This window comes from Pieris napi, chromosome 21 (assembly GCF_905475465.1).
Source record: "Pieris napi chromosome 21, ilPieNapi1.2, whole genome shotgun sequence".
NCBI lineage: Eukaryota > Metazoa > Arthropoda > Insecta > Lepidoptera > Pieridae > Pieris > Pieris napi.
Window position 1 is genome coordinate 23,128 of NC_062254.1, and position 143,615 is coordinate 166,742.

At 37.4% G+C, this 143,615-nt stretch overlaps 12 protein-coding genes and 1 long non-coding RNA gene across 18 annotated transcripts; 8 read left to right on the forward strand and 5 right to left on the reverse strand.

Moving 5' to 3' along the window:
• Nucleotides 1-11,785: 11,785 nt before the first annotated feature.
• LOC125060209 (palmitoyltransferase ZDHHC9) lies at nt 11,786-15,301 on the reverse strand. The gene is made up of 4 exons (XM_047664997.1): nt 14,773-15,301; nt 13,118-14,065; nt 12,868-13,046; nt 11,786-12,799 (listed from the first exon to the last, which is right to left on the reverse strand). Exons 2-4 carry the CDS (start codon nt 13,987-13,989, stop codon nt 12,561-12,563), a joined length of 1,290 nt encoding a protein of 429 aa, XP_047520953.1. The 5' UTR covers nt 13,990-14,065; nt 14,773-15,301; the 3' UTR covers nt 11,786-12,560.
• A 1,549-nt stretch (nt 15,302-16,850) lies between these two features.
• On the forward strand, nt 16,851-18,618 carry LOC125060213 (solute carrier family 35 member E1 homolog). The gene is made up of 2 exons (XM_047665000.1): nt 16,851-17,475; nt 17,876-18,618. The coding sequence occupies exons 1-2, from the start codon at nt 17,169-17,171 to the stop codon at nt 18,493-18,495; spliced, it is 927 nt and encodes a 308-aa protein (XP_047520956.1). The 5' UTR covers nt 16,851-17,168; the 3' UTR covers nt 18,496-18,618.
• Nucleotides 18,619-19,019: 401 nt separating this feature from the next.
• LOC125060211 (protein ALP1-like) lies at nt 19,020-21,912 on the reverse strand. The gene is made up of 2 exons (XM_047664998.1): nt 21,495-21,912; nt 19,020-20,571 (listed from the first exon to the last, which is right to left on the reverse strand). Exons 1-2 carry the CDS (start codon nt 21,782-21,784, stop codon nt 19,689-19,691), a joined length of 1,173 nt encoding a protein of 390 aa, XP_047520954.1. The 5' UTR covers nt 21,785-21,912; the 3' UTR covers nt 19,020-19,688.
• LOC125060212 lies at nt 19,042-21,504 on the forward strand. The gene is made up of 2 exons (XM_047664999.1): nt 19,042-19,444; nt 20,786-21,504. The coding sequence occupies exons 1-2, from the start codon at nt 19,042-19,044 to the stop codon at nt 21,478-21,480; spliced, it is 1,098 nt and encodes a 365-aa protein (XP_047520955.1). The 3' UTR covers nt 21,481-21,504.
• Nucleotides 21,913-22,751: 839 nt separating the features above from the next.
• LOC125060205 (endoplasmin homolog) lies at nt 22,752-27,704 on the reverse strand. Its single transcript, XM_047664989.1, has 4 exons — nt 27,482-27,704; nt 26,624-26,722; nt 24,937-25,352; nt 22,752-24,609 (listed from the first exon to the last, which is right to left on the reverse strand). Exons 1-4 carry the CDS (start codon nt 27,537-27,539, stop codon nt 22,822-22,824), a joined length of 2,361 nt encoding a protein of 786 aa, XP_047520945.1. The 5' UTR covers nt 27,540-27,704; the 3' UTR covers nt 22,752-22,821.
• LOC125060214 lies at nt 25,350-26,770 on the forward strand. The gene is made up of 2 exons (XR_007118813.1): nt 25,350-25,588; nt 25,662-26,770. It is a non-coding gene; the product is annotated as an uncharacterized LOC125060214 (long non-coding RNA).
• A 2,411-nt stretch (nt 27,705-30,115) lies between the features above and the next one.
• LOC125060208 (SET domain-containing protein 4) lies at nt 30,116-32,149 on the reverse strand. Its single transcript, XM_047664996.1, has one exon. The coding sequence runs from the start codon at nt 31,834-31,836 to the stop codon at nt 30,457-30,459; it is 1,380 nt and encodes a 459-aa protein (XP_047520952.1). The 5' UTR covers nt 31,837-32,149; the 3' UTR covers nt 30,116-30,456.
• A 470-nt stretch (nt 32,150-32,619) lies between these two features.
• Nucleotides 32,620-36,743, forward strand: LOC125060206 (iron-sulfur clusters transporter ABCB7, mitochondrial). 5 transcript variants are annotated; one of them, XM_047664991.1, is made up of 5 exons: nt 32,620-32,806; nt 32,882-32,987; nt 33,741-33,841; nt 34,793-35,612; nt 35,694-36,743. In XM_047664991.1, the coding sequence occupies exons 1-5, from the start codon at nt 32,654-32,656 to the stop codon at nt 36,632-36,634; spliced, it is 2,121 nt and encodes a 706-aa protein (XP_047520947.1). In that variant the 5' UTR covers nt 32,620-32,653; the 3' UTR covers nt 36,635-36,743. The 5 variants fall into 5 exon arrangements, with proteins under 5 accessions (XP_047520947.1, XP_047520946.1, XP_047520948.1 ...); XM_047664990.1 differs by having other exon boundaries at nt 32,621-32,806; nt 33,711-33,841; XM_047664992.1 differs by having other exon boundaries at nt 32,621-32,806; nt 33,765-33,841.
• Nucleotides 36,744-36,879: 136 nt separating this feature from the next.
• LOC125060207 lies at nt 36,880-40,237 on the forward strand. Its single transcript, XM_047664995.1, has 7 exons — nt 36,880-37,770; nt 37,921-38,101; nt 38,174-38,238; nt 38,313-38,504; nt 38,579-38,798; nt 38,876-39,004; nt 39,158-40,237. Exons 1-7 carry the CDS (start codon nt 37,724-37,726, stop codon nt 39,917-39,919), a joined length of 1,596 nt encoding a protein of 531 aa, XP_047520951.1. The 5' UTR covers nt 36,880-37,723; the 3' UTR covers nt 39,920-40,237.
• A 4,076-nt stretch (nt 40,238-44,313) lies between these two features.
• LOC125060491 (neuropeptide FF receptor 1-like) lies at nt 44,314-68,351 on the forward strand. 2 transcript variants are annotated; one of them, XM_047665435.1, is made up of 8 exons: nt 44,314-45,590; nt 57,102-57,244; nt 58,010-58,236; nt 64,564-64,669; nt 65,726-65,823; nt 67,004-67,172; nt 67,573-67,694; nt 67,799-68,351. In XM_047665435.1, the coding sequence occupies exons 1-8, from the start codon at nt 45,343-45,345 to the stop codon at nt 67,988-67,990; spliced, it is 1,305 nt and encodes a 434-aa protein (XP_047521391.1). In that variant the 5' UTR covers nt 44,314-45,342; the 3' UTR covers nt 67,991-68,351. The 2 variants fall into 2 exon arrangements, with proteins under 2 accessions (XP_047521391.1, XP_047521392.1); XM_047665436.1 differs by having other exon boundaries at nt 67,573-67,665; nt 67,799-67,963.
• A 2,666-nt stretch (nt 68,352-71,017) lies between these two features.
• LOC125060490 (neuropeptide FF receptor 2-like) lies at nt 71,018-87,061 on the forward strand. The gene is made up of 9 exons (XM_047665434.1): nt 71,018-71,464; nt 81,670-81,812; nt 81,942-82,168; nt 82,303-82,405; nt 82,777-82,874; nt 84,210-84,378; nt 85,328-85,443; nt 86,005-86,085; nt 86,519-87,061. Exons 1-9 carry the CDS (start codon nt 71,250-71,252, stop codon nt 86,720-86,722), a joined length of 1,356 nt encoding a protein of 451 aa, XP_047521390.1. The 5' UTR covers nt 71,018-71,249; the 3' UTR covers nt 86,723-87,061.
• A 481-nt stretch (nt 87,062-87,542) lies between these two features.
• On the reverse strand, nt 87,543-98,200 carry LOC125060515 (pickpocket protein 28-like). Its single transcript, XM_047665481.1, has 8 exons — nt 98,151-98,200; nt 94,055-94,136; nt 93,794-93,981; nt 93,556-93,641; nt 93,388-93,444; nt 92,582-92,702; nt 92,166-92,272; nt 87,543-87,838 (listed from the first exon to the last, which is right to left on the reverse strand). The coding sequence occupies exons 1-8, from the start codon at nt 98,198-98,200 to the stop codon at nt 87,726-87,728; spliced, it is 804 nt and encodes a 267-aa protein (XP_047521437.1). The 3' UTR covers nt 87,543-87,725.
• Nucleotides 98,201-99,541: 1,341 nt separating this feature from the next.
• On the forward strand, nt 99,542-109,071 carry LOC125060516. Its single transcript, XM_047665482.1, has 7 exons — nt 99,542-99,603; nt 99,698-99,797; nt 100,179-100,317; nt 105,258-105,363; nt 105,956-106,071; nt 107,907-108,034; nt 109,024-109,071. The coding sequence occupies exons 1-7, from the start codon at nt 99,542-99,544 to the stop codon at nt 109,069-109,071; spliced, it is 699 nt and encodes a 232-aa protein (XP_047521438.1).
• Nucleotides 109,072-143,615: the final 34,544 nt, after the last annotated feature.

The following is a 143,615-nucleotide window of genomic DNA, read 5'->3' on the forward strand; positions in this document are numbered from 1 at the left end:
CTAACCACCCCACCGGTGTGAGACCTCAGGTCCCGAAGAGCATCTAGCGTCGACCGACCCGCCCGAAAGCCGTACTGTGCCTCGCTCAGATCCGGCCCCTCAACAGAGAGGTGCCGGCACAACCGAGACGCCACGACCCACTCCAGCGCCTTGCCCGCCTCGTCCAAAAGGACAATAGGGCGGTAAGCCGCCGAACTGTCCGCCGGGCGGTCCTCCTTCCGCACGAGACACAGTCGTCCCGTCTTCCAAGCCACCGGGAACCGTCCACCGCGCAAACACGCGGTGTACAAATCCCGGACGGAGACCTCCATATGAGGGAGGACTACTGCCAGGACACGCGCATGCACACCATCCGGGCCAGGTGCTTTCTTGCGGGCTTTGAGACGGGTAAGGATAGCCTCTATCTCTATATCAGAGACTTCCGGAGCTATCCCTTCCTCTCCGCCCGCCACATCCCCCACAGACGCCGCCATATTCAGAGGGATAGTGTCAGGAGGCAAAGGAAACAGATCCGCCACCACCCGCTTCAGGAAGGTCGGTTCCAGACTCTCCACGAGAGGCATCCCCATACCTTTCAGCCTCTTACGAGCCGATCGGTAGGGGCGCCCCCATGGATCATCATTCAACCCCCGAAGCATCTCCTGATGAGTCCTTTCCTTTGCCTCACAGATAGCCCCCTGGAGAGCCTTCTTGCGATCATTATAGATCAACCGAAGGCCCTCCGTGACATTGGGGCTATCTCCCCTCCTCCGGCGGATCCTGTAGTAGGCCCTTCTGGCCTCACCACATGCGCCTCGGAGATTGCCAATCTCCGACGTCCACCAGTAGACCGCTCTCCTCCCCTTCGGCGGCCTCCATTTGGGCATTGCCGCATCCGACACCCTTCGTAGACTTAGGCTCAGTCTGCCAGCTCCTTCATCTACATCCAGAACACCAGTGGGCGCAAACCACCCCTCGACAATTGCCACCTCCTGCGCAATCTGACGGTCCAGTCGGCATATGGACCAGCGAGGAAATCTCATCCGAGTCTGCCCCCGCACATCCCACCTCATCGAAGTGGAGACCCACATCCGGATATAACGATGATCCGATAGGGTCTCCACTCCGTCCAGCACAGTCCATGCCGTCGTTACCCGGGCCGCCGCCGCAGAAGCAAGGGTCACATCCACCCTTGAACTGCCCTGTGGGCGGACACAGGTGGGCTCCGTTCCCTCGTTTAAGAATACGAGGCCCAACTCCGCCGCCCACTCCTCCAGAACCGGGCCCCTCCGACACGACACCCTGTCACCCCAGGTGGGAGACCTCGCATTAAGGTCTCCCATGAGGATAAGGGGCCGCGGAAGAGCCCCCCGTATGGCCAGGCCCATGGCATCAAGGAAACCCTCGAAATGGCTCAGACGCTCATTGGGGGAAAAATACGCTCCGACGAACGTCCATTCCCCCCAATCAGCCAGAACAAACCCAGAACCTCTCTCTCTTAGAGAGAGAGGAGGTCCATGCGGCCGAGCAATCACAGCCGCATCACCTCGAAGGTCCCCCACCCATGAGCTCTGTCGCGACACATAATAGGGCTCAGTAACAACGGCCGCCATCACCCCCCACTCCGCCATCGACTGCAGGAACAAGTCCTGAGCCGCAGCGGAGCGCCTTAAATTCCCCTGAAGGAGGCTAGTAAGGCTGTCAGACATTTTATTTGTTTGACAGCTCTACACCAACCTCCATGGGAGCATTCCCCACCACCGTGCTGGACGCTACAGGGGCATACGGGGCCCCCCTCCGCCTTGGAGGGTTGCAAGCCCTACCCCCCATTTTGTGGTCTGCCGGCTTCCCAGCCGCTGAGCAGACCACACAATGCAGCTCTTTCGAGCTGCACTCATGGGCCTTGTGACCTACAACCCCACATCTAAAGCACGCCTCCGCCATGTCCACCGCCGAGGTACAGGTGACCCGCACGTGACCAAACTCCTGGCACTTAAAGCACCTCAAAGGGCGATCCTCTCGGATTTCAACCCGACAGGAGCTCCACCCAATGAGGAGCTTTCCTTGGCACACTTTCTCGGCGGCGGCGACCGGACACAGGAGGAACATCTCCCCCAAGCCCCGTATCCCACGCCTCCAAATCTTACCTGGCTTGATCGCTTCAGCCAGGCACCCACCCATGGCAGCCACCGCCTCCGTCACATCCCTCTCAGTGATGCTGTCGTCGAGGTCCCGAATAAGGAGGTCCGCACATTTGACGGGCCTCCCCACCAAGGCTTCCTCCGACAGCACCACACGAAGCCTAGCCGCCAGGGCATCAGCCTTCTCCTCCCTGTCAACCCCCGGCACCTCCAGCATCCGAGCTCCCGTTGCCGTTAGCCGGATGCTGATACTTGCAATACCAATCTCAGCCAGGCTAATACCATTTCTGGCCTTGGTTAACACGTCGGCATACGTCACCCCCCGCTCCACCGCCTCCCTCCGCAATGTGATGACCACTGCGGAAGTTTTCGGCGGAGTGAGCGAAGGCTGCACCCTGACAGACCGCCCAGCCGAGGGCCCTGCGCCGTGACCCACTCCATGGTCCTGTGCCTGGCCCACACGGCCACTTCCCACACTCACAGGGGGAAGGACCGGCGCAGCGGGAGAACCACTCTTCTTCCCCTTTCCTTTTCCCTTCTTCTTTTTTTTGGTGACGGTCGCCCAGCTTCCGTCACCAGGACCCCCAGAGCCCTGGGGCCCCAAAAGACCTGGGGCCTCCGGGACTCTGCTCCCCTCAAAAACTTCGGGGCCCTGGGTCCCCACCACATTCGGAGCCACCGTGCCCCGACCCCCCAATGAACCCTCACGGGTCCTTGGGCCCTGGGGCCCCGTTAAATTCGGGGCCCCCGGGCCCCCCCTCTCTACAAAACGCTCGGGGCTCTGACCACGGGCCGATGCCGCCAGCGGAGGACGCAGCACAGGCTCAGGGAGGAGCCTGTCCCCAATCCCCGCAAGCTTGGCATCCAACATGCCCCCAACAGCCCGCATCACATCCCCCATAAGATTCTCCCTCACCCCGTCCAAAAGCCCCTCCATCATTTGACGGAGGGCACCTGGAGTGGAGGGACCCTCCACCGACACGGAGTGTCCCTTTGCCTGCGCAAAGTGCGCAGTGCGTTCATTAAAATCCCTCCTAAGGGCCGCAAGCTCCAGACCCAGGTCTTTTACCTGGGCCCTCAGGCGAACATTGTCAGGAAAAGCTTATGGGACAGGATATATAAAATAATAAGAAAGGCGGAAGGGATCGGGGAAGACACCACGCTAATAGAGAAGGGCATTTCGTTGAACTCCGAAGAATCGGTGCAGCTGCTGGCACGGAAATTCTTCCCGCCTGATAATTGCGAGATGGATGATGACATCCATCGAAAAATGAGGAAAACGGTAGAGGAAATGACCAGCAGCTTGCAGGGAAGTAGCGCTGATGAAGTGCCAATCACAATGGCGGAGCTCATCAGCACTGCTAGAAGCTTCAACCCGAGGAAGGCCCCGGGGGCCGACGGACTCACTGCGGATATCTGCTGCGCAGCTATCACGGCGAACCCGGAGGTTCCCTTGGCCATCTTCAATAAATGCCTCGAAGTGGGATGCTTCCCTGATCTATGGAAGGAATGCACGATAGTGGTACTGAGGAAGCCAGGAAAGGAGGATTACGCGGCCGCCAAATCCTACCGCCCAATAGGTCTCCTGCCAGTCATGGGGAAGATCCTAGAAAAGGTGATCATCAACAGGATCAGACACAGCCTACTCCCCAGGATGAGCAGGAGGCAGTATGGATTCATGCCAGGGAAAAGCACGGAGGATGCCCTCTACGATATCTTGACAAAAGCGAGGAGCCACATAAATAACAAGGAAATAGTGCTGATGGTGTCGCTAGATATCGAGGGGGCTTTCGACAACGCATGGTGGCCAGCGATCAAGTACCAACTAGCAAAGAAGGACTGTCCCAAGCAACTAAGGCTGGTAGTGGAAGACTACTTTAAAGGCAGGAGGGTGGTGGTCCGCTACGCAAACAGAGAGCATGTGAGGCGACCTGAAAAGGGATGCATTCAGGGCTCGATTAGCGGCCCCACCTTCTGGAACATCTTGCTCGACCCACTACTGGTCGAACTAGAAGAGGATGGGACATATGCACAAGCTTTCGCAGACGATGTTGTGCTGATGTTCAGCGGAATGGACACGCACTCCATCGAAAACCGAGCAAACGTTGCCCTCGAGTATGTGAGAAAGTGGGGTATCGAGAACAAGCTCAACTTCGCGCCACAAAAAACCAAAGCAATGGTCCTGACGCGAAGATTGAAGTTCGATACCCCTAGAATAAGAATGAATGGACAAGACATAGTAATGGAAAAGGAGATTAAATTACTGGGGTTGACGATAGACGATGGGCTAACGTTTAACAAGCATGTGCAAAATGTCACAAGAAAGGCGGCAGATATACAAAAGAAAGTAGCAAGAATGGCGAAGCTGGAATGGGGAATGACGGGAGACATGGTACACCAGGTATACCAAGCCGTCATAGAGCCGATAGTGACTTACGCGTCGGCAGCCTGGGCACCGACAGTTAAGAAACTGTGTACAAGGAAAAAACTGGAGACGGTGCAGAGGGCATTCGCACAGAAAATAGCGAAGACGTATAGGACGGCATCGCTAAATTCCGCGACGCTATTGGCGGGGATACTGCCCCTCGACCTCAGGGTGGAAGAAGCCGCCGCGATGTTTGAGGCCAGAAGGGGGTCGTCTCCGTTCATACGCGAAGGAGACCGGATTGAGCGAGCCGTACCTGCGTTAGAACAACCCCATCCCGCGGAAAAACCGGATATTAGCTTCGCCATCACAACTGACCCTGGCCTAATACAAAATGACAGCACTACGGCTATATACACAGACGGTAGTAAGACGGAGAAAGGAGTAGGCGCCGCCTGGTCCAAATGGGAGAGTGGAAGTGAAAAGAAATGGAAGAAGATAAAGATGGCCCCTTACTGCACCGTATACCAAGCAGAGCTGGCAGCTCTCGTTGGTGCAGTAAAAAAAATCGAGGAATGGGACCGGCGGTACAAGGAAGGGATAACAGGGGGAATAACAAAACTGTTCCTAAAGAACGTAGCAGTTGCGCAGAAGCAAATAAGAGAGAGAAGATTCAGTCCTGAGATGGCACAGGTCCTCACAGGCCATGGTCCCTTTGCCGAGTACCTGTGCCGTTTCAGGCTGAAAGAAAAACCGGACTGTGAATGTGAGAGTGGGGTGGAACAATCCATCCCACACCTACTTCTGGAGTGCCCCATTTTTGCCTCCTCCAGATGCGACCTGGAACAGATGACGGGCATGTCGCTTAGTCTTCAGGGACTGCCCGACATGCTAGCCTGTAACAGATCGCACCTGGAGGATTTTTGCCTTAAAATTACTAAAAGAACAGCCAAGTTCAATGAGAGTAAAGCCGGGGCGGGGACCGCAAGGCGGCCGGCGCCCACTTGCTAATGGGTATTATGAGGATACTCACGGAGAAGTGAAAGCCGCCCGCCTCGCGGGCCACGTCTCGTGATTGGAATGTGTAGAAAATAAATAATGAAAGGAGATAGATATAAGTAGGTAAATAAAAGAATGACTGTGATAGAAATGTAAAGATAAATAGATAGTATGTTGTGTTTGCCATTTAACGTCATCGCGTTTTACATAACATCTAGCGCCATCTAGTATACTTGATAAAAACTAAACCTACAGTATTACAAATTTCTTCATTTTTGAAACAGTTTCAGTTATTTATTTCCACACAAATATACAGTATTTACAATATTCATAACCTACATCGTAATAATATTAATAATAAATAGAAAATTAAAACTAAATTTACAAGTTTGGTCCCTGTGGCGGTGTACCTTTAACGCTGGCAGCGTTTCCTTGCTGTATTGGGAAACTTATTCTTTGAGATTAAATCACATCCACAAGATAATAATACTAAACCAGCTTACCTTCTCAAATTCCACGGTCTGACTTCCAGGAGAACTCATCAAACCCTCAAATGGATATGATGAAATGTATTTGTGGGCAGCCGTTGCGGTCCCAATGCTTTTGATACTGAAATACATTTCGTGTAAAATGAAATTCTCAATATACTGTATGGATAAGTCAAACTATATATTTTTAAATATCCAAGAGTCAGAGAATTTTAACCGTCCAAACTCGTATATGGGGAAAGATTTTTTGTTTCCTCTTCAACGGCTAATATTTCCATAAATTTACGTAAAACCATGAAAAATTATTTGATACCACGTTCCTTATAAATCATTATATCTACTGGTTCTAACTGTATAAAAATCCATACTGTAGTTTTTGAATACATGCCGTTTATATACGCATAAAGATGTTTTATGTCCTCTTCAACGGCTTATATTTCTGTCAAGTAACATACAACCATTATGAATTAGATATAAAAATCCAATAGGTAGTTTATGAGAAAATGCTGTTTCTATACGCATAGAAAATTTTTGTAACCTTATTATCGGCCAATATTTCAGTCAATTATCGTCAAACCATAAAGAATTATATATTGAAACGTTAGTAATGAATCACTGAATATTTTTGTCAAAATCCTTTTATTAGTTTTTTATTAAATGTCGTTTATATAGGTACGCATTAAGATTTTTTTTTTGTGACCTCTTTAAACGCTGATATTTCAGTCAATTGACGTCAAACCATAACGAATGTATTGAAACATTCTCTATAATTCCCACCATCTATTCGTAAAATTGCTATGACACGGCAAACTGGAGTTTTTGGTAAATAAAACGTGTTGGAAGGTCATGGTGCTGTCCACATATAATTGTCTTTGATGCACTGTGTTTAAATTTGGAATATCTTTATTTTATTTTTACATGTACGGTGTCATTTATTTTAGTTCATATATTTTCTCTTACAAGTAAACACAATGTTTTACAATTTATTTTGCATTTTAATTATTGCTTTAGCCACTAGTCCACCCTATCAGTGGTAGCAGAGCGTGGTTGGATAAATATATCGGGATATATATCCAGTGAAAAATGAAAGAAGCATAATATTTTAAAAAAATAAGTAAATGAGAAAATACAAATTTTAAAATGAGCTCGAGTATCAGAAGCATAGAACCGTTAAAAAAATCGAATTACGATACCTGGTGCTTACAAGCACAGGCGATTCTCATAAGAGACGATTTGTGGGAATACGCTAATGGTGAAAAATCGTTAACGGCAACTGCGACTGCCGAAGAAAAGAGTGCATTCCTAAAGGAAGACTTAAAGGCAAGGTCAGAGCTAATTTTACTAATATCTCCACAAGAACTAAAACAAATTAAAGGATGTAATACATCTAAGGAGGTATGGGACAAACTTAAGTCTATATATCAAAGTTCAGGGCCGGCAAGAAAGGCTACGCTATTAAAAAAAATAGTATTAAAGAAAATGACTCCAGAAGAAGACGTGAGAGACCATCTCAGTAATTTTATGGATGTAGTAGGTAAATTAGAAGACATGGATGTAAAAATTCATCCAGAGTTATTAAGTATAATGATGTTATACAGTTTACCTACAAATTTCGATAGCTTCCGAACGGCAATTGAGTCGAGAGATATTCTGCCAAGTCCTGAAAATTTAAAAATAAAAATCGTAGAAGAATACGACGCAAGAAGGCAAACTGAAGCGAGTGAACCTCAGACTTCAGAAGCATTCTACACAAAGGCAAAGAAAAAGGTACAATTTTGCAAGAATTGTCATAAGAAAGGGCATTCCATAGAAGCTTGTTGGTCAAAGAAGAGACCCAATAATCCCAATAAAACTAAAGATCAAGAAAAGACTTATAACATCTGTTTAACAGCAGGAACGTCGAAATGTAAAGGCAGTTTATGGTGTCTTGACAGTGGGTGTACGTCACATATGACGGGTGATAAAAGTGTACTCCATAACTTAATCCCCGCGACTGACACTCTAAAGCTAGCCTCAGAAAAACATACGACCGAAGTTAAAGGGAAAGGAAAAGCCGAACTTTATACAAAAGATAGACGCTATAAAATTAGTCTTTCAGACACATTATATTATGTACCTGATTTGTCAAATAATCTAATTTCTGCGAGCAAAATTACGGATCATGGCTATAAGGTTCTATTTGAAAAGGAACAAGCCAGTGTCAAAAAAGGCGGGAAAACTGTATTAAAAGCTCACAGAAGAAATGGATTATACTATCTTGAATTTGATAAACCGGAAGAGACAGCAAATTTCACGCCTAGTGATGAAAGCGAAATTATGAAATGGCACAAGAAATTAGGTCACGTCAATGAAAGAGACCTAAAAGAAATGGTTAAAAATATTCCCCATATGAGAAATGGGTACAACGAACACCATCAGGAAATCACCTACACGTATTCGGAAATAGAGCGTTTGTGATGAACAAAAAACGAAGAGGAAAATTCACAGCCAAAGCCACAGAAGGAGTATTCTTGGGATATGCGGAATATACAAAAGGTTTTAGAATCTATATACCCGAAAGGAATGATGTTATTATCAGCAGAGACGTAAAAGTAATCGAAAAGATGCATTATGGTGGTACTCCTGCTGAAAAACGCGGAGATCTTACTCCAGAACCTGAAACAGAACAAATAGAAATTCAAGAAACAAGAAACAAAATTAATGAGAACTTACCTTTTCAGGAATCTAACCCCCTTTATTCCAGCTCTAGTCAAGATCCTGTTGATGAACCATCTTTCTCAAGTGGAAGACCACAAAGAGACGTGAGACCACCAGCATGGACCAAAGATTATGAGTTAAGTCGCTGCGTGACCATGTTAACATCATTAAATAATGACGACTATGACTGCTCTTTACTCACATACAAAGAAGCTGTGACTGGTACCGACAGACGAAATTGGGAGAAGGCGATACAATCTGAAATGGAATCATTGCAGAAAAATAACACCTGGGTATTTGTTGACAAGTCAGAAGCCAAAGGACACAAAATACTGTCGAACAAATGGGTATTTCGGATTAAAGATGACGGTACGTACAAGGCTAGATTAGTTGTACGTGGATGCGAGCAGAAAGGAAACCTGGATTTTGAAGACATTTATAGCCCAGTAGTAAGTCAATCTGCATTAAAAACTTTATTAGCAATTGCCGCATCTAAATCTTACTACTTCATGACATTTGACGTCAAGACAGCTTTCTTATACGGAGAGTTATCAGATGAAGTTTATATGAAATTACCTGTTGGCTATGAGACTGACTGCAATACTACTGACGTAGTTTGCCGATTAAAAAAATCGTTGTACGGATTAAAACAAGCTCCATTTACATGGAACAAAACTTTTACCCAAGCGATGTTTGATTTGGGATTCAAGACAAACAAAACAGATCGATGCGTTTTCATAAACGAAGATAAGTCAATAATATTCGGACTATTCGTTGATGACGGACTTGTCATAGGAAAAGATAAGAAAAAGATCGAAGTTATTTTGAAGAAACTTGAAACCAAATTTGAAATGAAAAAGAATGAAAATCCAAGTACTTATCTGGGTATGGAAATAAAAAACTCAAAAGAAGGAATAAGTCTTACTCAGAGATCCTACATAAATGACGTACTGGACAAATACAACATGAAAAATGCCAAACCTTGTGACACGCCCGCAAGTAGCGATTCAAAGTCTACACAGGAAACTGCCCAGGAGAAGGAATATCCCTATAGGGAAGCAGTGGGAAGTTTACTGTATCTGTCTACCAGAACCAGGCCGGATATCGCACAAGCGGTCAATCAAGTTAGCAGGAAGGTCGAAAACCCCACTAGAGAAGACGTCACAAAAGTCAAGAAAACATTCAAATATTTAGTGGGAACCAAAGAGAAAGGCATTTTGTTCAAACGAAACAAACCAATAGAGAAAATCGATGCTTACAGCGACTCAGATTATGCTGGAGACCCATTGACGCGAAGAAGCACTTCTGGCTCCGTGCTAATGATAGCCGATGGACCAATATCATGGGCATCCAAGAGACAGCCTATAGTAGCGCTATCGTCGACTGAAGCTGAGTACATAGCCGCAGCAGACTGTTGCAAAGAGGCATTGTATCTCAAATCTCTATTACAAGAAGTAACCGGTTTGGACATAAAAATAAATTTGCATGTTGATAATCAAAGTTCGATTCAACTTGTGAAGTCTGGATCCTTCAACAAAAGGTCGAAGCACATAGACGTGCGGTACCATTTCATACATGAACACTTCGTGCATGGATTAATAAATATTAGCTACTGTCCCACAGAAATTCAGTTAGCTGACATAATGACAAAACCATTATCAAAAATAAAATTTGAAAGACACTGTGCAAGATTAATGCATATATAAAGAAACGTGTCTCGGCAACATGAGTGAACATCAGGAGAAGGTGTTGGAAGGTCATGGTGCTGTCCACATATAATTGTCTTTGATGCACTGTGTTTAAATTTGGAATATCTTTATTTTATTTTTACATGTACGGTGTCATTTATTTTAGTTCATATATTTTCTCTTACAAGTAAACACAATGTTTTACAATTTATTTTGCATTTTAATTATTGCTTTAGCCACTAGTCCACCCTATCAAAACGTAATCGTCTTAAGAATAAATATAGTTTAAAAAAACTAAAACACATGCTTTTAAAACACATCAAGCACATCAAAGGTTGCTCGATGGCACAGAGCGCCCCACGCTTTTTCACAATAATACCAGTATTTTTTGCTTTAAAAGCGTGTGTTTTAGTTTTTTAAACTATATTTATTTTCCACTTTTTTGTCCTAGCAGCAATACGTGTTGTCTCAATTTAATCGTATTGCTTTGTGGACTTAAAAAAAAAATTCATTGTTATTTCGAGGTAAACCTATGAAATTATTATATTGTCGCTGATTCTTTATAAGTGTACAAAGTTTGAATTAAATCTGTCCGTTTAAAGTAGGTCAAAATCGAGTCCGAAGGAGTCGGTTACATACATACATACATACTTACATACAGGTGAAGCTAATATAAAGCGTGTAAAAAAATGCACATTCGGAGCAAATAGAATATTAAGGTTGTACACCTTGCCAGCCAGTGGACTGTGATAAGTGTGGTTAAATTTATATGTTTTAATTTGTTTTAGAACAGGGGGCAGGCCTCTCACCTGATGTGAAGGGCTACCGCCGCCCATAGACACTCTCAATGCGAGAGGGCTCGCGAGTGCGTTGCCGGAATTTTAAGAACTGGTACGCACTTTTCTTTTTTTTAAAGTCGAATTGGTTCGGAAACACGTCTGTTCTGGTTCCACATAGTGGTGCGCGGCAGTTTTGGAACGACGGACGTCGAGGTGATAGGGGTGAAATTTCGTATTCTGCCGCGACGTCCGATTATGAAACTCAGTTGCAGGTATTAATCCGAACAAATGAGTAGTTGAAGACTTGTACCCCACCTTGCAACAAATGACAGGAAAATTTGTATAGTATATGTAGTGTGTGTATGAGAAAGCTGCACTATAAATATATGAGAGGGTGAGGCAAGAACCGAACAACCCTACGGATCCCTAAGCCCTACAGATGTACCCTAACACATAAATAGTAAATATATAAATAAATACGGGATGTCTGCACCAATAGACCTAAGGTAACAGAAGGAGCCCTACGGGTAGGATCAAAGGTTCAAGGAGGTAGGATTATTTCAAAGCTATCGGGCAGGCTCACCACGATAATTAAGGGCTCGTCGTAGTCTTCGCCACTACGAGGCAGTGAGCAATGAATAAGACAGAGCAATATACAAATCCGATTTATTATTATAAAACAATATCTAAAATACTACTTACGCCTATTCACACATACATCGTATTATAGTTATGAGCTTTCGGTGTATCGCATCTTCACCTATTAAAGTATAGAACAGCCACGTGAGTCATGTCAGCAAATGGTCAATGTTCAAATGAAATCTGAATTTGGTTACTGCTGTTTCCGGGAAGGTTTTACGCCTTTTTGCGCGTTTTACAATTTTAGATGCAGTCGTAAACTATAGATGGACGAATAAAGAATCACATAAGATGTTCATTACTTCATTTCACCAACAGAAAAATAATACAAAATATTATGAAATCAAATTCTTACTCGGCTGCGTAATCGAAGTAGAGCCGTTTATGTCATCTAAATTGATTTCCTAATGCAGGAGGTGCCGGTCGGAGTCACGCCTTCAACTTAAAGGATGATATCCCGTTACGTAAATTCATGAACCACTAGATTTCATTTGAACGTTGACCGACCGCTGACATGGCTGACGCGGTTGTCATTTAAAACGTCGTTTTGCAAATGAGCCTTGGCTCGCACAATATACACAATATATATCTACATTACAAAAAGAACATATTATTATGTGTGTATACCGATCTCTAGCGTGTACAATAATAAATAAATAGGTGAAAACGGACGCAATAATTGAGTCCTGTCTTTTATTCATCTTATCAAATTTCTGAATGAAACGCCGATTTAAAATAAACAGTTTATTGGGGTGCGGAATATGTACAGAGGGCGGCGGCGGCGGTCACGGGGCGAGCGCGAGGTGCGGCGGCGGAGGGTCGGGGTCGTCCAGGTCCAGGGCGGCGTCGATCATCGTGGTGTGCAGCAGCAGCCGCAGGCGGGACGCGCTCAGCCCCGCCTCGCTCGCCTCGCTCCCCGCGCCCCCCGCGCCCGTGTCGCCCGCCTCCAGCGAGCGGTTCGTGTAGGCGTGTCTCGCCTCCTCGCCCAGCGCGAACAGGTTCGTGTAGCTGCCCGACGACGAACCTGAAACGAGAGCTCATCAAAAGCCGGACTTGCCTTTCGGCGGCTCCGCATCGGAACGACCGACACACCTTTCGCCTCCGGCGGCGTCGCCTGGAGCGCGCGGGCCGCGTCTCGGGGTCTCGGCGGCGCCGAGATCGGCGCGGGGAGCGGCGCGACGGGCGAGACGACGAAAGCGGCGGGCGGCGGACGCGACGCCGCCGCGAAGGTCGGCGGCAGGTCGTGGCCGTCGGGCGGGACTACGCCGCGTCTGAAAGGAAAGCGGGGATTAGGTCCGTCCACGTCGCGAAGCGTTTCGTCGAATTGAGGAACTCGACCCACCGGTCTATGAGGCTGGGCGCGAGAGGGCCGCACAGCACGTGCCAGCAGTTGGCGCAGGCGTTGGCCCGCGAGTACGGGTTCGGGTTCTGGACGCCGCGACGCGAAGAGAACGAGCCCTTGATGTCCTCGTTGGTGGTCCGGTCCGCGGAGGCGAGGTACGTGTGGAAGCCGGCCAGCCCCAGCACCGACCACACGGACAGGAAGCAGACGGCGGCCGCCAACGCCGACGCCGGACTCTGGCGGAGCGCCGCCGCCGCGCCGCCCGCGCCCCGCGCCAGCAGCGCCAGATGCGCCACCGCGCACGCGAACACCCACACGCACAGGAACGACAGCGACACGACGAACAGGTAGAAGTAGCGGTAGTTGCGGCGGCCGACGCAGTTGCCCACCCACGGGCAGTGGTGGTCGAAGCGCTCGACGCAGTTGTCGCACAGCGAGCAGTGCGACGCGCGCGGCGGGCGAAACATCTTGCACGTGAAGCAGTACTTGAGCTTGACGGGGCGACCCCGCACGAGGACCTCGCGAGCACGCGGAGGCGGCCGACCTCCCGCCTCGGCCTCCGCGGCGCCGGCCGCCTCGGCCTCGTGGGGCGGCGCCCGCGGGATTATGCCCGGGTCGGACAGGGCCGTGCGCAACAGCGCGGCCAGCGTGGTCGCGGCCAGAGCGGCGCCGGCGGCCGGCACGGCGGCGGACACGCGGACCGCAAGGAACGGGCAATCGAACGCGAAGTGCAGCGCACAAGTGCCGCAGATGAGGGCCAGCGTGAGTAAGAAGACGCCGGGATGGGGAGCGGTCATAAGCCTGCCGTCGCACCAGAATCGGTTGCGGCCCGCGAACACTTCCCACTTGCGCGTCACGCGCCGGCTGGCCATCGCCACATCACCGCTGCCTGGGTTGCGGCTCTAGCAGAATATCGCTAGAACTGACTTGACAGTCCTCTATTAATCTCTGTAATAATAACAAAATATATAAAAACTTCAAGCTTGATGATAAGTTAATGATGATTGATGATTCGTTAGTGTGCCTTTTAAAATAAAATAAAATAAGGTAAAACTGTGAGGAAAATACTTTAATTAACTGAGTTTCTCGGTTCTCACTTATGGTCAGTGTTCAGACTTGAGTTTGTCTAATATTACTAATTTCAACTGTGGTTCACCATGTTCTACTATGTGTCTGCATTGATCATACTGTGTATGCTGACTGAAGGTAAACACTTGAGTTGCCTTAACCAACTTCTTTGTCATGATTACGACTCATTCTACATCATGTGGGACAAGGTGAAGTAGTTGCAGCATATCCAGCATATAAGCAATTTGTAGAGCAAAATTTGGCAATTAAAGAGTAGGGGAGAGTGTCTTGGCTGTTCCCATCAGGGTTTGATTTGAGAACTAGTAGTATATGTAGTAGAAGTCAAACTATTATTACTATTTATTTATCAATTTCTTTAATCCTCAATGGTTAAAATATATCGTAACATTTTGTGTTGCTGATCAATTGTTCAAAATAATTTCATTCATAAAGTATGTCCTACAATAGATATTTTAATTTGTTTTCCACATCTTCAGGAGATTTAAAACACTAACAATATTGGACACAGAACAATGCAATTAATACATATACATAAATTTATATAATGTTTATTGAATTTTACTTACAATTTAATAGATTGGCAGCTGATATCTTAGACGATTTCAGAATTGAAATCAAGATAATATTATATTGTTATCTTCACTTTTAAAGTACTAATCACACATTGGGACACGAATTTACTAAATCGTATCATATAATTTTAAAATACTTCTAACTTTTATTTTATATATTAGTAACTTAAGGATAAAAATCTAGCTAACTTTCGTTAAAGTTTCGAACTATTCATTAAGATTTTACCACGAAGAAATTGAGCAGAAAGTAAAAATTTGTACGAGTTGTGTTGCCACTAACCACTTGCCGAGTGACAAGCACAGTCCACAGAGCACGAAGATCAAAGATGACATGACAAATATGTACACAGAAGGTAAAAGTATTAGAGTTTTGGAGGACTCTCCCAAAAAATCTAAAATTAGTCTTTTTTATGTAAGTTTTTAAGTGTGTAAGTAAGATTTTTACATTAATAAAGCTTTAAAAAAGTGTGTGCGTGTAACCATTACGCGCGATTGAAGTAAAACTTTTGCAATTTAAAATAATTTATTTAAACTGTTGAATTTTTTGAAGTTATACTTCTTTAGGCGCGCCGCGTTATGAAAAATTTATAAGAGTGAAATTTTACGATGCGCGCGCACCGTGTCACAAAATGAATGCACCACTAGATGGCGCTGACGGACTTATAAAACGCGCTATTGTTGTTATTTTTAAATAGCGGAAACTACACAGACTATATATATATTTCCGTCAGAAAAAAAAACCGAGTCACTCCCTAGTTGCGCCTGAAGAAGTTTTACTTCAAAAAAAAAAGGGTGCGTCTACTTATGTACGCGCGTAAGAAGTTATACTTAGAGATGTTTTGGTGTTTGGAAAAACATAATTAGGTGTTTAATGTTTATTGTCAGGATTTAGAACATCTCTACCAAACACTAAGATGTATGTTGTAGCTTTGGCAGTATTGCACAATATAGCCATTGATTTAAAAGAGGAACCTATCTCTGATGATGATGAAGAGACCCTGTCCTCACTACCAACAGTACCCTCATCTCAAAATACACTCCTCATCTCAGATCCATTTTTATTGATGAAAACTTTTAAGTTTGATAGTTCTTAATTTAGGTTGTTTTAAGTTTTACTCAACATTCACAATTCGACATATCTTTTCTTCTTTCTCCCAATTAATACAGTAGTAAAATAATTAGTAGATTTAGTACTGTGTGTGATGTCGTAAGCTTAATAACTAAATAAATAAAAACATCCCTATGTCGATCATTCGCTATCTCACACGCTGTACGCTGATGTCTGGTAATATGATATTCAAAGAGTAATATAAATATAGGGGAATGATATTGGTTTAGCGTTAGAGGGTCACACCAGTCAAAAAGTGATTTTGTGTATTTGATGTTTGACAGATGACGTTTAGCAAATACGTAAGTCGTAAGTACGTATTTGATATTTTTTACTTTTTAGCAGTGTTGCCAACTTGGGGGTTTACCCCCAAATTTAGGGGTAATAAAGATGTCCAGGCGGTTTTTGGGGGTACATTTATTTAGTGGGATTTTTTAGGGGGTACTTTACTCTTTTCATTAAAAAATTATTTCTCTACAAACACACGATTCTATACAATTTAATATTAAGCTTCGAACGCAATCAACAAACTAAACCAAATATAAACTTCAAGGCTGGCTACAGCTTAATAACGGAAAACAATAATTTCATGTGTCAAATTTGTTCTTCTGACCGTATGATCAAACCATTTAACGTCAATATGTACGATTTCAAAAATATCAGCAACAACAAAACGCAGCGCGATATCCAGGCCGATGCCTTTGACATTTAATAATATTGTTAGAACTAAGAAGGAAAATTCTGCCAAAAAATAAGAATCGTTTCATCTCATTGTTATTATCATTAATATTATTCGGTCATTGATTAACATAATATATAGATATGTAAAATGTACTCACATAAATACAACAGCTATTTTTACTACTTCAACGTATTTTTAATTCATATCTATATGTATCAAATACCTCTCAAACCAACAAAAAATGTAGGGGCTTTTGATCGACATTTAGCCTTTAGGGGTATTTGAAGTTGGTCCTAGGGGGAACATTTCGTAGGAGTTGGCAACCCTGCTTTTTAGTTTATATTTACTACGTCTTTAAAGTTTGTGCTAACTGCTATGTACTTTCTAATTTTAGTGTGTCTGATGTGGATGTTTATAAGTTAACGTTAATGGAGAAAATCGGAATCTTGTTGTCGACCTATAAACAGCGAAATAACAGCCTACAGTCTTGTAAATTGCGTATCATTCCCATATTACTAGAGTTACTTATTAAAAGCTACAAAAAATGAATGGTAGACCTTAAATAGTTGAAGCGATATGTAAAGTGTATTAATAGCCGTAATGAGGGCGCGCCGCGAAACGCTGGTGATAGGGGCGCTGTGCGCGGCGTGGTACGCTCTGAGCTCAGCCAGTAATGTAGTTGGCAAGCTCGTGCTCACCGAGTTTCCGTTCCCGCTAACGGTGGCGTTGGTGCAGCTGGCAGCGACTGCGGCGTGTAGCGTACCCGTGCTAGCACTTTGCGGCGCCCCACCGCTGCCGTCTTCTTGCCGACTGCGCGCTCTGGTGCCCCTGGCGCTCGCCAAGTTCCTAACTACAGTCTTCTCACAAGTATCCATATGGAAAGTGCCAGTCTCCTACGCTCACACTGGTAAGCTAAACTTTATTTGTTAGAAGACATGAGAATTCACCAATTATGAGAGTGAATCATTATTATGAAAGGCAGAGGGTCGAACTAATTACTTTGCCATTATGCAGAATAGGATGCTTTTCTAAATTTATTGTATTATTCAACTTATTCCCTAATCAAAATCAAAACTAATTTTAAGCTGATGGAAGATCCTCTCTGTAGTTGGGAGGAAGGAAGGAGGAACCATCCTTCCTTCACTTTTCCACCAGTGGAGACGATCTAAACTTGTAATTTTGTATGAGTGCCCCATTACATCAAGTATCAACCTCACTGTTATATGTCTGAGACTGCAGATTCTTTCCCCTCTGTGTTCCACTGTTCTGATGTACTTATTTATTTAATCAAATGGCATTTGACACAGTGAAAGCGACAACGCCATTGTGGACGGCGGCTCTGGCGTGGGTTATATTTGGCGAGCGGCAGTCCCGCAGCGTCCAGACGGCACTGGTGGTAATAGCCGCCGGAGTGGCGCTGGCCTCCGCCACTGAGCTGCACTTCCAGACCGCCGGCCTCGCCGCCGCGCTGGCCGCCGCCGCGCTGCTCAGCCTGCAGCACCTGCTGACTAAGCGCGTCATGCAGGGATCGCGAGCGCACCCGCTCCGTCTGCTGCAGGCGCTCAGCGCACTCGCTATGTTGGCGCTGGCGCCGATGTGGGCGCTGAGCGAGGGCGGCGCGGTGGCCTCGTGGCGCAGGGTGGGCGAAGGGTCGAGCGCGCGGGCGGGAGCGCTGCTGGCGGCGGACGGCGTGTTGGCGTGGCTGCAGGCCGTGGCCGCCTTCAGTGTTCTGGCCCGCGTCACACCGTTGGCCTACGCCGTGGCGTCGGCCGCGAAGCGCGCCGTGGTCGTGCTGGCGTCGCTGGCGGTGCTCCGCAATCCGGCGCCTCCGCTGAACGTGGCGGGCATGACGCTGGCCGTGTTGGGCGTCTTGCTCTACAACCGCGCCAAGTTGAGCCGATCGCCCGCGCCGCTGCTGCCCGTCTAGACAATTTCTCGGTAGATCTATTTCGACTGCCTAAGATGAACGTACGACGTAGAGGCCTTAGTCTTTATAAAATAAATGTATATTTTTACGTTCACAGTAAATATATTATGTTATCTTTTTGTATTGTGATTCTCATTTTGGCAATATTAATTATTATTCACAAAATGGATAATTTTCAGTTTCTGACGTCATTACAATGATTGTCGGTAATAATTGTGGTTGTTTGTTGAGAAGTGTCGTTAAGTCGAGATCACAGTTTTACATCATCCATCATTATTATTTTAACGAAACAACATTTATAATGTTTTTTGCAACTTTGATTTTTGTGATCTTTATTTTTATTTAATTCAAGATTGTGATACCGTCACATAAGTGACAAGTACAGACTACTGATAAGAGTCAACAAGATCTAGGTATTTTCTACATCAAAACCATGGATAGCTTGCATGGATATATTTCTCTTATACTCTTATAGTATAGTAAAATAGAACATACACCCAGAGCAAATATGGTTTCCAGCCTGCCTGCCTAAGAGCTAGTTCAGACATGGCGGAATCCGTGCGGATGCAAATCGCGCGGTTAGACCGCGCGGATCTTATTTACATTAGCGCCTATAAATTCGTTCATACCTGTCCGCGCGGATTGACAAACCGCGCGGCTACCGCCACTCAACCGCTAGAAAATGAATTCGCGCGGTTGCCGCTCGGATCTATTTACTTGACGTACCTAGAGCGCGTTCAGTTGCTCTGCGGAAGCCGCGCGTATCGGACGGTGACAATGGATCGCTTCGACACCGAGCTATTCATCGATGAGGTGGAAAAGAGACCTGCTTTGTGGGACATCCAATGTGCAGAATATTCCAATAAAATTATTAGAAACGGAGCTTGGCAGGAGCTGGTGGATATTTTTGGAGAAAATGAGGATTCTTTGGAAAAAAAGGTTCTTTTTGGTCAGTATGTATTTAATTTTACATTTATCAGGGTAGTTTACATATTTTGTAATTGACAGTCCACCCCAAATAACTAAACTATATAAAAATGTTGTTATTGTGATTGGAGGTAAGTATCGGGCGCGGGAAAAATCTCACGATTCTCACGCACGCAAACACCACGCCTCGCTACTCGCCTCTAGTACTCGCCTCCAGTGAGGTCAACTTCGTTCTATCCGGGTGTCCCTTGACACCTCTCAAGTTTTTATATTTTTGTGTCTTGCCATTCTACACGACCCTCATTTACAAAGTAATTAGCATATTTGTCTCTAATATTTAATGATGACGGTGTACCCCTTCCTGCATGTAATGTATTAAGATTACTCATTGGCCCAGTATATAAAGTATCTTCAAACTGTATACCATCTCTAGTTCTAACAAAATTGTGTAGCACACAACAGGCCTTTATTATGTCTTCGGCAAAGTCTATATTAACGTTTATAGGCCTATGAAAAATGCGCCACTTGTTTGCCAGAATTCCAAAAGTGCATTCAATATAACGTCGAGCTCTTGATAACCTGTAATTAAATATATTTTTTTCGTATGATAGCCCTCTACCTGCATAGGGTCGCATTACAGTTTCGGATAAACCAAACGCTTCATCGCCAACTATGACGTATGGCAATGGCGTAGGATCTGTGTTAGATATTGGTTTAGGTTTTGGTATGTGTAATGACTTTTCTATTAATCTTTTATAAAATACCGAATTTTTAAAAATTGCAGAATCACTACTTTTTCCATATGATCCAATATCTATGAAAGAAAAACAATAGTTACTATCACAAAGTGCCAACAGCACTATGGAAAAAAAAGTTTTGTAATTATAATACAAAGATCCAGAATCATTGGGTTTTGTAATCCTTATATGCTTGCCATCTATGGCGCCAATGCAATTGGGGAAATTTGCATATTTTTCAAAATCTGTAGCTATTTTCTTCCATATATCTTCGCTGGGTTCAGGCATGACATTTTTTGCGACTTTTTCCCACAGAGCTTCACATACTTCACGGACAATTCCTGTAATTGTAGATTTGCCAAGACGAAAGTTGTAATGCAGTTCTCCAAAGGAACAACCAGTACCCAGATATCTGAAACAATATAATCTTGATCTGTATCGTTTTGTTAACAAAGTTGCAAACTTTTCATTTATTAATTATAAGTCGCGGGCACCAGCTAGTTTAAAATAATGAGTGTCAATTATTTTATTTTAAATTTTTCAAATTTTTGAGTGTCTTCAAATATTTGACCGCTCCTGTATTTATAAGTCTACAATTTTGTTAAAAATACTGATTTCTGTTCCAGGTGTAACTTTACAAAAAAAGTGGAAGAATATACGGGATGCTTATAATAAGGAATTCAAGAAAGGCAAATCAATTCCTTCTGGTTCTGGTGCATGTAAAGGTTCAAAATACATGTATTTTGACCGGCTTTCTTTTCTTCAGAAGACAGTAGAAAACAAAGAAACGACATCAAACATACATGAAGCCAAAAATGAAGGAATTCAAAACATTGACCAAAACCAAGATAATTTTGTTAATGCACGTGAAATACAACCAGTACCCAATAAAAGGAAGAAGACTAAAATTACTTCAGAAGAGCGATTGGCTGACATATTAGAAAATAGCATTGAATCAAGGGATAAAATACAGAGACAATTACAAGAAAGTATGTCAAAGCAAGATGATGATGATAAGCTTTTTTGTATGTCATTGTATAAAGAGTTAAAAAAAATTCCAGAAAATAAGCGTTTGGCTACTAAAATTGAATTACTCCAGGTAATACAGAAAGGGCAGAAATTACCAGCGCCTATTCATATCACGAGCCAGCAGAACACGCCTAATGAAGTATTTTGGCAAAACCAACAATATTCAAACCCACAAGGATATTTTACAGGATATTCTACAATCGTACCAGGAGAGTCTCCATCGCCTTTATCATGCAATAGCACTGACGACTCACAGTCTTCTATAGTACAAAACATATATTCTGATGTATAAAATAAATATCTTACCTTAATGTAATCACGAGTTTTTCTTCTGGGGCCACGCTTGACCTCATATGGGTATCATTAGATGCAATTTGTTCACTGATCATTTCTAATAATTCATCAAATGAATTTATCGACATTCTCAAATAATTAAAGAATTTTGGTTCAAAACTTCTTAATTTTGGATATAAAGTCAGAAACTGACCATGGGTGAGCCGATCACGTAATATTGGATGCACCCAATACTGCCGTTTCTTCTTTCTTTCTTTTTTACGGAGCAACAAGTACACACATATTGCTTCTTCGACTTCCATGATTGGACTAGAACGCTGTCACTCTATGCGGATTACGGCACTCCGCATTTACATCCGCGTCTGTCTGAACACTTGCGTTTAGAACCGCGCGATTTGCATCCGCACGGATTCCGCCATGTCTGAACTAGCTCTAATCGACCACTACGAACTTGCTTGGTTTTACTAGAACATAACGAAGGCAATTGAGAGTCCTTGACCTCATCTGCCACGACTTATTACTGCAGAAGATCTATACCATGGGCATTCAGGGATCACTGTTAAGGTGGCGAGCCTCGTATTTAAAAAATAGGTCAACCTATGAAAATGCCATGCAATGTTTCTAATGTCTTGGCCTTTACTGAAGGGTGTATTACAAGGAGGAGTTCTTTATTCTTTATCAATTTGTCAGACGTGGCGTATAATTAAGTGCAATTTGAAAATGTACGCTGATGATTTAAAATTAACCCACCATCTTTGGCAGGATATCGACATCATAGTTCTGCAGGAGTAACTAAAGTAATGATTTTAAGTGAATTAAAGTAGTGTTACTTTTTAATAAAAAATTTTTCTGTGATTCAAATACCCATACCCAAGACTACTGTAACCTAGATACTGTAAACTAGATTACAAGTGTTACTGCATAAAATTTATGAAAAAAAGAAATTGTCATTATAACATACTACATAAGGGCCCAATAACTTCAAGAGGTTGAAAGCATCAGAGACATAAGTGTCATTAGATATTTCACTAAGTTTAAGTTAGCACCTAGATAATGTTATAAATAGATCTTCAAATCTTTCTGGTTTTATCTCTAGAATAAAATGGAGTCTCGCCGGTCCCGGGATCGGTTATCTTTGCCTACCGTTTTGTGTTTTTTTGTTTAAGTGATTGTTGTTTTATGAGCTTGTCCTAATCCAGTCGGTGTACGGCCGCGGGCCCGCTCGTGGTAGTGTTTTTAGTTTCAAGACGAGGGAAGTGAGTGGACGAATTAAAAAAGGTAGGAATAATTTATTTACATTCGCCGTTCGCTCTCCTCAATCACACAAAGAAAGACGAGTCTAGAGCTCGTCGTGCTCGTCCTCGGGCCCGGCGTCGGGTCGCTCGTCGTCGGCCGAGGGCTCCTCGGGCTCGTCGAGCTCGGCCTGCGCGTCCGGCGGCAGGCCCAGCGCGCGCTGCAGCATGGCGTCGACGGAGTCGGCGAACTCGATGGCCTGCCCCTCCTGCAGCAGGTAGCCGGAGCGCAGGGCGGCCGTGCGCAGGAGCGTGCGCGCCGTGTCCAGCGCGAGCGCGTCGTCGGGGTCGTCGGTGACGCGGCGCAGGAGCTCCAGCACCACGGGGTGGCGCGGGTTGATCTCGAGCGACTTCTTCTGCGACAGCTGGTGCTTGCGCTGCGCGTCGTCCGCCTTCTGGTGCGCGTTGGACATGGCCAGGCGCTCCATGTTGCCGGTCCAGCCGAAGGCGGTCGCCACGAGGGCCACCGGCGAGCGCGCCAGGCGCCGGGAGACGGCGGCGCGAGTGATGTGCGCGCCGAGCTTGTCCCCGAGCCACTTGGTGAGGGGCTCGAAGCGCGCCCGCGCGGCCTCCAGCGCCTCCCTCTCGGCCTCGCCGTCGTCCAGGTCGAACACCTCCTTGGCGATGTTCTGGAACTTGTGGCCGTCGAACTCGGGCAGCGAGGACAGGCAGTACTCGTCGACGGGCTCCGTCAGGTAGAGCACCTCGAAGCCGCGGCGCACGAGTCGCTCCGCGAAGGGCGAGCGCTCCACCTCGGCGCGGCCGGTGCCGGCGATGTAGTAGATGTGCTTCTGGTTGGGCTTCATGCGCGCCACGTAGTCGGCGAGGAAGGTCATGTCTTCGCCGCGCGAGGAGTGGAAGCGCAGCAGCTTGGCGAGGCGCGAGCGGTTGGAGGGGTCCTCGATGACGCCGAGCTTGATGTTGGTCGAGTACTCCTTCCAGAAGTGCTCGTACTCGTCGTCCGGGATCTTCTTGAGCATGTCGAGCACCTTCCGCACGAGTTTCTTCTTGATGATCTTCACGAGCTTGTGCTGCTGCAGCGTCTCGCGCGACACGTTGAGCGGCAGGTCGTCCGAGTCGACGATGCCCTGCACGAAGGCGAGGTAGTTGGGCATCAGCTCGTTGAACTCGTCGGTGATGAAGACGCGGCGCACGTAGAGCTTGATGTGGTCGGTCTTGGTGCCGTAGCGGTTGAAGCTGTCGGCCGGCTGCACGCGCGGCACGAACAGCAGCGCGCGGAAGGTGACCTCGCCCTCGGCCACGAAGTGCGCGCGCGCCAGCGGCGCCGCCGTGTCCTTGGTGAGCGTCTTGTAGAACTGCGTGTACTCGTCGTCGCGCACCTCGGCCGGCTTGCGCGTCCAGATGGGCTTGTTGTCGTTCATGAGCTCCCAGTCCCACACGGTGCGCTCGGCGCGCTTCGGCTCGCGCTCGGGCTCAGCGTCGGCCGCGTCCTCGACGCGCGCGTCCGCGTCGGCGTCGTCGTCGGAGGCGGGCTCGTCTTCGGCCGGTTGCTCGTAAGTCTCGGTGCGCGAGGCCCAGAGGTAGATGGGGAAGTTGATAAACTGCGAGTACTTCTTGACGAGCGCGCGGATGGTGTCGGGCTGGAGGTAGTCGGCGGCCTCCTCCTTGAGGTGCAGCGTGATGTGCGTGCCGCGCTTGAGCGTGTCGCCGCGGGGGTCCTCGGCCACGCTGAAGGAGGAGGCGTCGGAGTCCCACACGTGCTGCGCGTCGTCGTTGTGCTTAGAGACCACGGTGACGCGGTCGGCCACGAGGAAGGCCGAGTAGAAGCCCACGCCGAACTGCCCGATCATGTCGTTCGTGTCCTGGTTGCCGCTCTGTGAATCGTTATTGCGTTTTATTTTGGCTCGGGCCTCTCGGAAACGACGGACAGTGTGTATCGGATGAAAAGGGCAAACTTGCCGCAGTCTGACAGTTAACGAATTACGGACAGTACAAACATATTAAGAGTCAGAAATTATTCTGATATATAAAGACGGGTCACCCGTCCATACGACATTGTAGACTACAGCAGCGTGAGCCCTTTAACGTGCCTTCACAATCCGCTTTCATCGTTGGCTACTTCTAAGTTAAAGCAAGTTAGAACAAAATGTCTTGAAAGTGTTAGTTGCAGTGCACCTACTGCTTCAAACGAGACGACTCACCTTCTCAGGGTCCTGCATCTTGGATAGAAAGTCGGCGGTGCCGGACTTGGCGATCGTCCCGAGGTTGTTGACGAGGTCGTTCTTGGTCATGCCCAAGCCCGTGTCGATGATGTGCAGCATACGCCGCTCCGGGTCCGCCTTGATACGTATGCTGAGGTCCGACGTGGCGTCGAGCACGTCGCGATTGGTCAGCGACAGCAGCCGAATCTTGTCCAACGCGTCGGAACCGTTCGATATGAGCTCCCGCAGGAAGATCTCCTTGTTGCGGTACAGCGAGTTGATGATGAGCTTCATCATGCGGTTCACCTCCGTCTGGAACGTGAACTTTTGGGCTCGCTCGCGCACTTCGCGCTGCTGCGCCACGCTCAGCCCGTCGGGACTGATCGCTTCTTCTTCGCGGGTCACGGCCTCCGCGTCTGTGAAAAACCTAATGCATGTAATCTAGCAAACGGAAGACGGTCGCCATAGCGACGACCGACTAATTATCGATCGAAAACTGAGGTGGCCGGAAGAATGGAGCGGTGCGAAACAAAGGAACCCGCGGAAACCTCGCGCCCACCGAAGGGCCCCACCCGCGCCTTCCAGCTGCGCTTCGCGGCGGCCCGGGAGCCCGGCAGGTCGCAGCTTACCGCGCTACGCCCGCTTCGAATGCGTCAGTGAACTTTTCGAGTCTTATATTAATTCAAACATTGTAAATGTGTAAATAAGATTTCTCAACTCAACAGCGCCACTAGTAACGGGCAAGGTGGGCGCGAAACAAGTGGAGACGCCGCGGGCCTTCCAGGACCACGCCTCGCAGCGGTTACATCGAGTGTCGGACAAGGCTCATTTGCTGCCTCTCACCTCGCACCAGTAGGTTTAAATAGGACTACCCGTATTGTATGGTTATTATTTTAAATAAGTTTTTTGTTATATTTGTTTATGCAGCCAAAAATAGTGACGATTATAATGTACAGCTAAAAATAGGTTATTTTCAGATACGGATTATGGAGCGAGACAGGTGGACGTTGGCGTGAATCACCATGGTTGCACCATCACATTGTTGATTCATTATGGCTCAAAACTCAACTGAGAGTGATAGTCAGAGATGAGAGTTATAAAAGATAATACGCGTAAGCGGCTTGCCACATTAGCCATATGGTCCAGAAAGTCAAACACCTTAAAATAGCAATATTAGGAGATTATATTATTTGCAGTTTTCTAGGTTTTGCCTTACTATATAAAGATATTGTCTATGGTCTATGGTTGAATATCCTCTCGGGAAATGGGTGGTTCCAACTAATATTAGTTTTAAGTTCTTTAATGGCTTTCATGATGCCGCCCATTTTTATATGTATTGTTCAAATGTGTCATACTAATAATATTCCTAATACAAGAAAATATAGAAATAATGATAGGAACTGATAATACAAACTGGATTAAAAGAAGTAGATAAAAACTTACAACTTTCAGGCTCAACATGTAGATCAAATGTTAAAATCAAATGGCCTTTTGGTATGATGATTAGATTAGATAGTTTTGGCTCAAACATTGTTCCCTTAAGGTAAATTATCTTGAAATTAAATACAATAGAAATCCTTTTTTTATGAACTTGACAAAACTATTGATGTGTGCTTTACACAAAACCACTTGGCTTTCTTACACGCAAACATACAGATAAATTTTGAACTGTTCATATATAACTCACCAGTTCTTGAGGCTTCCCGGGATGCACCAAGGTCAGCATCTACAGTCATCTCCTCCACAGTGCCCACTCCCACCCCAGCTTCTTGCCCAGCTGACCATCCTGCCAATATATTATATATATAAATAAAAATGTTACAAAAACGGAAAATGTTACAGATTTCGGTACTGGAAAACCCTTTAATGACTTTCTTCCAATGTTCAATCGCTCCCATACTCTAGCTTTCAGAAGTTGTATTAACAATATTCAGGTTTTTTCTGATTATTTGAAATTCTTGATACAAGCAATTCATATTTATATCTTCTATCCTAAAATGTTCCGCAGCTTCTTGGAAAGTGTTGTAGTTTATTTCAGATTTAAAGTTTAAAAAGAATACCTTGCAGAGAATATTATTTCTGAAGAAAAATCATATCTTTTACGTTTTTACGTCTTTTAGTAATTCGTATGCGTCAGCAGTTAATCCACGTATTATTTAATCTTTAAACATTTAATAATAGAAAACGGAGCACGGTTCGAACGGGACAGAGCGAGTCCCGACGGGACATTTTAAACTAAGCCTACGGGAAAATACGGACGTCCCGGGAAATACGGGACGTCTGGCAACGCTAGTGGTCAGCCTCCTGAGCCTGACACACGCCGTCGACTGTTTGGGTTTAAGACATGTCGGTTTCCTCACGATGTTTTCCTTCACGGTTCGAGCGAATGTTAAATGCGCACATAGAAAGACAGTCCATTGGTGCACAGCCGAGGATAGAACCTACGACCTCAGGGATGAGAGTCGCACGCTGAAGCCACTAGGCCAACACTGCTCTCAATTATAACATAATATTAAAGCTAAATACTTATATTTTTAAACCTTACCTGTTAGAAATAGCACGCCGACAACAAGTAGAATTAAATGTTTCATTTCGAATAACATGTAATAAATACTTTTACATCTAATATACAAATTTTAAACTAAAACCGGCACCTCAAACATTACTTGAAACCTTAAATTAATGCCGTCTACCGTTTGAATAAGTAATGACGCCGATGCCCGAACGTTCTTTTTCTACTTCAAAACGTGTCAAACTTTTGGCCAGTGTTTTTAATCACTTAACCGTATCAGCCAATCGCATATCATCTGGTTCTGTCACTCGATCTAACGTTATCTAAAGACCAATAGCGTCACTACACGACATATATTTTAACAAATGGAAAGAAGCGATAAACAAATGTCTCTATGTGATTGGCAGAGGCAGTGTTACCAGATCGCCTGTCGGCTGTCATATAATGCAGTAGGTAGTGTACAGAATCGAAACAATATATTTTAGTAAAATTACAGTATTTAAAGATTATAAAAAGAAAATTATCTTAATTGAACGAGGCTAGACGAGACAAATACCACGATTAACGCTATTCGATATTATAAAAAATCTACTCTTGGCCTCAGATTGTATCCGTTTCTTTGAGCATTTCTTAGATAATCGATTTTTAGGTTTGGATTTAAGCACATGCCGGTTTCCTCACGATCTTTTCCTTCACCGTACGAGCAACTGTGAGGAGCGCACATAGAAAGTACATTGTTGAAGCCATTACTGCTTGATATTAACATTTCATTATTAAGATCTGTGTCGCCGTTGTTTTAAGTTTACTTTTGTATTTATCACTTCTAAACGCTTTTAGCATGTCTGTTTTAAACAGTTCATACAACTAGTTGAATTTCGCAAAAGAGCTCGACGAGCTTAAAAGGTTACCGTAACGGTTTATGAATTAGCACTTGTTGACATATAAATAACCCGGTATATCCAAATCGGGGCTATATCTATCATGTTTTTTTTCTTTATTAGATAAGAAAGCAAACAAGCTTACGGGAAGCCCAAAAAGGGTAATCATCCCAGCCCATGGATATCCATTTTAGCCTTTGTTTAAACAATTGGAGGTCATATTTCACATGGAAGACCCCCACTGCGAGTCGATTCCACGGCTCGCTAGTTCGCAAAGGAAGTGTCTTGTGAAGCGCACCAGCCATCAAGGTGATGCTGATGAAATTTTGAATTAAACGGATTGAATCAGTCAGTGTAATTTCTGTCGGTTTGCGTTTCGTTTCACATGTTTTGAAATACACGGTGCTTGAAATATTATAATAATTCATAGAAAAGTATAAAATGTTCGTTTCGTTTAACGAATTTCAATACAATACACAAAATTATATCTTATTTTTTTATACTTAGACGCAACTCCGGCAGTCAAAATTACTTGGAGGGGTTATGGTTTGTGGACTCCCGACTCAGTTTCCGCACTTAGACGCTCAATAGGTCAGTATCATTAAATTCAGGCAACTTATTTCTAAATCCAACCCCTAATTATTTTTATGTCGTAATAATAACTTTTATACAAGAAATTTTGTCTTTTGTAATACCGTATACAGTAAACGCAATAAAAATACAGAAATTATACTATGTTAGTATAGTGGTGGTATGTATTTCCAACTAATAATTTCCCTAATAATCTAGTTTACTGATATGAATATACGAATTACGATCGCAACATAATTTTTTTAAACATTTTTATTAAATACTTAATAAAGACAATTAAAGTATACTTACTATCTGATAAACACCTTCGTTATTCATTATTATGCGACAGCCGAAAAGTATTAATAAAACTAAAGAGCAGTACGAAAAATAGTGATAGCTATTTTACTAACATTAACCAAACACGCAATTTAGTGTATGGATGGCCTTACATTAAACCTAGACCCCTATTCTAGGACGTCAATCAAATTTAAATCTAGTTTCAAGAGCTGTCAAACCATTTTTCTATATGAAGTTTGAAATATTTGACAGCGCTCAACATGAGATTTGAATTTTGAAGTAGATCCAACTAACTACTAAGACTTTAGACAGACTGCAGCTTCGCTAGAAGTCATTTCTGTGGACTGCTGAGTGCAAACTTATAACTTCAAACTTCAAAGTTGTTTTAACATTTTACATTATCGGTTAACAAAAGTTTAATCTTAATGTAAATTGTGAGGTATTATGTTAATACAGTCTTATTTTGTGAAGTTTTTTTATTATGTCAAACTCGGTTTTAATTTGACTAATCCTATTATACTATGATGGACAATTTAATATTTCCGTCGAAAAAAACATCAACGCGGAATATACAGTATCGTAAAAGTAATTGGAAAATACACGAATTTGAAATATGGAGTGGAGAGAGAATATGTAAAGTGTATTCACTCTGTATGAAAGGTTCATTGCTAATATGGATAGGTGAGCAGCAATTGCGGCTGGCAAACGTAGCCCTAGGTGTGCCAGGTAGTGGCGAAGTTGGAGAAGGTTCTGCTGCCACTACATTGCTTGGGGAGGATGAAGCTGGTGCTGCAAGCTTAGCGCGCCGGTTAGCTACTCGGCTTCACAGACCAGTCTATATCTGCATGGGACAAACCTTTGATCGCTTTACAAGTCCACTTGTTGAAAAGGGTATTGCTTTGGAAATAAAACTACATCCTAATTATTTTATATAATCTTTCATTATAATGGGTTGTTGACTATAGTAAATTACTACGTAAATGAAGAATTCAATTACAATTATGCCATATTTTAGATGGTTACAATGTATAATTTTTAATAAATACCTTTAAAATTGTTGTATCTGTAGCAGTGTTTTTAACCTTTTTTAATGAAAATAAAATTACTTTACTGTGATTTACTGCTTTAACTGATTATGGGATTAAAACATTAAAATTTACTATATTCCTTTCTTTTATTCACTTTTACACAATGTTTTTACTCTAAAATAGTTTTGTTTTACCTTAACTTTTTGCTTAAATTTTACAAAGTACACAGACATTAGTATTTGCAAAATTTCTTTAAAATCTTAATACATTGACACATAAGTACAATACAGTTACAGAGGGCTGCACATTTATCAAATTTTTGTAATTGACATACATTATATTCCATGTCTATTAGTTTTTTCATGAGAATAGGTTTAATAAGATCAAATAATTCCCTATCATAGGAGCAGATAGCTGCAGAGTACAATAACTGGCTTACATCAACATCCTTTCTGTAAAAATATTTAATAACTATCAGTAATCCATACAAGTTAAAGCTCATTCCTTTAATGTCAACATATAAGTCTTTGTCAAGTCCATGCTTTGAGATACACTTGTATTGATCTTGAGAAACTTTCTTATTAATAGAATTAAGAAATGTAACTATTTGTTCATATTCAATAGGAACATAATCCAAGTTGTTGGATGCAATGTAAAAACCATATTCAGTAACAAGTTTTAAGTTGTAGCTATCACCATAACAAATAAAAACTTGTGAGTATGCCTCAAAAGTAGTTTTAGTATAAATTGAGAAGTTAACCTTTGACAACAGATTCTCTTTTAAATGTACTACAGGTAAACTGTTTAACTCCTTGTTAACAATAAGTTTTGTTTCATTTTTAGCATAAGCGCTATGATTAATCATGTCTAAAAATGGACACAAAGAAATCTTTGTATTGTCATTAATTATACTTAATATTGTATGTTGCATATGTGTCAAGTTCAAAAGGTTAGTCAAATCCATGAACACACACCTTGTATTAACAGTGAAGTATGCCCATTCAAAATCAGATTTATTGAAGGTGCTTTTAAACATATACGCATTTTTATATTCATTTTTTATAATTGCTACATTTAATAAATCATGAAAAAGATTATAAGCAGAATTAATAATATGTTGTTGTTTTTCTATCACACACAATATATTAGGGTCAAGAAACTTCTTTGTTTCATTTGTTAAAAAATATGGCACAGTATAAACCTTTGGCAAACTTTGCATGTATAAATACCATTTTGAACTATTTCCTTGCACTTTTAAAAACAGCAAATAGAATGCTAATAGACATTGGAATGAAATAGCTTGTTTGTATCTCATCTGCGATAGGATATTGCTGTCTAAAAATATTGCACAAAATTCTTCATCCATAAGCAGAGTTGTTACATTAATAGTCAAATTTAGTGGAAGGCTAAGGAGTTCATCTCCTGCTCTGATCCTTTTTTTTGTTAGTACACCGCGATTGCAATCAGAAAAAATTGTAAGGACTAACTTTTTGCTTCGTTGAATTCCACTTTTGGATAGCCAAGAGTTTAACATATTCAAATCAGAACTATAATTGCAAGTCTCAAAACAATTAGTTCTTTTGAGTTTTCTTCGGCGCCGCGTTCTTCCCATCTTTTATAACGGCTATATAGTATATTGTAGTTTTTAAAGTCCGGTAGGAACTTTTATTGTTTACGTTTTATCCAATATCGTGTATCATTAAAATAAACATATGACGTTTTTAGTATATTATTATGTTTATACGATGCACATTGCAGTCATTGAATTGAACACTTGAAGTACTTTTGTATGAATGATGTGGAAATTGTGGAATGTTAGTTACCTCTATTAAATCTGAGATACTAATTACTTAATTTAAAAATAAATTTGGTATAAATAATAAATTACATATAAATTACATAGTGTCAACTGTCATCCGTGATCAGACACGGAAAACAGATTACAGACGTCTAAAGCGGGCCATAGACGGACCGCATGTTGCAGTCAAGACCGACTGCAATATGCGGTTTGCTCAGGAACTTCTCGAGCGGTCCGTGTATTGCGGATATGAATTTAGTATGGAAACTGCAGATCGCCGTGCGGCAACCGCATATTGCAGTCGGTCTTGACTGCAACATGCGGTCCGTCTGTGGCCCGCTTTACACAAACATACAGACTACTAGTAATAGTATCTAACATGTCACTCGGACACCGGAGTACTTCGTTGAATGCTAGTCAGTGGATGGTCAGACTCAGTACTCAGTACTCTCAGTAGTCACTAATGATGTTGTGCTGAGAAGATGTTCATATTCAATTTAACACTATTCAATTAGTGTTTTGTTGGTAATAAAATGGTAGAAATTAAGGTTAAAATAAATGAATGTTTCATCTGTGTACTTCTAATTAGTAATCTGTGCCTCTACTCTCTATAGTCTTTAGGCAGCCAAACATGGCTGCTGTGTTTCTGTCAAATAGACGATTTGATAAAATATTTCGATATAATAATAAAATTAGAAATGTATTTTATCATAAATCAGTAATATTAAATAAGCCACATTTTACTCTTGTATGTAAAAAATGTGTTGCTGCAAGTAGTTTCAGGGTACGATTCACAGCTAGTTTAAACTTATAGATCTATACTTTTCTATTAAATGATTAATAGTTTTATGTTTTCTAGCTTTATTCATCATCTCCTTCCAGTAATTCTAATGGTCAAGACACCGCTAAGAATGTACTTGCAGCAGTGTTGGCTAATAAGCCTAAAACAGGAAAAATTCCAGTTGGTAAGCCTCATGTAAAAAGTAATTTGTATTACATAAATAATTGTACTAAGATGGATATTATATCATACATATTTTCAATTGAGATTTGAGATTTTTTTTATCTTATACATACATTGCTTTATGATAAACTTACTTTAATTAACTTTAACTTAATTTAATTAAATTAATAATAATAATAAACTTGACAATAAGCTTAAAGCTATGTATTATACTGAGAGACTGGTGCTTGAAAAAGGTTGGGAATACCTGTTATTACAAGTCACAAGTCAATGAAAAAATCTTTCATAATTATATTTTAATTTGGAAATATCTTTGTGTTTAACATATTGTAAAAATAAATAATAACATTTGAGACTTCATAGTAACTGGTTCTTTCCTATATTCATAGTAGTTGTAACTTGGCTTGCCAAATTTTTTATTAAAGAAAATATTTTTCATATATGTTTTTGGAAAATCAAGCAAAATTTGTTCCTGTATATAGTGACATGTTCCCAAAAATATATATTAGATATGTTAGAATATGGTTGGCAACCCTAGTTGTAGCAGTCATGCTGATACTGTTTATTTTCTAATCATACTTTACTAATGTTAGTTCCTTACCGTAATTTCACCTGGTTGAACAGTCTCCCTATCCTGCATTTGTCCTATTATGTTTGTCCATCTCCTTTTCTGCATCAATTCATCCATTCCTATTTGAGTCCTGATGATGTCTCCCGCTCCTAGGTATCCAAAAGAGAGACTGCTTTCATCCAGGTGCATCTGTTTTGGCCCGTGAAGATATCAACCTTGGAGATGCCAAGCCGGTTTCGGGGATGGATATGGTACGGGGGATGATGGAGTATGTGTGGCCTAAGGTATGGTATATGGTTCAATTTTTTTGGATATTTTGACTTTTTAAAACATTTTTACAAAGAAATCAATCAAAAAAAAGGATTAAGTACATATAAGGTTTAATTAAGACTTTTCCTATGAAATTGGAGATTTGTATAAAAACTTAAAAATTTTGGTATTTTTTTTATTTCAGCTAATAAAGTGTTGGCCAAATTTATCTATACAATTTTGCCTTTTGATGGCAGTTTGTTTACCTCTTTAGGCCGTTTGTCCACCGCCGCCGTCACCGGGATGTCACCGAGAAAGTCGGGCCGAGTTTCGGGATGACGGCGCTCGGGTGACGGGCGTGCGGTGGACACAATGTAGCCTAACTCATAAATAAGTACGGGATGTCTGCACCGAGACACCTAAGGTAACAGACGGAGCCCTACGGGTAGGATCAAACGCTCAAAGGCGGTGGGGTTATCTCATAGTTTTTCTGTTGTGAGCACGTCAGCAGTTGGTCAATGTTGAAATGAAATCTGAACAGTGATGATTTAGAATACCCTCGTTTCGAAGCCGCGACTTATCTAACTTTTTTATTTTTCCGATTTGACGCAAGTGCTTCAATATTGTTTTCACAGTAATTCCAAGGCCCGCAGCTCAGCCGTAGATTGTTAGCCGACTCAAAATCTAAGATAATTTCACAAAAATCTATCTATAATTTATAATATAATTTATATTTAATTAACACGCCCGCTTTCGAATAAAATTTATTTGAATTTCTAATTGTGCGCCAATCCATAGATAATTAAATCTGTAAATGCCGGTTATAGAATCTCCAATGACATAGGTAAAGATCTATAGTAATTTATAACTAATATTTTGTATGTTATTTTATTTTAACATTTATGATAATAGAAACGGATTATAATTTTATAGAGGCGACGAGGTAGTTTAATTTTAAAGTAGCTCACGGTCAGCAAAACATTCAGGACGACGCCGCAATAAGAAACCGAGTGGTGCTGTCGCTGTCGCTGTTGTTCGGCGCGAAGCTGACGAACGTGGCCGTGCCGTTCCTGTTCAAGTACGCCGTGGACGAGGTGAACGCGGCGGCGGGCGAAGCGGCGCTGCTGGGGCTGGACAGCGCGCCGCAGGCCGTGGGCACGGCCACCTTCAGTCTACTGCTGGGCTACGGGCTGGCTCGCGCCACGGCCGCGGGCTTCAACGAGCTGCGCAACGCCGTGTTCGCGCGCGTGGCGCAGCACTCCATCCGGCGCCTGGCCTGCAACGTGTTCGCGCACCTGCACAACCTGGACCTGGCCTTCCACCTGGGCCGACAGACGGGCGCGCTCTCCAAGACCATCGACCGCGGCTCGCGCGCCATCAACTTCGTGCTGTCCGCCATGGTCTTCAACGTGGTGCCGACGGCGTTCGAGCTGGCGCTCGTGTGCTCCATCCTGGGGCTGAAGGGCGGATTGGCCTTCGCCGGCGTGGCGGGCGGCTGCGTGGCCGTGTACGCCGCCTTCACGCTGGCCGTGACGCAGTGGCGCACCCGCTTCCGCGTGCTCATGAACCGGGCCGAGAACGAGGCCGGCAACAAGGCCGTGGACTCGCTCATCAACTACGAGACCGTGAAGTACTTCGGCAACGAGCGGCACGAGCTCGACAAGTACGACACGAGTCTGCGCAAGTACGAGCACGCGTCGCTCAAGACCGCCTCCAGTCTGGCGCTGCTCAACTTCGGCCAGCACGCCATCTTCAGCGCCGGCCTGTCCGTCATCATGCTGTGCGCCGCCAACGAGATCGTCCGAGGTGAGCCGCCCCGCTCGGGTCCGCGCGGCTCGACCGTGGCCGAAACCGAGTCTCCTCAACCGAGTCGTTCTCTGTTCGCAGGCAACATGACCGTGGGCGACCTGGTGATGGTGAACGGGCTGGTGTTCCAGCTGTCCATCCCGCTCGGCTTCCTCGGGTCCGTGTACCGCGAGGTGCGCCAGGCTCTCGTGGACATGCAGACCATGTTCACGCTGATGGCGGTGCGGCCGCGCGTGGCCGAGGTGGACCGGGCGCCGCAACTGGCGTTCGCGCCGGAAGCGCCCGCCATCGAGTTCCGCAACGTCAGCTTCAAGTACGAGCTGGGCAAGCCCGTGCTCACCGACCTCTCGCTGACGGTGCCGCGCGGTAAGAAGCTGGGCGTCGTCGGCGGCTCCGGCAGCGGCAAGTCGACGCTCGTGCGGCTGCTGTTCCGCTTCGTGGAGCCGCAGGGCGGCAGCGTGCTCGTGGGCGGGCGGGACGTGCGCGACGTTTCCCTGCGGTCCCTGCGCCGCGCGGTCGCCGTGGTGCCGCAGGACTGCGTGCTGTTCCACGACACCATCTACCACAACCTGCACTACGGCGACCTGGAGGCGCCGCGCGAGGCCGTCGAGCGCGCCGCCCGCCTGGCCGAGCTGCACGACGCCGTGCTGGGCTGGCCCAAGGGCTACGAGACGCAGGTCGGCGAGCGCGGCCTGAAGCTGTCCGGCGGCGAGAAGCAGCGCGTGGCCATCGCCCGCGCCATCCTGAAGGACGCGCCCATCATCGTGTTCGACGAGGCCACGTCCAGCCTGGACTCGCTGACGGAGCACGCGATCCTGGCCGCGCTGCGGGCGGCGACGGCCGGACGCACCTCCGTGTGCATCGCGCACAGACTCAGCACGGTGGCCGACGCCGACGAGATCGTGGTGCTGGAGCGCGGCTGCATCGCGGCCAGGGGCACGCACAGCGAGCTGCTGGCGCAGGAGGGTTCGCTCTACGCGCGTCTCTGGCAGCGCCAGAGGCAGGACGCGCCGCGGCCCTAGTGACAGCCGCAGCCGCAGCCGCAGCCGCAGCCGCCCCGACCACAGTAGTCGATTAAGTCTTTGTACAGTGTCTCGTTAAGTATAAAATAAAATATATTGTTGTGTTAGTGTCGCGTGTTTTATTTGTGTTCCGTCCAATCATTCCCTCCGACATAAAGTCTAAAGCGAACAGCGGCTTAAAGTTACATGTTTAGCGCCGCCCGTGGACATTGCGGCACGGGAGGTTTGCGAGTGCGTTGCCGGCCTTTATGATAGCGAACGTGATAAGTGGAGCGCGGAAAGGAGTGTCTCAAAAAGAGCTCTGTCGTGGAAGGCGATAGAATTGATCGGTCCGTCTGGTTGGCGATCACGTGATCGTTCGCCAACCAGACAAAATAAAATCTTTTGCCTTTTGAGCTACCGACCGCGAGCAGTTTGTCCAAGTTCTCATCGCCTCTGCGCATTATATGGCCGAAATAAGATACAATTCGCTGTCGGCATATGGTAGCTAGGAGTGTCCGTATGCGGAGTTGGGGCGCTTCGCAGTCCACGGTATTCTTAGCAATCGCCTCTATGAAATTTGAAAGTTAGCCATATTTTATGCCGAAAAGTTCTTCGGAACACTCCGCAATTGCGTGTCGTATCCAGGATACGGCAAAACAATAAATTAACGAAGCTGGCTCTTAAAATTGGTTATTTACACAATCAACAACGACAACAGATTAATTGCATAGTTATAGCCACACCTAATCCAAGCAAGGAATAAAAGATTAGCGTTTGAAGGGTGGAAAACACTCCTATCTAGTAGAATCACTTATATATTGTAAGCGGAGCGCATCATATCATTAATTAGTGCGCGGTTAATGTAGAGTGTAAGTGATATCCTCTATTATTGAAGGCGTCTCCGGCTGACCCGGAAACCGTTCGTACATAATAAACCTCGCTTTCGGACGGTGAAAGCAAAGAGTTTGATTACTATCATTGTTACGTTACTAGGTGTCGGTAACGATAGAAACGAACACACAACATTTGTAGAAATATATAAATGTGACGGATTATCCTTTAAAATATCATAATAAAATCAAGAATGCATTATCGTTAAGGCAAAGCATGTCCGTTTCCAGTTTATTGCCAGAAGATAAACGAAAAGATCAAAGGTAAGCCTCTATTTCGATGACTGCTCGTAGGAAGAACATTTAGCACTTTGCACTCTGTCTTCCGGTATCGGTATGTGACAAATATAACATTTACAATACAATAATGATGAGGGGTAAGCGATGTAGTTTTACTAACTTGTCTCGTCTTAGAATTTCTTTGGAGAGCGTGTACAGCAGCAATTCGCGACTGAACTTGCTGCAAAAGCGAAAACGAATGAATCCGGCTCAGCCGCAGCATCGACCGCACGGCGAACAGCGCGTGCTGTCTGCTAAGATGCACCGACTCAAGGCGCTGCAGAACCAGCTCGCCGACGCGCACTTTCACTTGCAGGTTACCTACACCTAGCACCGTTCACCTCTCGCTCGTCGGCCGATTTATTGACGATCCTAATTTTTTTATCAGGAGCTGAGCAATGAAAATAAAATCCTGCGAACTATGCAAAAGAAGCAAGAAGTCGCCCTGCAGAGGTACGTAAAGGGCAACCTAAGATAAAGCCCGCTAATTTGGACTTTTTAAATTGACCAAAGTTTCGCCCACGCAGGTACGACAGTTCGAGTGCGGAGCTTCCGCAAGTTCTGAGCGCGCACAGCGAGGAGATGCGCGTGCAGCACGCCAAGTACCAGCAGGCTCGCCGTCGCCTTCGCGACCTCGAGGGCCAGCTGCGAGACCGCGACCTGCGTTTGCAGACTCTGCAGGACCAGCACAACCACCTGCTCAACCTCACGCGCGATAAGTACGCTTTTGCCCTCATCCTTCACTTCATCCGTTTCGTTTTCGTCTCACTCATCTCAGCGGCCTCTCTGCCAGGAATCTACCGGAGCGTGAGAAGCTGCAAGCGCAGGTGAGCGAACTGCGAGAGACGGCTCGGCAGCAGCAGGAGACGATCGCCGGGCTGCAGCGACGACTGGCGCTCGAGGCTAAGAACTTCCGACATCGGTTGCAGGCCGAAATCGATAAGCACCGTGACACACGAAACGACCTCGACCTAGCTATCAACAACGCCGACAAGCTCTCGACCATTATCGAGGTGAGACGGCCTCCGAAAGCCGTTTGACAGAGTGGGGCCGTACTATGTACGCCCGGTACCTTTGTGTTTCTTTTCAGATGAAAGAGAAGATGATAAGCACGGCCGCCGGTCGCGGTGGAGGTAGAAACTCGCCTCCGAAAATCGCTTCCGTGGCGCAGCTCGCCAGACCTCTCAGTAAAAATCGGAAACATGGCGAAGACTGTTCCGTAAGCCATCTATTACATAAATATATATTATAATTCTTTCTTTCCGTCTACATCGGTGTCATGTACCTAACACGAGTAGTACACCGGCGTAGACAGAAGTCTAATGAAAAGCGTAAAAAGAAGGCGCTTATTTCCACTTTGTGTCAATTATAGGGCGAACGTTATGTTCCGTCGAGACAGGGTGGAGATTTCCGTGCACCGAGCGGCTTGTCCGACGAGGACCCGGTGAGTCGTCCCCGAGTTCTTTCCGCCGCGAACGTCGATCTCGCCAAGGCCGTGCAGGAGGGCATGGCGGGCGTGGGCATCCGCGAACAACGGGTCGCCGGCACGGAGAACTCGCAAAGTAAAATGGAAGTGATGAAGACGGATTTAATGAATAGAATAAGAAATAACGAGGAGCCCCCGTCGCGAAAGACCAGCGCACTCCGACGACAGTCCACGGAGGAGAGCGTCGACGAATACGTAGTCGAGGAGGCGGGCCGGCTCGAGGTCCGGGTGCGGAGAAGCTCGGGCGTATCCTTCTACGAGGCCGGTCGCGGCGAATCGGAGACGGACACGGAGCGCGGGACCGGAGACGGGACGCAGACGGGCAGACGCGCGGAACGATACTGCAAAGACATCCTCGAGGATATCGAGAAAAGCTCGCGCGTGATAGACGTACATGTGCGGCAGCTGTCGGCGGCGGCGGGAGCGGGCGAGCGGCTGGCCTCGCAGCTGCGAGCCGTCGACCGCGTCAACGAGCTGGTGAACGCTCGCGGGGACCTTCCCGCCGGAGCGATCTCGCAGCTTCAGAACGAGTTCGAGGCCCTGTCGCAACACGCGCTGCCTTCGCGTCTCCGTCCCGCCGCCGATCTCCTCGGGGACCGGGCGCTCTCCAACCGGGATCTCCTGGACGACTTACTCGGGAAGAAGTGAAGTCGCGCGTCCGATTTCGCTCTATAGAGATAAACTATACTTTGTAAAGATTTTATTCTATTAGTATAAAAGTAATTTATTTTTTGACACTTGTTAAAAATCGACGGTTACAAGAATTTACCAAAATGTGTAATGATGAAGCCAAAAAAAATAATGTCGTGTTAATCGTATTATATTAGTATAATTGGAAAAATACACTTATGAGGTGTGCCATTGTGTATGCGTGAAGATTTTGTAATGTTTGTGTACTTTATTTAATTGTAATGACATTTTATTCTGAATGTGTGAATAAACGTCAGTTATTTGTATTGATTGAAATAGTCTTGCAGTGGCGTAACTATACCATCTGGGGCTCGTGGCAATTCTTTTGATGGGGCCCTATCAGTAAAAATCATCACGTTGTACTCAGTTTAATTTTAATAAACTTCGAGAGTTTCAGCGTACTCAATTACACGTTGTATGTGTCCCACTAATGGCCATAGGACTCTTCACTTAGGCGAGAGGGAATGGTCTGTAGTCCCCACGCTAGCCCAATGCGTATTGGAGTCTTCACATTCATCCATAGAACATAATATCTCTTGGGTAGGGGCCCTCTTGGGTCGGGGACCCGTGGCATTTTGCCAGCCCTGCCACCCTATTGTTACGGCACCGAAAGAACGATAATTTTGTTTGAGGTTTACAAGTTTTGAGATTTAACTGTCAAACTTGCTTCGACAGATATTTCTATCAAAATAATTTAAAAAAATATATGTATTTTAAATAATTCATCAATCACAATAAGCTATTATGTCTTAATATATATATTTATTTAATAAAAAACTATTCTATCGATATATTTTTAACGTTTTCGTCAAATTATGATAGGAGATTTCAATATATTGGTGTTTACAAAGTTTCAGTTTTATAAATATAGTTTTACAAATTGTTTAACTTGATGGGTATAACATAAATATCATGGGGTAAGTATTGTTCACAAATTTAAAAAATAAATATATAATATCGAAGGGAATTCCTGATAAAAAGAACCTTTGGAAAAGATATTACTCAACTCAATCAACTTATAACTCGAAAATCATAAGTAACTATACTGACGGACTCATAAACTGCATCAAACTTCAGGATTACTTTGAAGTGATTTTTTTAATAAGTATGCAAACTTTTTAGATTAAATTATATAAATATGGAGAGACTGGCCCTTAATCTTAAAAAAAGCTATATTTAAAAATAGAACTGCAGTAAAACAGAATATGAATATAGCCGGGAAAAGAAAATTTACACGTATCAGATTTGCGTGTTTTTTAAAATTGATTCTTATTGTTTTTTTATTCTTTTGACAATTGAATTATTGTTACCAGCAGAATTGTTGGGTTAGCTTTTTAACTCATCGAGAGTTTCTGAACCATAATATGGATACTTCGTCCGAACAAGCTGCTCAAATTGTAGCATTGGTGCGGGAGGGCTTGGATCAACGAACGATTGGTAAAAATTGAAATTTTAACCAGTCTACGGTTTCTAGAATATACAGAAGGTTTGTAGAGACAGGTACAGGCAGAACTCGAGCAACCACCGGTCGTGATGACCGATTTATTGTTACAACTTCCCTGCGAAATCGTTTCTTCACGTCAGTTAACATCAAAACAGAGCTTAATGAAGTGCGTGGAGTAAAAGTTAGTGCACGAACAATAAGAAGAAGGTTAAAGGAAGCGGATATCACCCCTTTTAGACCAGCAAATGGTCGAAAGTTGTCTGTAGCTCACAGACAAGCTCGCTTAAGATTTGCGCGTGATCACCTAAATTGGACAGAAGAGCAATGGGCCTCCGTATTGTTCTAACACAGACGAGTGTAGGACATGTTTATATGGTGCAGATGGTCGCAGAAGAGTCTATCGTCGACGTGGGGAGCGATATGCTCAAAGTTGCATTGAGGAGCGTGTTCCTTTTGGAGGCGGTTCGTGCATGGGCTGGGGTGGCATATCGATGAACGGGCGAACAGAACTTGTGTTCATAGACATGGTCCGTCAAAACGGTAGTAGAGGGGGTTTGACTGCACATCGCTACATAATAGAGATCTTAGAAGATCACGTGGTGCCTTACATGGGATTTAAGGGCGAAAATTTTACTTTAATGCAGGATAATGCCCGGCCGCACGCTGCAGCACAAGTTCGACAATACTGCGAAGAGGTTGGGATACGTACAATGAATTGGCGAGCACGCAGCCCGGATCTTAATCCCATTGAGCATCTTTGGGACAGTTTAAAAAGAGCTGTATATGCGAGAAATCCTGTGCCTACGACAGTGGCACAACTAAGAAAAGCACTATCAGAAGAATGGGACAACATTCCGCAAGATGTTTTAATAACCCTAATCAAATGTATGCGGAACCGATTAGAATCCATAATAAGGGCACGTGGAGGTAATACACCTTATTAAAACATAAAAAAAAACCCTTGCATAAATCTTGTGTCTATTGTTAAAACCAATTTTTTAATTAAAACAATTTTCTTAAAATTTCTGTTTTTCTTCAAAAAAGTTTATTTTAAAGTTAACGAACCAATCTAGACGTTTCAATTTAAATCTGCGTAGAAAGTTTGCATACTTGGTTAAAATATTTATTTCAAAGTCGGTTTTTTACTTTGATGCAGTTTATGAGTCCGTCAGTGTATAATATAAAAAAAAATCCTTGAAATTTTACAAATTTAGTTTACGTGAACTAATTCATATAATATAAATAATTATATTTTCTTTATAGCTTAAACCTGACAAACTCGCTACATTGAGAGACATGTTGGCAAAGAAGAACCCCAATGAAATATATGAAATGAATATAATATGTTTCTATCCAATTGAACATTGCCTGATGGCGTCATCCTAACTAAATAAATACTTAAATTAGAATTTCTTCAAGTGGCTTATTATCTACATATTATAATTTTGAAAAATACCTATGTCTATTGAAACAACAAAAGTAGAGGAGAATAATACAATATATATAATACAATTCAAGAACATAATAAGGAAAAGTTTAATTATAATAAATACTAGTTATATAGCATTCTTATTTATTGTAAAATGAAGAACCAGGCGGTGGCAATTTTTTGCAGTTTTAGGTGTGTAATTAATTATGCTATATTTTAATACACGGAATAATCGTTGAAGATGTCACAAGAGACTTTGGTAAAATACACGAAATCAACACGGACGGGAGCTGGTTTTAAATAAAATATGATATATTGGGGAATTATGTTCTTGTTATACATGCCTAATTAATTAATTGAATATTATTATTTTTATTATTTTCGAGAGAGGGTGGGAGATTCCTTTGCTTTTCTTTTTTTCTTGCTCCTCTGGGCAGTGGTTAGGTAGTGCCCTTAGATCCAGGACACAATAGGTACAACAATGTGCTGACAGTGGAATCAGTTACAGAGCGGGAACTGTGCCGGAGATGACTTAAATTCTAATATTGTACCTATCGGTCCCACTCTCGCTTTTGTTTAATATACAATAAGTATATTGCGTCTGAGCTTTCATTTGTGTTGTGTTTCACTAGCCGTACTTAACAAATTTTTATAAGATCAATCTACCTACTACCAATGGTAATTAAAATAAAAAGACGAATCATTCCTATGGAAAAGCCGTAACTCTCGTGGTGATTACACATTTTCACGATGGATGTTTAGAAAACGGCCGCGAGCTATCGCTTTAAAAATCTTTCCTACGCCCCGATGCCTAGGCGAGGTTGCCAATCTTTCAATTAGATTCCGTAGCAATGATTTATGTGTTTCATAATTATGTGATTAATTGTCTTTGTATTTAATTTTTACTACACACCTGAAAAAAAAAGGCAAATGTTTTTTTAAAAAATACTTTGCTCTTATTTTCTGGCATGCGAGATGAAGTGGACTTTATAAAATAAAACGGCTAAAACATTTACAGCAAGATATTACAAACAACTGTCACGCAATCAATAAAAAAAAAGACATGGTCAGTATTTGATACTGTGCGTGTTTGTGGTGAGTCAACTTAATTTCGGCAGATTGTTTGAGATGAGATTGCAGCATCATAGTATAGGACGTTTTAATACTATTACAGCCCCAACTATAACGCGTTCTCTTCTAATATAAGGTATGACATTGACTGGTTTATACAAACTAGATAAATCGTAATCGCTTATCTGAAGCTTTAAGTATACCGACCATCCGGCTATAAGTCCATCATCGATGTTTTTTTTTTCTGGTGAAACCTAAATACGAAATTGATAGCCCGTAAACTTTTTAATTAGGTGAAACCGGCCCTAGGAATATGAATCAGGCGGTCACGGCGCGGTGTCCACGGCCGCGGCACTCGGCACTCGGCAGTCGGCCTGCGGCCAGTGTTTTAGATTTAGTTATCGCGAGAGCGTAGCGCAGGGTGGTCGAGTTAGTTGTGCGCGTCATATTCCATCGCTCTCCACACTTTACGATTTAATCTTCCCGGTATAAAGTAATAACTATCCATACATTTACCGTTTTTAAATATAAGAAAACTTAACTATTTTTGTATCTAAAATAAAGTGTATATATTTATAGAGTTAGTCGATGAATATTTCTTAAATAAAATTTAGATAGATTACATACTCAACCTGAAAAATTTGCCACATTATAATTTTTACAAATTCAGCTTTAAAATTTTCTTAAAATTCCTATCCCTGCCTTCTAGTAATGCTAGAACTAAAAATTAGCTAAACAATAAATTAGCTGCGCAAGAAATTCAGGTACAATTCGTTGATACACAAAAACATTATTGAAGTGATAAAATGACAAAATCAATCACCTTGTTACAAAGTATATCCAAATTTTCATAAAATAAAATAATTTGTGTAATTATCAATTATTTGGTATGTAATCATTTTTACTCGTCTGCTCTTATGTTAACAATACTTTTATAAGCGTGTATTTAGACATTTGTATGCCTCAATAATATAAACATTTTATATTAAATTGTTTATTTACATGACAGTGAAATTCTGTACATAATTCTAACGATATTAAATCTCAGAACATAATATTTTTAACAAATTAACTTAAAAGAACGTTTAAATGTAAAATTGAAATGATTAAATATTTGTTGCATATTGAGTTACTAAGAAACAAACTCATGCTCTTGCAATCGATCATAAAAATTTGCTGTTTGAATAGTTTGAAAAGAGTTGTAAGCGGGAATGAGATTAGCCATTGAAACCTCGTCCGTAGAGGATAAAGTCCTATACTTTCACATCGCAGCATTGATGCTATTTGTTCCAAGAGCTTTTATCTATACATATATTTAAACGTGTAATTTCGTTTTCTCAAGATCACTCGATTATATCATTACTAATTTCTTCATATTGTGGACTCAATGATCGAAGTGAACAAAAACTAATCTGGTGAAGCAATCGAGCTTATGTGATGGAGCAGGGACAACGTTTGAACTCTTCTGATGTTTGGGCGACGGGAGGGATGCAAGAAGTGACACAGGTTTCGGGTGTCGCGGGTGGAGTGATGGGGATCGACGGGATGGAGGCGGGGTTAGAGCTGGACGTGTTCCATCAGCCGGACGTGCTCGTCATCATACTGTACGTAGTGGTTCTCGTCGCTTCACTCGGCGCCAACACGCTGCTAATTTTTATCGTCATCAAGTTTCAATACATGCGGAGGTCAGTTACTCGATAATTATTTATTTAATTTAGATCAGAAAACAGATATGCACCTATACGTATTTAAACAGACTTTGCACTAGAAGGAATAGGTGCAGACTCAACTACAGGCTGACGTAACTAAGCTTGCGCTTAATAAACTTTATTAAGCTTTACCACGGACGCAGGCACCAACTGTTGCTCTCGAATTAGCTCTTGGAACACGCAGGTAAGGTTCTATTCGAACAATCAACAACAGCCTATCTGCAATCCAGCTTCGATGCTCAAGTCTCTTTATTTTAAAATATTTCGGTCTATCTATTCGTACTATCGTCTAATAGGTATTATGATCACGAAGTGAAATAACGAAATGGGTGTTCGCAGTCAGCCTGTACCTAAATCTTCGATAACAACAATCATTGAAATGAAATAAAACATGGTGCCAGTAAGGCTAAGATTGGTACACGTGGTCAGCTTTTAATGTTTTTCATATATTTTAATAGATGAGTTTTACGATGCATTTTACTGAGCTAATGGAATTGCCCAATAAAACAGACGCCGCTATTTGTAGCGAAAATCTTTTTTTGAATAACATCTTTTACTTCTTTGTTTATTTTTCAAGGCAGTGAAATTAATTCGCACCATTACTTATTAAACCAATTAAACTGAACGATGGCTAATGATTACTTTAACTTTTCAAGTTGCTTTGAACAACCTTCTATTATATATTTTTTTTTAATTCTCACGCTTTTTTTAATGTTCTTAACTTCAATATAATGTTGTCACATACTAGTTGGGGATAACATTTTAAAGTTTCGTACTTGATTTTATATTTATTTGAAAAACGATTGTTAGCTATGGAAATAATCTAATAATTATTAGTAGAGGAAAGATGAAATATATGAGGGCACATAGTGACGGATGTTAATTAAACCTGGTAGATACCGCATATATTAATTATATGCCCTTTTAGAATCAAATGTATATGGGGGAAATATTATTTCATTCGATTTCCTACTCTCATAATATTATATTATAGAGTGGGGTAACGACTGACACGTACACATGTACCTGATTCACGGACGCTCTTTGTAGTTCTACCTCAAAGGAACCTCTCGAGGAAATTAGACCACCACAATTTTTCGATTCAAGCTATAAACGTTTTTATAAACGGATATTTAATTTCCGTACAAATATACATTTATATTATTAATCACGTAAGTATGTAGTAAACATTTTAAATGCATAATAATTAATAATATACCTTAAAAATTATAATGGAAATGCTAAATATAGAAAAAAACATGGCTGGCTCCTCTTGATTTGGTTCTTGATATGCCGAGATATCTGTCTGTCGTCAGGTGATTTGTCAATTGAGCAAATAATACAGGTATCGACTTTTCCACTTGACTGGGCTTAATGAACATCGTACGGATGAGTTGTTGGCGTGTCTTTGGGTATTTGTGGCTAGGTATGCCTACAATCAGTTTAACATATACAAATATACACTGTATATTTTATTTTAATTAATAATTGAAAAATAATAGATAGAGAGACATAAAGAAAACATATGTATGGTCACGGGTACCTTATTTTGAATGATAAAAGCGTAACGTAAACACAACGAATGAGCGATGTGCGCTATTGTTGCAACGCAACGCCCTGACACGATGCAGCCGCCCTCTAGGGCTTACAATTTATTCAGAAACTTCTATTCCATCGATTACTTTAAATATAATTTATTAAAATATATGGTAATGGTATTATTTAAATAAGTGAACATCAATAATTAAAATAGGTCTGGTGGATTATATCACACAGTATCAGTTGTAGTATACATAAAATGTATCCAGTGCAGTATAATAATACCGACGTGGGACCGGCCCTAGAGCCAAAGTAGTCCTCAGAACCGTCTTTGTTTATCACTGCAAGAGCCAAAAGCATCTCAGAACGTCTTAAACTAATAAATCGTTGAGTATGTTTATTTTTATTTGCTATTGGTAAAGAACCTACGTTATAAATACATTATTATTCATCTGATCAGATAAAATATTAATCCTTGTATAGTACTGTAACCAGATTATGTATGGATTGAATGAAAATAATACATGAACATCCTAGTTGCGTTTATACAAATTAATTGGATATAATAAATGTAAGAAACAAAATTTTAAAAAAGCGATTATTTTTTAATCTCATCCCAAACACACGAAGACAGAATGTATTTTTTACCTATTCGAATATTGGCAGAAGAATATCATAATAGAGAGTAGAGGCGCCCGGGGCACTGAATTGATAATAAGGGGCTTACAGAGGACTCAGATGGAATAGACAAGGCGGGTAAGACCTGGCTGAAAATTTGTTGAGATCGAGCTCTGAATTTGTTCAGGCACAGTCTTTGTGTTTTTAAGCCATTCTTATTTATAGAACGTTATTGATATAAATTCCAAAATTACAATGAAGTAAATCTATCGCCTATATACAATATATGTAATAATTTATAATTAGGGCCTGTACACGCCGCAGGTGGCGGGACCCGCCGATCCTCCTATTCCGCGTTTACCTGCGTTTTCTAGGCACATCTGATCACCAGCTGCTTTCGATTCCAATGCCTCTTGTCTACAATAATTTGCTTGCAGCCAATATTGTGTGCTAGTTAGTCGGATTAAAAAGTCGTGGTCCAAGGGCTCAGCAAAATTAATTATTTTTTTAAGGAATCTAATTACACGCAAAAAAATGTAATTCCCTTTCGTTCATTCCATCATAGTCCTGGAAATGACTGAAAATGGATTTCCTGAAAATTGTACTAGGTACTCTGAGTTTACTCTGAAACTGCTTGAAAAACCAATAAACAGTCTGATATCATATTTTAAATTATACATATATCTATATTCTATATACAAGAATAAAATCGAGACAACACATTCAAGCCTTTGCAGAAAAACTGTGACAGGCAGTCCTCAATTCACTTAAAAATAACTTTAAAGCACGTAAGTAAACGTAACCAAATTAACTAAATGACTTACGTAACCACTTCTAAATTAAGGTTATCTGAAGACAGGTACTATATTGATTGACATATTGATTCGCGTTGATGAAAAGAAAAGTTGGTGTGTATAAAACAGTATTCCATATTTACTAATAACGGCGGAATCAATTTATAAATTGTTTCAGTGAACAAATTTTAGGCAACGAAAGGCGGAGGTGTATGAGGGCTGAGGTCATGAAAATCAATCGAGTAACAACTAATTAAAATGTCGTAAATTTTTAGCATTAGCTAATGAATGTCACAGGCACACGCAAATCACAAGATGGCCTGACTGTTTAGTCCTTTTAGTTTAGTTAATTACTATGAGTTGTTTCCGAACTTTGTAAATTTAAATGAAGTGATTTACATAAAAACATAATATTACAATAAAGGATTCGTCGATCAACTCGGAACTTAAGAGTATAAATGTGAAAAGTACTCAGAAGTATTTAACGTTCGATGGAATGTCCAGTTTTTAATTTTTACGTAAAAATTTAATAGGTACTAAACTTTGATACAAATATAAATATTAAGTCTTAATTTTTCTTGAAGCAGTATGTACTGGTTATTTGTAAAAATTGTTCGTCAGTGAAGCACAGTTAATTTGTTGGTAGTTTGAAGCTTTGCTTCTCGAAAAGCCTCGTTTTTATTTGCTCGAGTGCAGCAGTTCACGGACAAAGTTGATTTCAATGAACATCATTAACTTAAGAGCTAACTATAAAAGCTTCAAGAAGTTTTTATAAAGAAAAGAATAACCTATATCCTACTTCGATTGAAACGTTGTTTTCATTCAGCGTTTAGTCTATTAGAGTATTATAGTATTCATGAGATTGTGTGCATAAATAATGACAATGTAATGTGTTGGTATCTCGTGTCCTTCGAGATTATTTAGAATTAGATTAGAATCAGCAGATATTTAGGGTATTCCTTACTTTCATTTGTATATATAAAATAATTCTTAAATCGCGAAGTATCAAAGCCGTATAGTCGAGCTCGTGTCGGCGTTGTGAACATTCATTGAGCGATTGTGACGTGTGATGTACGAGAGAGTATTAAACGCAAATAATAGTCCATAATATAGCAGATCCAAAAATATGGCGCCGTAACACATTACTTTTTATATCGCCGTTAATTTTTATGTCAGAATAAAGCGACTAACTCGCTATTATTTTATTAATGCACCATCTGTGATGAAGCCATCACGTTTGTCGCGCCGTAAGCGGAATAATCTAAGCATAGCAGATATGCATAAGTATGTCGACCATGTTGCTTTACATTTTAGACTTATAAATCAATAAACCTAACTTGTTGTAGTCTATCTTAGGTTACATAATATAATATAAACCGAGTATCTTTTGGCGAAGCTCTTCAAATCTATACTAAAGTCTGAAATGTTTTGTCGTTTCCAGCGAAAAGGACAAAAGTCGTAAGATATGGTTTTAATAATAATAATAGCCTTATTTCAGATAGTTTACATTTATATTTCTATCTCATTCTTTTTAGGTATTTGTGTGCTCTTTTTTAGCAAAGGCCTCTTGCTAATTCCGCCATTCCTGTCTGCACTGCCATGTACCACCTGCTGTTTCCTTAATTTGGTCTATGCACCTTCTAACTTAGTCTTATGTCTATTTAAGATATCGAACGTTACAGTACAATACGGTACAGATGAAGTACATACTTACAAAGTAGGTAGTAATAAACTATTGTACTAGTGGGTATAATTTATAGATTTAATCTCTGCTCCTGTAAGATTTTTCTATATCTTAAATTGTAAGACACTGGGTGCTGTAAAAAAACTACATACATTTACGTTATCTGGGCTACTCACTCTAGACATAAACTTCTTTCTAGTACTTTCAATGTCCAAAATGTATTCCAAGTAAGTAGCATTAATTCGTCTATTTTATTTTCATTGGGAAAGATTTCGCACATTTAAATTCATTATCAGTACTACGAAGTACTGGAAATAAAATTATTACTTTTTAAAATTACCATTATTTATATTATAATTAAATAAAAATTTGTGCGGGAAGATAATACCGAATTCTTTGTTACAGACATATTGTATGATTCAATGGCTTAGCATATAAAGGCCGTACCATTTCTCAAACTATAACCATCAGGGATGATTGTGATAGAGTTGTTAGCATTCGCAACTGCCCGCCCACGCTCATTTTATTTATAAGGTGCAAGTGCACAATCAGAATAGAGTACCACAAATTAGGAAATTATAAAGCTCCTGAGTCTCAAGCTATCACAAAGTTATGAGGCAGTAAATTAATCAGTATTGTAAAGTTCATCGGTACAAACAGTTGTAATTGTTGTATAATTAATACAAACTCAAAGTTGCCTCCGGTTCAAAGATACTTTAACTTTACGTCTCTAAAATGACTAAATTGTATGACAGCGAACTGCCCTGCGATTCTGTAACTCACTTTTCGAACTCACACGGCGGTTTTCGCATCGGCGGTCGCTCTGAAATCAGTCGTGAAGCAGTCATTTTATGATTTGGCATTCTAATAAACAATAAACTACAAGCTCCCACCTTTTCAGAATGCCAAATCATAAAATGACTGCTTCACGACTGATTTGAGAGCGACCGACGATGCGAAAACCGCTGTGTGAGTTCGAAAAGTGAGTTACAGAATCGCAGGGCTGGTACCACTGAATGAATGTATGATGAAACATACATTCAATGTTAATAATCACTACTGTTTGTCTTCTTACTAGGAGATAGTATCCTATTATATTAAGAGATCAAATGGCAACTTGTAAATATTAGTTCAGTTACTAAATACAATTTAATTTTAGAATTTATTGTATTATTTGAGATATCGAAGTCACAATGCTTATAAGCAATGGCGGAATGATTTTTATTGTTTAGATGTTGCCTATATTTGGATGTATGGCTCGGGTTCAAAACGTATTTTAATCATTATTATTTTCGTTGCTAAATAATATCAATTGTTCTCCAACTGACCTAAGTCCCAAGTCTAAGTATTCAATGAATAATTAATCGTTTACTGGAAACAAAAGATAATAATATGATTGTTTCCAAGTTTCCAAAAGGTTTGGGAATCGGAACAAGATATTCGAGAGAATAAAGGTCATAATATCTTTTATGACGATGTAAGTCTCTACTCGTAGTAGTCCTTACAAATACTGTCCTAAGAGGTCAGAGAGGAAAGGAAAAATAAAATTTGGTCCATCGACGACCGAAAACTTCTCAGAGACTGTAGAGCGATCTGATCGTAACTGTCGAATTTTCTTTATAGCGTATAATTGATTGATTGATGATGACGCAGCTCGTAATGAAAAAGTTCACACATGCTGGGACCTCTGGCGGCTGGCGATTATTATAAATTTAATTTTCTAATAAACTCTTGAAATAGTAAGGTCGGTTTGTATTGTAAAAGGTTGATACGATAAAGAACATAATAGTTTTTGGGATTTGGTATTCATGTCAGCTGGGTAAAATATTTCAAAAATCAGTTTAGCAGGTGACAGATTACTTACAAAATATAATAAAGTGTGTACTATATGGTCGATTAAAGAATGGTGGGACGACACCTAATTCGACGACATTGGATTACTTAACACAGTATCGCTTTAAGTAAGTTGCGAGATGAGAAGCAGGTGCCAATGGTTTTGTCAGACGGCAGACCTTTAGACCTCTGGCAAGAAAAATGAGCGAGATTATTAGCTTAGACTACTTAAGAAGGATTATCACTCAAAATTCTATGAACAGGAGTTCTAGGCGGTTTTTTACGTTAATAAAATTTACTTAAACTTGTTAGCTTAGATTTCGAATAAGAAGTAGCTTTGTAGAAGATTTTTATTATGAAAAGGTACACATGTAAAGCAAAATGTCGCGGTATCTACCTTTAATCCGAACACCCTCCTAAAGCTTCAAAATGTGAAGCTTTAGGTGTCAGCAGTTTCGTTCCGGATTAGTGTTGTATTTTCTCGGTATTTTTTATCTTTTAAAAAGTAAAATATCGAGCAGTAATAACTATTATAGCGGTTTTTTAATTTTCATTATTACATTTATCTAACACATACGTAAACTTTTCCGTAGAGAAACCTTGGCAATATTTATTTTATTTATTTATTTTCTCCACATCACTATCTTTACAGGCTAACCTAATACAATAGTGTGGTCCTTAAATATAACATATCATAATAGAAACAAATATAGTGTAATGGCATCGAGTTTTTTGGTTTGAGTGTTTTCATAGTAATCTAATGATTTTGATCGACTAATCGAACCCGTCTCTTATGGATGTGATTTTCTAAATACCCCGGAGGTCTGTACGGAAACGTAACCGAATCCCTCGTCATTCTTCAATATTAAATTATCTGCTTGTCCAAAATTGATGCGGATTTTAATTGATATTCCAATTAGTTACGGATTAGTTTAAATTCTCTGACAACGCTTTTCAACATCAGTCTAATGATACTCTAAAATGTATAACCCCATTTCCAATTGTATCGCGTTACGTGATGCACGAATATATTCAACAGCTACATGTTAAGTTAGAATTAATTATTGAGTATGCTGAATTTACCCAACAATATGAAAATGTGGTCTAGGATATGAAGAATCAAAATATTATTCCAACTTAGTATGGTTAAAGTCTGTTTATATGCGATAACGACGTAAGTGGTTTTAGACATGGTCTGCAATATTCTGGAGTAATGGTTAACTTCAATCTAGTAACTGGACTCTGTATTAGTTATAAGTGAAGTCAGAGGGAGGTGTGCCTAAGCACAGAATAGTCATTATGGTAATGGACAACTTGTGTGCACACAAGGTGTTTAATACTCATTACCAGTCAAATATCATACAAGTTTAGCAGGGTATGTTCATAAGCAGTATTTATTAATATTATAAAGTCGTTTATTATTATATAAATATCGAGATGGAACGTTCGCCTACAGTCAACACAGAAAAAAACTAAAAATACATAGAAATATTTCTTATTTGTATTGATTGTACTTCTCGGAGAATTGAACGTATGAAATGTTAATTAGTTTATTACACTGACATACTGTGATACCAAAAACAATAATATTATTGAGAAATTATTAGTTAAGACAAATTCTTTTAGGCCGCATTTATTATATGTAAACTACTATATTTTAGTGTCAATATTAGGCACTGATATTAGATAAATCTAGAAGATTATAAATCAAAGATACATCTTTAACGGTGAAATACACAGAAATTGCAAAAAAATCGAGAAGTGTTTGGAGAAAAGCTAATGATATAAAATTCTAAAATCTTCTTAAAAAATAAAGCCGAATAAAACCGTGGAATACTGGAACTATTGACCAAATGCTAGAGGTTCATATATCCATATCCGCAATATCAATGTTTCCATGACTTTATAATGCTTCATAGTCGAAGATATCGTGCGTCGGCTTTACCTAAGGAAGTAGATTTTTGCTCAAATTTATAGTTCAAAGAGGGGTTTTAAATTCGCGACGACAAGCCCATAATCCAGTCTTAAGTTTTAATTGATTTTGGACGCAGAAAATAACTCACAACACTCTAGACATTTTTTTATTCGCATTTAATAATAGTCAGTGCAGTGTTTCTGCTCCACGAGAGCGAAGGGCGCAATAGCAACTCGGGGAAACTGCAGAGACTGTCTTGTGACCCGGAACGAATAGGTAACAAACTTTCATAAAAATTGTGGGTAGTAGTTAATCGTCGTATAATGATGCAGCCATAGTTTTCTTTTAGCATGAGTTATGATTTAAAGTATTATTATCAAACTCTGTCAACTGAGAGGAAAACAATGTACTGCACTTTATTGTTTTTTTTTTCAAATTAAAACATATTAATGGCCGTTAATGAAATACCACTTTTAGTAAGTGCGGACTTTTTTATTCCCAAGCTACATGACATTATAAGTACGTTTGTGTCTTCTGAATATAGAACCTTAAAGTATAGGGACCACCAGATCTCTTTCTCGGGCCACTTATAAACTAAAAAAAAAACATTTTATAGAATTTGTTATTAGTCCGTCTCGGTAAATTGTGTAGCAATGCATTTTACAATATATAAAATATTCCACTAAATATTTTACTCAACAAAGATGACAACTAGAGACAATGGATTAACGTAACGCAACGTTGGGTATACACTGTCACACTTGTTTGCGGAGACTGATTGAAGGTGACGGATGACCTGAGGGGACGAGGCATCGCCCACTTGCGGCGACCCTTTAGCTTCGAAAGGAATCGGGCTACTAACTATTCCAATTTAGAATAATTAGCGAACAGGCTGAAGATATTACGTGATCACTTACAGTTACATAGACCATTAAAGGTCGCTTGTTGAAAAACACTCGAAGTGAAATTGAAAAAAAAAAGATTAATTTAATAACACGCTGGTTTGAGGTTATGTCCAGGTCCAAACTTTAATTCGGTGCATAAACCACAGAAAATATTACATTTTAATCATTTTAGACTAAAAGCAAGATGCTTCAATTGAAATTGGGACGTGATCCTAGAAATTTATTCGTAGCTGTTGTTGACGTTACGGTAAACTACGATTTTATTGTCATTTTGCGAGGTATGCTTTGTAATTTTTTTTTTATTATTGTAACCAAGGTTGATAATTATATTTGTTGCGTCATTGCGCAAGCTTTTTACTAGGCGTAGGTTTAAATTATTAATGTAAGGTGAGGAGACGCGCCACCGAAAGGTCGTAGAAGGAATAATACAATTCTCTCAATACAGTTAACAATATTCCCATAATCGAACTCATGATATGGGTGAGAAAACCCTTGAACAACGACAACATAAACATGTAAACACATAAAGAGATCTTGGTCGATTGATGGATATTATGGTAATAAGAGCGATTTCCACACTATTACTAAGCACCTTTTTAATTCTATTTTAAAGTTATATACGGCCACTGGTTGAATATGCTTTTTTCACCTGGGACCTCCATTTCAAGAAAGATATCTCACTTATTCAAAATGTACAACGGAGAGCAACAAAAACGGTCAGAATTAGGAACACGAAAATATGATGGACGGTTCGAAAACCCTTTCAATTTTATTTCTATTATAATGTTCAACACATTAATTATTATATATTTATTTAAAACGAAAACAAGCATCATCGAGGTCATTCACAAAAACTAAACACCGTAAAAAGTAATCCCATACAGGGTGGTGCCATGGAATGGACTGGAGGAGGAATAAAATTCTCTGGGAATCCTGACCATTTTAAAATAAATTACATGGTTTTTTCTAATCCTAAACACTATCCAACACACTTATCAGCATTTAGCAGCTAGCGTGATTGCTAAATAAAAATAATTTAAATACTCAATTGCCTGCCTCGTCAGGTCACATTTATGTTATGACATTATCTAATTGATGATCTATATATAGGGTTGGCCCTAAGAGGGTTTGGTCAGTGTACATTATGTTACCTATAAGAATTCTTTCTCTCTGTTTGAGTAATGTTTTCGTTTCGGTTTGTATTGATTGTATTTTTTTTTTCTCTATATCTTTAGTTTCTAAGTAAAGTAATTTGTCTTTTCCATAATTATAACCAGTTTTATATTTTAAAATTAATAGGTATGCAGTAACGACAACGTTACAAGGGCGAATGTAAATGTGAGTGAGTTCACTTTGAACTGAAGAAGACCGTGCCCTGCGAGTCGTCTGTATTTACTGGCCAATTAGCCAGTTTACTCTTGAGCTGCTATTTGTTTATCTCATTAGGGCACATACATAATTTACTTTACATGGACTTGTAAAGTCTAGTTTTATTGCATTACAACTATTTGGGAACTATGGGATTTCAAGAAAAGATCGCAGCGCCTGCTTAAAGGGCATCAAACGCTTTTGTAAGTTACTCAGCAATTGTCGTATGTCGTAGTACATACATTGTCTCTTAAAGTACATGTGAGAAATATTTGATTTAGTGTAATTATATAATTGTAAGAGAGCAGAGATTGAAAAGAAACGTTAATTATATCTATTGAGCGTGACGCTCTCGGAGCTATTCCCCGGCTGACTTCGTTAATTTCCCAATTGATTGAGCGATAAACCTCTCTTGTATATTCCCTTCATATTTTAAGGCTTTCTTACTTAATTGGGGCGTCTCGTGAATCGACTGGGAGCGTATTTCGTTGCGGCTTAATACTTGATATATATTAATTATAAAATATCTTAGCTGTGTTGTCTTAAAGCAATTAAACATCCGAAAAATTAAATTTTATTGATATTAAACATCAAACTCTGATTAAATCAATATCACGCGAATTACATACTCGAATTCATATTTTAACATAGCATAGTTCAGTTTAAACGATTGATTATATTTAAAGGAACGAAGTCTATAAGTGCCACCAATGAAAACTCGTTATTTTTCAATTACGCCTAACTCGACGTGAATCGGGTTTCAATTTCTTGAGTGCTTAAATATAATGTTTTAATAATACCATCGTGCTAATTTTTGTACATTTATTTCAGCGTGACGAATATATTTCTGGTGAACCTTTCGGTGGCGGATCTGTTGGTGACTCTGTTCTGTATGCCGGTGCAGATTTCCAAGTCTGTGACGCTGCTTTGGCCTTTCGGAGAGCTTATGTGCAAGACTGTAAATTTTCTGCAAGGTAAATATGTCAAACAAACATTAAAACCTCAAAATCGGTCGCTTAAGAATCACACATTAGTTTGTGGAGGTATGTTTATAAAACCATTCAAGTAGTGATATTTCCATACATGTAAACTAAGCCATAATAGTATTTTATCAAAACTTGCCTTCTCGATTCATATAGAGCCTGCGATTCATAAAAACCTTTTTATTACAGGACACAGCTGTATTGTCTTAATGCCGGCAATTTATCGTACTCGGTGAAATATCTGAAACGTAATTTTAAAAGTGTAACTCTGTTGGCGACGTTTTCAAAGTTTAAAACGCTAGAAAGCTAAAATTAACCCTCGAAATAATTATTTAAAAATGAATTGAATCTTGAAAGGAAAATTTAAGTTTAGATTAAAATTCTAAGAAGTCACGACTCACCAAGGGTAAACCGAGCCACCCGGACAAATTAAGTTTTATTCTTGTTCAGTTATTTTTCACAATCTTTTAACGTTTATTACAACCCATTTCTAAGCGCAACGCATCACCCATAAAACTGATTTAGAACATCAATACTAAAGTACTTACACAGTTATTTTTACAATTGTAAAAGTAGTAAGCAATGTTCTTTTGATGATATATTTTACAAACGAAAAAATCTTATGCCTCATTGCTAATGTAGTGCTACACAAAGATTATTTAGTATTAAATGAAAGATGGTAAATCTTCATAATTCACTCACTCGGGAAAACACATCACATCCTAACATTTTTATAATCTTAAGTTTCTTAAATAGGCGTGGCAGTTTCATCTTCGGTCTTCACGATAACAGCGATGTCTGTGGACCGGTATTTGGCGGTGACGCAATCTGTTCGTGCGGCTTGGCTACCGTCACGACGAGGCGCGTGCGCATTGCTGGTGGCGCTGTGGATGGTGTCGCTAGCTATATTTGCGCCATTGCTCGCCGTTGCTGCCGTACAACGGGAGACCGTGCCCGTCCTGCTCACCACACGTAACGCTTCGGTAATTCTACATACTATATGTCCTGTTCGACTCTGGTCCTGTTGAAGGTAATAGCTATTTACTAATCGAACTATGTATTTGGAAATGCCATATTAAAAGCGCTTTCCGGGCCTTTAAAATACAACCATTTTATGGTATTAAAAAAGTTCAAATCATTATAAACTTTTGCAATAAAACATATGTAGCCTTTAAAATAATTGGAAATTTAATAAATATTCAATTCTTATCGACAAAAGATTTTTCTATTAAGTTAAGTTTCGATTTCAGAGACGTCTTTGTGAGGTAATTAAATAAAGAGCGCCCCTCGACTCGAGACTGGGTGCAAGACATCTGTTGGCCATCTTTATTCGTGATAAAACGCTTAAGGTCCATTCTCCGTCTCCCGAGACTCTGCGACACATGAGTAATCTACAATTTATTACTAAGACAATTGTAAAATCCAAACAAATAGTGTATATAATAGAAAACAAAGAGAAAAATATTTCTTTTAAGGATTTATATAAAGGTATTTTCTTTGTGGTGTTGTACAATAATATACGTAGTTTTACTGAAGACTTTACGTTGACGAAAACAATGAGTGACAGTAAGATGTCAAATCAAACTTATTTATTTTTGTACATTGTCAGTTTATACTAACCTGAATAAGGTTAAGGAATGTTGAAACATAAGCATTAATAAGTAATTATATGAAAAAACTCTAATAAGTAAATACCGCTATAATAATAAAGCTCCGAAATAAAATTTAACTCGAGACCTGAAATGCCAAGAATACAATTGAACTTCAAATAATTATAGTGATTAATATAAATGTTACAAGTTAGTTTTTGTATATCTTTCATTTTAGCACAGACATAAAATCCGTCCCCGTGGGGCTGTGATTGTGTTTGTCGAGAGTAAGTTGATATCTCTACGAGCCCAGCTTTATAAGGAATTGCTTTATCTTTAGTATTGTTAGCTTAAGTTAAAATCGGAAGAATAAACAACTCAAATTGACGACTCATTGGTCTAGTGGTTAGTACCCCTGACTGCGAATCCATGGGTCCTGGGTTCGATCCCCGGCTGAGACGAACATCGATGTGATGAGCATTTGGTGTTGTGCTTAGGTCTTGGGTGTTTAAAAATATGTATTTATATGTCTATCTATCTATAATATGTATGTATATCCGTTGCCTAGTACCCATAACACAAGCTTCACCAGCTTAGCATGGGACTAGGTCAATTGGTGTGAATTGTCTTTAAAAAAAAAAAAAAAAAGAGAGACATATTTAAGTATTCTTTAATAAAATAAAATACAAATTAAATTGACTTAAATTAAAGTAATGAAGTGGGGAACTTTAAATTGGAAGCCTGAAGGATGTCAAAGGATTCTATTGTTTCCATTACGATTAATTCATTACAAAAGTGTAGCTTGATTAATGTTATATTAAAGTACTGGTTTCGGAATCAATTGGAAGTTAGTTATTAATGAACTGGCGATGATATGAACTTAAAGACATTATTTAAGAATCTGAGAGTTTGAATGTGTGGCTCGTGGAATAATTTAATTGGTTAAAACTTATTTGTTTTCAAGTTCTTGGAATTAATTAATTATATACTGAACGAATTGAATTCACGAAACAGAGTGCTTTTAACTTGATATATAACATCAATATTCAAGCTTAATCGTTGTAATGAGTTTACAACTTCGGTTGTATTCACTAATTATAACATATTAAACACAGATCCAATGCCTGCTTGTATGCCTTATCGCTTCTATAATATGTAATAGATAAGGAAGTGATCTCCCTTCTAGTATTATGAATATAATGTTGAATAAGATCGTTTCCTGAACCGCCCGATCTGCTACCGAGCTATATGCTATGTCACTAAGCCTCGGATCCTAATTAAGTTATAAACAATAGTGCTATTTACTTAAAGACGCATGCCATTTGAAAAAATATAATGGTGAATTCCTTTATGAAAGATATTAATAATTTGCAAACACACACACATAATAGGCAGATTCATTATATTTCCCTTTATACATACATATGTATATATAATACAGGATTATAATTCGTGTAATTTTAAAATGTAGTTAAAAGATAATAATAGTATAAAATATTTTATGAAGAAGAAGCGTTTAAAATTATAATAAAACTTCAATTCCACGATAAAAGCATTACTCGAGGAATAAATAACTAGACCCGAGCCGTCTCATTAAAGGGATCTCAAAGCGAAAACTTCACAAAATATTGTACCCAAATAAACAATTGAAATTCAAGTAGCAGAGATTAATTTGTGTACTCTTTCGAGTGAACTGCCTCGTGAATGACTGCAGAGAAATGATATTGACACGTTCAGAACAAAGGCGTTTTATAAATTATTGTTGTTGCTTGTTAATTAAAGGAATGTCGGTCTTCATCAGGTAATCCCTCAAGCGGCTCTATCAGTGACCGCAGCCCGTGGACTGCTCACGCCCCTCGGCCCGTGTGAGTCACGTGACGGGCCGAATACCTCATTATATTGTTATCTCCATATGTTGCAAGGGCAAGCTCTAGTATGAAGTAGCTTGATAGTTTTATAACTAAGAAACTGCCCTAGACAAGGGCAGACTTAATGTCTAGTTGCTATAAAACACATGGTGGCGACAAAAAATGATAAGAGTAAATTTTTACGATGCGCGCGCACACCGTCACAGAAAACCGACACCCTGAAATTATGTATAGTGAACATTTTAGTTTTTTCTATTGTTAGTGTCGTTTTTTCTACAAACGTAGACTAAAACTTCTTGTTACGCCAAAGAAGTATAACTTCTAACGCGTGTACACACACGTTTTTTTGTTTTTATGGTCTTGAACATTACACATGAATATATTCTAACAAAGTTTTTGCTTTAATAGACTTTATCATTTGTATGTTCACATCATGTAAGAGACGAAACTATAGAAGTGTCTGTTTTTAATATTTTTATTGACATTGATATACAATGTATATATTATTAGGTCATTAAAATTTTATCAATTATTACATTAAATAAATGGTTATTTTTGGCAATGAATTGTGAATAATTATTTAGAAAAGTTGCGTAATAATAATTGAGGTCGTCCATTTAATTACCACTCCATGTGATGATGCCTGTCTCCTCCTGAAACCTCAAAAAAAAAAATTAACGAGTCAATAACAACTACAAATTGTAAGGAAATAGGAAATGTTCGCAATGATGAATGGATTTATTTAATACGAGCTTCGAGCACTTCAATTGTTAACGGATTGATTTATGAGGCTTACAACACTTGCTCTATAGAAAATACTCAGATTTTATTTGAACTATCAACAGTTCAGGCATATTTTTGAGCTTCGCAATAAAGAGTCTCTCTGTTAAACCAATATCGTTACAACAATAAGTCAGCTATTATTATTTATTTGGGTTTATGTACGAATAACCAAAAATCATGTGAAACACTAATTTAAATTATTTATATGCCGTAGTATATTAGTATTATTTCATGCATTTAAAATTAAATCCGAAAGATTATTTACAATAATTGTTTATTATTATGTACATATCCTATAACAATTGGACTTTACATTGATTCATCAGTTTATCGCTTTCGTATTGTTTCTAATTCTGGTGTCCATCTTGCTTCTTTACATACCTCCTTGATATGTTTGTTTTATGCTTCTCACTCGATTTGCATTTTTACTTTAATCTGTTAATTTAAATAGTAGGATAGGTGCTTCCTCATTTTATTTAAGTCCAAGCGAGCCCTCTAGATACTGGCTCTAGGACTGCTGAGAGTAGTCTCTGTTGCCTTATTCTTGTGAGTGCTCCAGTATTTTCTGATTCTACCATGCTTTACTAGTATTTAATTACTGCATTATATTTAGCTCTACTTCCTGTGATTTGACAGCAGACCATATTGCTGAATGATGAATTGTGTCTAATGGTCCAAGATCCCAGGGCCGCCAGACATCACGTATTTTCTGACGGATGAAATGTGGACGATTGGGTAGTGTAAGTATGTACTATGATCGTATGCCTACCTGCTAGCTTGGTCAAACGGCCAATTTCCAGGTATCAGGTAATTAAGGTACACAAAAACATTACTTACTTCACGTAAATTCTCATGGCTGATTTTTATATATGTTTTCGAGTGTATAGTTAAAAATAAATTGTCAATACTCCCAGACACTTTCCGTCGGCCATATTGCTTAACAGACGCTTTAAGGGTCTCAAAATAATTAGTCAACTTCACGTAAATTCTGACGCTCCATTTTTATATATGTTCATCCGACAACTATTTTAAAAGCTTTGACAAGAAGACAGACCGATCCAAGGGGCCAATCATCCCCTAAACTAAATTTTAATATCTCTATGAGTGAGAGAGCATTATCTACGCGCATGAGACTGAGTGAGACCGACTGCGCTGTTAAAGCCATGAAAATTACTTGAAAAATTATTACTATTCAAAAAGGGCAAGCAAAAGCCGTTTAATATTTTGAAGAAAAATGAAGAGTACCAACAAAGCATTTCACCGTTTTGGTACGTTGGATTTTGTTGGTGATGTAGATGAAGAAGAACGTGTATTCAACATAATACAAAAATTTATCTGTGATGTTTACAATTTTCCTGGAATAATTGATGTAGATGCTGCCAGACTACAGTTGTTTATCATTTACATACATGATATCTGATATAAATGAAGAATTCAATCGAAAGAATTTAAGAAACTTCGATGCCTGTAACTTACCACCTTGTAAAAGTGAGCTTTGGCAACAGTTTCGACGGGCTAGCTTTGGAACAATGCAAGTATGAAGATAATAAATATTTTCAACCCCGAAAACAATGGCTGGACACTACAAGATGGTAAATATGATTTTCATTGGTTCGATGGAGATCAATTACCGGGTTTTGTCAGTGAGTCGCTGGATTCTGGAAGAACAATCAGGTAAATTATTTTCGTTTCTCATATTATTTGTATCTTTTTAGTTTTTTCAGACCTTCATTGTTTAACTTGTTTTTTACAGAGGAAGAAAATAAGGATAATGCTGATGATGACGATCACGATTTAGATATTCAATTTCAAGATTGATATTTGATGATAATGAAGATTAAAAGCCACTGTTAAGAAATATTGAAGAATTAATATTTTTCCACTTTGTTTCCAAATTTCCAATAAATAATTAATTTAAAAAATTGCTGCTATTTAAATATAAGTGGTATTTTTAAAAAATATTTTTTAGTTCTAATTAATAAATTGAAAAAAAAAAATGTCGGCTAACTTTAGTATTATTTATTATGTGTCAATTTTTTTCTTATTTTTGTTGCTACAATTTACTGGTCAACAAAAGTTCTAAAAATAATAAAATATCTGTTCAAGTAATTTTCATGGCTTTAACAGCGCAGTCGGTCTCACTCAGTCTCATGCGCGTAGATAATGCTCTCTCACTCATAGAGATATTAAAATTTAGTTTAGGGGATGATTGGCCCCTTGGATCGGTCTGTCTTCTTGTCAAAGCTTTTAAAATAGTTGTCGGATGAACATATATAAAAATGGAGCGTCAGAATTTACGTGAAGTTGACTAATTATTTTGAGACCCTTAAAGCGTCTGTTAAGCAATATGGCCGACGGAAAGTGTCTGGGAGTATTGACAATTTATTTTTAACTATACACTCGAAAACATATATAAAAATCAGCCATGAGAATTTACGTGAAGTAAGTAATGTTTTTGTGTACCTTGATTACCTGATACCTGGAAATTGGCCGTTTGACCAAGCTAGCAGGTAGGCATACGATCATAGTACATACTAACACTACCCAATCGTCCACATTTCATCCGTCAGAAAATACGTGATGTCTGGCGGCCCTGGGATCTTGCTCTATAACGCTTTTTGATACTCACGACACTTATCGATATGTAACAATTGAACTGAAACCTTACTGAAATCTGGTTTCTTCAATCGACTGCTATTTTTCAAGCGGGCCATCGATTGCCTTCTCTATAATCGATGTGAATAGTTTGTAGGGCGAAGGGAGTAGACCCAACCTCACTCACTCACTCGACGGTAATTAAATAATAATATCATTTCCGATTAGCCACTGTCAACTGTAACTAGAGTCAAGCCGATAACAGTTATTTTAAATGGCATGTCCCTCCGTATAAATACGAGATGGCTTATAGCCATTTACGATAAGTTAATTTTATTGTATACATGATCTGTTCTTTTAATCGTTACTTGTTTTGTTTATTATATAGTAAAATAAACATCTTTTTGTTTTATATATGGTTTCATAATATTATTTATATAAATAATTTGATAAATATGATTTTAAATGTCCTCAGTACTGGGTCGAACGCAACGTGGAGTTCTGCACGGAGAAGTGGCCGGACTCAATTCGCAAGGAGCTTTACGGCACCTTTAGTTTCGTTCTCGTTTACGCTATTCCCGGTCAGTACCCTTCCTCATGATTGTGCTTGGTAATCATTTAAACAAATAGAATCTACTAAAAATTTCTTGTGGATCCAAAGTTCGTCGGAAAAAATGTCTGCATTTAGTTTTAAACCATTGCATTGTTGCAAAGACAAGTTACAAAGACGGGACGGGGCATTGATGAAAAGTTTCTCGATTTTTCGTCCCAAGTTACAAGATAAGATCTATCACACACAAAAACTGTTTTCAGTTTTAAGGAAACCCGTTTTGAGGCATTTTCAGGGCTGCTGATACCTCTTTCATGAAGAAACATTCTAGAGTAAGCTTCCTAGGATTGGGACAAGGAATGATATGGGAAAGAGAGGTAAGATCAGAACCTCCTGGAGGCCACTCCAACCATTCTAGAACGCTTTACGACAAGGAAGGAAGGATACAGCCTAAGATCACAAAAGAGATAAAGAGCACGATCATTCTTGAATTGTAGAGAGGTACAGTTCCTGCCCGTAAAGATCTAGATACACGACCTGTCAATTGACAATCACACATTAAAAGCGACGCAAAGCCAATTCAGACAGAGCTAGCAGAGCTAAGGTCGCGAAAAAGCGAAAGGTCGAGCTGAGCTGTTAACATTTCATTTGAGATTCTCAGTTCTTGAATGGAAGCTCAATTTGGTTTAGAGGTCGATTCCAACGAAGAGATAAAAGAAGCGAATAGGGAAGACCATCAAGTAATGTGAAAGTGTGAAGTGTTTAGTGTCAGTGCTTCATGTATTGCTGAATGTGGTGGTGGAAATTCTGTTTTGATTACATTAAAATTAAATTTTTGAAGAGTTTTACGGCGTTTCTATCCGATCCCCTCGTAAAACTATCATAATTAATACAGACGTCGTTGTACTTAAAAACTTAAACTGAAAAGTAGATTCATTGTCTTAGAAGCGTTAAATTCAACAAAAGCTGAATTGAATTTCGTGGAAAGTTTCAATTATATTATGCAAAAGTTTTTGTGTAAGCATTTCATCTATTCAACGATTATTGTGCTTGAATGTCGTTTGAATTGTTAATAACTTTTGTGCAGGTTGTATAGTGGTGATATCGTACTCTCTAATGGGCAGGCGCCTCTGCTCAGTTCTTCCTCCGTTCGACCAGGGCGCCGGCAGCGCTAACAGTCAGCAGGTATTCATTCAAATTCATATTGTAAGTGACATAGCAAGATATAAAAACTACTAAAAAGAAAATAAAGTAATCGATTCTAGAAAGTACGAAATAAAGATACTAGAGTATATCGTAATTCAGAGTATGTAATTTTAGCAACAAAGTAGTTTTAGCGTAACTTTAATACTTGCTCATGAATATGTGATGGCTAGGTAATAAATAGTTGGTGGTAACACTATCAGTGTGGTCCCGACGCAACCAACCTTCACCCGAGGCAATAAACATAAGCAACCTTTGTCTTCTGGCAACGTTTTATTAGATACGTTTAATTATATTTAGATTAAATATTATGCGTATTAATGCTATAGAAACATAATTGTTACTTTTCTTATCGTGATGTCTATTCTAGGTCAAATAATATTATAGTATTCATTATATTCAGTCACTGTGGGTTATATGTGAACCGCGGAATTATTCAATAGATTTCGCTCGCGCTCTAGATGACATTTCGTAAATGCAAATTCAATTTATTAAAAATCGCTGACGAGGAGAGTCTCGGACTTTGTGCATCAGTGAGCGCATAAATCTCCTGTTCAACGGTAAATTGAATTTGTGGTTTAGAACAAATCTAGAAAATCTTATTATTTACTTCAAATACAACTAATAATTCAAGTTTAATATGCAGCCTAATTGTCTTAACGATGATTGAAATAAAACCTCATTAGTGGTAGTATGACAACAAAGCTCTTGTTACTTTTTATGTCTATCGCAGTGCGGAGCCTCTCGTATAATGAACTGCGTCAGTTTGTTTTTTACGTCAATTATCAGCAACATTTAAGTGAATACAAAATGTATTTGAAAATAAATTCATAACGTACCCATTACCAATAGATTCACTCTTAGTACTTCCGCCGAAGAAAACTAAATAGCAGGAATCTCATACTTCTAAAATGTTTATTGCTGGTATTCTCAATAACAATAACATGCAATATCTCGTTTAAAGCCAATAAACTACTTACAACCAGATCACTCGGAATCTAAAATAACCGCGTATCTCGACGTTCACAAACAAGGGGCACTTACGTCAATACTATTTAATAATGAATGACGTTTAATTTGTAATATTATTTACCTATTGAGTCAAAATTGTTTACTTTTAGATATATTTCTCTCGTATCATAAATAGTGCATTTGATTTTAGCGCATTCGTCTGGTGCGCGAGCGGAAGCGCGTCGCGTGGATTCTGCTGCTCCTAGCTGTGCTGTTCGCGATGTGCTGGCTGCCTTACAACATCCTGCAGCTGTTGGTAGACATCAACGCCGTGCAGCCGGATGCAGTCGCGCCACTCATGCCCTACACCTTATTAGCAGGTTGCAAAGCTTTTCTCTATATAAGTTTAAATGTAAATTTAATAAGAAGGAATAAAGAGGTTAATTTGCAAAGTAGATGAGCATATTGTCTAAATTTTTTCTGTGTCCAGCTTTGAGTTACAAAATTACGTTTTCATTTGTCAATTATATTTTGTGTTGAAGATTCGGGAACAAAATCACACAAAATATTGCCTCTACCATATATAACACAAGATCGTCTGGACTAACTAAAAAGTATTGGCACTGTAGGAAGCCCAGACAAATATATGAACATTCAACATAGTGCGATACACTTAATCGTCAGATGATCGGGCAGTTTTGCTATATAGAGCCGCGAATAACAAATTTCAAACGTAATGGCGGTCTCCATGAAATCTTTTTTTAAATAGCATATTTTCAGGTCACGCGAATTCAGCCATCAACCCAATTGTTTACTGCCTGATGACGCGTAATTTTCGGCGGTCATTGCGCAAGCTGCTCTGTCACGACCCCGGTAACATACACTCTAGTACTCACTTCCATGTAAGTTAAAGATACTTATGGGTGAATCTTAAGTTAAGCTGCAAGTTTCCTTATTATCTCAATCTCAGCTTTCACTCAATAATCCGTTGCTATCAAAATTTCAGATGCACGGGCTGCGTCAAAAGTCCAACACGTCTAGCATGCGTACAGCCACCACGGGGACATTTCGAAGTAGCACCGCGAACCGCCTTCCTCCTCCCGCTGCAGCACCCAACGTCCACTGCGCCAGGGTTAATTGGGCGGCCTCCGTGAAAGACCCTTCGGGGAAAGACCACAATAAGCCACATTACTTGTAAACGACAATTGAGTTGACCACATCCAATGCACTTTCATAGTATATTCGTAAAAGAGAATATTTTCATATTATGTTACTTTAAGAATTGTAAGAAATATTTTTGAATTCAGAGATTGATTATGTGTGTTATTACCGATAGTAATTTTTGTAAATATTCAAAATACTTCTCGATGTATGTGTGTAAGAGCTTAAGACAATTTATTCATTAATTTTCTCTGATACAATCAAAACAAATGTATAAATAGTCGAATATTTATTCAAATTAAATAAGTAAACTTATAACGTTTTAATACCAAGATATTACTTTAATTTTATAATTAAAGTCAATATTTCTAGTCACTTCGTGTATAGCTTTATTTGCCAGTGAGATATTATTTTATTTAAATTAATAAATATGTACGAAAATAAATATTTTGTTATTATTACCTAAAAAAATTACTTACACCAAGGATACTTTCACCAACCTTTTCGTTTAGCTTAAAAAACAATATAACTAACTATGTTTATTATTATATTACAGTTGCGTAACTTTGAAAATAATACCAAATAAAAAGTAGGGGCTCGAAAAAAGAAAAATAAATAGGAATATTTTGCCATAAATTGACTACATAAACTCCTATGTCCCAGGCTGTTATGATGTTGAAAAACAGTTTTTAATGAGCCTGTGGTTTCCCAGTTACGTTTTGTCTGTAGCAATATAAAAATATAAGCATAAAATTAAATTAATTTAATCTAAAAAATCTTAGGTTAGCCATTAAAATCGTACGCAGTGGCTAATATACCAAGATTGCTTAAAGCCGCGATTGGGTCATTTTTGCCCACAAATAATTTTTTATTAATTTTAATTTACTGAAACTGCTCTCACACGCAAACCGTCATGAACAATTTCAGTGCAATCATAAGATTTGGAAGAGATTCTGTAAAATCCCATTCTACAATAAACTTTAAAAAATCTAGAGTATATTATCTATCACTACAGAATAATACACGTTTAACAATTCACGCCAACCAAACACAACACACTTCACGAAACAAATGAGAAATGTTGCAACTGAGACGTCAAAGATCCGGAGTATGGAACGGGGAATCCCCATGACAGCGGCAGGCTCTTTTCTGGGAATCCCCGAATTCTACATAGTGCTGCAGCTGAGCTAGTGGAATATAATAGGAATCCCTGAAAAATAAATTTTTATGCTAGCGATTTTTTTGTTTGTACATTATTTGCTACGCCACTGACTGTACGGTTCCTGATTCATCGGGGTGCTTTAAATAATAGAGGATTTTAGTTTTACTCTATATTAACCACTCGCGTAAAACAATAGAATATATGCGAAATAATGAAATGTTAATTGATATGTAACGAATGGATGCAAAGTAACAGTTGAAGAGAATGCCTACGTCTGGCTATACTCTCGGGGTGTAACTCTGACGAATTGGGTAATCGCTACGCTTTAATACTTAGGAATCCTGAGTGAGAAAAATGTACAGCCTTGGCTCGTACAAAACTTCAACTTATAGGTAGTATAATAATAAAGAATTTAAATTAAAGAAGAATTTATTCATCCTTTTAAATCAGAATTTATACAATCTACGTAACGCAATATAATTCGAACATTCTTTCGTTACAGGAACGTATATCAGCGACCTCTTCTGGAAATATGTCAAAGTATGAATTATGGAGTACAGATGTATGACAAAATGGGGCGAGAAATTTCGCTTCTCATAGATGCCGTGGACTTTATAAAAAGCTCACGTCTAAAAGGCTTTTTACGGTGTTATACCGTTACATCGCAATGAAATAAATATAAATTGCATATCTGAATCACAGTACTTCTTTATTTAAACAGAAACTTATATGCAACAAGAAAGTTATTGTGAATTAAAGACACTAAAATATAAGTGTAAGTGATTAAAAAACAATTTAAGTTATGAGTTTATACATACATATATATTTTTTATTGACACTACAACTAAAACAAGGAAGTTCAGTATTTTTCCCAGATGTTGTTCTCTATAGTCGCTTTACGAGAGACTTACGTTTATAGAGGTCGTTTGAGGCCGAGCTTTAATGGTTATACAGAATATAAATCCATGGAGCTATTAAACGTATATGACAGTCATGGTCGAAACCCTTAGAGAACTTATCTTTGTCAGATCTTCTGGTTTCATTAACTTAAATAATAAACGTCATCATCACATTGAAGGCACACATCTAATATTTTCTCGAAACTTCGATCACGACGCACCGTAACACTGCACCAGCATGGCGTAGTAAGGTCTACGCCACGCTACGTTCGTCTTCTACCGTAGAACCTACTCCTAAAGTTATTCGCGGGGCGACGCGCGCGTTTAAGTATATCATTTCCACATAATATAATAACCATTTTCATTCACCCTCTATTCTTTATCATTATTCACACCAAACATGTGTATTTGTTCATCACAATTGACTAGAAAATAATAATGATTTACATCTTTACAAGCTTCCAAAGTGTCTGTTAAAATATTATTAGGAACGCGAAGTTTCTAATTTATGGTATTGTATGATCAAACAAAGTGTGTGATGACTGAGATGATACTCTCAGTGATGATGTGCCAGCGTTTATTTATGCGATAGTAAATACACGTTTAAAACAATTAAATAAATATTATTCAAGTGTTTGTTAGTCGTGTAAACGTCGTGTATCAACGCACATAAACACCAGCAGAATCATTAAAATAGCGATGACATGACTCTTTCATTCTTCAATTGTTTATGGCTTAATAACATTGGTAATAAAGTATGCCCTAAACTACGAATGGTTACTCGTAGGACCATTAATGGAGCTTTATAGCAGCCTTAGAATTTTAGTTTTACTAAGTTCGCATTCCAAAATTCACGTTTCAATGTCACAACTAAAGCCTCTTTTCAAAACAGTATAAAAAACAATACTTAATCCACCTTTTTTAAATTGTTATCGCTGTTTCAGTTTAGTGGGTCTCTTTCTCTCGCGTGCGGGAAACCTTCATTCAGTCGCTTTCCGATTCTCACCGTCCTACATTGTGTCAATACTGAAGTGATTTACGCAGGAACTTTTTTTCGCCTTGCAATAATCATGTTTTAGTCTAACGTGCCGTCAATTTAACATTTGAATGTTACCAATTCGATCAGTGTTACGCCGTTCTATCTAAAATATGTTATTGAAATTAATTAAAGTCTCGCCCAGTACACGCAGTGCAGTGCAGTTTTGAGTTCCACCGCGTCATAATGTAAATGAAGAATGGAAGACAGTGACAGTATGAACAGTACGGAGTGGGTTGAGATTTTGAACTCTAGTCTGGCCAATCTGAACGGGATACACGCAGCGGCGGGGCTCGAGATCTTGTTTCAGCCAGACGTGGTGCTCGTTGCTCTTTACGTGCCCCTCATCCTGCTCTCGCTACTCGCTAACGTGCTGCTCATACTCGTTGCTATCAAGTGCAATTACACCAAAAGGTAAAAAGGAACTTTCAGATAAAAAAAAATATTGGTTGTTTGTAAAGTAGGTTTACGATCGAGATGTTTACGTGATAACGTCTTATTGGTGATATAAGTTTTTGGGAAGTAAGGAATTAATGAAGATAACAATTTTTTCAAATTTTAAATTACATCTATCGTTTTATTCACACTTTTGATGATAAATTTCGGGTGTAAAATGACAAGTTTACTTATTCGACTATGATATACATTTTTCTTCATACATTCACGGAATGACTGGCAGCGCTCGAGATGAGACGGGAGATCGGTCCGTCTCTCTCTCGTTATACCTGCGATCGCGCTCGTGAGGTTTTGGTGTGACACAAGTTTCTGAACATGGCACCCGACTAAAACGATTTTAAAGACGTTATCACGTCAAAAACTAATGTATATACATGTCTCAAAAATGGTTCGACGAATTGAGATAGTTAATAATACACAGGAAGCCTCGTTAGTTGTGAAAACCATACGATGCACACGGACAAAACACAAGCCGCCCGCCCACATTTATATACCCCGCCGCCTAAAGTATTGTAATGAATATCATTTCGTAATACTTAGATATACAGAAGATATTTAAATATATCACATACTGTGTACATTATTAATCGTAATTAAAAGTATATACTTTCCTTATTTTTATTGTATCCGTAGTAGCATTAATATAAACACTTCTTATTAATATTTTTGTACAATATATTTTAATATTAATCGAAAGTACCGACCTTGAAAGATAACGGAAATAATTGTTATAACAGATCTTCCTGCAGCCGCAAAGCACTTCTCTGAGTTAAATTGCCATTACGTATTGGTATAATGAGTTTACGACCACCCTTGTCAGAATAAAGTTATTATTACAAATTAATATTAAACATCATAATTAACACCGTCAGCCATAAGATGCGATAAAAAGAATATGAAAGAAACAACGACCATTAATTTTGTAGCTACAGATAAGGAAATTAAATCAAATGTAATTTAGCAAATTGGAATTATGATGCCTATGAAATTCAATATTAGCTGAAGATTTGCGTTTAATCTGCTGTTGCAAGTTTGGTGTCGTGTTTTCTCTTGCGGAGATCATATTGACTGCATAAATCATTATGTATTGTAGCATAAATATCGAACATCATTATTAATATTAAATTTCTCTCAAACTAAATAATGTTCAAATTCAGACCAAAATTAGAAAAATATCTGATATCACTAACACTAAAGTACACAAAAAGCATTTGTCGTACACTATATCAATATTAGATATATAAATCTTTGTTTGTTAGCTTTCCAAAATTCTTAGATAATGTATCTATGATAATAAGTATTTAAAGTACATAAAAATATAAGTAGGTACCGATCGCAAATGGTTTTTGAAATCCACTCAAAACTTTTAAAACGTAGGTAAACAGTTCAGTGTGTTGTTGTGTCGTGTTGAGGTAGCACACATGAGCCTGGAATTTGTAGAAAATGTCTGTTACTTTGACCTAGATATTGTTAAAGTATGTTTATTTCAATTATGTTATAAATTCATTTACACATAAAATACTGATATTATTGTGAAAAAGCGTGGGGCGCTCTGTGCCATTTTTGTTCATAACCATTTTCAGCCTAAATTAGGAATTATTTTTCACTTTTTAGTTTGATGTGCTTTAAAAGCGTGTTTTTTAGTTTTTTTTAACTATTATTTATTTTTTAGTTAATTTTTTTTTATTTTTTTCATTTTTTTTCGCATTATTGCATTGTCATCGATCTTTGACAGGTGCGCAAAGTTTGAATTAAATCTGTCCGTTAAAAGTGGGACAAAATTGAGTCCGAAGGAGTCGGTTACATACATACATACATACAGGTGAAGCTAATATAAAGCGTGTAAAAAATAGCAACTGCCCTCGTCATGTCAAGATTATGATTTTGTCTTAATACTAATTAGTGATATTTTTACTATTTTAATCAGATAACTTACAACTTAAATTGACATTTACTGGCCATACAAAGTATTATTTTAATTATTTGTGACAACCTTAAAATTCTATATGTCCGTTTTGGTACACAAAATTTCTTAAATAACTAAAGTATGGTTAATGAAAGTTTAAATTCTTAGAAATCACAAAATTATGTCCAGGCTCGAAATTTTCTAAGAAATACCCTATCTAGATATAACTAGACTGGGATGGTTAATAATAGAAACAATTTGACCTGTCTGAAGAAAAAGCCTACTTCTTACTTCGAGAGGGATTCTTAGAGAAAAATATTTGTATTTTAAGAAAATGAAGAAACATTTTTTAAAAAACCTATTTTAAAGATAATACAAATTGCAGTAAGGTTTATATAAAATCTTCGCAAAGTTAAGAACTAATTGCAGCTGTTCTCATTACAAATTGGATGATCGGAATGAGACACATAAAACTATATTGGAGCGTGGCTCGTAAACTATTTTGTTAGACATTTCGTTAACTCTTCCATAAATACATAATTTGATTAATATTGATAGCCTAGCACTTAACTGAAGATTGGCCACACTCATCACTTAGATCAATATGTAATCAATAGTTTGTTTATCTGACGTAACCTCGCTACGTGATCGAACTTAAAGCTTCGGCTTACAACTCACTAGGAGGAAAGCTGACAATAATCGTGGGAGTAAGTAAACTTTGCAAAGCGATTTATAATTTATTTTCGGACAAAAATACATTGTACTTTCCGGTCCCGCTTGATGTTTTTGAATGCTGAACGATCTGTATTTGTTCTATAAATTATCAGGTTCAAAAAAATTAAGTCTTTCAAAGTCAAATCATTTATTTCAATTAGACCACCTAAAATGGCACTTTTGAACGTCAAACAAAATACAAAGAAGATTCTAGTTGCCCCTTACAAAAGGTAGTTTCGTGTGGAGAAGAATCGGCAAGAAACTCCACACTTTAAAATAGGTTTACAATATTTTGTTTACATTAGTTAAATAATTATATGTGAAGACAATGTACTCTTAGAATAAAACTACTATACTATAAAGTTAGTATACCTACATGTTCCTCACATATTTACATAATTTTTTTGATTATCTTGGATAATCTTTGTATTCGTGAATCCAACAACATGTTCCTATTTGTTGCTTTTATGACACAATGTATTTGGTACAAGGTTTATACAAAATTACCTTTATGAAATATATAAGTTCCAGAGACGGTTAATTTGTTTTTTAATTTGACAGCTCGGTTAATATTAAATTTTAATAATTTGTAATATTAACTCTTTTTTACTTCATTAAAAAATGCATTTTCATTTGTAACACAACTCATGGCTGGACTAGGTACTTAGCCCTTGGGGCTTGCAATTATTATTATAAGCCAATAATATCGACACAAGCGTTACCGATAATTATACAACGACTAAATTAAGAACGCGCACAGTTCTGCGAAGCAGACAACAACCAACAACCTCAACCAGATATAATGTTGCCGTTTTCATAAATGAAAAAATATACACCAATTAGTTTTATGGCTATAATTGGTTGGTATAGTTTCTTATTGCGAGTGCTATAATTTTTATTTTATTGGAACATTTTAATAAAAGCTAGCACAAGTCAATATTTATCTTATTTCTAAGGGATTCTGAAGGGCAAGACCACAAATCATACAACGGGATCGCATAAGTAATGTTCATCTGTATTTTTTGTAGGGAGATGTCGAATCTTGTTTACTCATTAATGCAACAAACTTTTAGGTGTAGGTTGCAGTGGACTTTATAATGAATTAAGGTGTATCTAGTGTGCAAAATGTATTTAAAGGTATATTATACGAATGGCTTCGCCCGGCTTCGTGTGGCTAGACGTTTACTAAATGTTTGGAATAATATATTTACACTTCGTTCGTTGCAAATAAAAGAAACACAATACATAAAAATTATAAGGGATGCAACGGGCGGCCTTATCGCTAATAAGCGATCTCTTCCAGGCAACCCTAGTAAAAGAGAAAAACTAAAAAAAAAAAGAAACATGATGCGTGCGAGAAGTGCAGAACCAAATCTTATATAAATATATATGTATAAAACCTTAATCTAAAGTAATACAAAAGAAAAAAAAAAAAATAACAGACTAAAAACTTAAAAGCTAATCTTACAAATTCATGAACAGCGAATAGTGATGCAAAAGGAAACATAAGAATTATAGAATATACTTTTCTAATGGTGATTAAAACCTTTTTTTCTGGAAAATATAAAATACAAATCTCTTTATAATATCAGTACAGATGAAATAACTGTGGGAGAAATGTGTAAATAGGTGCGATGAAAATATACAAATTTAGTTCCTTCTTTCACATCAATTAATATAAAAAGAATCTAGATTCAATTTAGTCTCCAACGATTTAGGACGTGAAACATGGATGGAAACTATTATAAATATAGATCTTTACTCTTTATAAAATTAATACAAGGAAACGTATAATGCGTTCAATATATCTAAAAATTCTGTACAGTGAATAATATATGTGAGATATTTTGGTTGTGATACAAAGAATAAATCAGAGTGTGGGCGAGACAAGCTCCATTCGCAACTAAAACAAATCTATCGACGACTGATAAATCAATATGAAACGTTTTTGATCTTTGTTATAATAATACGTGAATGTGTTTTTACGCGAAATAGCGCCCGCATCACGCTCGCTTACGAATTGATTGCTATCGTTCTCACGGAAGCCAATACAGCGTTCAATGTTCACAAAGCTCTTTAAAGTTTTTTTTGTAATTTCAGTATTTTTTATGATTCTGAAAACAATAAAGATTGAAGTAACCATGATAATAATAATAATTTATTGCAAGAATATGGTACAAAAATGTGTCAGGTGGTACAATCATAAGTTCGCATATTCTGCCACACAGAATGGCGCGCAAATTTGTATTTAAAGGAATTTTACATTATTAGTCATATGAATTGGTCAGTTTTTATATTATTTGTATCATTATATTATTGTACATATCATATCATACGTTATTAAATTTATGTTCTAAACTTATGTTCTAAATATTCGGTTACGCTATAGAAGCACCTTGACTTTAAAAATCTAATCACCTTCCCCTTGAAAACATTACATGGCAGCGATCTATAATTTTTAGGAAGGTGATTAAATATTCTCACAGCCATGGCGTAACAATTTTTCGAGTATAGCGCGGTGCAACATGCACGCACCCGCAGCCGTGTTGGATCCCTCGGTATATAAAAGCAAGTTTCTTTGTAAGTTTTAAATAATTGTGGATGCTTCTTGACAGTCATAACTGCTTCATAGATATATAAACTTGGTACTGTCAGGATACCCAGTTCGTGGAAAATTCTACAACTTATAAGAGGTCCAACGCCCATGATATTAATTAATTATTACAAAAATAAAATATGAAAAAGGCATCCGAATAATGATTCTGCATATTTTAATTCGTTTAATCTCACTATTGAATAGTAGTGGGAGCGAAAGGAAACTGATAAATTGAAATTGCATACAAGTGAGCTCAATCAATAAATTAAAAAGACCCCATTGAAAATATTAATTAAATTTGAGTTGCCAAATACCACGATTAATTTAAGGATCCTTGGTAATACGCAGTTTACATGGCATACATGACAATTAGTTCTACCCGTCGATACTAATTATGTCAAATACATAAATACTATACCGTGATTTCAACTCCCTTAATCGTTCACCTAATTTTTGGAACTTCATGGCATTCTGTCAAGCAATTTCATTTCTTATTAATTGAAGGGAGCGTGTTGGTGAATATCGTGACAATTAACCCATTTTATTTATAAAAAAATGTTAATTAATTAATTAATTGGCTAAATTTTCTTGTAAACAAAATATTTACTATTTTATTGGATAAAAATTACATTTATTAATTGATTGAAGAACTACAAAAAGCATATTTTGGGGAAACTAGTTTAAATTAAAAATAGGTAAAAAACACAATAGAAAAAATGCCTTGCCAATAATGTTGAATTATTATTCTTCAGTGACAAATTATTTACCGTACAACCTATCTGGAAAAGGGGCGACTTAAAGCTAAGTAACAAGTTTCTTTATTTATATAGTAGGTACATATTAGGTTACGTGCTCTGTTTATAACATACAATTAAGAGTTTATATTTACCATAAACCGACAACTGACAAGCCGTAGTATTTGTGGAATGTTTATTACAACTGACAACTTAAATTTTTTAATTATGTTTCACTACGAAACAAGGGAATCTAAAATTAATAAAAAAACATGAATTCATGAAATATAAGAAAACTATTTATTAAGTAAAATTGAATTTAATTATAAGAAATTAAAAAATAATAATATAAGTAACTAATAATAAATCTATAAGATAAGCTTACGATTGGTCAAATCTTAATCACTATAATAAACCCTTTCCATTACAGTGCGACAACTATGTTTTTTATATCAAAAATTTCATTACCATTTTTATGTGTATATATATATATTGTATCGTTATTATTATTGCATTAATAATAAAATTATTAATTGGACATTAATAATGATGACATTTCATTCATACAATGTGTACTTGTGTAAAACAGAAGAATGTTTTAATACAAAACCTTAATATTATATAAATATTTATAAAAATAAGGAAACCTAGTCTTTGATAACAAACCATTTATTATCAATTGAAGGATAGTTGAAATTCAATAATTTGATATTTTCTGCACTATTGTGGCTTTCTTTATCCTGGGGCCTTGTCATTGATACTAATGAGATATTCTTCTTCACAGGCAATACAAACAGGAATGTTGCACTTTTGGTACTCTGAAATTATTACATACCTACTTTTATTTAGGTTATATGTTAGTTTAACTATTTATCAGATACTAAGTTTATTTATGTAGCAGCAACCATTCAAGGTTTCGTCAATACCAATTAATTTCTTGGGTATTCGAAAAAAGCGGATCTACAACCAATTGGCTGTTTCGCGCCTACGTGTTCTTTGCTAGCTTAAATCTTTTTTAAGTGATAACATCGTTTATTTATTGAAATAGAGGTTTAAATTGGAAAAGGGCGTTCTGTAACAACAAAGTTCTATTTTACTAAGCCTACACATATATATAATTTTGTATTTATTATATATTATAAACTTGCCTCGAAATACATATTGTCATATGTTAGAATTTATTTCTTATAACAAAACTTTAACTTCGCGCTTAAAAACTCACATGTAAATCACTAAAACTCGAGGAAAGAGCAACTTTTAATTTGGTGCAAAAATTCGTCTTAACTTGGAATTTTAAATCACGCGAGATGTCAGATGGCATTATCAGAATACCAAATGCCTACAATTTTTAGGCGTTAGTAATATTATTTAAATATTCAATTTTAGTTAAATATATTTTTGAGAGCGGAATTCAGTGATAAATTAAAAAGTGTGTTACAAAATCGCAAGGCACTACACTATCACCAATACCATCTTAATAGTAGTAGTAATATAGTACACGTCCTATAAAACTGTATTTTAAAGTTTACGGTAATCAGTTAGACTAAAAGTAGAAATAAGTAGTAAGCGGAAAAAACAAGAAGCTATTGTAAGCTGAAGGAATATGAAAAATACGAAGCAGAAACATTAAGATGAAAAAAGGCTTCTGTAATTAGTTTCATTGTTCTCGGTCGTAATTTGACGAATCCAACAAAGCTGCCGGATCTTCGATCTTTCTTTCGAAGAATTTCGCTTCAACAAGAGTTGAGAGCTGTCAGAACTATCATTAAATATAATAATAATTTTTAAAATTGGTTTCTGTTTTTATCTCTCAAGTTTAAAACTATAGTTAGTGAGTACGAAATTACCTATTTCAAACTCGATAAAATAAACAAATAAAAACAATTTTAAACATGTGACAATAAGCACATAATTATCGAATAAAAAAGATGCACTCTTTCGCTTTTTTTCAAAATATTAAGGCTACGCAATTTGGACTGATGGAGGCTGTGTGAAGAACCGTAAAAGGTCACCAATTCATGTTAACTTTGCTAGATTTTCAGTAAATATAAAACGAATGAGCTGCTCCACATTTTGCTTGTATTTAATAAAATCTATTCAAAGCAAGAGTCACTCCACTCGCACATCAAATAACTGGAGTGCGGGAGGTGCCTCAATATTTCTTAGTTATGTGAACTATTTTAGCATCTTTTCACTAAAATTGAATTGAATTTAATTCAGTAGGTCATTGTAAAAAAGTAACGGGTGTTTATGCATTCCGATCTTGCAAGCGTTCTGGCAGAGTGAATGTCCATGGGCATCACTAAACATTAGGTGAGCCTTCTACCGTTAGCTTTTTTCTTAAAAGAAATTCTAAAGCCAACCCTTAACAGGTAAAACTTTCCATGTGAGACGGATATAAATTGCAGTTAGATCCATCGCTGGGATTTGTCACTCTTAAATCCATTCGAAATCTGTCTTTTTGCTAATGTAAACGATTTTCTCGACGTCAACCTCGAGACGTTTTACCAATGAAATGGTTCAGCAAGTGTTTAATCAAAACCTGTTTATAGAAACATGAATACCGTGATTAATGTAAAAGATAAAGCATACTACGTTTTATATTTGTGCTAAAGATTGTGTCGTTGCTAGATATCTTAAATATATGGCTAATCCAATAAATATCCTGATTATACAGCATTAAGTAGCATGATAAGATCGCTACTAACGCGAGCCGATTAGATTATGTTTGTGATAAAAACAATCAAGGTTTCTAAAAAACATTATAATTAATGGACACAAACTTATGACACTTTAGCACTTTTTGCGTTAAATAAAAATAAATAATAAAATTATTATGATAAAATGTTAAAAAAGCTTACCTATATAAACAATGTACTCACTCGTTAAAATCCAGGTAATGCATTCTTTTAAGTATTTCCATAAAATTATCAATGCATATTAGTATTTTTACATATCAAACTTATTTATTTATGTTGCAACTCCTACAGTTTCCATTGACAGATCTTATGACTAGTGTTTAAGGCAGATTGTCAATGTCGGGAGAAGATAATATAATGATTATAGATTTGCGAGTTATTTTCTATTTATTTACATCCAAACACTCTGTCGGTTTGAGGGGACTATTTTAAAAACACTTGCTTCATGTTTAATATATATTTTCCAAGCACTACACATTTATTACAATAATTTATGTTTAAATATCATTAGGATGTTAAACTGTCTGCGTCTTTAAGAGAAGTATATTTTCATAACAGAAACCTTTCATTTTATATAACATTTTACAGGTATTCCAATATTCTAAACTAAAACTTTTTCTTAACATGTTATACGCGTATAATAAATAATATGGCTAATATTATATATATTTTTTATAATGAATATGAAGTCGTGCAAATTGTGCACTTAGCTACAATATTCATATAAACAGACATGTATGTAAAATAATGGAGTATATGAGAAGCGGATCACAAACTTGTTAATTAATAAGTTATAACATTTGAACATCAATATTTGGCTTTGGACTAAAACTTGAATCTAATATGTATGTTCTCTTGGTAAATGGACCGCGGAACCAAAATTAGATTTGATTTCAAAATTATATTGGAATATTAACATTTAGATTGTTTTGTATTCGTATAACCCAGTAATGCCCACATAATTTGTTGGTCCACTTTAGATTTACCTAGTTAATTATTTTCCCCTTCCTTTTTATTGTTGCAGACGGGAAGTATAATACTCAGATTGCATGAATCTGAGCGAGAACTTAATTTCAACTTTTAACAATTGCAACTGACGGATTAAATATGAATAAAATATTAAGTTTTCCTTAAAGTTTGCTTTATAGTGCATTGTTATTATACGAATTTGGTTTGTTGTGTATATTAAAATTTAAAAACTTTCCGCATGTCATTTGAACTAATAGTTTTTTCTCTGTAACCCGTATCAAAATACACAGCGTGTGCGTGTTCCTCCATACATTTTAAATTAATGTTTCAGTGGAAAACAGAAGTAGATAAAAAGATGGTCGTATCAAATTCAAATTCAAATTCAAAAATCATTTATTCACGTAGGTAACACAATGTACACTTGTGATTCGTCATTAAAGAAATAAATATTAATGCTTCTAATTTTACATTTACTGCCAGTTCTCAAATCAAGGGCGTAGAACGGAAGATATACATTTTAATCTTGTCTTTAATCTTTATTGCAGCGTCACGAATATCTTTCTGGTGAATCTCTCTGCAGCAGATCTTCTGGTGACGGTTGTATGTATGCCTATCCAGCTAAGCAAGGCTATCACCCTCGTATGGTACTACGGACAGACCATCTGCAAAATATTTAACTATATACAGGGTAAGTAGTAGGAATAATGTTCACCTTCCACTAAGATTATTTAAAGATTGTATCGCTTTTCTCTGTTTTAAAGAAATTATATTTATAATATTGGCCATATTTATACAGAGATTCTATTTCTATTACCAGGTGTTGCAGTGGCGTCTAGCGTGTTTACTTTGACCGCAATGTCCGTAGACCGCTGGGTGTCAATCGCGCCAGAGCCGAGGCTGCGCCCTCCAGGACGCCGCCAAGCATTGCTGCTGTCGGGGCTGTTGTGGACCTTGGCAGCACTTATCTTTATACCTCTTGCTTTAGTTGCTTTCGTGCAAACGGAGTCAGTTCCAATAATATCACACACACGAACGAACATTTCGGTATGTCCATTTGCGTAGGAAATAAAACAAAGTAAAATCCAACTTTTCAAATCCTAATTAAGACAGTTTGTGCCGTTATTTGTTAAATGCGAGTGGTTTTGTAACATAATATAAATTAAAAAGTGGTGTTCTAGATAGAAACCAAAGAGGTTCAGTTCTGCACTGAGGAGTGGCCCAGCGCCGGATCTCGGCAACAGTTCGGGGCATTCAGCTTCACTCTGGTTTACGCCATACCAGGTGAGAGAATTATTTCTAAATATTTATTAAATGTTCTTATATAGTTAGTTATATATTTTGCATTTTAAGACCTATTTTCAATTCAAATCCGCAACTTCGAAGGTTTAAATTGCAGTGTTCGCCCATTGTCTTGAAGAGTTATTGCCTAGTACTGAGTGAACTGACAAGTTGAATTGCTTTTGTTGGAGTTCGAACCGCAGCGGCCGGTGCCGGGCGAATGTTACTTGCAATAACATGATATTTAAAAGGAATCCTCTCTTTTGAAATTATCATACTTATACGCAGATATGCGTGTTTCGACTTGTGCACTTACAAAAACATATTACACTAGACATGTGGCCTTAGTTTGTAATTAATTGTTTTGAATGCAGGCTGTATAACAATTATGTCATACGCATGTATGGGGCGGACTTTGTGCTCGGTGCGGCCGCCATTCGATATTGACGAGGGCAATATCAGTATGCAACAGGTAATATAACACTACACTTCTATAGTCAATAGATGTCTCAATTGTCTCACGTTACGTAATATGTTCTAATCATGGCAGTATAATGGTAATAACCGATAATCGACTAAGCAGAGTTAAAATGCAAAAGGTCAATGACGGACGAAGTATGTTTCTTTTCATCCGGCTGAAACAATTCCATCAATTGAAATACATATTGACTATCGTTGTTTAACGATTTAAGTGAACTGTTGCTATTTTTGGGAATTAATCATAATTTTCGTTTCATACTGGCACCCCATTAACTCAAATAGCTAAACGATTAATTCTGATTACGCATTCTATTCACGGTTTCGCGAATTTTAGCAAAGTGAAAAGACAAGATGAAATTTTGCGCCTAAATTCTAATAAAAAATGTATGCCTTTGTTCCGTTAATGTCAATATCGTCAACACTTTAAAGGAAATTTCAAAAAAAAAGAAAGATTTAAATTAACTTAAAAATAAAATTGGTGCCTTATTTTTATTTATCACAGAGTTTATCCGTAGGAAAAGCGATTCTTCTTAACTCGATCGACAAAACACTGTTACTACGAGGGGAAGTTTCGCCATAATAATAACGCCAGATAAAAAAGGGATTCATTCGTGATTTTTTTCTTATTTACTCAACCTATGGTAGCAGATAAATTATATAAAGAAAGTAATATATTTTCATCTTTGTTCTTTCATTTAATCCCTGTAATATGAAGTTAGTCACGGAGTAGTCAAAGGATTAGAAATGATTTTGAAGTGAACGCCCGCGTGAAGACTTATTGATTTATGATTAAAGAATTGCAGTAACAAGGCTAATATTATTATGTATAAATCTTTTAATAACAGACGTTAAATATACCTACATAAACTGTCTCATTTAGTACTTAGAATATAACACGCTAGAATTATCTTCTAGTAACTTAGTGATTCAAACTGTGATAATATTATACCAATCGACATTTCATAATACTTACATATAATATACAAAAAGTGTTTTAATAGGATGTCTTTTTCAAAATTCAAAAATACATTTATATCTACCTTTACATTTTTATAAATACTAAACGCGCTAAAAGCGCAATGCGACATTTTAAACATCATGATAATCACAAATAATTCCGTTTTTACACGCATGACACGAATGGAGTTGAAATAATTAATTCTGCTTTAATGACCCTCAATTTCTAAAAATTGCAAAAACAAAGAAACAACGACTTCAAATTATAGCTCATTTTGCGTAGAATTAGGACAGAAGGTATTTTATTGCGTTGCGCCAACGTCATAATAGCAGAGTAACAGCTGAATGGAATAAGGTTAATTATGTTCAGGGGCTGAGGCTGGTTCGTGAGCGCAAGCGAGTGGCGTGGATCCTGTTGTTGTTGGCTGTGTTGTTCGCCGTGTGCTGGCTGCCTTACAACATACTGCAGCTGCTGCTGGACGTCAACCTGCTTTCCACCGCCGACCTCAGCTTTTATCTGCCCTATGCGCTTTTTATAGGTCTGTCTACCAAGGTATTCGTTGCGAAGATACATTCACTTGCAGATCAATTGTAATGTAACCTTTTAACCTTCCGACTCCCAGAACCAACATTGGGTTCCGTGAACCTCTTCACAGGATGTGTTCTACCTTGGATTCTGCCACTAACATTGACCCTTTTTCGCACTCCTCTATTCTTTAAGAATGATTTAAAACTCTTAATGCCTTAAGCCTTGTATCTTCCTTGTTTTTTAGCTGCTAGTTTGTTTGTCATTCTCCTAATTTATAAATTTTGTGCTGTTTTGTTTTACTTTGTATTATATTTTTATCAGTGTAACTTTTTGTGGATATGTCCAATGTGTTTATTTTATGTGTTTCTTTATTTTATTTTTACTGTATAGAGATGTATCTGTTTAGTTTCCTTAATAAATAAATAAATAAGCAAAATATTAATTCGTAAATTGCGGAAAATTGAAACTCTCAGAACCAAGAAGGTATAGGAGTATTGAAACAGTAAATTTCATTTAGATACAAAGCTGTTGTATTGCATTGAATTTGTTTACATCAGCTACCCTCGTCACGCCAGCCTGGACCGGGAATGCGTTATTAAGAGGCCCACGACAACAACGAGGCGGATATTTAACCATTGTGTCGGTCTCATTCGGTCTAAACGCATAATCTATTTCAAATGGGTTTGTCCTTCGCAACAATGTCCAGTTTATTTGATATAAATAAAAGTTACGGTTCCTACGAAGCAAATGATTTTTGGATAACAATATTTAAGTATATTTTCAAGAAAATAATTTTGTTCTTTAATTTTTTCCAGAAGGATTGGCAGTCTGTTATTTAAAATGCATTTAAGGTCTTAGAATAGCGCACTATAACAACGGTCACGACTAAAAGCCGATAAGAAAGGCTCGTAAGTAACAATTAGCTTATCAGTGGCTCTAGACATGTTTCATTGCGGCAGGTCACGCGAATTCTGCCATAAACCCGATCGTCTACTGTCTGATGACTCGCAATTTCCAGCGCTCTCTGCGCAAGCTTCTTTGCTCGCGAGGGGTCTGCCAACAAACCAAATTCACGGTGAGCTGAAATATATTTAGGTGAATGTTGGGATTTTGGGAAGGAAATTGATTTTACTTTGTAATCTATCCTACCACAACATTTTACGGAAGTTCTGCCCGTATTAAACCAAATTAAATTAATGCATGACAAATATTGATTTGAAATTGAAATCAAACACTCATCACTTGTTTGTAATATGGCTGGTTCAGTTCACCAAATACAAGAATATATCATATTTGTTTATTTATTTAAAATTTATAAAGCAAATATCAAACATATGAATATTGCCGGTATCCCATGGCTTTGAATAACGAAGCATTTGTCAAGATTTTCAAGAATTCTGATTATAAGTATATTCTACAGGGGTCTGTCTTTTAATTAACCATACATATAGATGCATCGAATACCACTTGATGTGAATATAACCTCTCTCTCAGGACAGCAACGAACATTTTCCAACGTATATTACTCGAAGCAGTAAAAATCTTTCGCGTCGGTTCAATAATAAAATATAGTGTATTATCAGGTATCACTGAGTGATAATATGATAAGGAAGTAAGATTATGGAAAATGTTGCAGTGGCGGTGCACGCAAAAACCGGATGGGTCTTCCAGCGATTACGAACTTTACCATGAACCTCACAAAAGGTGTTACTTACAGGTATATTCATATTCAGAAATATCTGGGAATACATTTAATATTTTGAAAATGCAATAATCATCAACTAACACATGTGTGTAATGTAAAAACCTCACGTCAATTGTTTTGAACCACTTTCTTTTCTTTGAGAAAAATCTTAGGGAAAATTGTAAAACTAGGTTTATTTTATTAATTCAATTTAGTTACGTGTCATTGAAGTAGAGGTTAATGAAGGTCGATGAACTGGAAGATTAGAGCCTAGTTCTTAAATATACGACAAAGAACCATGAGGTCGTGTGGTCGAATACTGGATGTGTACCGGTTAATGTTTGACATAGAAGCCTACTTAAAGCTCACAAAATTATCAAAGCATAACATAGAAATTCCATGCCCATGTGGGTTGCATCAAAGCTAACAATAAGAGCTTATTTAAACACAAATAGCTTGCTTGCAGATGAAATCTTTGCGTTATGGCTGCGGAGGAGCTGGTGTCGGGGCAGGAGGAGGGGGAGTGGTGGTATCCAGGGCGGGGGATGTTGGGAACACGCGCGCTCAGACGCAGCTTAGTCACGTGACGCGATCGTCGCGTCGCACGGCTCCTGCGCATACCCTCTCCGTGGAGATGCTGCAACGACATGGACCTGTAGACCTCAAATAAAACCCACGATATTTAAACAACTCTGGGTTGCTGTTGACATTTAACATTAATGCTATCGTTTTTTAATTAAGATATGATTTAATTTAAAAGACTATAAGCGTCGTAATGATTGAATATTCTTGTTTTCACAGATTTTTGGTAAACGTTACAGTAATGAATTTCATTCTCAGGGTAATATAGAGAGAGCTATAACATGAAAGCTTTTATTAGGCAACCCCAATTGATATTTGATTTTGGTAAGCAGGAATTAAGTAATGTATGATCTTTTAAAACTGTACAAATATTGTAAATAAACATGTAAATTTTATATTGATCAATAAATTATTACATTTTAAGTAATCTTTTAAGTTTAATTTAAATAATTAACTCCCTATTCCTCAGTATATTCTTGTGTACTTGGCCACCATGTGCCAAAACTCTGCCAGTGTTTTCCATAGAACCTTATGAATGTTGAAATAGAAAAAACTAAAAATACCTACAATTCTTGCTGATATTGTATGTGTAATTAAATAAAACGCCTTTAACGGATAAAGCATGAATTTATTCTATGTGTATCCTTAACGATAATTTGCGTAAATAAGATATTACAATTAAAATATATTATTATTATATCATTAACTTTTACAGCCAAAACAGGTTGTTACCTGACTGAAGACAAATTTTTGTTTACGCATTTGCGTAACAAACAAACATCTTTAACGAAAAGATTTCTTGTCACATTTTGTTAAGTCTTAGGTACACTATTAACTATTTCCTTTACAAAGTTGTTGCTTTTTAATAGAATGTAATTAAAAGTATACTATGTATATAACGATTGAATCAATGTATAATTATCTAATTTAATGATACCTTTTGATTTAATTGATTGATTTAATTTTGCCTTGAAAACCGAAGTCCTAACGGGCGAAGCCGCAAGCCTAGGCCGGTATCTGAGCTTTATTGCTAAAGACACTACACACACTTTATTACTTCTATTGTTTACGTTTTAAAACTTATTGTTCAATTAAACAGATTTGCATGAATAATAAACTATAGTATTTAGCGTTAAGAAAACGACTTCAATTAGAGTAAGAAGCGACGCTCCAAAGCTGAGTGAGAAGATGCCCCCATAAGTAGCTGAAATAGATAATAATAATTATTTCGGTATACTTAATGTCCTATAACCCCTAGTTGGGGCAGAGGGCGTCCACAGTGAGTCTCCATCGCGTTCTGTCTTGAGCCTCGTATTTTACCTCACTCCAAGTCTTTCCGGCTCTCTTTGCCTCGTCTGCGACTGTACGGCGCCAGGTTTGCTTGGGACGGCCACGTTTCCGCTTTCCTTGCGGGTTCCAATCAAGCGCCTGCTTGGGAATATGATTGGGATCCCTTCGGAGTGTATGGCCTATCCAATTCCACTTGCGTCGTTTGATCTGCTGGCTGATCGGGGTTTCTCGGCAGCGCTCCCAAAGTTGCTCGTTAGAGATTTTTTCAGGCCAGTAGATGCCCAGAATACGGCGAAGACAGCGGTTGACGAAGACTTGGAGTCGGTGCGAGATGTCTTTGGTGACCTTCCACGTTTCACACCCATAGAGCAGCACAGACTTGACGTTGGATCCGAATATTTTAAACTTGATTCGACGCGTCAACATCCGTGACTGCCATACAGGCCGAAGTTGTGCAAAGGTTGCTCGGGCCTTGGCAATGCGTGAAGCGATGTCCTCTTCTGTACCTCCAGTTTCAGACACGACGCTTCCGAGGTAAACAAACTTTTGAACGCTTTCTACGTCCTCTACACCCATCCGCAATGGGGTGCGGTTCTCAACTCCAACACGCATTTCTTTCGTTTTCCGGGTGTTGATTTTGAGTCCCGCAATTCCCGCCTCGCGTTCCAGGTCGTCCAACTTAGATTGCATGTCACGGTGCGTGTGACTTAACAGACATAGGTCATCGGCATAATCCAAATCTTCCAAGATGTTGGTTAATCCCCACTCTATTCCGCGGCGCTTGTTCTGATGTGTGCGATGCATAATCCCGTCGAGAACAACCAGGAAAAGTAGTGGCGAGAGTAAGCAGCCTTGACGGACGCCCGCATGCACTTGAATATCGTCTGAAACGAGGCCGTCGTGAGTTACTCTACAAGAATAGTTCCGATAGCTGGCCTTTATTAGGTTAATTATCTTTGGCGGGACACCAATGTTAGAGAGTCGCGACCATATGCTGCTCCATCTCAGCGTATCGAAAGCTTTTTCGAAATCAACAAAGGTAAGATAAATCTCCCTCTGCCATTCTGATGCCTGTTCGAGAATGATACGAAGAGTATTAATTTGGTCAGTACACGAGCGATTAGGCCGGAAGCCAGCTTGTTCTATGCGAAGGAGAGGCTCGACGGCTCCAGACAACCTGTCCAAGATAATTCTGCAGAAAACCTTGGAAGGGGCAGAGAGCAAGGTGATACCTCTCCAATTGCTGCATTGGCTTAGATCACCTTTTTTGGGCACAGTTATAAGAAGGCCCCTGTTCCAGTCCTCCGGAAGCTTCTCGCTGGTCCAGATTTTGCCAATCAAAGGTGTTAGCGTGTCGACTGTGGTAGCCAAGTCCGCTTTTAACATTTCTGCAGCTATTAAGTCGAGACCTGGTGCTTTACCAGTCTTAAGACCCATGACCGCTCTCGCTACCTCATCACGTGTGGGTGGTTCGACGTCGATGTCAAGTAGCCTGGGTGGTGGAGAAGTATATTGCGGGGCATCTGACGTAGACAAAGCTGTGGGCCGAAAGGTTTCCTCAAAGTGCTCACGCCAGCGTCGTAGTTGCCCTTCTGAAGTTACGATAAGCTGACCATCTTTTGATTTTAGAGGCTTCTTACGCTGACTTCTCTTCCCTGCCAAGATATTAGTAGCTTTATAAAGTTCTCTCATGTTGCCGGTGTTAGCGGCAGTTTGAGCGTGGTCAGCAATACCGTCAACCCACAACCTTCTGTCATTACGCGAGCTGCGATAGATTTTCTTACGAATCTGTCGATACTGCTGCCTGAGGTCGGCTTGTAGTAGCTCGTCGTTGGTTCCTAGCAGTTTTAGGTGGAGTTTCCTACGGTTTCGGACATCAAGGAGCGACGAGCGCCAGTTCGAACTGATAGCAAGGTGGTCAATTTGGTTTTTCGTTAAGCCATCAGGGGAGTTCCATGTGTACTTATGTACATCTCTATGAATGAAAAGTGTCCCACCGATGGTCAGGTCATGGTGTTGGCAAAACTCTATAAACCGTTCACCATTCTCGTTTCGCGCACCAAGTCCGTGTTTTCCCATGTTACGCTCACAGTTGCTGTTTTCGCTTCCAACCTTTGCGTTAAGATCCCCCATGACGATCACAATGTCTTGTTTCTTAATACCTTTAAGTGTGGCATTTAGAGTGTTGTAAAAGTCATCCTTGGTGTCTTCCGCAGACGTGTTGGTGGGAGCGTAACACTGCACAATGGAGATCTTCCGGGCTCTTGAGTTGAAACGGGCCCAAATGATTCGGTCTGAGATCGGTTTCCAGTCCAAAAGGCTTTTCTTTGCGGAGTTAGAGAGGAGGAAAGCGACACCATATTCAAGGTCGTCATCCTCATTTTCCTTCCCGGAGTATAGAAGAGTTAGGCCTTTGGACGTTCTCAGTTCGCCAAAACCATTTCTACGCACTTCGCTTAAGCCCAGTATTTGCAGATTGTATCTAAGCATTTCTGCTTCTGCTTGTGCTAGTCGAGTGTCGTTGCTAAGCGTTTTTACATTCCAAAAAGCAATTCGTGTCCGTGATTTAATGCCAAAGGTCGTCGGTAAAAGATCGGTCCGGTTTCTCACTGTTTCGGTTTCTTGAATCATTGATGGTTTTTCAGGCAAGCAGGAGATTAGCCCACTGTGCCCTAGTCTGATAGTGGGGCTGCCACTTTAGAGCTTCCAGACAAGCTCGGTTTTATGCGGGTTACCTCCCTAGTGAGTAGATTCTGTTTTAAGGCGCAGAATATTCGCCTTTTGCCCTGCATCCTCAGCTCAACTGCAGCTCTAGGTAGTGGGCACGCGAAAGCGTGGCTGCAGTAGGTCCCAGGGTGGACGACTAGGACGTGGATGACTCGGACTGGCCGGGGTTCTGCTTAAACTAGTGTTCCACTACAAAACACAGCAGCTGGTTTTATTTGGCTTTTTCTAGGCAATGCTGACCTCACTCCATCAGCGATTCCCACCAACACCATCCCCAACTTCCCACCCCAATTTCGGTATAGCACTTAACAATTGAAGTAGGACATTTTTTTTTAAGTCTGTCACGATAGTTATAGTCTTTAATGCTAGTAACAGTCAGCAAGTGGACTGTGAGATGTGTAATTTTAATTTATATATAATAAGTGCCAAGAGTATATTAATGTATTATTAGCAATCTGCACTAGATTACTAAATATGACAGTGTTTTTTAAAACACGCATAAATGACGTCATGGCTATCACTGCAGACGGTAGGGTGGGGACGGTGCGAGAGAGGGAGAGCAAGAAAAAAAAAAGGGCGGGGAGTGGGAAATACAAAGTTCTCAGCTTCTGTACGATCTGTATCATCCTCTATCGATAGTTTTACCGGTTTTCGTTAGTTGTCATATGTTTTTAGTAACCCTGACAGGTTTTACTTTAAAATTAAAATAAAATTATTCAATCGCGGTTGAGTTTTTCGAGGTGACGTTCTTTTTACAACTTTCTGAATCGCCCATTTCCTTATCTCACGCTCAAATTGTCAGATTATTGAAATATTTTCTGCATGGACTTAACTTACCTTACACTCTCTCTCTCTGGCACTCTCGAGGTTTTGTGGGGATTGTATTTTTTACTAATTTGCCCTCAACGGCCCCGTTCTTGCAAAAATTCAACCAAAAAAAAAAATTAAGAAAACGCTTAATTAAAATTGACACACACGTGATATGATATTGATTGCGGATCGAAACCGGAAATACCCTCACTCATTACTGTACTAAACCTTTGTGCGATCGAGCGTTTTTAGTAATACCAACCAATTGATAAAGAACACGATTATGCGTCTGTGGAAATCTTAAAGCGTAAATGTTTTATAGAGAGTATGTGAGTAGATGTAAATGAATGGTCCAGTGACAAGGGTGTTGCGTGGCAAAGAATTTAATAAACAGCTGTGGTTTAATACCAGCGTAGACGTAGCGCGTAGAGGCGATTGTTGTAATTTGAACTGTAATCGAGTACAGTTTAAATTAAGGTACAAACTCATAAAATAATTGTTTATATGAGACAATATAGAACCGACCGTAATCTAACCTAATCGATGACGACACTTCGTCCCTCTTTAAAAAGATGTATTTTAAAAAATGTAGCAACAGAGCTATCTATGTCTGTATGTTCCACACCGACGAAAAGTAATACCTGAATAAGGGGAGTAATTATCGAACAATGATTATTACTAAACTGCGCATTATTTTGACTCACCAATAAAAGAAGTGAAGTCCATGAGTAACATCTGCTTATAGCAGTTGCAGGTGGGTCTGTTGAAGTACACCTGCAGTGCTGATAACTCACTTGCGTTTCTATTATTCCTAAAGTTAGGTACAAATTTATTTTTCAAAAACTTAATTAATCTTTAGATTTTTTTTATCTATGCCCTTGTCATAGTTCGAACTCCTATATTACGCCTCATAAATTTCAATTTAAATAACCATACAACTTGTATGGTTAACCTTTAAGCCCAAATGACCTTTAAGCAATGTTTATTGTCATGTTGGTAACGTTAATTTATATATTATTATACTTAACCACATAAATGTTTAACTTATTTCGATTTAAAGAAGCCCGAAGAAGAAGAAGAAGTGAATGAAGCCCAAAATTATTTATTAAAGTAAACTTACATAACCTCGTCGGGGTACAAGTCTGCAACGAGTGGCATAATGTCACTGGTCACGCGGTAATGCTTGTCTCGGCACTCCAGGTAGCAGAGCGGGTCACAATGTTCCCCAGACAACTTCTTCGCTGAGGGTCATTAAATTAAACAATTAAATACATTTACTTATGAACATATAAGTCTGTGGAAAGTGGACATTTACCAATATGATAAATGTGATAAATATTCGATCGACATATTTAATGAAAATTGGTTCCCATCTTTATAAGATACTAGCTGTTCCCAGCCACGCTGTGGCAAATTGTGATTGAATGGTTGAGAAATGAGAAACAAAACAAAGAAAACATTTCATATATGTTTAATTTAGCAATACTTGTGGAAAAATTAATGAAAAAATAAAAAACAAAAATAAATGATGAAAAAAAATTGATAAAAACAATACTCGATGCATATTATATATTCATTTCAGCTCGATAGGTGCAGAACTTTTTGAGTTTTTGAAGCGTACACCAACATAAAATTTATATATATATAGATGTGTATGGTCCAATTGAAAAAATATCTTACAGTGACATATGTACGTAGTTTCGCAATGGTTGCACGTTTCACGTGTTTAATAGAAAAATGTCTTGGAATTGTTCGTGTATGTAAATATTTGATATATTTCTCTTTGACACATAAATTAACGTTGTATGCGTAGCAAGAGATGGACTACTTAATAACTTACTCAATACAAAAAATGATAGTGAAAACGATTGACCCGTTTTAACGTACACACAAACATGATTGTAAAATCTAAATGTATGTATATACCTCTGAGGTTGTTCAAGCACCCTAAGTCTTTGAACTCGCAGATTCTAGTCGTTGCCTCTGTAACACATTTCATAATTTTAAACACGCGTATTGTTTTTACACGCGAATTAATTAATTTATTGCTTGGACTTTTGTAGGATTTGATTTATTATTATACTAAGTTCTAACCTTGCGGGTACTTATACGGCACACAGCCACAATACGTCAAATAGCTCCTCATTTTACATTCTGTTGCGCAAGTCTCCGAAGAATACCTATGTCAAAGTAGAAGAGTATTCAATCATTATTATATTTGGCTATTAAAATCTATTTTCGCTTTTAACCACGTCCAAACAGAAAGAGTCTACATCTATTAAGTTTTGTTTAACCTTTAAAATTCATCAAATTCAATGAAAATCACGTTTACCTGTCCGTATGTTTGAGCTCGATTTCGTCGTGGAAGGCACAGCCACGATACGCTTTGGGAATGCTGCGGAGGGAGTCTTCAGCTTCAAACACCCAAGGCTGCACCTTGATGTCTAGGGATATCTCCGTGTACACCCGTTTGTAGATCAATGAATACTCTGGATAGTCGTTTGGGTCATTTATGAGGACCTAAAAAGCACCAGATAAATATTTGTATGAGCATATTTAGTAAAACAATCGAATGAAAGACTAAAAACATTACCTTCGCACCATATGATGAACTGAGCGCCCAAGGTGGGTAATCACTAGGCTCTACGGTGAATACTACGAGCAGACCGGAACCTCTGTAGAATAATTAGGCTTTAAAGAATAGAAAACTCAAGTACTTCAATGACACGCAATAATATCTCACACCTGCCTGACTCCGACGTGATTATGATCTCAGAATGATGGTGGTCAGATTCCGTATCCTCATAATGTTCATGATCCAAATCAGGAAGGACCCTAATTGAATTATCAGCATTAACTTTAACGTTATTTCTTTAATGACGAATCACAAGTGTACATTGTGTTACCTACGTGAATAAATGATTTTTGAATTTGAATTTGTTTTACACGTAAGATACAGATTGTATTAAAATTATGTGCATTAAATAATAATAATAAAGGCAGGGTTGCAATCACAGGTTGATACTCTCTGTTTTGTGTGTGATAAAGGCTTGTTTTTAATTCCTTCGAAGGTGAATAAGTTTAAGAAAGCAAATAACAAATAATTTATATTATTAATGTTCACATGATGAAGTTCATTATACATTAAAAATTAAGCGTTTTTTGGCTTTACTATGCTGGTTTCAGCATAAACATTTATTTATAAGGTACCATGTTATAGGTATTTAGACATAGGTATATAAATTAAGTATGTTAATTAATTAGTAAAAATTATTATTATTATACATAATTATTCAGAATGTGTAACTATATGGTGAACACAATAGTGACTAAAACCAAAACAAATTAACTAAAACTTCACTAAAATACACTACAATGCAGGGGACAGTAGAAAAATAATGAAATATAATTTTATTCAAGTGGGACTCATTTAACGTGGTCTGCTGACTACATACTTTTTGTTGACTTTATTTCAAATTTCAGGAAAATGTGAACTCATTTGTCGATTTGTCGACCGTGTGATACGTCCGTAAATGAAATTGTTATTATTTGTTTTTTTTAGTTCACGGGACATAGTGTTTAGAGAATACATTAAAAATTGTAGAAGCTGTTGTGTCGTTAATATAAACCTAACCTATAACAGCATCTTTACTATAATAAAAATAATTGTCTTTTGAACAGAATCAACTAAACTTTCAAATATTAATATAGGTCGCCAGTAAAATAATAAAAGAGATATACTCATCAATACTGTCATCGTTTAGAGCGAAGTAGTTGAATGTGCAGCAGTGGCCTTCAAAAGTTTTCACCAAACGAAACATATCTGTGCAACTCGCTGGCTTTCTGTTAAAACTGCAGTACAGCAGCAGGTCTTCACACCTCTGATGCACCTGAGTATTATGTAAGGCGTAGGTATAATTATATTACCCAGAAATGCAAATTCACAGTCATGGAGAAGAAAAAAATTACATGAATTTTGTGTCTAATTCATTGATTTTCCGTAGGAGATAGGTAGCTTACAAAAATAATTAATAAAATAATAGGTGTTATTAATTTTACCTCATCCATTATAGTTTCGATATTAAAGTAATGTTTTTTAAGAACACGCAGAACGTGATCAAAGTCGGACGTGCGGCCGTTCGAGTTTTGATAATCGACTAGGTTGGGGAGGCTTTGCAGGAATAGCTCTATATCCGTTCCGGATACGTTTGATGATTTTCTACAAAACCAAATAATTATTTCGCATATCTGCTGTTTAGTATATACCACAAGAACATGTTTCCATGGCACTGAATATAATCGGGGACATAATAGGTTTTCGTTTTCTTTGATATCTTCCCTAAACTTTTGTTATTTGATGTGATTTGTTTGTTATTATTTAATTGTTTCATAGTTTGGAATCATTACTTAACGAATAAAATACGAATATTGTTATGACCAATCAGAGCAGAGCAAATACCTCGAGTGGAGTCGAGGCGCTATCTTGACTTTTGACAGTTTGTACTTATTAATCACAATGTACCAGACCCAACTCTTTTTAAAAGTAATATTTTTATTATTTTTTATATTCATGAGTATATATTTTTATTATATATTGACATTAATATCGATATACAATCGCCTGACAACTGTTTATAACGTATAATATATTAAATAAAACACTTACAAAATATTTTGTATATTTTGGGACCTTTTGTTCGACACCAAATTGTTATTACAAATGCTGACCGCCGGAAAGGGTACTTGATTTATTTTGCAGTTAGCATTTATCTGAAACCAATATCCGAATATAATACAATGAATTACATAATTAATAACAGAATCGATTTACTATATTTATATAGTTTAAACTTATAGTTAATGTTTTAGTGTAAAAATTAGTATTTTATTAATGGCTACGTGCGTATAAATAAACGTGAAATAAAACTCTAGTCTCACTCTTGTCATGATGCGTTGACCATGATATCCATTTCTGATCACAACCAAATAGATGATGGTAACGATCAAATTGACAAACATAATTACTTTCCACAGCGCGTGTGATCTTTCCTTACTGGATAATTTTTTGAGGCCATGAATAGTAAGATTATCTAATATTGGTGGAGTCTTTACTTTTTTCATCTTTAAAAATTAAGACCCTACACCTCGAATTAAATTAATAAATTTATTAAACTTGAGTGTGACCAAGATACTTTTAAACTTGTAAAAATACTATACATATAAACTCAAAATCTCAAAAACATTATCGTTAGTGTATAAAGTTAAGGTTTATAGTTGAAAAGTTTTATTAACCGAAAAACTGGGGTGTTGTTACAATGGCATTCGTGTTATTATTTCTAATTTTATATATTTTTTAGGCATCGGAGGTAGTGTCACCCACTGGTGAAATTAAAAAGCCCAATCATTCAACCTTGTTCCTCGTGGGAGAGCCAGGCTGTTGCTTTCGGCCGTCTCGGCAAACGTTCCTCTATATTTTAAGAATTAGAAGTATTTAAAAAGAAATCCGAATCCACAAGATATGATGATCATAAGTTAAAGTCAATTTGTCAGTAGGGCGTTGGATCGATATTCGATCGTTGAGTTCAGTTGCTCTCTGATGAGCGCGTGCGCCGTATGTCCACACAGACTTATTTTAAAATAAAGTCCAAATATCGGACAACGATAGTGATAAAAACTTGGCAAATATTAATCGCTTCGAATCTGCGACTTACATATTGGTTGTCAAATATTAACGCGTGCGTTCAGAAATTTATTTTGTGTAAGCTAAGGATAATATTATCGAGCTAATTAAATATACAACAAATTAAGGCACATTGTATTAAGTATTGCAATTTTTTTATGTAATAGGACGCAAACGGGCAGGAGGCTGACCTGATGTTAAGTGGAACCGCCGCCCATGGACACTCACATTGCCAGAAGGCTCGCAAGTGTGTTGCCGGCCTTTGAAGAATTGGTAAGCTCTTTTCTTGAAGGATCCGGAAATACTTCAGTGGGCAGTTGGTTCCACAAAGCGGTGGTGCGTGGCAAAAACTGCCTCAAAATACAATCAGTTGTGGAACGACATTATTATTATTCGGTGATAGTAGCGAACTGTGTATTTATTATTTATGGATTCATTGTTTTACTTTCATAAAATCATAAATTAAGTTCAGCTAATCTTGTTACAACACGATATTCATTGACTGTTAAGCGGTTCGAAGATCGAAAGTATAGTATAATATAAAAATAAATAAAATATATAAGAAAATGACGTGTAATAAATAATAATCAGCTTATACAGGAAACTTATATCAATTAACGGAAAAGTTTTCTATTACTTTTTATAATCATGTTTTCAGTGACTAGTAAAGTTGAGAAAGTTATGAAGTAGCCCCTTTCTAATGTGTCGGTTATTAATAATTAATGGAATATTGGCTTAATTTGATTGTAATTAGCGTACGGGTTAATTGAGAAACGATTACTTTCTCACTAGGATCAATTAAATGTATACTAACTTCACACGAGCAGATATAACAATACCCAATTATATGCAAAGTGAGAAGTGTGTGGCACGGGAATCTATAATTCTTATCGTTAAAATTGTATTTTGACGTAACAAATACATCATGGGCTACAGAAATCTTATTCGACAAGTAAGCGGCAAGACCGCTATATTCTGTAGTCATTGCACTCTCCATGGGTTCTTCTACTTGTCGGGCAGCGCACCTCGTCTGGTGAGGGCTCTGTGGTGCATCGTCATCTTAGCAGGTTTCACCCTTTGTACCATTCTCAGCATCTTAATATGGGAAAAGTTTGTTAAAAATCCGACATTTACTGTAGTAAGTTATCGTACTATAATTATTGCTTATATGATTTAGGAAAAGCGTTAATTAATTTATTAAAATCTCATATTTATCGCTAAAATAAATATAATATTAATACGACGAATGACATAATAAAAGATCAGCAATTTTTTTTAATTATATCTCAATTCTTCTATTACGAGTATATCTAAAGGCCATGAACACATATTTCTATTTAATGCTTAAGAAGCCTCTTTCAGAACTGATAGAATTATAATTCAATTTCTCGTAAATGTTTATACAGTTGTTCATTGTGCTTAAAAATTTACATTATAAGAAAAAATTCTTTAAGAATTAGAGAATTTGAAATACTTTCTCTTATACCTTTTAGGGATAATTTATGTAATTTTATTTCACTTGATGAATTTTCCTCATCTTATCTCAAATGATATTTTAGGTGGAATCGGCGCATTTTCCTACAGAGGACATACCGTTTGCAGCTGTAGCCATCTGCGACCAGCAAGTGTACGGCCCCGCCACAACCAAAACAACAAATATTCTGTAAACTTTCATTTTCTGAACAAATTCTCATGTTACAAGCAGTAAAGCAAGTAAAAATTGTCACTTAAAAGCTTTAATTGAAACGTGCCCAACATAATACAATGAAATAGGCCTCGAAGAATAGTTATTTCTAAATAAATTAGTTTAATTTCACGCCTATGGTGCTTCTTCGAATCATCTTTGCAGGACAATGCGAGGGTTTAACGCGAGTCAACTAACGAAATTCTACGAGAGCTTCGTTAAGATAAAGAGTAAACACTTCACGTCGGATTCGGAAGTGGCACGTATGCACAGTGTTTTAGAAGAATTACACTTTAGCTACTACGACCTTCTGTACGAGGTTACTTTTTTGATGTAATCTTTTATTATAAGTCAATCTTCCGCTCCTTTACGCTCCAGTAACAATGGCTAGACTGCAGGGCCCGAATAATCTTGAAATTACAGGAAGGGCATTCTGTTATCACTGTTAATTCTTGAGTTTTTTCGCTCTGCTTTATAATTTGAGGCCTTTTGTTCTGTAATCCTTGGTAAACTTATTAATTGCAAGCATAATTATATTATAAGCATTGTGTTTGTGATGACCTATAATCGACATTGGTTCTTTCTTCTTTTCTGTGTTTTGTTATGCGCGGTCTTGATGGCGCGGTTATAAATAAATGATATTACAGCTAAAGAAGCCCTGCTCGGATCTGGTGAAGGAGTGCTCATGGCGCGGAAGAACGTTCGATTGCACACTTATGTTTCGGGAAGTGTTCACAATATACGGGCACTGCTGTCAGTTCGACGTTAATTATTTCACGTAAGGTTTCATACAGAATTTAACAATTGACATATGCATTGGTATATTATTAACTACGTGATTTGATTCTTATGACATCATCATATACTTTCAGAGAGTTTGCAGGCAACGACACAAACTTGTCGGCAGGCGTACTCAAGTTAGAGGCGCTGGACATCATTGTGGACAGCATGAAGGTTTATCCCAACGGAACTGTTCGTGATGGATATGTTATGGTGCAAATAAATAACATATTTTTAATGTTGATTATATCTTTCGTAGATGGTGCCTACTTGAAAAAAACAATATTTATTTTCACAAAAGTTTCATCTTTTAAATTGTTTACGCAATTTACCATTGAGAATAATTAATTTGGACAGGCTTAAGAAATGGTAGCCAAAGGCAAATGTACGTCTTTGTATTGTGTTCTACATATATTTTTCTTCTTAGTTACATTCACACAGAATTGGAATTCAAGAAGGTTTAATAATATTTATTAGAAAGATTGCAGATTTAATTTTGAGTCTGTTATTAAATACTCATTTGAATTTGACCTTTACTAATTGAGATTGTTAATGTCTGATTATCATTTTCAGCTGTACATATTCGACCAAGATAATCAGTTGTCACTCCTCGACAGTCCCATTTCTCTGATCCCAGCCACTTATTTTGACGTCAGAATTGACGTATGGATCATCGAGGCCGGGGATGAAATTAAAAATCTACAACTAGGAAGTAGAAAGTGTTTCTTAGATTCTGTAAGTGGTTTAGTTTATAATAATAATAATAAGTTTGAGAATTAGCACGAATAAATTCCATTTCCTAAGAAAGTACAGTTGTGTAATTCAAAATTAATTTAGGACAACAAGACGTACCATAGCTGCGTCAGCAATCATTTGATGAAGCAAATAGTCGCCGCCTGTCTCTGTCTGCCCTTTAATTACGTTGGTAAGTATTGTTACGAGCTAGGGGATCGGATAGACAATGCCGTGGATCTCTTCAAAGGTTTATTGTAAAGTAATCAACGAGGAATTTAATTGCAGCTGTGATACTTTTTGACATTCAACATCTTTTGTCTTCAGTCACCGTGACCACGCACGCTGTAAAGCACGCGAAACGTCGGATAAATTTAAAATTATGTCAAATAGTTGTAAATTTATAATAATACATAACTTTAATCCGGTAAAAAGCGTTTTTCTTTAAACGGTTTGTAATAACTTCAATTACGCGAACTTTCATAGTACTTTATCACTTTTCGCACTTTAATCTCACGAAATCACTTAAAAACCTGAATTCAATGGTTGCGTTTCGGTGATTGGGAATAATGCGCGAAGGTGTATGTGGTGGACGAAATTTGAGAACTCTTTGAACAGGAGTAGCTGGAATTCTATCTTTATCCCACAATTATAAAACGTACGTGTTTTTTATCTCTTTCGCACACCATTCCTTGTCGTACGGCTTTCTAGAGTGTTCAGTTTGACGTCGAGAAGTTTCTGATCTTCTCGCTCTTTCGCATATTTCTTCCATTATTGCCCCACACGGAAGAAGTTCACTGGTAGAATGTGTCTCCATAAAGAGGACCAGATACGCCTAAAAACAGATTTACTGAAAAGTGTATCATGTTACTACACTTGCTCTGAAACGCCTTGAAATAATGTTTCAACCTTCTGAAAACGAGGGTAATTTTAAGTAAATTCTAGTTTTCTGGTATGTTCATGAACATTTAACATTGAACAGTAGAGAGCTTTTTATATTTGCCTAATGCCTATTTTATATAATATCTTGGCCGATTTCCTATATTTAAGCCCCTACAATAAAAACAAACAGCAATAGCATTAGTGTATTATAAAGATTGTTATAATACTAGGAATATCGTTATGTAATATAAACATTGTTGAAAGCCAAAAACATGAAAACGGTAATCCGACCCGACCCTCTTTTAAGTGCTCGTAGAATTTAATGGTCTCGAAAGTAAGGAAATCGCGGTATTATTCATTTTACATTGCAATATCCCTAGATTTCTTATTTGATTACAGCGTGAAAAATCTTCACCATTAATTTACTGCTGTTTGATACCGGAAAAGGTATGAAAAACAATAACAGTGTAAAACAAATATTTAGTGCTATTCAAGCGATAAAACGATAATACAGATTTGCATAAATTTTAAAATGTTTTCGCTTTTGGTGTGTTTTAGTTTCAAATGAAGTACCTCAAGATTCAACTATCGCTAGAGTTTCGAATATCTTAGCGTATCACCTGAGTATTGTAAATATTGCGTCTGCTTGATTATTAAAGTCCATGTTGTTAAGAAGGCTGTAAAACATTTTCAGATGATGATAAGGAAGCGTTGTTTTCGCCCTGCCAATGGCCGAAACTCGGCTGTGTGTATCAAGCCCTTGGTGAGTGCATATTGACAAAGCTTTATCTCATATAAAAGTATATAAAAAATTCCAGTTATGGAACTCAAAAAATGCCGTAAAACACATGGCGTGTGTAACAGGCGAACATTGAAGCAATGACCTAGTACCTATTACATCTCAAATAGATATAACAGGTTAAAAACAAAGAAATATCTTCCAAAACCAGTATGTCTGGCATAGAAGAACCATTTTAGCTATTTAGGGCGACGTTGGAGTTATGTATGCGGAGTTTAGTATAGTGCCTCATAGTACTCATGCCATCTTTCCGTAACACTGTCAATAAGAGTGAAGAGGTTTCCGTTTTTGGTCTTTATGGCCCATGACTTCGGCTTGTCAATGATTTTATAAGTCACGATTATGCGTGCGTTTTGCATGTGCTTCTATTTCTAGGCACATTTGGTTCACGTGTGCGGTTTTATCCCTTCTGCATAGACGTTGCACTCTTGTGGAAGGCCCAAATTATACCTTATATCTTTAAGTATATCTTTTCTTTGTTTAATAAACATGTCATAAAAGAAAAACTAAAAGCTCATAGACGTTGGAAAATGTACATGAACCCGCGAGACTATGACGAGTTCTCGTTGTTACGTAGTAGACAAAAGCGTATATCCAAAAAGTGCATGCTATCTTATGAACAGCATGTACAAGATAACATGGCTAAGAATCCTAAGGCGTTGTGGTCATACTTAAGAAACAAGAGGCAATGTAAATCTAGGTACCCTAGTATGCTAGTTCTTGGAGATGAGTCATATAAATCGGAGCCTGAGATTTGTGAGGGTTTTAATAAATTCTTCAACAGCGTCTTCCACTCTCCTGACGATACTTATGACCTACCTGAACTACCTGAGTCAGATATCATATATAATAACATTCACATAACGGAACACGACGTCTTTAAAGCTATAAAAAATTTAAATGTAAACAAGGGTCCAGGTAGTGACGGAATACCAGCAGTTTTCCTACAAAGATGTAGTAAGGAACTTGCAGCACCACTATCACATATATATAATCTGTCCCTTAACACATTCTGTGCATTCCCTTTAAAATGGAAAGAAGCACATGTAGTTCCTATTCATAAAAAAGGCTCCAAAAACAGAATTGACCATTATCGACCTATCTCAATCCTTAATTCTTTTAGCAAACTGTTCGAAAAACTAGTACATAATGTTATAAGTCCATTAATCACTAAACAACTACCGGAGCAACAACACGGCTTTACTAAAAATCGCTTAACAGTTTCTAATTTGACTATTTTTGCTGACTATATACTGAGAGGTATGGATGAGGGTGACCAAATTGACGCTATCTACACGGATATAGAAAGAGCTTTTGATCGCGTTGATCATATTATCCTGTTACATAAGCTTTTCTCCCTTGGAATACGTGGTGACCTTTACAGATGGATAAAGTCATACATAACTAACAGACGGCAAGCAACAGTTATATGCGGGTACAAAAGCATGTTCACTAACATTACATCAGGAGTACCCCAAGGTTCAATACTTGGCCCATTATTATTTAATGCTTATTTGTACGATATAAAATATTGTTTTCACTTTTCTAAACATCTTATGTTCGCGGATGACCAAAAAATTTTCTTAAGAATAAAATCAATAGATAACTGTAATCAAATTCAACAAGATCTTAATAGGTTAGAAATATACTACAAACAAAATAAACTTTCAATAAATATAAACAAATGTAATAAGATAACTTTTTCGCGTAAAAACAAAAAAATTTAATACACTTACAAAATCGATAACACCCCAATAAAACAAGTAAAATTAGTAAAAGACCTGGGAATACTATTAGATGAAAAAATGGGCCTATCACAACATATCGATGACATAACAGGCAAAGCGTATATGCAACTAGGATTTGTCAAGCGGTCATGCAAGACATTTAATAACATACATTGCATTAAAAGCTTATATTTTGCTTATGTTAGAAGCGTGCTGGAGTATGCGAGTGTTATGTGGTCTCCATATTATACAAAGTATAAAAAAGCAGTAGAAAATATACAAAAAAAGTTTGTAAAATTCCTTAGTTTTAAAAAATACCAATGCTTCGATAGTTATGCGCATTCTTGCAATTATTTTAATTTAGACTCATTAGAAAGTCGGCGAAGTCAGCAAGACCTGCTTTTTTTACATGCTATTATTAATGGGCGGATCGAAAGCCCCTATTTGCTGTCGTTAATTTCTTTTAAAATTCCTTCTCAATATGCGACAAGACACTCAAAGTTGTTCCATGTGCCTCGTACGAACTCGAATTACCTGCATAATTCACCAATGTTTCGGGTTTTATCTAACTATGACACTAATTATGAGGATATTGATATTTTCCACCTCACCAAGAAAAATTTGAGAAACTATTTGAAGGGGCGGGAAGACTCGAATTTTGTTTAGGTTGTATTTGGTATTATTTTTTGTGTTAGATATTAAATTTCGGTTTTCTGTATATATTTTTTCTATTGATGCGCTTGTTTGTTTCATTTTTCTTATATAATATTGTTTATCTATGTAATCTGTTTTGGCTTTTTGTACTGTATAAGTGTTTGTTTTGTAATATTTTGTATGTTAGCTGTAAGATTACTTATAATTACGAGTAGGTGAAAAGGTGAGAGTGGAGTAGGTGAGGACAGGCTATTTGACAGAAATATTAAATGTCATGTTTTCCGAGTCACACACGGTTGATACCAAACATGATACTAAACATCGAAATACATTACATAATAGGTCCTAGTCACTCAATAAATCGCTTATATTTTCATTAAATTACATTAGGAAAATTAAAATTCGTCTGCAGCAACTACTAAAACTTTACCAACTAAAATTCTGAAGAGCGATGTAAAGCAAACTAAATGATCATCCCAACACAGTCCATTTCAATACTTACTTTAATCAAATACGCTATCTCCAATTATAAAGGGTACCTGAACTTTAGAGATACAAAGGTTAACCAGAACTAAATAGTGAAGTTTGTTAAACCCACAAGACTGGAGCGTACAAAATATTTTACTAACCATAGCTTTATTATCAAAAATAGGAAGAATAGGAATATCATAGTAAGTATTTTTAGAGAAAGTATGTGACAAATGTTATATGAAATTAAAGATTTATAAAAATATTTCCATTTACCTACTTATTGAAGTAACCAAGACATACACATACGTCATACATATGTAAACGTAATACAATTTATTTTAGTTATGCATTCCAATTTAGATGCATTTCGATAAAGTTTTCTTCTAGATGACGCACAACGCCATATGCGCACCATCATATCACAGAGGGAGTGTTACCAGACATGTGACTACGTGCAGTATGAGACCAAAACAGACTATTCGAAACCAACGAGGCTACGTGGGTAAATATTAATCATACTTTCATATAAAAAGTTCGAAAATTTATGGAAAATCAGTCAAAATTACTACATTAATAAATAAAATATATATAATATAATATTAGGAAATAGAAATAAATCACTAGCTTAGTATATATATAAATGAATTGTATTCATTACGACCGTTTCGTGTAAATGGCTTGTAATGAAGACAAATAATACTGAAGTAATATCATCTTATCCCAACCAAAGAAATTGATACAAATGTGTAACGATGTTTCCGCAGTGGTATAATGACGCAACCATTTGGGCGGGAAATGGAAAATATATCGATGGGCCTATCTAAGCGTTGTCTATGGTTACGCGGAAATCGTTTATCGCCATGTCTGAATTACATTTTACAACACTTTGGTGGCTTTCGTATTTGTATTAAATTAGGTGTGAATGATTTTGTTTAAACCGTACAGGTCCTTCCAAAGGGGCATGCATTTGATCGTCAATTTCATTGATGAATACTTGTTGGTCTTGCAAAAATCGTATCCAGGCTATACTAGACGAGTAAGTGATGACGAAGAGTCGTTTCCAAGTTGATTTGTTTTTCTTTAAGAATAAAATCAAGTAAAAAGGAGAACAGTGGCTTCAGTCGCGTTTCTGTGCATTTTTCTGACAACCTCTGCATTAAATACAGGAGAGAGGTCCTTTACACTTGGGATCAGATGTTGGGTAAGATTGTTGACAAACTCATTTTTGATTACAAACGCGTAATGCAAGTTCATTCGAGTGCATTTTTTTACTTTATATATCTTTTATCGAAGAACCTACTCTTTTTTTGTGTAAAAAATGTAAATAATAAACAAACAATAACATTTTAAGAATACAGTGTAATCTCTATACATATAACGACACTCAAGGGCTCGTATATATTTTGACGTTACAAAGGGTGGTGTCAAATGGAAAGAAGAAATATCTGTATTAGAAAAATATCTGTATTATTACCGACTAGTGTTACTTATTACATAAAGAGACAATTCTTATTAGAACGAATAGTATAGCATAGTATAGTCAGTTATTTTCGCCTGACGTCTTTTGCTGCATCTGAAAGTGTGTGAGCCACTAAGAAATTAAGAATACATATATGATAACGTATATATGACATGACTCCTACTAACAACAGTTTGTCTACACGTGCCAGCAATCTCAATTTGTAAACAAAAGAACGGATTTTTTAGAAAGTTCGGTACGTATGACGATAGTCGATTATTACGGGCTACGGCTAGGACAATAAAGCGACAAAAGAACATACACTCCGCAGTTTTAACTATTTTCGGCAACTTTAAAAATTAACTTTTTATTATTTAACTGTCGTTATTAAAGATGGGTGTATTGCTATGTAGAGTGAACCATTGTATAAAAGACAAGCTAAACCAACCAAAGCCAAGTTATTTCGACGCATTCGGCGGGTCTGTCGTTAAATAGAAAGACGTTACATAGAGGTTCACTGTATGTGGAACTAAACAAATAATAATTTTATCCCTTTATTTGGTTTTAAGTTTACTTTGACAAAATTCTCAGTTTGACTATACAAAGACTACCAAATTTACAAGAAATTAAAAAGTCCTGAGACTGAATTGGATCATCATTGTCCAAGGGCGGCGACGTTCACAAATAAACTCAACAAACTCAGTTGCCCGAAGAAATTTTGTTTAAAATGAAATATTGTAAAAGCAGAAATGAACTACAACGAAGTTTCTTTTTAATGAAGCACCGGAGAGTTCTATTTCTACGTCTAAATCGGGCTCTTACCTGGCGTAATACGTCACCGACTTTTATAAGATGTCATGGTTTCCTGAAGATGTTTTTTTCCTCCTTCGATAATATAATATGTATAACATAAAAACTTAAATAAAGAGGATTATGCCACTTTGAAATAATTGAATAAGAAGAGTCTTTGAGTTGTAATCTAAAAACACGAAAGAGAAGAAGGCATAATTGTTTTCTACACAGAGATAGAATAAATAAGTGAAGGCAAATCTGTTAATTAAATACGATTTAAGGAACACACAATTCTGTTTCTATTTTAAGAAGGCTTAATATATTTATTAGAAAAATACGTTGCTATATTCTTGTTACTTAGTATTATTACGATATTTATAGAATATCAATGCTACCTAGATTGTCTTGTACACGTATTAATTATCATTTCTGCGTATTTTATCAAGAATGAATATAATGCCAAATTAACGTTAAAGATCTATTCTGCTATAAATATTTATATGCTGTTAATAAATGAGAAAGTCATAAAGGGATCCTTCATCAATCTCAATGTAATTAATTGTCATTAACACATACTCCATGCGCTTTTGATGCAATGAATTAAAAATAAATTAATTGAAAATGTTACTCTCGCTTGTGTTGAACCACTTTCGTGGAACAATTTTTGAATCGCCTTTCTGATCGAAACGTTTCCATTAATTATAAAAAGTTGATAATTTTTTCCATTAATTGTTTGCTTTTGCTGCTTTAATGAGAAAAATATTTACAAAATCGTATTTTTACAGCGAATTTTGGAGGAATCTTCGGACTTTGTTTGGGCGGTTCTATTATTAGCATTATAGAGCTAGTTTGGTTTATATTCGATTTACTTGCGACACTTTTTCATTATTTATGTACAAAAGAAAAAAATAAGGTTGTTGTGAAAAAAGCGTGGAAGAAGAATAAAAATAGCATAGTACCCAAATATCCGTTTGTTAACTAAATACGTTTTATAAGTAAGGTGAGTTGTTATAACAATGACTTGATGTGTTATTATAATTTATTTAAGCGACAGATTGTAGTCTAATAAAGTTTTACTAGTGTGATTGACTTCGTTTCAATATGTAGTATTATAAGATCGCGATTTCAGCATAAAGCTTTTGGCTTAGACCAGTAAAAGAGAAACATTTAAATATTAACAAAACAAATCAAGTCAAATTCTAAAGAAGGAATCTTAATGATTTACCAAAGCAACAATAAAAATCAAAGGTCAACTGACTCGATCATAACAATTCCTGATAATCCTAGAATTCTCTATATATATAAAAGATTTTTTACCCGCTTTTTCGGATTTCAGGCTCGGTATATTTTTGGCATCACATTGATTACGCATTGATATGAATGATTCGAATCTGAGCTGAGAGGTTAACTCACTTCATAAGTTAATATAATATCAATAAGTTTAACTTAACAGGATAAGTATTTTATCTTCCGTTAAAAGTAAACGGTATAAATCGCAAACGCGAGTTGAGGCCGTTTTATACGAATGTAAATTTAGTTATATGTGATCTGATTAGCATAATACGCCTAACGCTTTCCCGAAAGAGCCATTCTACAATATGCAAATGAAGTGAAAAACTGCGGAGAATTATAGATTTTTTAAATTTTTAAATCAGTTTTGTACCAGTCCAAGTTCAATCAGTTTGGTGAGAAAATCAAACACATGCACAAAGGCTGATGTGGAAATGGGCCATAAAGCAAAGCTATATTGGGCATTATTCCTTGCAGAGCATAATCCAGATTTGAACAAGAATAAGGATTAAAGTACGGATACGTATAACATAAGTAGTTATTGGGACACGATTTATTATTATTATTAGATAATGATTATGAGTAGTAATATATAATATAATTTAATTTTAGACTGAAGTCTTTATTAGTGAAGGGACTGTCCGTCTTGAAAAGCCCTAGCCGATACGCTGACTGTCTACACCCTGTTCTATCCTACGCTTGCCTCAGGGCATTGTTGAAACCCATAATTGTCCTGTGTTGGTAACAACTGACGATTATTCGGTTGGAGACTTCTCCTGACCTCACTCCTCCCTACAAATACCAGTTCGTCAATGCTGACGAAGTTCTCTCCTTGTAATATGGTAAAAGATTGTTGTAGTTGGTAGTTGCTGAGAAGGAACTTGTCGGTTCTTTTTACATCCATGGTATCCGCATCATTCTCCTCCAACTCCACATCTTGGATGCCTCTGTCCTTTTCGGTCTAATTTTCGGTTCGGTTTTGCCAAATTCTGGTCAATTTGCCCATTGCTACTGTGCCATCTGTGCTCCCCTATAGATCTCCCCGATACATGATCCCTTCTTAATAATATGTACATATAACACTATACGGCACTTCATAATTAAAGAAAATATTTGTTACAATACCATCTTTCAACTACTCATGTAGTAAGCACTTGTTAAAAGCGCCATCTGTCGTACTATGGAAAATGTCTTACAAAAATTTCGTGATATCGGGAAGGTTGTAAAATAATATAAAAAGTATCTTTTAAAGTTTGTCTGTGTGAAGATAGGTGTCGCTTTATTACAAATTATTGTTTGATAGATAAAAACAATCGGTGTGTTAAAATTTTGGACATCATATTGTATATCGAAACTTAATACAAAAGTTGTAAAATTATTTATTTTGTTTTCTTGTGTTAGCGGTTAATATTTAAATGATAGTCATATGAAAATTCTTTTAAATTTATTCTTTTTATTATTTGAAAAAGCCACAAAAATTTTCTTATGTCCTTCTATTTAACTGTATTGTTTTCTTAATAAGGCAAAATGAGGCTAGTTTCTGATCTGCAATGAATCAGTTTTCCAAACTAATTTCACTGTAGTAAATTAAGTTTGTATATATACCTACTATAGTTCGATCGTGTCTGTTGTGTGTGTGTTTTGTGAAGTTATTTACTTTAGTTAGTTAAAGTTGTTCCGTCTATATTATAAAGAGGCAGTGCCAAAGTTTTTCTAAATGTTGAATAAATCTTTCATCTACATATAACGAACGAACTAACGAATTGTGGTTTTTATCAAAAAGAAAACATAGTAACAGCTAACCGATTGATAAACCGTTGCATGTACATTGTACGTACCCACTTAGCCTGCAAGGAAACATTAACAATTTTTGTTTGGAATTATATTTTTTTGCGAAAGAAAATAAACTTAGTGAACAGTGGGTGGTTTGAAGTCACTTATATATATATATATTATACACATATACTTAAAACGGAATGACGATTACAGGTGCAGCCCCTCATCATTTATCTCTTCTTCATGTTTATATTTGGACACACACACTCATCACGCGAACGAGGCCTGAATAATTAAATCAGCCGGTTTTAAGACAAATCGCCAGCGTTCTGAACCAATTGCTATATTGCTTGCGTGACCTGAGTTTAGAGCAACGCTTTCGGCTTTTTAACATGGATTGGCTTCTATTTTATGTTATGTCCAGAAATAAAAAACACCAAATATGGAATACGTTACTTTAAGAATTTACGCCGTTACAATAGTTATAATACAGTGGCGTTCCAACCGCATTAAGTATTTTGTTGGAGTCTCAGGAACCCAAATGGATTCCGCACATTATACAAATTTAGATATGTCGAGTCTGTGTTGTCCGTTGCTCAGGATTTAAACCACTAGACCAAGACTACTCTTACGCCAATATAACTGATATTTTATATGTCGGAGAAAAGGCGTTACAGTCAGCTACATTTGTCGTCAAACGAGCTTATACAGGGTGGCCAAAAAGTCGAGGATCAAACGCAAATAGTGGATAGATGAGGTCATCAGCTGCAAAAAAAATTTCTAAGGGAGGTCTCCAAGCTCAACCCCTGCAGAGTTATAATTTATTTTGCGTATTATAAGAAAGTTGATTTTTTTTTACTAATTCTTATTAAAATTCGAAAAAATCTACCCCGTATCTTTTTTATAATATCCACTGGTACTGATGAGTTCTTGCGTTAGACATACTATTTATAGTTGTTTATTGAGTGTATTGAAGATAATATTAAGTTATACGATATATTTTTTTTTGAAAATATTAGTATATTTATTAATAAAGCATTTTAGTATACATCTGAAACTTGTATACTAAATTGCTTTGTATAAAAAAATGTGTATACGCATTACTAATACGTGCGAAAGTATCTCCATTGTGACAAAGCATTCGTAGCAGCGTAGCTCGCGCGTAGCGGATACATTTCCTTGTAGAACGTTAGACTGTCGTAGTAAATAAGTGCTGCTTACTTATGTCTATTGTACACTTTTCGAGTAGTTGTCCTACCAAAACTACGAACATAAAATATTGATGTTTAAATTGATATGCGTACATTGATACTTTATTATTCTGAACATTAATGTCTACTATAGTTCTACTATATAAGGTACTAAGTGCAAGAGAGGCAAATTAATATACCTACTGTAATATCTATGAAACAAGACGTCCGCTGAAGCGTAGATTCACTTCGCTGCATTCAGCAGAGTGCAGGGTGTAAAATAATTGTTAATTAAGTTAACCCGAGCATTATCTGCATCTACGATCTATCCCCTCGCTCGCTGCCAACTAACTAGCTGTATCCTAACTAACTCAGTCACTTAAATTTCTCAGGTCGAAGAAAATAAACGTTATTAATTAGATAATTAATAACGTTTATTTTCTTCTATTTAACTACAGACTCAGATGTGTCTGTGTGTGTCAAACACGCTTATATCTTTTATTTTTTTTTGTAATTTACTTAAATATAATAAGTTGGAACCTGTGAAACGTCTCAAGTAAGGCGAGTCGATGGCACTGATAAAATATAAAGTTAGAAATATGTTGTTTTGATTCGTATCAACCCCATTAAATATTGTAAACAAGGAACGTATTCGAATGCGCAAATGATAGGTGCATATCGGAGTATATCGGCGCAAATAAAGATTTGAATCGTAAAATCGTATCGCGATCAGGATCGTAGGAGGTGGTAGGAGGTGGTGGTATGGCGGTGCGTATTTTGTGTGCAATGTAGCTTTTACGATCACCATAAATCCAAGAAGTACCTCAAGAGTTTATTTATTCGCATGAAAAGCACTTTTGTCTTTTAGTCGAGAAATATTTGTTTTATTTAGTTTTTTTTAAATGTTCAATGAAGTCTATCAAGTCTTAACACAACATTTAATATTTTTTACATGAATTAACTATTTTAATCTTATCTTTATGACGGCACTTGTACACTTGACTCGGGATTTTATTGAAAAACATAGATAATTTTTTAATTATTTAAAAGTTTTTAATATCGCTTTGAGCTCAGGTGCTGTTATAAAACCGCTGAAGTATAAATAGTTGTGTAACGTCCAATCTTGACCCGACAACGCAAGTGTGAATAATTCCGAAAGCAAGAGCTTCTCGCCGTTCTCTGAGCTCACCTGGTAATTAGCCTTCTACGTGAAAGCTTACATAAATAATATTATCTTAAGTGCTAAGAATAAATGTTTCTAGATATATTATTAAGTATTTAAATTAAATAAATTATTTGATTGGCCTTCTCTTTCTTATCCTTTTTGGGTTTGAGATATTACAGTTTAGTGGTGAGCTTCCGCAGCTCGAAAGGAAATGCATTGAAATTCAAGTGACTTTAATATATTAACACAAACTAAAACATAGCTTCATCTTATCGCACGTGCTACAAATACAATATAATTAAAACAAAATGTAAATTGCGGAAGAAAGCTATGGATAAGTAAGCAATTTGCACAATATTTGAAATGTTTCATGAAAATATTTTGTGAGGGCTGCAGAGTTAAGAGATTTTAAGGAGGTGTAAAGTTGACAAAGTTTTTATTGACACGGCTCAAAAACTTTGTCCTGTCGTGTCATGTCGCTTTTTCGCTTCGTTTTGTATTTTGCAGATGTTTTCCTTCGTAACCTTTTGTTTTAGCGTAATAAACAATGTTATAATTGCATGTTTCATTTGGAATTGACACAACATTGGAATTGCAATACCTAATGTTAAATAAAATTAAAATCACTGGTTTGAATGATTGGTCATTTTAAGACACTGGAAATTGCAGATTGCAGATTTTCATCCACTCACCACCGTAACTAGTTACGGACTATAGGAGGCGAAAAGGCTTAGTATCAGCTCTCTAGAACGTCAAAAGGGCTACCTGGAAGGTGAGAATGTAAAACGGTCCGAAGACGAATTGTGATTAGACAAACGGACGTAACACCACGTCGTATCATGACGAATAGTAAGTAGCATTTATTGGACTAAAGATATTCTTGACTAATCGCAATCAAACGAATAGCCTAGTTTTTTTGTTTTACATTCTCGTCCCCCTGTTCCTACGATGGTCTACGGTAGGTCTAATGGGTGCTCCTTGGTAGCCGAATGCTTGGTTGCAATACCGAATATATTTCGAGTGTTTATAGAATAATGGAAGACTCCTTTGTAGCTGCATAAGAGTTTTCATAGTAATAAGCGTATTTCGACAGCCGCGAAAACTTGTCGTGTTTATTTGTAATTTAGCTAAAACGCAAAGTTGCAGCGTCACAGAGAGGGATTTATTCGGGTCGGTGAGCACGATATACGACTACTAGCTTACTATACAGGACGACATCATGTTGCAAGTGTATTTTAGTATCGCACACACACAATAAACGGGACAAATCAGGTTAATTTAACTATTACGCAGTCATAAAAACGCTCTACTCTCATTATTGAACAATGTCTTTAATGAATTATTAAGGATGAATCAATTAGCAATTTCGTCACGCACTAAAGAGATCACGGCCTTCAATCATCCTGTATTTCAGTTCACGAGCGGCTGAATGCGGCTTCATCCTTCGGGAGCAAGCCTTTACAATTAACACTGTATATTTGTTAGCTTTAAATCACGTTTGTGTCTCGTATGTATTATAAAGCGTAGAAAACTAATACTTAACGTAAAAAATATATATACCTATGGAAATTAGGAGAAAAAAACTAAAATAAAGTAATATCTAATTATGAGTTACTTTAATTACTAAAAATTATCTATTACCGAATTCAATTGTATATGTTCTGTTATGATGTAGGATTGCTGGTTCATCAATAGTAAAAGCCTATTTTTATTTGTGGTTCTAAAATACATAACAGGCAGGTATTGGGCGCTGCCATTCTTTAAGGCCAATTCGTAGAATATTGCTTCCATTTGTGCAAACGTTTGACTGGTCACTATCGATTACGTACTAGTGTTATGGTTTACGACTTAGACTTATCTATCATAACACAGGGGATATCGTACCGCTCTATCGTATCGTATCCCCTGTGTCTCACTCCAAAGATCAGTAGAATAGAGACATTTTTCGGTTTCGCAGAAAGTTAAAAACTCGTTACAGGCACCAGAAAGTTATGGAAGCCGGCATTGTGTTTGACGCGGATTTATCGCGCCTCTGCGACCTCCACCTCTTGTCTTCGTCTTTAATTACTATTTAATTCAGTTATAGTCAATGATACAATATGAATAATGTGCAAATTAACATTAATATTAATGACTTTACCAAACCACGCGAAGTGTATTGGTTTAGGTCTGCTGCGGTCATTGACGTCTCAAAATCAAAATCATTTATTCATATAGGTAACACAATGTACACTTATGAACGTATCCATATATTAAATGCTTCTAATTTATATTTACTGCCAGTTCTCAAAACAAGGGCGTAGAACGGAACGGAACGGAACGGCACAACCCCTTTTTATTAGCCTTATTACATTCATTATTTTAATTTAAAAATCACAGATGTTATAAGCCTCATATTCTTCTTAGTTTCCTCGCGATGTGATGTGAAAATCAGTGGTATACGCCGGTGTTCAAATGCACGATTAAAGAATTGAAGATCGCACGCTTAACTACGTTTTTTTGGGGAAATCGCGCGGTATTACGCGGTACCCTAATGGGGGTGGATGTGCTATGTGGGACTCGCTGCTGTGCATACCCACTAAAACCCTACGGCGCCACCAGCAATCGCCCGAGGTACGGCGTAGCGTTGTCCACACGCTTAACTACTAGGTTAACTCTGTTTTACGTAATTAAGATAATTCTTAAACTGAAGTCGGTGTGTTACTAGTAAATAAAAGATCTTTCTGATTAAAGTTACAACTTTGTCCTGTACACGACTTGTAAACCGTAGGAAACTATATAAAAGTTTAAAACACCTCTAACTTTAAAAATCTACACAAATGAAAAAACTTTACGCGCTACAAACCGGCTATAACGTGGACGCGGGGTATCTCAGTACTTATTTATCAGGCTTACTGTCTCACAAATGTCACTGGGCTTATAATTAATCCACAGAGTCGAAAAAATTCTCGAGGGCGCAGTTTATTCCAGAATAAAACAGGTACAACATATACACCTTCATATAAAAGTAATAAGACAATTGTGAACGCTTGCTTACGTTAAAATCGTCCGTCTCTATCCTCGCTCTGAATTCGGAGGGAGGCAAAGATATCGTTATTTAGATACGGTACAAGAGTTTCAGAGTGTTTTTTTCAGAATAGCTCTGCAGTAACTTCCCTATATATTTTATGGAACGCGCTCTTTTTGCAATAGCTGCCAGAAGGTGCGGAACCCTTCATATTTACGATTAAGCCGTGATCAGAAAAATAAAATACGTCTATTTTTTCTCGATGGGCGGCTGATATGCGATACTTTTGTGATACGCTTCCACGAGTAGTATTAGATCCGGTGCGCCTTTTTCTTTTACGATAAAGCTTCCTTGAGCGGCAATTGGACATTTCATGGAAACTTTGAATAAAATAATGGAAAAATGAAATGGCTTTTGCCAAGAATCTGTTTCGTCAAATTAAGTTGCAGTAACAAATTAAGAAGCGAGCGCAGGTAAAGGATAATGTAAACATGGTAACGAAGTGCGGCCTTTGATCTGCTTTTGATGGACGCGCTATTTTTATCGACTTTAAAGTAACTTGTACCTTATTGAGTTTCGGTAAATATAATTATAATATACTTAACGCGTATTGATAATTATGAATATCCTATTGATTTTGTTTACTACATTTTCAGAAGTACCATCTTTCTCTTGAAATGATTTCAATTGAAATCAGGCCTAACTATCTCTTAAATCTTATGAAATATATGCACATAAAAATGTTAATTTAGAGTTTAGACTATTAATTAAAGAAATCTTTGTCCTAGTCCTTGAATGTATATATATATAAACATTTCTAGAACAAAACGAGTTACCGACAACAACGAGTAGTAAATTAAGATAATTTTAATTACCGTATCTTATAATTAGAGTTCCATGTAGTCTCGAGTCGTGTGCTGATTACTGCTCTGACGAAAAGCCAACTTCGCTATACGTAGCTGAAAAATATCTCCCATTATGATGCTCAATAAAACTAGCTTTAGAGTACATAGTCTATTGTTACGTCCAGAATTTGTATTCATAAAACTAACTTGGTTTCACTTTTACAATTTGACTTGGAAGTTGGCATTGTTAATTAGGAGTTGGATATACGATGGGACCAGTGATTGGCCACTTAATGATGTGTCAAATACATGCCGGTAAGGCCACGGCTAGTGGCTAGTGGCCTCAGGTATATATTATATCTAAGTCTTGTTATTTTTTGTAAATTTTCCTTTTAAGATCTGTCTTCTGTGCTTTTAACGTTTCCTCCAGATGCTGTACTTTACCGTTTAAGCGAGTGTTAAATTATGCACAAATTGCATTTATTGGTGCCGTGCATGATGGCAAATCGTGCGCTTTGCCACCGGGCCAACTCTGCTCACGGCTATAAGTGTATAAATTTTAATATTTTATTGCATTCTATAACAATGTTTTAGTCAACGAAGTGAGACATCATTATTCCAAGTGTGTATTTATTCTACATGTGATAAACATAACTTACGTTTTATTTTTTAAGTTACCTATCCACCGACCTAGGCCGATACTAGCTGAATGTGATATATTTATTCATTAATATTAAAAATTACAACTTAAATTAATTTCATATATTGAGCGAAATAGGCCTGCGTAGTTTAATAACGGAAGTAATCGAAATGCAACTTGAGTGTTTAATTAGAGTAACTTAAAACGGGAATTAGAATGGAATGGTTGTAAAAGTGACGCTTAATTGAGAATATATTGATAGCATACTACGAATGACAGACAAAGGTGAGTCGACATTGCTAGCTATCTGTAGAGTGAGGTCCTACCGCGGTGGAATAAGACAGTCGCGTTTTATCCCGTCTGAGGCTCCGCCGCATGAATATTTTACAGGGCCCTCCACGTACGAGGATCACACAATTTACAACACAACCCGATAGTTTTATGTATTTCTAAGTAGCGACAAAGAATCGCCTCGAATTCATAATGAATGCCTAAAATACGAGCGCCTGCTACATGTCCAAGCAAGGCTAAATGCCGTAAATAATAAAAGAGCTATAGGATTCGAGCATAAATTCGAAAGTGGCTATGTATAACGTCTCATCATATAATAATAATAAATGGACACAATGAAGAGCCTGATACCCGGAGAGCGGCATAAGTCGGCCTTCGGGATTATATTTTCTCTTCTTAATGCGTTTGCGGTGCGCACGTGGTTCACACTTTATACCTATTATACTTTTTACAATTCTGCGCCAATCATGACAGACACATGCCTTTCTAGCCATGAGTTCTATAAAGGTACAAAAAAGGCACCTTACGCCAAATAATAAAACAACAAAAAAAAAAAACAACGGCTTGCACTCCGGGAGTTCCGGCAGAAGTGAAAACTTGAATATTAACGTTGTGCATTTTTGATATTTTGGAATGGTTAGGGAATAATTTTGCACGAATTACTTTAATTATCAGTATAAAAGTATTATCATTTATGTGGTAGAATACAATATTTATTTATTGCGCTATCGTACACAAACATGACAATTTATTTTACATTAAATACGCCGCGCCAGCTGTCTACTCTCCATCCGTCTTACGAATTTTCGATCAGGTCACGTGTCCTGACCCGAGTTTAACATTTTTTACCCATTCCAAAAAAAGTGTGCAACGCCGCTAAAGAAGTTTTCACTTCAAAATTGCTTTGAATTTTTACCAGTTTTGATCTTCGAGAGCGCTACCGGTACAATCACTTTTGTATGCCTTAAATCTACGGCGTCTAAATAGTGAAATAAGTCTATTACTACAATAACTAACGTATTTAAAATTTAGCCATTCCTAATTATACCTGCACAGCCTTATTTATTGTAGAACATTACAAATAAATTGTAATTGTAAATTAAAGAACAACAGCATTCGTCAAGACAAAATAATTGGCCAAGGTACCAAACTCGTTTACGCGAGGCTCGCGGGAGGCCCCGAACGCTCATAAATCAGGAGAGTGCTCACAAAAACTAACTAAAACTTCGCCACGCGAAAATGATGAAACGTCACTGAGTTTTATTCAGTTAGAGTTGAGATAACGACGTAATTGCTGAACGGCCGCCATTTTTAACTAAGAAATTGTCAAAGAAAAATGTGTTCGCCGCCGCGAGAGTTTTGAACTGGGGCTTCATAAATTGTCCCGTTAAATGTTCTGTCTTTTCGGTTGGCCTTCGATAAAAGCATACTTTCATTTAATTAAGATGGTACACGATACAATTATAATATACTTGTAAAGTTCCTCATGACATAATTTACGGTCGGATTACTAAATTTAAATTGTAGAGTAATTTGATTATGCAATGGCAGATCGATTAAAATTTAGGTAAAAGATTATATTTAAAATAATTTGCCACCGCTTAATAAGTATGAGACCCTTGAAAAAGTTGATCAAGCATAACCTCTGATGTGAGCAACAAAATATAAAATTAGGCTCTTTAATATACGGCACGTCCGCCTTCGAGCGCAAAAAGCGAGCGGGGTTACTTGCGTGGCGAGAATTGTGCTGAAGCAGCCAAATAGGCCGCCGTAAGGGCTCACGTCAAGGTACTCAATTCGTTATTTTGTTAATCAGAATGTAGATCTGGAAAAAAGAAATTGGCTAGTTTGTGCTACTAGCCAATTTCTTCTTTCCTATAGGCAATTGGTCTCCTACAATTGGCCACCTTTATTATTCGATGTTATAATAGCCGTTGAAAAGAAAACAAGGAATGGGTTTTAAGAGGCTTAATCAATAATGAAAACTACCTATAAAATATTTGCAACACGATTGCATAATGTTGTAAGGTTATTGGGCGACAGGCGCCATCTGCGAGGCGACGCCAGCGCCGCATTTTACGATCGGCCCGTGGCGCGAATTGCAACTAACGGCTGCTATTTGTGAAAACACACGGGCATTTCACTAACTTTAAACTTAACAAAGTTTTTAACTTGTGACTCTCCAACTGTAATTTAAGTAGCATCGGCGTTAGTGTTGGTTTATTGTGTAGTTATATACGATTATAGGACTCTTGGGCTTTAACATAATTATCTAATTTATTAATGAAACGACTTGAAAAAAGATTTTTGCAATGTGTAAAAAGCAAGAATAGATATTTAACTGCTGAGAGTAGCTATCTATATTGACCGAAATAGTTGAGATGCTCTTGCATACATATAATATAGTGTATATATATTTGTTACTGATGCGTGTATATTCGCAATTGGATTAAAGTTTAGTAATTGCGTTTTTGACGTTACTGTACAGTATACAGCCGCATGTTTTCTCTAAACTGGCCATAACCACGCACAATGTAGACGAGTACAAAACGTATAGTATCGTTTAGAGCCTTTTCCAATCGCGTCACGTCCGCCATATAGACAATCTTATAAAAATGCTATACAACCCCACGCTGATTCCAAACGAGTTTAAAATGGAATCGCTTTTGTAGCTCCTATTGATATTAAAGCCAACACAACTATTTTTAATTCGCCAACCAATGCAATTCGTAGTACTTAAACTGTAGTTATAAAACGAAATGCTTTTCTATCTAATTAGATGCGTCACAGTGCAGCAAGAGATGCAGTGCGGTGGAGCGCAAGTAAACATCAGTTAATCAGATGACGCGCAGACCAAAGCGTGTGGCCAGAGCTAATTACGGCACTTACTGGGCTTCCCTTCCCTACACTATTATCTGCTGCACTCTGTTCTGAATCAGTGTCATATTATGGCTTGCTTTTGAAAAGTCGTCTTTGAAATATCAATTGAATTTCGGTATTGTTGGACTAACCTTTTGTGAATTTAAGAGTATAGCAAAATTACTTTCATTCCTTATGACTCGTTAAAATATATTACACAAATAGCAAATGAAACATTAACCACATTAAAAATATTTAACGCTAAAAAGATAAAATGTCATATATTTCGTGGGCTGCGGTGCTGCGATGGGAACAATAGAACTAATCTTAATATAGCCAGCAGAGACAAGGCTAGGTAATCTATTGTAACAGAGTATAAATTTCTATCTAATGGAGATATATCTAATTCGGCGGAGAACATTAAAGTACATTGTTAACAATTCTAAGAATGCTAAGGTATTTTAGGACTTTCGTCAGAGTTAAAATATTATGGATTAGCGATAACTATCTATTTATTAATATTTAATTATTATTAATACTATAACGGTTAAGAAAATTGTAAATAAGTACTTATATTTGTCTAATTTTAAATACATAGTTATGTTTGAAAAGTTAGGTAATATACACACATAATATATATTTTATTGGCAATAAAATATACCTGTGTTTGAAGACCTATACATTTACCAAATAAAACCAATTTGACGATTATTATTATCAAATAATACTATGTATCTCATTCCAGCTTGGGCCAAATATTTCTAATATTTTATGGCTGATATTTTTGACAAAAACGTGAAGAAGATATTGTTACCAGCAAAGAGATTCCTTAGATAATATAAAAGTGTGGGGTAAATTCTATCCTTTATGCTTGATAGAATTAAAATTTTGCTTAACAAATAAAAGAGAATTTAGGGTTTTGACCTTTGTAATGGTGGGACCATTTCTTAATTTCTGTCGCTTCATTACATAGATTAGAATTTATCAGTACTGTAATTAGTATGTTATTTCTTATCGATAAATGAACGATGATTACTTTAAGAAGTATATGCATCAAGTTCATACGCAATACATAAACAGGTTGTAAAGTATTTACTTTAATACATAAGCGACGTATATAAAGCGCGGCTAGTGCAATATTCCGCAGAAATAACCGCAGGCTGGTTGTCTCAAGGGTTCGGAACAAAGTATCGTTGCAGTTGTGTGCATAATTCACTTTATTGCAGCTCCCCGATCGTTCGCCGGGAACATGACGTCATAACTCCGCCTCCCAGAAGGCGCCGCGGTATCCCGTTAGTCTTCCTTAGCTTAAGCAAATAAGACATTTCACTTAATATTCATACTTTGATATTGTGTCTCTATGGGATAACCCACTTCCCAAACGAAGTTAAATTAATTTCATCTTTCTCATGTACCAAACTGACTGATCCATCAACGTAGAACCCAAACCACAACACAACGGCAGAATTTATGAAAGTTTTACATTTGTGGTAAAATTGCCAAGATCTTTTTCAGTATATTTACGAATGAGGAAGCCCCAATCATTAGCTAGTTTACTCTGTTCCCTGCGGTGCCATCTGATAACTAATTTAAATTATAGTCAACCCAAATATGAAATAAAATCACAATTATATCCTACCAGCCAAAATGATCACATTACTTTAAAGATAAAGAGCGTTTGAATTGTAGTAATTTACGGCAAGTCAGTATTCCGCAAAGATAACTTGTACAGATATATTTAACGATGTTAGAGCGGGTCGGGCCATTTTATCGTCCCTCACCTCCAGACGGAAGTATTAAAAAGAATATTACGGCTATAATAGCATAGAATTCAGCGGCCCTCCGCGATACAAATAATAAAATAACATCTAACGGGGCGATAAGGGCGTCGCGCCGTTAAACTTGAATAACGCTGAGAAATCTTCACTCAATTCACTTATCTGCATGTTTTACGGTGCTTATTGAATATACGGCTTTTCTTTATGGCTTCTGGTCAGGTGAGTTATTTTCGTTAATAGGTGTTTTTAGAAGGCTACCTGTATCTTCTATCGAAGCTGAAACCGACTTAGAATATAATACTAAAACAGATATCATTCCGGTGTATGCCTTAGCTGGCCTGTTGTATTAACTTATTATAATAAGTAGTTTATTTGTCTGAGAAGTTACAGAGGGTGTTTATTTTTAGTTAAAAGTGGTTCTGTCATAAATAGACAAACAATCTTTACCAGCCAACTCGATAAATTACAAGAGATACCAATATGAATTACAAGAGATAATATACAATGAGTAGGTACAAGGTCTAAAATTGTAAGACTTTGCGTAATAATTAATGATTGGGCGCAATTGTTTCTGACATGAACTACGGTCATAAAATGAATTTGTCTCAAATCTCAAGGTACACACCCCGTATCTGTACCTTAGCAACGTGGTTAAACCGTACCAAAGTTGGTTAGCGATAAATCCACTCTGTAACCGCAGTTTGAGGCGATTAACAAAATATTGACACATCCGGTGAACTATCAGCGCTGAAGTTAGGGCTGTCAAAATATATGCAACAAAGGTTTTATATTGAATTAAGCATAATACATCCGACTGGTGGTCAAATTTTGTATTGTTAGTGAATAATGATACATACATCAGTCAAACAAAATACGAATAACAGAAGTCGTACTTTTCTCTATAGATGATTCAAGAAAAGAGCGTACCAATTCTTAAAAGGCCGGCAGTGCACTCGCGAGCCCTCTGGCATTGAAAGTGTCCATGGGCGGTGGTATCACTTAACATGTGATGAGCCTCCTGCCCGTTGGCCCCCTGTTCTATATAAAAAAAAATGCTGCAATTGTGTTAATTCTTAATCTACAATACGTTTAGTAGTTTCATACTACTGTATTTATTTATTTTACTTACAGCATATTTTTGTAGTGGTACTGTCAGCCCTAGAGATAGCGGGGAGTGAACGTAGAGTGTAGCGAGTACGTAGGTCACGGTGCACATTGCATACTGCACAGTAAACACATCGTTTTTATTTCCGTCGGGAAATCAGCCTGGCCGTCTTTACTCGCACATGCCCCATTTCACAATTTTTATTTTTTATTTTAGTAAGTATTGAAATGTGTTAAAACTTTTTGCAAAAATATTGATGACATAGTTGTTTTAAAGAGAGAAGTGCTTACAGGGCACATCTGCATTGATTTCTATTTCTCTTTATTGTATCTTAGTACTTGTATTCATATAAATAATACGTACGTTCAAGCACGAAACGAAAGAAAAATAAAAATAAATAATTCGTAATGTTAAAAAGTCACGAGCCTAGAAGCACTTGTATGCTCAAGCGTATAGGTTAAACGTTGATAAAACTGCAGTGTAAGGGTTATGCAGATTAAAAATTAAATGTAAACATTTTAATAAATCCTCTTTTCAAATTAATTTTGCGAACAAGTTTCAAAGCGAACGTTTCACGAGAACGTCTGCGCGCGGCCATGCGTGAGCCGGCTGTGATACGCCACGCGAAAATATTTCTTAACAACACACAATAAGTGTGCTAGTCGGTCGCCCCGTTTGCTTTGGGCCGCGGTGAGAGCTGCGCACTTGAAGTTGCTTAGGGTGCAAAGGAAAAACGAAAATGAAAGGTGGCTATTGCCTTGTCTGAACTGAAAAAAAACGGATAATAGCTTCAATGTCTAGGCGTGTCATTTAAACGGCTCGTAGAACTTTGATTAATTGGTATACAACCTTACAAAATTTCAACAATAATTGGTCGATGTTGTAAATAAAAAGGTATGATTTAGGAAATCTCGTAACTTACACCACATCAAAAGGTGAAGTTATCTTGAGATGCCGCTGAGGAAATTTCAAGCCTGCATTTATGTCAGTTTATTTCTCAAGTGCTGGGCAATTATGGCATTTCTTTTTCCTGCTCTTTTGCGGTTGTAGCGACAGAATAGGTTTCTGTAGGAACATTAATATCAAAAGAAGCAATTTTAAAAGGTTAAAACAACATTTACGCGAGCTCTCGTCACCCCAGTAATAAAATAAATGTAAATTTAATTCTTTTATTATCAATTGCTTGATTATTATGACAATGAGCTGCCAAAATAAAATAAAAAAATTGTTATTTAACTGTAGAAGTTTATGGCAGTTTTGAGTGGCTGAATTTGCTGATGCTCTCCTTTGAAAACAGTTATACTAATTGATGAAAGGCAGTTAAATTGTTATTACTTATTCTTCTTCTAATAGCCATATTTATGAAAAAGTGACTGAATTTGATTTTTTTATATAGCAAGGCGAAAATGAGCAGGACACTCATCTGAGACTCGCAAGTGCGTTGTCGGTTTTAAAAATTAGTACGCTTCTTGCTAATTCTTGAAAGCTTTTGCTTTTGCCTGTTTCCTTTAATGATAAACATTAGCAGCAAGAAGAGTAAAGGTGCAGTAGAGGAAACGGGGGTTTACTGTTTGGTTTAACCAACTTAACCTTTCTTATTCATTTTTAGCGTATTTAAATTAGGAGAACACTAAAGCAATAATACTATATTGTTATGTACGAAGACTTCACATTTGCTAAAGATGAATCTAAATATAAAATGGAAACTTAAATCCTAGAAATCTTAGTCGGTATCTAATATCTTTGCTCTAAGGTCATCTATCAGAATAAATTTTAAAACTTATTCGGTTTAAGATAATGTTCTCTTGTTCCAGCTGCCTCCATATCTATGCAACCGTTAAGATGGTTCATAAATTTGGCCATGGTCTCATGCGGCTATACTTCATTTCAAGTGCTCGGGAAATGGGTTCTGGCGTCGCACACTGTAAAAAATACAAAATTGTAGCAACTCGAATATTTTAATATCCTCAAGTATGTATAAAGTCTCAAGATATACATTAATGCGTCTGTTTCGTTACTATTAAACGATCTTCAAAATAGCCAAAGGAGGAGGTAATTAGTTTGACGCCGGGGTTAGTAGCAGTCGAGTTTTTTTTGAAGTCACGAAAGTTGTGAACAATATAATGTATACATGTGATAATATACGACAGGTTTGCTATGCAAAGACCCTTTTCTAGCCGGTTAAACAATATTTCCAATAGCACGGGCCGAGTAAACAGAGCAAAGATTGTCCTCCGACGATTCGTCAACGTCACATCTTTAGATAGAGCACCATTTTGTAATATCTCGTAGATTTATGACGCGCCCCACACACTTAACTGGATTATTTAACGGTCTCTAGCGCCGAGATCACTTTCGTACTAAGCGTCATTTATTTTCCTAAACGGTGATGAATAGTGTTCGCGATCGAGTGGCTGAAGTTCTATAAATAAGTCACTACTAGGCGAAATTAGAGAGATTAGCTGATAACATTGTGTCATATTTTATAATGTAATATACACACATACTTATAGTATATATTATAAACGTTTGGATATTTTCATCATGCAATATTTTTTAGGGAAGTACACTGGCAATGCTGAACAAATGAAAACTCTGGATTGAACTATGTCGATAGTTGCTAATTCGCTATAAAGCAAAAGTGTAAGTAAACTTTGAATATTTATTCACCGTAAACGTGACATAAACAAAAACCTGAGTTGAGTTAAACAATGAATTGAATGTAAGCGACACATCGTCATTTCATCTCGAGACATTGATTGATAGTACTAAGTCTTCTACATCTCTCCTTCATTTATTATCTGTATTACGCTGTAACACCGCACTAAGTCCTTAGACGTTTTTACGTCTGTTATACTCTGGGAATTCAATTCTTCCAACAGCGAGAATAATGCATACTTAAGTAATAAAATATATTCGTTGGTCTTTAAGTTCGTAGGATTTAAAAACAGGAAGAGACAGGACAAGAGGATGGTAAAATTGTCATTAGAGGCAACGAGCACCAATATGAGCACTTGGCCAAAGTAACAGAACGAAATGAACCGAGTTTGGGCTTTTTAAAAACGGTACAAAGTGCACATGAACGTGCCGAAGTGCTGAAGTAGGGCATACTCCAGCGCATTGTAGTATTTTGTCGGACGGAATAATAACGTAACTTGTGACAGGGTTGACCCCAATATACTAAATATTTATAATACCAACGCATTTTGTTTATTTTTGCATACATAGGATAATAATAAAGATAGGTTTTCGTTAGATATGCTATTGATAATTGTTTAATTAACTTTTTTCGAAACGTTGCGCTTGAGTTTGAGTATATTAATATATAGTATTATTGAATAGTGAGCAAAACATTTAAGCAGGTAGCTGAGTAAGCAAATGATAAATAAAATATTGTATGATATGGTAATTAGGATTAGTTTTAGATTGGGAGTAGTTATTGCAAAAGTCATTATTAAACAGCATAGCGTAAAACCTTATGCATGATATTCATTCAAAGCATTTAAAATATAAGAATGATTACTACCTCGTGTACTATATAACTGCAGATATGTTCAGGCATTTTTACAACTTTTTGTTTTGATTCAACCGTCACGTCATTCTTTTCATATAAAGCAATACTATCGGCATATTTAGTCAGCCCTGACAGCGTGTGTGGCCCGGCGCCCGCCCGCCCAACATTTGGACTACTTTCAAAGTTTACGTTGTCGTTTCCATGAATGGACTTTTGTTCAAACACGTTTTTGTTGAACTAGCGCTGCATATCATAATGAAATGTATTAATTTATTATTAATTAATTAGTATCTACTTCAAAGTACGAGCGCTCGATAATTTTATTTTCAATTGTACTTCAAATTTACCAAAGCTCACTGTGATTTAACATATGTCCGTGAAGTCAGTATAGCATCATTATAGTATTATTTATTTCATCATAGTAAATGAAAATTCGTTTACGGTGTAAAAAAAATTGGGTAAAAGTTGTTTAGGGTACCTAAACAACTTTTACCCAATTTTTTTTTTTACAAATTTACTAATTTAGATTTTAGCCATGCAAACGTGTCAATCTGTTTTAAAGAATAAACAAAATAATGTTCATTATCGTAATGGATGAGGAACCAACTACTAATTTATCAAAAGTACAACTCTTAGTCTTTCTATGTTCTGGTCCACCTAGTACTCAGTACTTTGAAGATTAGTTTTTGCGATAGCTGACTTAGCACCCACGTCTCAGATGCAAATGTCCGCGTTGAGGGTCCTTCCGTTCTCCAGAAATTATAGAAAACTCATCTATGATTACTGATGAGCTCGTCTTCAGCTTTAAGACTTATTCAAATTAGACACTTAAAAAATTAACGTTGAATTTCGGTTTGAATACTTAAGAATTCAAGTCGACATTTTTTATTCTTACTTGAACTCGCAGTTATAAGGTGGAAATATTTTCAAGCTGTAATTTAAAATGAATGACAGTAATGTTGAAGTCTTTGTTGGACTGAACGCGCTTTTTCACTAACCGGAAGATTGTTCAAATTTATATTTCTTGCACACTCTAAATGATTAATATTTTAAATAATTATTTTAACTGCAGCCGTTACTAGCATTATTTCCAAACAAAGGCTCTAAGCAGTGACCTCAATAATAGCTTTATGATAACATTAAGGCAAGGAATGAAATATTAAAATTCAGTCGGTAGAGTTGTGGGGCGGTCACGCGCCGGGGCCGGTTAAAATTCAACAGTTCTCGCCTTTTGGCTAATTTATTCAAGTAAATTTTGGGCGACGAGATGAGAAAATGTCCTGTTTAGTTTACAAGAGAGCTTCGTGTTAACTTGATGGCTACTCGCTTCTATATTAACATAAATAAAAGCGTTATATTTTTGCGTCTAGTTTCATCAGTCAGTGAACTGAGTGAACATGTTACACCGTACATTCCAATATCGGACAAACATGTTTCTTTATTGTGTGTAACCTTGTCTTAATAGATATGTTAAAAAGTCAATATAAACTATTTAAAACAATAACACACTCTCTCAATATTCTAAAACCTACTTTATAAATTATTAATTAGAACCTGAATAACGTATTATAATATATTTTAATAATGAATTACCGTTCTACGTTTTAAATAAAATATTTTCTTGTGTATATTAAATTTAAATAACAACAAATAAAACTACTAGACTATTTAATATTTTTTATTTCTTTTTTTAATGACAAATTTGCACACCATTGTTTTGCAAAAATATGTGAACAATCAAATCATATGTACCTTCACAATATCCGAGAAATACAATATTATTTCATGAACGAACGAAAACGAAAAACGAAACGATATTGTCAAGATTATATATTTTTCACAGTTGAAAGCGGTATAATCTATATAGCCAATAATTATACAACACAGTTCACAGTGATATTATGATTATTCATTATAATAAAAGAACACAGCAGCAACAACGTGCTTAATTATAGCATTATGATAATCAATTAAAAGAGCGGCTGAGAGTTTCCTGCCAGTTCTTGTCGCCCGCGCTACGCCCTTGATTTGGGAAATGGTAGTAAGGTAATTTTAATTGAGACTTTCCTTCCTTAAATATAGACGTTCCAAAATGTACCAAGCTACCAATATGAATAAAATGCATTTTGATTTGATTCGATTCTATTAAAGCACTGTTATCCCAGTGGTTAAGCGTGTAATTCTCAACCCAAAATTGCGTTTGAGTCCTAACTGTGCATCGTCAGGTTTTTCCTTTTATACGCCTAGATATTAAGTAAGGTCGTCCGCAGTAACTTCTAATCCAGTCTTGTAATATTTTTTTATTTGTAGTTTTGTCTGAGCTGAGTTATAATAGTATATATCGAATAAATAGCGAACACTATGACCTTACCAGATTGTATGAAGGCATAACGACAACATACAACAAATTAATCGAAAAATTTAAAAAAGTCGAAATACAGTGTACAAGAGTAACATTATAGTGGTTATATCCACGACCAAACTGCAACAGGTTAAGTTTTCTCATTACGGAAACTTTCACCGCAATATATTACATTGTTATGTATAAGCTCAATACATCTACTATCTTTAGATATCGTCGTTTGAATAATTGCATTATCGAAGTTCCTAGAATATTTTATTTATACGTTATGCTCGCGTCTCGCGTCGGTTAATTGAGATAAATTGTCTAACTCTAGCATCATAAATGGATATGTTAATAGACATACAACTTACAAGTTAGAGCTAGTATCACTTTAATAGTATTCTTTGAAAGTTATTATTAAGAGATGCTTTTTCCGACAGAACAATCACATTAAGAGTACACTTATGAAGTTTCTCTGACGTGACACGTGAAGTCACCTGTGTATACAAACTCCAATCACTGTCTAGATTTATGTCAATTTATTTGATTGCTTCGTCCTAGGAGAGCTTTTGTTCCTATTAACTTATATTTGTACTTTGTTCATAAGCTACATCTTAGTAGTTCATATCTTCAAATAATTAATGTTCAGTGATATGCTGTAATATTTAAAGTGATCAGGATAGTATATGTAATTTACAATTGTAAGAATCTTAATAGTAATAGAAAAGCAAAGTAGTTTGTATAAAGATGGGAGTTCTATCGAATGATTCGCTGTATTAGAGAATATCATTCTTATCGTACATTTATGCTAAAACGGTTTCAGAGCTAAGAGCGCAGTTAGCTGTGGTCCAAGTTTAATATAATATTTCAAGTGGTTTGAATTTTTAATACCTAAAGCGGCTTGTCATTGAACTAATAGTTATAAACAAACTTAAATTCATTCGCCTCGTTGGTGTGTGTTACATGATAAATAGAGGATGTGAGTTTGATTTCTGGTGTAACTTGTTGTTGCGTTAGTCTACAACCAGTTCACCAACAAATTATTACTAAAATACACATGATTATTGGTAAAACATACCTATAGCTATATGTTACTAATAAATTATCTAATAAACAAAAAAAAAACAATTCTATATTTTAGCATTTATGATAAATATATGATGATAGGAATTTCGTAAGCGTTCTTCCAATTATTTATAAAAACTAAAGACGAATTAACATTATCAGAAAACCATAAACATTTAATATCTCACTCAAAGAGATGACGAAGAAAGAGAATATGGTCTGAAAAAGGCGTCAAGGCACTCGCGATTTAATTAATGAGCGACAGTGTTTACTTAACATCAAAACCAGCCATATCTCTAATAATATAAAATAATATAATATCCAATAAAACTTGCGTCTCTCGTGTCGTGGACCGCCGTCAGTTTGCAGTAGCAAAGTAGCATGTCTGTATGAATATTATATCGCACGCGGTTCGGATCACTTCTTTGTACCGCCTTATCGTGTTCGCTGCCTCTTTACATTGAACTAATATTGTTTTCGAAGAAAAAACAAAATCGATTCAAGAATAAATATCACGTTTAGGGGTTATGTATGTAAGGGATCTTATAAAGTTACATGTAGATTATTCAACTTATTTTCTTTATGTCATAATACGTGACGTGATAAATGTCGTGATAAACATCTGGATTACAGACATTAATGGTCAAAAACCAAATTAATCTAATTAATTATATCAAAAGTATTGGTGTTGATGTTTTCTCCTACAACTATCTATTAAAAATTACTACCTATTAAAAAGAATTATCTTGTTTTATTTTTTCTATAAAAACATTGTAAAATCTGATAAACTTTGTTAAATCTTACCTATTTACATTTTCTCTTTAAAAAGATAGCCATTTCCGTGGAGCAAAATTATGCATCGCAACAAACGAACTGTGTAGAATAGAAAGTGCAGTCTTTTTGCTAAGAAATTGGTAACTAAATTCCTTTTCTAGTAAAAATTGTGAAGACGCAATAAATGTAAATTAAAACCGCTGACGGCACTTGCTAAACATAGCATTATTTATAGCTTTTGCTTTCGTAAAATATCATTGTTTACAGAGAACTAATTAAATTTTAAAATTAACAAACTTTGATCACAAAATGGCTGTTCTAATTTTACTGCGTAAATTCTTTGTTTTGGTGAAATTTATTAACTATTAATCTCAGGATTAATTAACACAATATTGATAGAAGTGGGATAAGGAGTACCTATAATCATTAGAGTATGCCGGAAGATATAGTGCCAGGAATAGTCGCAGAGGAACTAAAGTTTAAGCAGCTTATAGAGAGGCAAGCGGCAGTGAGGCAGTCAAGTCGTCGAATATTAATATCACGTGATTAAAATGTAAACACAGCGCGTCTGTATACATTAAGCGTTATTAGTGTCACAGAGTAAGCGTTGTAATTATGTTGTTAAGGCCCTCCAGCACGGGGCTTAGGCAAATTGGCATTCCGCTTTCTGTTATTTGGAAATTTTGAATTATTACAACCAGCTGCAGCCGCTAGTTATTTTTCATGTCGACTTCTGTAAAGGGTTTCTTGATGATTTTATTAGAAAATGTCATTTGGTAATTAGGTGGCTTCGATCTTGATTTGTAGCTTTAATTATTTATGATAAATGAAATGAAACATTTATATTTACTGCGTCAGATTCTAATTAATCGATATTCTATTAGAACGATTTTTAGTTAGATTTGAACGATTAGAAGTTATATTTTAAAACATAACTTATTTCTGATACATATCCAAATTATGAAATACTATCATTTATCAGCCTAAGTGAAACATCAGAAGGAAATGAACACCGTTTATAACTGTCTATTGTCGTTTATGTTGTTATTATTATAATTGCAATAGGCGTATAGTTAAGTTATACAGTAAGATGTTTCTTTACCTATTTAAAGGATAGACATACGGCTGAACCTTTTTATGTCCCACCCAAATTATTCTTATTACTCTCTAATAATAGTTGTATAAATCTGAAATGAAGACCCACGCGATCTCTATTACTTTTGTTCCTATTATTATAAGTCTTTGGCCCATTACCTTAACACAGTTGGATTATTGATTTTGTAAGTGTCACCTCATGCACCTGGGAGAGCTTTGTGCTCGTCACAGAGACGCGATCATTAGTTCGTGAGACGCGGGATATTACGTCGCGGAAGACTGTCGCAGGATTACTGCACGTATCTGACTGTTTCTGCGGCCGGAAATTAATTATATCACTCGCATTGTGACACAATATTCCAGGCTTTAAGCAATTTCATTAAAGATCATATGATGAATTAAGCTAATCGAATTCAAAAATGATCATAGTGCAGCAATCCTCATCATCAATCCGTGCAGAACTTGTTTTTTAAGTATTTAAAGGAAATATATATATTTTGTTTTTGTACCATGTTAGTAAATAATTAATTACACACCTGATAATAAATTTATAAAAAATAGTTTGTAATCATTTTCTATTAAACTGACAAGCTAAATTAATAATTTGTACAGTTACAAGTAAGAATATTAATTGTAATTGTGGCATCATTATTATTTCTTTGAATTAATTAATATAAATAGAATCAGTCCAGTTTAGTACAATTTAAATGAGATATGCGGTTAAAGAAAAAGTTTAAGAGGTGAAAATGTTAAACGACACACTAAAGTGAGTGAAACGTGAGACATTGTGATTGGACAAATGGACCACTGACGTATGTTGCGTGTCAACTGTCAACACGTCTTGGACTAGAGATGTTGTCGACCCATAGTCAAATGGCAAACGCTCCGTCGCGTACATTCGTCTTACATTCACATTCTCCTTGTAACAAAAATTAAAGAATTACAAATACCTGTAATTACAAGTACCCTAAAAGACAAAGGTCAGACTATAATAACGACCACAACGGGTGTCGGCAGGAAGCTCTAATCCTCGGCCTCATTCAATATTCACGGTGTCTTATGACGCGAATACATTACGCTATGATCCTTCACAATCCCACTCGAAAACATAATCGCACTAATTCTCACGATATAATACAATTGAATTTAATTTTCATTGAAATCCAGTACCTTAAGGCATTCGTATGTCAACTTTTTCTTATATTTTAGTAGTTTCTTTCCCTATTGTGCCTAACATGTCATTGGTCGTCCACATTCTTTTATCTCTTGTGATAGATATAGTTGTTGTTTAGCCACAAGCCACGTATCTAGAGACAATTTTGGTGAGATTTGTTGTTCATAGTAGCGTTAGTTGTGTAAAACAAAAAACTTGGCGATTAAAAAGTGGCGGATAGTTTATTGCCAGTTCTTCTCTTCCGTTCTACGCCCTTGATTTGAGAACTGGCAGTAAATCTAAAATTAGAATCATTTAATGTATATTTCTTTTTTGACGTTTATAAGTGTACATTGACTTTGACTTGACTTCAGGCTCAAGTCAGCAGACTAAGAAGACGGACGAGAGAAGTACGCGTCGCAATATTTTTCTTTTATTTGAGTATATAACGTTAACACACAGAATAAAGTACGAACAACAGATGTAACAGGATTGAGGATTCTTAATGCACACTCTTTCTAAGTCTAACAACTGACTGACACATAAAAACGTCATTAATAATTATATGTTTTTAAATTTACTACCAGGGTCATTACTCTGTAACTTTCAATAGCGATATCATCAGCGATCACAATCTCATTAACTAGAGCTGTTTCGCGCGATTCCATGGTTTCGACATCAGGGCTACGAATATTTGAACTACATTGACCTTACATACAAAATAGCTGTGGTTATTGGAAGTTACATAGTAAGGAACTATAGGATTCAAATCGAATGCGTAGAAATGGACAGGAAGAACTGGCAATAGAGTGTCCGTCACTCTTTGTTTTACAAAATACTTGTAAGGAATATATAATATATATGTTTATTTATAAATCTGCCATAAATACTTGTTCTACTTAGACATCACGTAATTCATTAAAACCACGATCTTTAACAAATCATTATGTTATAATCTTATTATGTTAGCTATTAATGCTTGAGTTATAAATCTGTGCCCCTTACAAGCTACTTCAAATTATAATTAGTACTGGAAAATTGCAATTTATAGTATGCTATATAACTGTTATATAGAGACAGTTCATTGTTACAATTGCAGTTAACTGCAAATAATTGGAACTTGTTTTGCAGATATACAGTATACCTAAACATAAACAAAACTATGAAAAAAGAACAACGAAAGAAGAGAAAGAGAAAACGAGTACCTATTAGTTTTATACTTAAGCTGAATAATAAACGTTTGTTTCAAATAATCACGAGACAAAACTATTGTTAGTATAGGAATAGTAAGTTTACCTTACATATTATTACTTAAAGATCTAATAATATGAAAGAAAATGTTTTATCACGTAAACTTTATCAAACATGACAGGTTATATGCTTAGGGTCAATATTAACTGTGACACTTACGTTGCAATATATAAAAACCAATTATTGTTATTTTTAGTTTAGCGATAATAGTTTTTATGTACTCTAGAAATATGACTTTAGAGTGTGCTTAACCAAGTTAGAATTATCACAGTGAAATACGTAGTGATATTTTGTACAACATTTTAATAAGTGCTTGAATATAACGAGATATAATCATGATGAAAGGGCTGAAATGTGAATTGACGAGGGGAAAAATTGAAATGAAGGTTCATTTGCCAGAGCATTCATTAAGACATGAAGTGGTGTGAATATTTGAATGAAACAAGAAACTAGTTATGTAAGTTTGTTTTATAAATACTGAAATGCTCCAAGAACATCAGTATTTCCTTAATACTAATTACATGGTGTAATATATTATCTTTACACGGAGTACCTACTCGTATTTCGTATTGAAGATAGTAGAAAAAGATAAAAAAGAAAGAAAAAAGATAAAGAGGAAATATGCGCTTAAGACGTCAATCACAGTTTATTTTAGTTTATTAATTAAACTTACAAATTTCCAAGTGTTTTCTGTATTTCTGTTTCTTTACTTTTATTGTTAAAAATTAGTGTCATATAAGTTTGAATGAAACGAAAACATTGAAAATAAATAGCAGAATTTCAATTTCTTCTTGGGCTAAGTAAAAATACAAAAACAATGTTTGCCCGTCCATGTTTAGTGCATTAAGCTTTTAACACATGCCTAATTCAAAGCCACGTGCACTCTAGGAACAAACCCTTATTTCACTTAGTGCAATTCAAATAGTGCTTTATGCGATATGATTTAAGGTTTAATTTAGTTTTTGGTCCAGTGCTAAGATGGGATCATTTGAAAGTTTTTAAGTGTGAAAGCCAAAGTGTCGGTACAAACGCGAAGTTAGGTTGTCTCATCTATTATTGAGGGGTTTAGCGAAGGGGTTTTAGTAAAATATACTCAAATTCAGAGCCAAAATTTCTTACATTTAAACTTCTTTTATGCATGAAAATGTTTTAATTTAAATTCAGATTAAAGTTAACTAAAAATATTACTATACAATTAATTGGTAACACTTCAATGGAGGCGAACGATAGAACGTAAATAAACACTTCTACTTCAGATTATTTCTTCTCGCCACTACTTTTAGTAATAGTATAAATAAATGTTATCTCATCAAAATAATATTTGCAAAAGAATTAACTCGGTCCCGTTTCCTTTGTTTTCGCATTTCGCAAACTCATTTCGCATTCATAGTGCGCTCCGGTAATACACAAATATTCGCTAACTACACCAATTAGGGCGAGGACCAACAATTTGCGTCGCTCGTAATATTTCACATTTAAAAACACGCCGGGATCATATTAACATTCTTTTGGTTGCAAACATTTTGTCATTGCATAGTTTCGTAACCTGCTCGTGCGGTAATTGCTAAAGCTGATTTATTCGAAGCCTTTGACGAACCTCATCGATTATCAGACGATCATTTACCACAGAGAACGGTTTGGTGGCCGTCGATACACAATTTATACTAAAATAGTAAGTCCTGAGTACATACCTCGTTTCGATGTATCCTTACCAAGAAGAAAGGCACTCAATTGTCAGTCGTAACGATTTGGAGAAATTGTATTAGTTTGCGAACAAAGAGAAGTTAGACTGATACCGATAGCTCTCTTGATAAAAGGGCCTGGGACTAGTGCTAGACAGGCGACTTCTAATTAAATTGCGATATTTGTTTTACTACTCAAAAAATGTGACGATCGGCTGACTAAAAATATTTTTGATCACCCTCATCAAATTTTATTAAACAAAAATTATTTATTTCGAACACATTAGGTCCCAGAATTTATCTTTTCTAAGAAGCTTGCTGTGGATTTCATTCACCGTATTAAATTTCCACATAGTCACAAAACCACTGATGCACAGCCGAGAAACCACGATCTCATGGTTCAATAAATTCACCAGGAATCTTACGAGGCCATAACCTTGAATAAGAGAATATCTGCTGAATCGAAAAATGCAAAATGTAATAACAGTTTACTTGGTGAAAGTGACTTTTTCTATTATTTTTCAGATAGACATTTTTAAAATTTAACTTAACAAGGCCTTTAAAACATATTTCTCTTCCTGGGAGATCCATAGCACCGACAGATCTTTGATTGTCCGTCTGGAGCGGGAGTCGGTAGTCGAGATCGATAGATTGTTTATATATATTTAAATTAAAAAAATAACCTTTAAATGAGCAAAATTATGATATTACTAATTTCTTAAACGAGTTTATAAATCTCTCTATTTGAATACTCAGCATCAATTCCCGTTCAATAAAAATCTTTACTGGTATTCATTTTATGAGTACTTGCCTCATCGGAGAAATCGTGTAATATAAATGCGTTCAAAGCCTGACGGCAGCTGATGCTCAATACGCTTATGCGGTGAATCGATCGTAATTTGAAAAAAAATCTTCTAAAATAATTAATTTGATCACGCCGCATGAAAGCTGGATACCTCGCGACTGTTTAGACATCTTTAATTAAACCGTAAAATTTTAGCAAGTCAATAAACACCGAAGATTTTACTGTTCTCATCTCGAAGCCAATTTAAAGATTCATAAAGCGACATAAAGATAAGACATAAAGCCTAGCGCAAAACGCACCGCCATAAACATAAAACGTAACAGCCGCGATGAATTTGTTATATATTCATATTTAGAGGAGTATTTGTCAGCGGTTGACAAACGCCCCAGGTGCGTCTGGAGCCTCCAATCAGAAAATGGAGATTATACTCGTATTTGGAACGTCTAATTTCTAACGCAGGAGTAGAAAAACAAGTCGGAAAGTTTAATCGGTGCACACGTCGGTTTCTTCGGTATCTCACAGGATGAGAGGTGAAAGTATACGTAGTTTCATTGTTTATTGGAATTTACTGTTAAGTTTGCGGAAGCGAGAAAAGTAATTTTGAATTAGTAAGTAATTACAAATTCACGTACCTTTGTATTCGTTTAGTACAATGATATAAACTCTCTTACCTTCTTTGATTTAATATAATTATAAAAATACAGCAGAAAAACAATCCTTCATGGGTATTACTCTCAGATAGCATCTAACGGTTTTCCTTCATCAAAACTTATTGTAATGTTATGTTATTTGATGAAAGTGATTCTGTCTGTTTATCTATTTCTGAAAAAAAATCTAATTATAATAGCAAATACAAAAGAACTGTGTTTGTTGCTTTTGAAGTTAATTCTTGATATTGGTAGAGTTGGAGAGCAAGCTATAGTGAGTGTGACATTCAAATCCCTCTCGTGCCAAGTCCGTGCAGGGGTCTGATCTCAGCGTGACTAAAGCTGACCTGTCAAAAGTTCCCGCTCAACTAGAACGGACCTAGTTCTGCACAATTTTAGACTCGATACTCGGTTCAATGAACAACGTATTTATAGTACGTCAGATAGAATTAGATAGAGGTTTATCATGTGTTAATCATCGGCATTTGACACGTTAGCTAGATGTACTATAAGGTTAATGATTCGAAATACAATATTTAAAAATTACATAAATAAATCAACGGAAACTGGACTGACAACTATTGCTAAATGGCTTGATTTTAACCTGTTGTCCCTCAATAAAGAAAAAACCAACTATGTATGTTTCAGAATTTCTAATCGAACTCAACCACCTAAAGATTTTAAAATTAAATTACATAGCTGCGATATGCAAAGTGCCAACTGCTCGTGTCTTCCAATTACAAAAGTTAGCTCCAATAAATATTTAGGCATTCATATAGACGAGCGACTATCATGGTATCCCCATATTGAGTCCATGACTGGGAGATTAAGGAAATTCACTTTTATTTTTAAAACTTTGCGTCACATTACATCGTATGAAGTTCTTACAAGAATTTACACAGCACTCGCTCAGTCCGTATTGACATATTGCATAAGCATATGGGGAGCGGCCAACAAAACAAAATTTCTTGAATTAGAGCGGGGACATAGGGCTCTTTTAAAGGTGATGTTATTCCGGCCATACAGATTCCCATCGGAAGAGCTGTATCATCTCAGCCAACTACTTTCCGTTAGGAAGCTGTATGTCCTGAGTCTAATTTTAAAAACACACAGAGCGCTCCCGTTTGATAATAGGCTGTACCTAAAAAGAAATAGGGATGTGGTCGTAGGTCAAACCGTAAGGACTGACTTCGCCAGACGCAATTTGCAAGCAGACTTTATATATAATAAATTAAACAGGCTGCTTAACATCTACCCGCTCACCGTCTACAATGCTAAGATACGAGTAAAGGATTGGCTTCTGAGCATACCTTGTGCATTGTTAGAGATGCTTCTGAAACCTAGTATGTAGTTACACACCTTTTCATTCACTCACTGACTCACTCACTCGCTTACACATTTGCACCTACACACTCACTTATGCACTCAGGTGTGTTGATAATAGTTGTAAAGTAAATTAAATAAAACATGTAATTAGATTTTATATAAATATATCTTAAGGAATTATATTTAAGTTTGTTAAGGAAGAGCTGGGAACCCTGACACAGGTATTTCTTACTTAAAAGGGTTCCCAAATCTTCACACATTGTAGTGCATATCTACTTGAAATGAATAAATACATTTTTATTATTTTTATTATAAATGAATAACGTCAATTTAATATGACTTTACCTCTCATTGAAACATATTGTACTTATACTTAATAAATTCAGACCTTTTTCCTAAAGTATTTAAGTTCTTTTAAACAATTGTTTTCACATCAACGCCAGATCTAGACAAAACGAATTCTTAAAACGTAGTCCTATTAAGCTATAGTCTGTGCAGTGTCCCTGTTATATCAAGTCGGAACTTCAATTAAAGCTGCACCGTCGGAATTATTGTTTAAACTTGTAAAGAACAGCTACTGTCCGTGACAGCGCCACCTATTGTGGAGACTTGTAAACAACGCCTGCGTGATCTAATGTATAAGAGTGAGCGACAACTTAATAGCTTAGCTTTTCCTTTTTTGGGCTAGCTGTAATACGATATACATTTTGTAATTTGATGTTGTTATTATATGACCTATGTGTAAATATGGCCTCTTGAGTTACCCAACAGAAAAGAGCTATAAATAATACCTGTTTAGTATTTATCTTTTAGAAAAGGAACTATTAATCGATAATATCTCCAGTAAATTTCCCGTAATCTCTCTTCTCTTGCACCGACCAAACTCCTTTGCGCACTTCGCAGGATGAAAAACAACGATACTGGCTGCTTTTGTTGGCAGCTTCCTTTGTCTCTAACAAGATACTTATCTACTATTTACTCGTTTACCTGTTGTCATCCGTTTTAATGCCCGCTGTATCGGGCTAATAAAAGAGTTTTTACAAAATATAACAAAAGATAATGTACTACTTTCGCCTTGATGCCTCGATTCGAATAAGATAAGCTTGATAAACATTTTTTTTTCTGTCTTGTCTGTCTTGTGCTCTGTCTAAGAATAGAAAACATAACTAGGAGATCTGGGTAGTCTTGGTTGAACATCGATACACACCTTATTTTATAGTATATTCTTATAAAAGAATCTCCACAGAGCAAGTCGGACCGAGTGAGGGGTATCAGAGAGGAGTGGAACTGGGAACACCGGAAATGTGGCGATTGGCGCGCGGACGTGACAGACGCGGGAGTTTTTTATTATTTATGGTGGCGTTGTGTAAAAGATTGTTTTCTGGTTGCGTATAATTTTCATTGTGGTATTTTAGTTGATTAAAAATTGTTTTGTAAGGAATAAAACTTCCTAGGTTGAGTGTTTTGTTACATTTATTATTTATCGTTTGTGATTTCTAAGATCAGAAGTGGGATCACCACGCGTTTAGACCGTTTGTTATTTAAATTTAGTACTTATTAGTGTTCAGTATTGGAGGAACCTCATCTCGGCCGTAAGTTTTATTTCTTATAAAAGCAAAATGTCTGGTCGTTCGTCTCGACTCGAGGGACAAAGGCATAGTCGCGAAAAACGGCGTTCTAGTTGTCGCGAATCACGTCGCGATACTGTAGATTCCCGTTATACGCCGCCTGGTAGAAGCCTCCATAGTAGTTCATCAAACCGCCGGGATCGGTCTTACAGGCGTCGCTATGTATCGCACGGCCCTCGAGGCTCTCGTAAACGCCGCGATAGTTCACGCTATGTAGCTTTTGATAGGATTCTTAGTAGATTAGAAGTGATCGAAGCTAGACTACCTGTATCCGTAGATAGCGTGAGTTCGTCGCGTCCTTTGAACGGGAGTCATTTAGTTTCTACTTCATTGGCTGTACAGAGTTCTGCTAGTAAGCCAGGCTCAGGCATGGCTGAAGAGGTTATTGAGGGTAGTATTCCACACACACTGGATATGAAAACCAGTGAAGCAAAGGAGGAGGGGAGCGGTATTGTTGAAGCATTGAATGCATTGTTCAAAGCAAAGTCTCACAACTTTTATATATCGCCTTTTGATCCAAATGTACACGACTTTGATGTTTGGTGCAACGAGGTTGACCGTGCCCGGCTTCTAAATAATTGGGATGATCACGAATGTTTAGGACGGATAGGTAGTTGTTTGAAAGGAGATGCGAAGTTGTGGTTAAACGATTGGGTGACAAATGATCGATCGTGGAGTAATTTTAAACTAGAATTTAGATCGTTATGTCCACGTAACGTTGACATGGCTTCTGTATTATTTGAGGTAATGAGTACAAACTCTAATAAGTTTTCTACTTATGCGGAATACGCGCGTAAATCTTTGCTACGTCTTAATATCGTTAAAGGTTTATCTGATGAGCTGAAAACCGCTATTGTTGTTAGAGGCATTAGTGATCCCCAAATAAAAGCCGCGGCCGCAAATGCTAAATTACACTCAAAAGGTTTGATTGAATTTTTATCAATCTAACAATACCGTTCGTTCTTTTAGTAGTTCAGGTCCGTCTTACACGCGAAACCGCGAGGCATCTAGGTTTGATAATAACAAAATTACTTGTGACACCTGAAGGACATTAGGAATATTTGAAAATGCCCTACGGGTTGGCCAATGCACCAATTGTTTATCAGAGAATCATTTACAAAACTTTAAAAACATTAATAGATGCTGGCAAAGCCCTTACGTATATAGACGACGTTTTATTACTGTCAAATTCAGTAGAGTAAGGCCTTGACACGTTGAAAGAAGTTTTACAGACATTAAATACAGCAGGGTTTTTGTTTTCTATTAATTAAAAAAAAATTACCTTTTTAGACTCCGAAATTGAATACTTGGGGCGATTGATTGGTCATGGTCAGGTTAAACCGAGTCTGGGAAAGGTCGATGCACTTATTAGATCTCCAAAACCCACAAATGTCAAGGAGGTTCGCCAGTTTCTAGGCTTAGCGGGATATTTCCGTCGCTACATATCGGGTTATGCTTCTAAGACTGCATGTATAGCAAAGTTGTTAAGAAAAGGGTTACCATTTTTGTGGGGTGCTGAGCAGGATACTGCTCGCGATTATATAATTCACTGTTTGTCAAATGAACCAGTTTTAGCGATATTCAATCCCCGGCTGCCTACGGAACTTCACACCGATGCAAGTGCTATTGGTCTTGGTGCTATTTTGTTACAGGAACATGCCGGTGGGAGAAAGAGGGTTGTCGGTTATTTTAGTAAGTCCAGTCCACCCAGGGCGCAGAGTCGCGGTACCGCAGCTATGAGCTGGAGACGTTAGCTGTCGTACGTGCGCTCAGCACTTCCGCCACTATTTGATTGGTAATTGGTATAGCCTTTAAAATAGTGACTGATTGCAATTCATTAAAATTGACGGAGCGTAAAAAAGATCAGTTGCCTCGAGTTGCGCGCTGGTGGGTATATTTACAAGATTTAAATTTTACTTTAGATTATCGAAAAGGGGCTTAAATGCAATGTGTAATGTAATCCTCCTCTTCCCACTGCCAATGTGTCTCATATTCGGAATCTGAGCAGCTGGGCGAAGATCGCTCAAACCCCTGATGTGGAGACACAAGAGTTAATTTCTAGATTAAGAGACGGGCAGCTTGACGATACTAGGTATGCGATAAAAAAATGATTTGTTGTACTACAAATATACACCAACTGGGGAAGACCCGCGACTCTTGTGTCCGACCTAAAGGGTCACAGACTCAGCTTGTTGAGGGTGTTCCACGATGAACATGATCATATTGGGACTGACAGAACAACTGACTTAATATTAAGACACTTTTGGTTTCCTAGTTTGCGACAGTTTGTAAATAAGTACATAAGTCATTGTCTTGTATGTTTAGCACGTAAAAAAAAGTTCCCAGGGCTCCGAGGGCTACTTTCTGTATAGACAAAACACTGACGAGCTAAAACGAGGTTTTTCAAATGCGGTGTCATTATTTGGTACGCCGTCTACAATAGTATGTGACCGCGCTAGAATGTTCGAAAGCGCTACATTCCAAAATTGGGTCAGTGATTTGGGATGCTCAGGAGGCAACAAAGGTTCCCAATGGTCCGATGTGCTGTGGAGGATGCAGCTCACTTTGAATATCTCCAAGCAAAGTACCACGCAGAAATTACCACTACAGTTACTGGTCGATATTGACGCAGTTACTCCAGTCATCAGATCGTTAGTGCGAGATGTGGCATTTACTAACTCTAATCCCAATCGGGAGGCTCTTTTAACTCTTCGCAGACAACGAGCTTTGGAACTCCTTGCAACTAATCAATAGCGCCACGATGCCTACGTTAACGAGGGTCGACGGCAGCCACTCACTTTTGCTGTCGGAGACTTTGTGTTTGTGAGCAAGACTGCACAAATCACCGGCAAACTGGACTCCGGCATGCGCGGGCCGTACAAGGTTATTCGCGCGTTACCGTGCCACCGTTACGAGTTAGAGTTACTAGCTGGTTCCTATGGGAAAAAGACCCAAGCTGCAGCTGAAAATATGATGTTGTGGCAAGGCGAGTGGACGCCGGATGCGTGCTCAGTTTTTTTTGAGACTGGTGAGTGATGTCAGTGGTGCTAATGTGTTTAGGCCACTTAGAGAACATACAAAGGTATGGGTCTCTGTTTCAAATTTTTGTGGTGCTAATGTGTTTAGGCCACATAGAGAACATACAAAGGTATGGGTCTCTGTTTCAAATTTTTGTGGTGCTAATGTGTTTAGGCCACATAGAGAACATACAAAGGTATGGGTCTCTGTTTCAAATTTTTGTGGTGCTAATGTGTTTAGGCCACT

What these genes read in the sequence shown, in the direction of transcription:
- LOC125060209 (XM_047664997.1), bottom strand. Translation starts at nt 13,989, where the DNA reads ATGGCCAGCCGGCGCGTGACGCGCAAGTGGGAAGTGTTCGCGGGCCGC. An exon ending in GCGCCCAGCCTCATAGACCG is followed by an intron (nt 13,047 to 13,117) that starts GTGGGTCGAGTT and finishes CTTTCCTTTCAG; the next exon opens with ACGCGGCGTAGTCCCGCCCG. An exon ending in GACGCCGCCGGAGGCGAAAG is followed by an intron (nt 12,800 to 12,867) that starts GTGTGTCGGTCG and finishes CTCTCGTTTCAG; the next exon opens with GTTCGTCGTCGGGCAGCTAC.
- LOC125060213 (XM_047665000.1), top strand. Translation starts at nt 17,169, where the DNA reads ATGAGGGCGCGCCGCGAAACGCTGGTGATAGGGGCGCTGTGCGCGGCG. An exon ending in AGTCTCCTACGCTCACACTG is followed by an intron (nt 17,476 to 17,875) that starts GTAAGCTAAACT and finishes CATTTGACACAG; the next exon opens with TGAAAGCGACAACGCCATTG.
- LOC125060212 (XM_047664999.1), top strand. Translation starts at nt 19,042, where the DNA reads ATGGCGGAATCCGTGCGGATGCAAATCGCGCGGTTAGACCGCGCGGAT. An exon ending in GGAAAAAAAGGTTCTTTTTG is followed by an intron (nt 19,445 to 20,785) that starts GTCAGTATGTAT and finishes TTTCTGTTCCAG; the next exon opens with GTGTAACTTTACAAAAAAAG.
- LOC125060211 (XM_047664998.1), bottom strand. Translation starts at nt 21,784, where the DNA reads ATGGAAGTCGAAGAAGCAATATGTGTGTACTTGTTGCTCCGTAAAAAA. An exon ending in AAACTCGTGATTACATTAAG is followed by an intron (nt 20,572 to 21,494) that starts GTAAGATATTTA and finishes ATATTGTTTCAG; the next exon opens with ATATCTGGGTACTGGTTGTT.
- LOC125060205 (XM_047664989.1), bottom strand. Translation starts at nt 27,539, where the DNA reads ATGTTATTCGAAATGAAACATTTAATTCTACTTGTTGTCGGCGTGCTA. An exon ending in CCGGGAAGCCTCAAGAACTG is followed by an intron (nt 25,353 to 26,623) that starts GTGAGTTATATA and finishes GGTTTTTCACAG; the next exon opens with ACGCGGAGGCCGTGACCCGC. An exon ending in AGATGCAGGACCCTGAGAAG is followed by an intron (nt 24,610 to 24,936) that starts GTGAGTCGTCTC and finishes AACGATTCACAG; the next exon opens with AGCGGCAACCAGGACACGAA.
- LOC125060208 (XM_047664996.1), bottom strand. Translation starts at nt 31,836, where the DNA reads ATGGGAAGAACGCGGCGCCGAAGAAAACTCAAAAGAACTAATTGTTTT.
- LOC125060206 (XM_047664990.1), top strand. Translation starts at nt 32,654, where the DNA reads ATGGCTGCTGTGTTTCTGTCAAATAGACGATTTGATAAAATATTTCGA. An exon ending in TTGCTGCAAGTAGTTTCAGG is followed by an intron (nt 32,807 to 32,881) that starts GTACGATTCACA and finishes TATGTTTTCTAG; the next exon opens with CTTTATTCATCATCTCCTTC. An exon ending in TGGAGTATGTGTGGCCTAAG is followed by an intron (nt 33,842 to 34,792) that starts GTATGGTATATG and finishes CAAAACATTCAG; the next exon opens with GACGACGCCGCAATAAGAAA.
- LOC125060207 (XM_047664995.1), top strand. Translation starts at nt 37,724, where the DNA reads ATGTCCGTTTCCAGTTTATTGCCAGAAGATAAACGAAAAGATCAAAG. An exon ending in ACGCGCACTTTCACTTGCAG is followed by an intron (nt 38,102 to 38,173) that starts GTTACCTACACC and finishes TTTTTTTATCAG; the next exon opens with GAGCTGAGCAATGAAAATAA. An exon ending in CTCAACCTCACGCGCGATAA is followed by an intron (nt 38,505 to 38,578) that starts GTACGCTTTTGC and finishes CCTCTCTGCCAG; the next exon opens with GAATCTACCGGAGCGTGAGA.
- LOC125060491 (XM_047665435.1), top strand. Translation starts at nt 45,343, where the DNA reads ATGGAGCAGGGACAACGTTTGAACTCTTCTGATGTTTGGGCGACGGGA. An exon ending in TCTCGTTTACGCTATTCCCG is followed by an intron (nt 64,670 to 65,725) that starts GTCAGTACCCTT and finishes ACTTTTGTGCAG; the next exon opens with GTTGTATAGTGGTGATATCG. An exon ending in GCAGCGCTAACAGTCAGCAG is followed by an intron (nt 65,824 to 67,003) that starts GTATTCATTCAA and finishes ATTTGATTTTAG; the next exon opens with CGCATTCGTCTGGTGCGCGA.
- LOC125060490 (XM_047665434.1), top strand. Translation starts at nt 71,250, where the DNA reads ATGGAAGACAGTGACAGTATGAACAGTACGGAGTGGGTTGAGATTTTG. An exon ending in AATATTTAACTATATACAGG is followed by an intron (nt 81,813 to 81,941) that starts GTAAGTAGTAGG and finishes TTCTATTACCAG; the next exon opens with GTGTTGCAGTGGCGTCTAGC. An exon ending in GCCAACAAACCAAATTCACG is followed by an intron (nt 85,444 to 86,004) that starts GTGAGCTGAAAT and finishes AAAATGTTGCAG; the next exon opens with TGGCGGTGCACGCAAAAACC.
- LOC125060515 (XM_047665481.1), bottom strand. Translation starts at nt 98,200, where the DNA reads ATGACGATGCACCACAGAGCCCTCACCAGACGAGGTGCGCTGCCCGAC. An exon ending in CGAGGTGCGCTGCCCGACAA is followed by an intron (nt 94,137 to 98,150) that starts GTAGAAGAACCC and finishes ATTATTCTACAG; the next exon opens with AGGTTCCGGTCTGCTCGTAG. An exon ending in TTGTACCCCGACGAGGTTAT is followed by an intron (nt 92,273 to 92,581) that starts GTAAGTTTACTT and finishes ACCTAACTTTAG; the next exon opens with GAATAATAGAAACGCAAGTG.
- LOC125060516 (XM_047665482.1), top strand. Translation starts at nt 99,542, where the DNA reads ATGTTTCGGGAAGTGTTCACAATATACGGGCACTGCTGTCAGTTCGAC. An exon ending in GACTATTCGAAACCAACGAG is followed by an intron (nt 105,364 to 105,955) that starts GCTACGTGGGTA and finishes TTTTTCTTTAAG; the next exon opens with AATAAAATCAAGTAAAAAGG. An exon ending in CACTTGGGATCAGATGTTGG is followed by an intron (nt 106,072 to 107,906) that starts GTAAGATTGTTG and finishes GTATTTTTACAG; the next exon opens with CGAATTTTGGAGGAATCTTC.